At 33.8% G+C, this 144,179-nt stretch overlaps 5 protein-coding genes and 3 pseudogenes across 11 annotated transcripts; 4 read left to right on the forward strand and 4 right to left on the reverse strand.

The window, feature by feature from the left end:
• The first annotated feature begins 2,029 nt into the window (after nucleotides 1-2,029).
• On the forward strand, nucleotides 2,030-11,332 carry LOC110665116 (phototropin-1). Of its 5 annotated transcripts, none has more exons than XM_021825105.2 (23): nucleotides 2,032-2,628; nucleotides 2,801-3,612; nucleotides 4,172-4,354; nucleotides 4,760-4,851; nucleotides 5,528-5,846; nucleotides 5,921-6,149; nucleotides 6,244-6,314; nucleotides 6,645-6,751; nucleotides 6,961-7,010; nucleotides 7,127-7,231; nucleotides 7,343-7,402; nucleotides 7,479-7,568; nucleotides 7,799-7,875; nucleotides 8,108-8,192; nucleotides 8,399-8,479; nucleotides 8,654-8,757; nucleotides 9,095-9,144; nucleotides 9,368-9,474; nucleotides 9,590-9,721; nucleotides 10,149-10,200; nucleotides 10,332-10,444; nucleotides 10,636-10,776; nucleotides 10,861-11,332. In XM_021825105.2, the coding sequence occupies exons 2-23, from the start codon at nucleotides 2,885-2,887 to the stop codon at nucleotides 10,960-10,962; spliced, it is 3,078 nt and encodes a 1,025-aa protein (XP_021680797.2). In that variant the 5' UTR covers nucleotides 2,032-2,628; nucleotides 2,801-2,884; the 3' UTR covers nucleotides 10,963-11,332. The 5 variants fall into 5 exon arrangements, with proteins under 5 accessions (XP_057999203.1, XP_021680797.2, XP_057999201.1 ...); XM_058143218.1 differs by having other exon boundaries at nucleotides 5,528-5,804; XM_021825103.2 differs by having other exon boundaries at nucleotides 2,883-3,612.
• A 4,057-nt stretch (nucleotides 11,333-15,389) lies between these two features.
• Nucleotides 15,390-38,092, reverse strand: LOC110665115 (DNA-directed RNA polymerase III subunit 1). Of its 3 annotated transcripts, none has more exons than XR_002496800.2 (28): nucleotides 37,832-38,092; nucleotides 37,566-37,695; nucleotides 37,234-37,383; nucleotides 35,689-35,863; nucleotides 34,411-34,598; nucleotides 34,211-34,320; nucleotides 33,999-34,101; nucleotides 33,081-33,293; nucleotides 32,843-32,991; nucleotides 32,625-32,766; nucleotides 32,401-32,541; nucleotides 30,890-31,078; nucleotides 30,144-30,360; nucleotides 29,255-29,348; nucleotides 27,568-27,802; nucleotides 26,924-27,115; nucleotides 25,432-25,530; nucleotides 24,812-25,015; nucleotides 24,420-24,719; nucleotides 20,270-20,417; nucleotides 20,014-20,165; nucleotides 19,415-19,570; nucleotides 19,216-19,329; nucleotides 19,002-19,099; nucleotides 17,955-18,159; nucleotides 17,644-17,846; nucleotides 15,773-15,881; nucleotides 15,390-15,663 (listed from the first exon to the last, which is right to left on the reverse strand). XR_002496800.2 is itself a non-coding variant. In XM_021825101.2 (27 exons), exons 1-27 carry the CDS (start codon nucleotides 37,909-37,911, stop codon nucleotides 15,830-15,832), a joined length of 4,239 nt encoding a protein of 1,412 aa, XP_021680793.2. In that variant the 5' UTR covers nucleotides 37,912-38,092; the 3' UTR covers nucleotides 15,390-15,829. The 3 variants fall into 3 exon arrangements, 1 of the variants encoding a protein (XP_021680793.2); XR_002496799.2 differs by having other exon boundaries at nucleotides 15,741-15,881; XM_021825101.2 differs by having other exon boundaries at nucleotides 15,390-15,881.
• A 1,074-nt stretch (nucleotides 38,093-39,166) lies between these two features.
• LOC110665107 (chitinase 2-like) lies at nucleotides 39,167-40,052 on the reverse strand (annotated as a pseudogene).
• Nucleotides 40,053-41,272: 1,220 nt separating this feature from the next.
• LOC131183264 (laccase-17-like) lies at nucleotides 41,273-57,967 on the reverse strand (annotated as a pseudogene).
• A 137-nt stretch (nucleotides 57,968-58,104) lies between these two features.
• Nucleotides 58,105-76,187, forward strand: LOC131183272 (uncharacterized). Its single transcript, XM_058153866.1, has 3 exons — nucleotides 58,105-58,186; nucleotides 70,009-70,353; nucleotides 76,038-76,187. The coding sequence occupies exons 1-3, from the start codon at nucleotides 58,105-58,107 to the stop codon at nucleotides 76,082-76,084; spliced, it is 474 nt and encodes a 157-aa protein (XP_058009849.1). The 3' UTR covers nucleotides 76,085-76,187.
• Nucleotides 76,188-91,315: 15,128 nt separating this feature from the next.
• Nucleotides 91,316-102,945, forward strand: LOC110646101 (embryo-specific protein ATS3A-like; annotated as a pseudogene).
• An 8,135-nt stretch (nucleotides 102,946-111,080) lies between these two features.
• Nucleotides 111,081-111,957, forward strand: LOC110646102 (WUSCHEL-related homeobox 3-like). The gene is made up of 2 exons (XM_021799436.2): nucleotides 111,081-111,484; nucleotides 111,588-111,957. The coding sequence occupies exons 1-2, from the start codon at nucleotides 111,089-111,091 to the stop codon at nucleotides 111,783-111,785; spliced, it is 594 nt and encodes a 197-aa protein (XP_021655128.1). The 5' UTR covers nucleotides 111,081-111,088; the 3' UTR covers nucleotides 111,786-111,957.
• A 4,123-nt stretch (nucleotides 111,958-116,080) lies between these two features.
• LOC110646100 (putative respiratory burst oxidase homolog protein H) lies at nucleotides 116,081-120,346 on the reverse strand. Its single transcript, XM_021799433.2, has 14 exons — nucleotides 119,842-120,346; nucleotides 119,567-119,729; nucleotides 119,426-119,474; nucleotides 119,230-119,343; nucleotides 118,334-119,143; nucleotides 118,143-118,238; nucleotides 117,944-118,059; nucleotides 117,748-117,850; nucleotides 117,414-117,514; nucleotides 117,161-117,320; nucleotides 116,929-117,054; nucleotides 116,712-116,840; nucleotides 116,504-116,582; nucleotides 116,081-116,229 (listed from the first exon to the last, which is right to left on the reverse strand). The coding sequence occupies exons 1-14, from the start codon at nucleotides 120,344-120,346 to the stop codon at nucleotides 116,120-116,122; spliced, it is 2,661 nt and encodes an 886-aa protein (XP_021655125.2). The 3' UTR covers nucleotides 116,081-116,119.
• Nucleotides 120,347-144,179: the final 23,833 nt, after the last annotated feature.

A 144,179-nucleotide genomic window follows, 5' to 3' on the forward strand; every position in this document is an offset into this window, starting at 1 on the left:
TGATTTCTAATTTTTTTTATTTTTATGTTTTTATTATTTAGATTTAATGTTAAAAATATAAAATTTTATAAATTTCAGTTTGATCGGTTTAAAATCGAACCAAACCGATATTTATCGATTCGATTCAATTCGATTTTCTCTTATCAATCGATTCAATTCTCTTTTTAAAATTTTTAATTTTTAATTTTTGATTTTATCGGTTCGGTTCCGTTTGCACACCCCTGGTAGAAATAATGCTCAAATTGATGGTCATTGCAAGAAAAGAACAAATCAAGGATGTCAATTCTACTTGCCGCTCTAATTTTTCTATGGGCAAAAGAGTATTTTTAACCTAGTTTTCTGGTTGAAGATGATTCCCATGAGCACAGTGCAGCAAGATGTGACCTATCAGGCCAGTACAGATAAGATGATTTTCTTTGACACTATGCTTGTACAAAAAGAAAATAAGAGAAAAGAAAATTTGAGTATAAAATAATTTTTATTTTTATTATTTTATATTTTAATAAAATTTTTAAAGGGAATAAAATTTAAGGGGAAAATAAAATTTTTTATTTATTTTTATATTTTTTTAAAATAAAAAAAATAAAAAAATGTATAAAACTATAAATATATCTTTATATTATATAAATTTTTATTTTTTAACATAGAAGTAAAATTATAATTTTATTATTTATAAAATAATTTTTTCTCTTATATTTATTTTTATCAAATATGAAAGAAAAATTATATTTTTTTTTATTATTATTAATTTTTAATTTTTTTTATTATTTTCCTCTTTATAATCTGAATATATTGTAAAAAAATTTTTTCCACATCATCTACTACTGACGTCAGTCTTGGATGGTTATCTATCTATTCATTTATATTTATATTATAAAGTAAGTCAAATTTTCCCAAAAATTATTACGTGACATTTTTCAGAAAGTTTAACTTATTAATTAATATTATTATGTTAGTATTTTAACTTTTTTAATCAATTATATTAAATTTATAATTTTAAAAAATGAAATAATAAATTACATTAAATAATTATTGATCTGTAATTTATATCTATTATTTTATAAAAAGATTGATTTATAATTTATGGTTATTATTTTATAAAAGTGATAAAAATGTTTATTTTATAAAAAAAATTAAATTAGGTATATAAATATTAAAAAGAAAATATTAAATGAGAATATTACAGTTCTATATTATAAATTTTAATTATAAATTTAAAAAATTATCAAAAATAATTTTATTTAAAAATAAAACATGTTATTATATTAATTTTTTAGTTTTTTTTTTTTAAATCAATCATGTTAAATTTATACTTTAAAAAATAAAATAATAAATTATATTAAATGATTATTGATTTGTAATTTATGATTATTGTTTTATAAAAGTAATAAAAAATGCAATGTTACTACAAAAATAGATATGTTGTTTTTTAGTAAGTGAATTGGAAAATAAAGACTCAAACTTAAGTCTGTTAGGTGAATGGAATACTTTTAATCACTAAATCGAGTAAAATTTGGTGAAGAAAATACCACTTTACTCTTAAGGAAAAAAAATCATGTAAAAAGATATTTTGATTTATGTTTTGTTTGTGTTATATGGTAATAGGATTAGTAGTCAGTTAATTGAATTAAATCGAACTAAAGTTAATAAAAGATTAAATTTAATCGAAATAAAAAATATTTAATTATAATTGAAGTAATTGAAAAACATTATATATTTTATGTTATTAATTAATTATTAATAAAAATATATTTTAAATAATTTTTATTTATAAAAATAATAAATATAAATAATATATAATTAATAAAAATATAATTAATATATTAATTAATATTAATTTAATTATTTTGATTACTAAATAAAAATAATTAAATTAATAATTGAAAATATAAAAATATAAAAATTATTAACCAAAATTTAAATCATATTAAATTCACTTTTATTAAAGTAACTAAATTTTAGTAATTCAGTTCAATCACTCGATTCTATCCAAATAATGCACACCCTCTATCCCCCAAAAACTTTTGTTACAAGTAAGACAGAGAAACATAAGAGGCATTGTCTGCCAAGGGCACGGTCCGTGGAGCCTCTAACCTCCAACGTGCAAATAGGATGTATATACGCACGCACGCACACTGACACACACACTCGCTCATCACCTCTCCAATATATGCTTCTGAGAATAGCTTCTGTTTTTTTGTTGCTTTTCTTGTTGCCAACTGATTTCCAGAGCTCTGAGTTTCTTCATGGCGTAGGGATACGAAATGGTGCCATGTGAATTTTAGGTGTAGAGGCATGGAAGATGGCCCAGCTTTTTCCTTTAATGCTTTCTTGCATGGAAGATGGCCAAACTTTTTTCTTTTAATGCTATCTTCGTTTATTAGCTAGTCTTTCTTGCAATCAAAAGTTCTTTCTGCTCCATATCATCTCGTTTCTTTCTGCTCTCTCCACTCTCCACCTAGCTTCCACCGTGTGGGGCATCCACCATCTTCAAGGTATAAATATAAAGCTTTCAGGTTGATCAGTTTCGTTTCCAGAGTTTCCATAGAGGCTTCCTTTTGCATACCCAGAAGTTAATTAGCACCTCAATCAGCAGAAGACATCACCTATCTTCACCTTGTTTCACAGGTGCTTCATTTCCTTCATTTAATCATGAAGTTTCAACCTTTTGAAGTTTGATCCTAATCTACTTTAAAAAATGTGTTTCTGTATTTTTACCCTTTATTTTCTTTAATTTCCCAAATTTAAGTTTCCATGTTTTGCAGAAACTGAGACTTTTTGTTTCTGTTATGTTGTGTAGTGTTATCACTCACTCTCATCGGCAGTCAAGAGAGCTAGCTGTGTGCACAGCTGCTTATTTTTTTTTTATGTGTATTATGCAGAGATGGAACCAACTGGCAACTCATCCAACAAGCAGTCATCTTTAATGCCTCCCTTGCCTAGAGACTCTCGCGGATCACTTGAAGTATTCAATCCATCCTCCACCTATTCGACCCGACCCACAAGCCTAGCCTTCCGCTCCAACCCCACTTGGCAAACTTGGGTTGAACAACCTAATGATAACCCAAAATCCGATTCATCCAGTTTATCTTCCAAGTCGGTTCGAACCCAGGAAATCACCTCATGGATGGCTCTCAAAGACTCCACCCAACTACCATTATTGTCGTCACCAACACAATCACAATCTGATAATGACAAGAAATCAACAACTACTGAGACGACCACAAAATTATTTGGGGAAGCGGGTGTGGCAGCAAAAAGAGCGGCTGAGTGGGGCCTAGTGTTGAAAACCGACACTGAAACAGGCAAGCCGCAAGGGGTCGGGGTGAGTACTGCGGGTGGGGATGAACCGAATAACAGTAAACCGGGCACATCGATAAGAAACTCGAATAACTTGGTTGAGAGCTCCGAGGACTTACCAGAGGATGATGGAGGAAAAGAATTTAAAGGAATTCCAAGAGTATCTGAAGACATAAAAGATGCATTATCCTCCTTCCAACAAACATTTGTGGTATCAGATGCTACGAAACCTGACTACCCAATAATGTATGCAAGTGCGGGCTTCTTTAGAATGACTGGATATACCTCTAAAGAAGTCATAGGCAGGAACTGGTATTAATATTCTCTCCCACTGCGACATGCATTTTTATTTTTTTAAAAAATAATTTTGCATCCAAAACAATTATTAATATTTTATTATATTAAATAGTAGGTCTGACCACCGGTTCGGTCTGGATTGGTTCCGAGCCGGAATTGCAATTTAGAGTTTGGCCAGCAGATGAATTGGAATTGATTGATTGACCATAATTGTAGATAATTTCAATTTATAGTTGGTTTTAGTTTAGTTTCAATCCAATTCAATTTTTATTTTAATTATAATTTTTTATGATTTTAATTTCAGTTTGAAAACGGTTTGAACTATGTGTTACCTTTAAAGCCATGACCTTTTTTTCCTTAATAAAAAATTTATTTGAACTGGGATTGAAATTAGTGGTTCAAACCACCGGTTTCAGTTCAATGTTTGGGGAAAAGGGCTAAAACCAGCCCCCTGTAGTCGGTTTGACCGTTGATCTGAGCCAATTTCAAATTAATTTAACCTATTTCGATTCGATTTAGAGCTTGAACCAATAAAATTGACATAATTGTTTTTTTTCTTTTTTTTTTGGTGCAGTCGGTTTTTACAAGGTGCTGGTACGGACCCAGAAGACGTAGCTAAAATAAGAGAGGCCTTGCGGGCAGGGAATAGTTACTGTGGGAGACTGCTGAATTATAAGAAAGATGGGACACCATTTTGGAACCTTCTTACTATTGCTCCAATCAAGGATGATTCTGGGAAAGTTCTCAAATATATTGGGTTAGTTTCTTAACTTATATTCTCAAATATTATACTCTTCCACAAAATTTAATTAATTCTTTTATGATATATCAAAAAATTTTGAAAAGCAATGAAAAATAACAACATTTAGACTTAAGACACCCCACATGAAAATTAAAGCTGATCAGACCAAGAACTGCCCTATTGTCCCATATTAAGCCAAGAGTTCCAACATTTTTTTCAATTGGGTTACCCACATATCCTTGTCACTTGCTAAAAGGATTCAATGCTTGAAAATGATGGCCTGTGGACCTTCAGTCCGTAACACAACAGAAGGGGAAATTTTTGCAATGAATTATTATTTTGGAATTAGGAATGTGTCACTGTATGGAATCAATGTTTATCTTCCCTTTTTTTTTTTTTTTTTTCCTGCTGGTTTGGCAGAATGCTTGTGGAGGTTAGCAAGTATACAGAGGGGTCCAAGGATAAGACATTGCGTCCCAATGGATTGCCTGAATCTTTGATCCGATATGATGGTACTACGCATATCATGTTTATTCTTCTTGACAATTATTGAATGTGTGTTATAGTTCATTTCTGATACTCATGTGGAATTCACAGAAAACTTAGATTTATATTCTTTAAAGAAATTACATTTTCGAGTCCAGTCCAGTTTATTAGCTTAGGGAAAACACACTTGAGGAATTTTTGTTTTCAAGCTTTGCCTGGGATATAAATATATGAGTCTCACTTATTTTACATGTGGATCCCATTATACATAATGTGTTGTCTTGAGTCCATGAATTTTAAAGAATAATTTCCCTGTAACTATTATGGCACTGTTCACTGCAGGAACTTACAAAAATAAGGATTTTTGTTTTTTAAGTTTGAACATGTCTATATATCTTTAGTGCAAGTAGCCAAGAGTTTAAATAGAATTTATGCATAACAGCCCTTAGACAAGGAGAAATAACATTAATCAAGAAATGTGGCAACTATATTGACTTAAAAACTAGACTGGATTATTTGACCTAATCAAACAAACATGAGTGATACTCTCTAAGAATACTCTATTTTGGGTATCATTTTTGAAAGCAAAGAAGAAGAAAACAGTTTCAGAACATGAGGATACTGTTATAAAATTTCTTGATGTTTCTTGGTTGTTGCAAGTTGCAACTACGTGTACCACATTATCTTAATTTGCTTCTGTAGCACGTCAGAAGGAGATGGCTGCAAGTTCAGTAAATGAACTTGTTCAAGCAGTGAAGGGACCTCGTTCACTTAGTGAATCTACTAATCACCCCTTGATGAGGAAATCTGAAGGTGGTGGAGAAGAGGAAAGAAAAGGAGCTCTGGGAAAGCGAAACTCCGAGAATTTACCTTCTTCAAGTAGACGGAGTTCTCCTGGGGGCACTAAAAGCTCAATGCAGCATATAAATGAGTTGCCAGAGAAGAAACCAAGAAAATCTATCCGCCACTCTTTAATGGGGTGCAGCATCTCCTTTCTGAGTACTGCTACACCTATAAACAGGCATACATTTTTCTTTTCAATCATATTCCTTCAGATGCTTCTATTTGACATGTAATTTGTCTTTTGCTGTTTAGGTTCATGAGGAAAAGCACACAATCCAAAGCTGAGAGCTTGGATGATGAACTTGTTTTCAATGCTGATGATGAAGAAGAGGGGATGAGTGATGATGATACAAGGCTTGATAGTGTTGATGACAAAGTAAGGAAGAAGGAAATGAGAAAGGGTATCGATCTCGCTACAACACTTGAACGTATAGAGAAAAACTTTGTCATTACTGATCCAAGGCTACCAGATAATCCCATTGTAAGAACTGTAATTGGTCGTTTGTTACAAACCTATTTGCTAATTTGTAGTTAGGAGTAAGAATGTATAGCGTTTCTGATTTTTCCAATTTCAGATATTTGCCTCTGATAGCTTCTTAGAGCTGACAGAGTACAGCCGTGAAGAAATCTTGGGAAGAAATTGCAGGTAAGCAGCAGAATTCATGCAGCTATAATGGCTTTGAATTTCCTGGAATCCATTGATATTCTTAGCCTGGTTGTACACTCAAGTTTAGTTTTAATATGGTGCAATAAAAGTTAAAATTTGAAATCTTCAATAACTTAGGCTTTATTTAGGCTTCCCTGGTTGAACTCAATTTCTGTACATTTTGTGATTATCTGGCATCAATATCCCTGAATCTGTTTAAATGAGATATGAAAGAGAAAATTATTTTTTGTACTAAACTTTCTTTAAAGATCATAAAATTGTTGGGATGCAATTAATTCTTTGCAATTTTTTGATACTTGGATGTTGTAGATTTTTGCAAGGGCCTGAAACTGATCCAGCTACTGTGAGGAAAATAAGAGAGGCAATTGATAACCAGACAGATGTTACTGTTCAGCTCATTAACTATACAAAGAGTGGTATAACTACTGATTTATTCTAAATTTTGTTTGAAATTTTCGAAATGGATGTCCTGATCAAATTATAGTAGACCATTGGGTGTACTTCTCACTTGCTCATGGAATTTTGTACTTTTGTTCATTCTGAGCCTAATTCATGGGGATTATAATGGTATTTCTGAAAATTTATTGTTTTTATTCCCCTTAATTGCCTTTTTCACTTAATCCAGGCAAGAAGTTCTGGAACCTGTTCCATCTGCAACCTATGCGCGATCAAAAGGTACTGTGTCCATTCAAATCCCTCAGTTTGGTTATGTGACTTCTATCTAGGACAGATGCTCATATTTTTCATGAAAAGGAAAATTTTCTTTATAAATTTTAGATTTCTGTGAACAGGGAGAAGTACAGTATTTCATTGGAGTACAACTAGATGGCAGTGAGCACGTTGAGCCTCGCATCAACTGTATTGCAGAGGAAACTGCACAAGAGAGTGAAAAACTGGTTTAAATTCCCACATTATTTTAGCTTTATTAACTGGCTTCCCTAATTATGAGTTATGCTAATCACCCTAAGTAATCTTTCTTAATGTGTTAACTTGATGTTCACTATCAGGTGAAACAAACTGCAGAAAATGTTGATGAAGCAGTGAGAGAACTTCCAGATGCCAATTTGGTAAATGCCTGAATACCGTAAATATTTGTGAAAGTCTTTTGTGATATTTCGATGATAAAGGTACTTCTATCTGCAGAAACCAGAAGATTTGTGGGCAAATCATTCAAAAGCTGTTCTTCCAAAGCCTCATAGGAAGGATAACCCCTCTTGGAAAGCAATTCAAAAGGTATTAATCTTTCAGATATATCTAATGCTCCCGCTGGAAAGTTTCATAGGTGGTTTTATATTTGTGATCTTATTGCATCTGCATTATATGTCCTGGAAATATCTTTCTGATATTTCTGTGTAACCATAATCATTAAAAGAGTATGGTGTAGGATTTGTGCAAGCAATTTGTTCTCCGATAAACACATGTTACCTATTTCATCTCATGGGTTCATTTGCCTAACACTGCAGATCCTAGACAATGGAGAACAAATAGGACTGAAACATTTTAGTCCAGTAAAGCCATTGGGATCTGGTGATACTGGCAGGTTTGTCTTTCTTCTTTTCCTGTATCCCTTTTCAGTTTGTGTGTTTGAAACAATGTAAATCACAGACAAGGAACTTTGATTCTGTAGAACTAATTCAAATTTGCTGAAAACATATCATTGATTTAACACCAATACAATATAGAATGGTGCTGGGAATTTTTCAATAACCCTCCATTTCTTATGTTTTACTTTCCCTTTGAGATTCTATCTGATTTCTCAATTGGCTTGGCAGTGTGCATTTGGTAGAGTTGCGTGGAACTGGTCAGTTTTTTGCCATGAAAGCTATGGATAAGAATGTTATGCTCAACCGCAATAAGGTATAAGAATTGAATTATCATAACTACGTTTATATCTTTCTTCTGGTCTTGTGGACAACTTGGAACAATAAATTAGTATATGATTACAAAGTGTAAGTATTAGATAGTTTCTGAATAAGCCAAGTTTAGAATTTACATTGTTTTAGCTGCTTCTGTAGCTTCTGGAATTCTCTATTGTCGTACACGACTTCTTTTCTTCAATGCAGGTGCATAGAGCTTGTGCAGAAAGAGAAATTCTTGACAAGTTGGATCACCCTTTCCTTCCTGCATTATATGCTTCATTTCAGGTTAGAAAATGGGCATAAGCTAGGTTGATAGTAGATATTTTTAATCAAGCACCAGCAGTCTTTGCAAATTGAATGCAAGTTAGATGCTCATCTATGTGATTTTCAATTCCGAAGTTAGCTAATTGACTTGAATTATTTTCATGCTTCAAATCCTAATGTTCTCTTACTTCTCAGACGAAAACACATATTTGTCTGATAACTGATTACTGCCCTGGTGGTGAGCTCTTCATGCTTTTGGAAAGACAACCAACAAAAGCACTTAAGGAAGATGCTGTGAGGTAAAGGAAGTACAAAATGTCAAAAAGGTTCACTATGAAGTGTTGGAAATAAAAAATATAATATTAATGTTTACAATATCCACTAGTAATAAAACTTAGCACTCGCATTAATGTTTTCTTTTTCTTTCTAATTTTTTTTTTAGCTGTTCTTTACTTCAAGATTTCGGATATGCATCATTCTTTGAATTTGGTCCTACAAAAAATGCAAATTTGATCCTGTTAAAGGAAAAATCATTTTCAAAATATTGGTGGTCTCTATGTGAGGGGTCTAGTTACTTTTTTGACTCTTATGTGATAACCCTCCTACATCCCTGACATAAATGTTTGATGATCACAGATTTTATGCTGCAGAGGTAGTTGTTGCATTGGAGTACCTTCACTGTCAAGGTAGAAATTGAGTTAAAATATCTATTATATATTTTTTTAAAGAAAATGTTATTTAAGTAAATGATGATTCATTCATTTTCCTTCTCTAACGTCAACTGATGATTCAAATCCATACACTCAACAATAAGAGTCTAGTAAAGGCAATTTTTGCTATTTAATGCTTGCTAAAAGTGAATATAATGAACTGATGTGTTTAATGAGCCTTCTATTGTTTTTCTTTCAGGGATAATTTACAGGGATTTAAAGCCTGAAAATGTTTTACTCCAGAGCAATGGACATGTGTCCTTGACAGATTTTGATCTATCATGTTTGACATCATGCAAACCACAGGTATTTCATCTATCTTACCTCCATTTTTTTCTATTGGAATCTTCTTTTCCTCTAATTGGAGTTTGTGTCAAGTCAATAATGACTCAAATCCATTAAATTCGTTATTCTCTTGTAGCTTTTGATTCCAAGTATAAATGGAAAGAAAAAGAAGCACCATAAACATCAACAGCAGCAGGCTCCAGTGTTTATGGCTGAACCCATGAGAGCTTCAAATTCTTTTGTTGGCACTGAAGAGTATATAGCTCCGGTTCGTTTACTCTCAACCTGCATATTGTGTAAACAATCCTTGGTTATCCAAGTAGCAAAGTGATTCCATGTATTGCTATGTGGCAGTATATATCTAGAGGTTTACCTACTGAATAACATTCATTCATCAGTCAATATTTAAGTTAAAGAATGGAAAATCCAAGTTAAAGATTTCTGTGCTTCAATTTGATCTGCGTCATGCTGGGAGTGATACTTCTCAATCAAGTTTAAAACTAAATTCCAAACATAATTTTAGAAGGTTCAAGTTTAAAACTTTCCAGCCATCCTCTCCCTGAAAAACACATTGTTCTTTTTTCTTCTTTGGGTTAAGCTACATATAACTTCTCATGAATTTGCTTCATCAATGACATGATAGCTTTTGGTTCTGGTGAACTGTGATGCTAAATTTTCTTTCTATTCTTTTTCAGGAAATTATAACTGGGGCAGGCCATACTAGTGCAGTGGACTGGTGGGCTCTTGGTAATCTCATTTATCTTCTGTATCTTTTCTAGGATTGACTTGGCATCATTTATGCATCAATCAATTGGTGTGTGAAGTTGGCGAAATTGCCAGTACCCTTTCCACTTGACTTCATTTTCTTTTTCCTTCAGGTATCCTTCTATATGAAATGCTGTACGGACATACACCATTTAGGGGAAAGACAAGGCAAAACACATTTGCCAATATTCTTCACAAAGATCTTAAATTTCCAAGAAGTGGGCAGGTGAGATCATCTCTCACTCACTCAACATCTATTAATGAGCAATTAAACATCAATAACTACCCACGAACATTCCAGATTGCAGTCATGTCACCTCGGACTGCATTTGGAAACCTCAATATATGGTCCAGATTGCTTAACATTTCCCATACAAAGTGAATGTAAGATGTTAATGCATATAGTGACTGGTGCAGGTTAGTTTTAATGCAAAGCAGTTAATGTATCGGTTACTGCACAGAGATCCCAAGAAGAGATTAGGTTCACACGAAGGAGCAAATGAGATTAAGAGGCATCCATTCTTCAAGGGTGTTAATTGGGCATTAGTTCGCTGTCTGGTAAGAATAATTCCATTTCTGCTTCTTTCTTCTGTATTTGATTAGTTACCAACTTTTTTATTCATTTATTTATCATTGCAACAGAATCCTCCTGAGCTTGATGCTCCTCTTTTTGAGACTGAAGCTGAAAAGGAAGCTGAACTCATTGATCTTGAACTCCTGGATCTACAAACCAATGTTTTCTAAAGAGTTGACATTCTTTTCTCGAACTTTTTATGCGACAAAAATTTACTCTTTGGACAATATTCTGAACTGTAGTTTCATGTTCTCTGCAGCAGATTCTTTTTTATTTATTTTTCGTTTTTTAAGGATGTTAGATGCATTGCATTTGCGAGAAGACATTGATAGGCTCTGAGGATCATCTCATTTTTTCTCATAACTGATGATTTGATTGACTTTGCTTGTGTTTCACCATTGGAATGGAGGCAGGAAACTGAGGTTTCTAATGGTGTGCTATGTAATAATATGCTTGTTTGTTGTAATGTTCCCTAATCTGTGTCTATTAGTACTTGGAATTTTGGGTATTGAATTAATTTATTGATGATCTTTTCTCTTCTTTTTACTCTTTCATATATGTCCCTATGTAAGGGAATCCATTAGCCTTTTTCCTTTTTGGCCCAGCTGGATTTGTTGTACATAAATCTCGGTCCATCATATACCAAGAGATAAAATATATAATGAAACTCATCTATTTTACATACAAATTTTATATATTTATATTTTTGTCTATATTTATGGTACCGATTGTTGCTTCATTGAATTTGCTTCGTTACCAAGCTCACGATTCGACTTTGATTGTCATGAGCTACTGCTCCCTCTCAGTGCAATGGGATGTGTCTATTTATCTATTTCTTGACTTGAAATAGGAGTAGGTTTGGAGCTCAGTATGTCTGGAAGCACAGGAGAACATTTCTAATCTAATCATAGAGATCTAAGCTAAGTAATTCTATGATGCTCGCATGAATTCCAATCTCTTCGATTCAACTAGGATGGAATCTATTCCAAATATACATGTCATAGTTCCTTACTTTGACAAGTACAAATATCTAAATTTGACATTTTTGAAATATGGTTTCAAACTTTGGTTAGAACAGGAGAAGTATGTTATGCTAATATGCCTTGGATGATCACATCTTAGGGTTAGGAATAAATAAATATTGTTTTCAATTATCTCAACAATTATATTAAAATGATGAATCAAAATAAATTTTAAAAGAAATAAATAAAAAGAAAGGAGATTGGAGACTACTCAAAAAATAAAATGCCTAAAGGATTTCTTTTGAGTTATTTAAAAGTTACCCAACTTAAGTTAGAAGGGTATAGATGATTTTTGTGAGCAAGCTCTTGGAAAAAAATTTCATGACTTAGTCCATAAATAATGTGAAAATTAAATATATCTATGAATTTCTCACACAGGAGGCTGACTTAAGCTAGGTAATTGGATATGTTAAAGTTCTTCCTGTTGCCTTCTGCCAGTTCTGCTTAATCAATTGGTCATTAGTATCCATAGGAGTGCACACCATTCCCATCACCTTCCCAAAAGCCAATTGTTTTTTATTAAATGATTGGATTATTGGCGTAAAGTTAATTTCTAAGTAAACTTGTATCACTTCTAATTTGAGTGTGAAAATATTATATACTTAAATAAAAAAATTACAGCATTTTTTTATTAATTAAAATTTAAAATTTTATAATTTTAAAAATAATTTTATCACTTCTCATTTTCTTAAAGATAACTTTAATAATACTAATCATTAAATTTTTAAGCATTAAGGTTCTATTTTTTTTACAGAAAATAATTTTTTATAAAATATTTTCTATATTTTTAGCGTTTAAAGCATTTAAAAAATAGATTTAATGAAAAATATTTTTCTAATAAAAAAGAAAACTAAGTTATTTATAAAAAAAAAACTCTTTTCAAAAGAAAAAATCAAATTCTTTTTTTTTTTTAATTTTGATAATCTTATTAAAATATGAATATAATATAAATATATACTATTTATTTAATATTATAACTAAATAATAAAAAATATTTTCATATACAAATTATTTTCAGCATACCAAATAGAACGTAAATAGCCTAAAATTTTATGTGAAAAATTATCTATAATTTCAACTTTAACGCATGGAATATCCTCTCAAAAACATAAATTCTAATTTTTTAATAATACTTAGAAATGACACCAGAAATTAATATTTTTAATCTCTAAATCTATTTTAAACTCAATTTTTATTATTTGAATTATATATTTAAATTTGTTTAAATTTATATTTTTAATTAATAATTTATATAAAATTTTTTTTACCAATAATTAATATTTTAAAAACTTATAAATATCATTATAAAAATATTTATATTTAATTAATTATTTATATAAACTTTTTGATAATGAATATTGAAACATAAAACTCAAACTCCATCCAGTTATTATTTCTTCATTCTAAATTCACATCAAACTTATTAAAATACAATTTAATCGAATCAAATATTAAAAGTATTTAACTCATTACTACTTCTAATAATATTATAAATGTGAGGGATATTCGTTGGGAACAAAATAAACCCAATTAAGATTAATAATTTATTTTTTTTAATACAGAGATGAAAACTCAAATATTTAATTAAATGCTTGATGTGCGTTGAGACAGTAAAACAGGCTAGCCTTCTGGGTTAAGGGCCTACTGATTTTTGCATCAATATTCGGTGGCAGCGAGGCACTTTAATGTTTTCTTCAATTAAAAACCGCCTTTTAGGTTCAATAGAGAAACACCATAATTGTCATCACTTGTCAGCTTTAGTGCGAGACTGTCCAACCACGGATCCAAAGTCCCTACCTTTATGTTTTCTCTCTTGGATCCTACCTCTTTCCCTTTCCCAAAAGACTTTCCTGGAAAAACCCACTTGCTCATTTTCCTGGGAAAAGATTGTTACGTACTACAGGGTTCTTGAACTTGATACCCATTTCTTTCTTTCCGTACTCTTGAAGTCCCCTGAATTGAATTTGAAATGGCAGCATCAAGAGAAGTGTCAACGATGATCAAGCAAGGGTTTATCTCAGACCCAACACTTTCTTTTTCACCTTCATGAACTTCTTCTACTGCAACACTCCCGAAGGTTTTAAACACTCATAATCCTAAAACCCTGCTCTCTCCACACCACCTCAACCCCACTGAGTCGACTCATCCACCACCTCGACAGGGTCACCGCCCAACCCTATTTCAAATGATGTCCAAGGAGCAAGCCCTTGAACAAAACCACTAAAGATTCCAATAAAAAATATAAAGTAAAAGAAAAGATTTAATGTCGTATATTTTCTTAAAATGCTTTGGGATCTAATTAATTTTTTTAATTTTTAAAAAAATTAAATAACCCTTTTAAATTTTAAAAGTTTAAATACAATAGATTTTTAAAACAAATAAATTCTTTAACCATTAAAATTTGGTAAAATTGATTGAATTGTAATTTGTCTTTACCATGAATCCAAGTAATGCTTTATATGAAAATCTTTTAATATACGGGTTCTCGTTAGTAATATTGTGTATCTGATTTACAATAAATATTCATTGTATCGTAAAGAGTATTTATAAGTTTTTTGTAGAGTATATTGATAAGTTTTTTGTTGAATAATTAAAAAATTTCTCTATTGGTTCACATATTCCTCACAAAAAATGTTTATTGAAACATTTAGTAAAAAAAAATTTATCAATCTACTTCTGGATACCCATGATTTCTAATGAGGGTCTCATATACTAGGAAATCTTTGTTCACGACTTGAATTTATATTATGACAAATTATGATTAAGTTTTTTTTATATATTTTTAAAAGTTAATGAATTTTTCTAATAAAAAAACTTATTTAACCTTTTTAAAATTTGATTTCCCTATTTAGACTTGAAATATTTTAAAAACTTGTATGATTATTGATAATACTTTAAAAGCTAAAATAAACCTGACAATTTGAATAATTGTGGGTTGGGGTCGGGTGATGCGAGGCTTACTGTGATTGGGAGAGATGGGCGTAAAGTTTCCTTTGATGTTCATAAAAGGGTTTTGATGGAGAAGAGTGGATTCTTCAGGGAGAAATTACGAGACACAGAAAAGGGGGATTGCTCATTCAGTGGAGATAAGCGAGTATGATGATGTTGAGGCGCATCGAAAGACGCTGATTTTAATGTATTGCGATGATTTTGAAGAAGAGATTGATGGATGGGTGAGGTCTCCAAGGCCTTGGCATTGCTTACGGTATAATATATTGCCTAACATCTATGTTTTTATATGGGTACATGTGTATTTTCGGTTGCCTTGGACTTTACTTACTTTTTTATCATTTATATATGTAATTATTGATTTTTCTTCTCTTTTCCTTGCTAGTTTCTGCTGTAGTGAAGTATTCATAACATCATTGCTTGGTTGTAGGTATGTGCAGCTATCATGTTTGCTACAAATGCGGATTTTGCATGCTGTTGGGATATAGGAGGAAATAAGCTGAGCCGGATGTGACAAATGAGCTTATGGGGAGATGATATGGTGACAGTTATGCAGCTATGAGATAGTGAGCTGCTGAAGGAAGTTAGAAAGCTGTTAGGCAGTTAGGAGATTAGTTGCAACTGGATGAATGAATAAGAAATGTTATAAATAATGTAAACATGTAAAGGAACAATTATTGATAAATTAAATAATACAAAATTATAATACAGAACTCTTCCTCCCTTTCTTTTTCTTCTTCCCTGTTTTTATGCTAGGTTATGGCTCTGCCATAACACGTCCATAATTTGCTCACTGGAAGTCAACCATGTGCAACCAATATCACCATCGGTACACGGTTAACTCTGGGAGAGAAACTAGAGCTTTTCCTGGGGGGTTGGGTTGATCATTTTTCTTTCTTTCTGCAGCAAAATTATATAATTATATATATATATTAAACCATTCGATAAAATTTAGGTTTCTATGTACATATTCTAACCTTTAACAAATAGCAAACTAATGCACATGCACCATGTGTAATGCAATCATCTGTATGCATCAGTTGATGAGCTTTGGACAAACCAACTCTCAAGGGATGATTGGATCGGCTCCATAACTCAGCATTGGCAGCGGATCAACCCTGCAGGGAAAACACAATTAGCACATTAGACGTAATACTGATTTAAACTTTTGAAATTGCATATAGGTTCAAGAAAATTTTTGCATCACAAAAGCTTTTGTTGAGTTGGTGAGTGCGGCATTTCAAAGCATGCAAATCACAGTTTTCATGAACTACCTGCATATGTGAAGGTGGTTTCTTAATTCCATCTAATATTTTCTTAAAGCTGCTTCCTTCAAGTTAAAGAGACAGAAACTGTTCACAAAATAACAAGTGCTGCTCCAGCTTTTGTACTGTTAAGCGGCACATAATAAATCATTCCCAGCTCTATATGTGTTGTTGAATAATCTTATGTGGGGCCCTTGCATACAAATCCAGTATTCCGCTAACTTTATTCTATATCCAGTGGTTTGTGAGCCAAGGTAAACTCAAGTCACTAAAGGTACAAGGCAAAGGTGAGCGGTCCTACAGCCTAAGCCAAAGGCACAATCACAGGAAGCATCTTTGAGATGTGAGGTGCAAAAGAAATAAAATTAGCTGGATAACTGAAAATTAACACCATTTATGCACAAGACAACTAATTTGTAGATAATGCTCCCTTTGGACTTAATATGTATATGTTCCATTTATGATCTCCTGTGGAATGATGATTGTTAGAATACCTAAAATCCATATTACATACCATGGAAAAGATCTAAAAAAAATAGGGGAAGAAAAAAAAAAAAAGAATCCATTGTTGACCCAAAAAAAAAGTCTATGAACATCTCTTTATGAGTGGAGGACTATTTTAGGTTTCTTTGAATTCAGTTGGGAGAAAAAAAGAGAAAGGATATAGAGGACAAAAGATTAAGAGAGTAGAGGGGGATAATAAAAATTAAAGAGAGAGAAAGAGGAGAGCGGCAAGAGGGTACTGTGCAATCCTATTTGGAGGAGCATTGTTTGTTTTTTTTCCCTCCTCTTTGTTTCTTTGATGTTATTTTCAATTGAAAATGTTTATGGTCACTGCCCTTATTCTTTTTTCGTTGCTTTAAATTAAATTGGGCCAATTACAATGCAATATAAACAGATGTCCAACCTTACATCAATAATATAGATAAAATAACATTCAAATAAATATATAAAAAAATGGTGGTAGTTAAAATACAACAGCATGCCTTTGTTGCACCCTGCCCCAAGAAAAAGGTGCGTGCTCAGGCAATAAGGCACATGCCTCATTTTGGTTGGCCACCTGATCACAGGAGAGGCTCTAGACCTAGTGCCTTTTAAGCCTTGAGCCTGAAACCAACAACTAGGGTATATCATAAAACTTCAAGAAATGACTCTTTATTCTTTGCAAGACTTTAAACAAATAAAATTTTTTAAAAAATAAATAACAATAGCAGAAAAAGGAAATTAGGTGAAACTGTAGTAAGGGAACAAAGCCAAGCTGAAAATAGGTAACACATTGGTTTCTTAAATATTACTGAGGCAATATGCTCGTTGGAATTTTAGGTCCATGAGCTCACGAGTGTCAAATGCTCATATAAACTAAAATGGACTTGGTTTGCCCTTTATAAATTCCTTTTGGCCCATATCCTTGACTGATGTGGGACATTTTCCCACATTTAACATTCAGTAACACTAGACTACCAATGGTCATGATTCCAGAAATATAACGCTCATTGGTACTAATGTTGTTTCCTTAGCTAATTGATCGAAATTATTGTCCAAAGTAATCAGCACTGAAACAGCAATATATAATAATAATAATAATAATAATAATAATAATAAAATATGATCTTACCTTTGCTGTACTCTGAGTATTCCAGTGCCTAGCTGCATAGGGATGCCCATTATGATACATTCACTAACTCCTTCAATCCCGTCATCCCTACCATTTACAGCAGCATGGAAAAGGTGATCTGCTGTTTTTTCAAATGAAGCCAACATCAATACACTTTTTTCCATCTTCTGAATGCCAAATCTATTGATTCCAAGAACTTCGCCCTGTTACAATATCATTCATGTAAAATGTCCCTAATATGCATGTACAGAACGCTAATCTGTTGGTATAATTTTGGATAATATAAATTAATAATGGCCATGAAAAATCACCTTAAATGTCATTAGATCTGCTAAAAGCATCATATGGCGTATGTCAATGCTCATTCCATGACCTTCCATAACATTTTTTATCTCATCAATAATACATTTTCTTGAAGCCTCAATTCCGAGGTATTTATGAACTTCCATTACATGATTACATGTTGTTTTGCGTCCATCCACTCCTTCAGTCCCCATAACATCTTGAAGACCAGTGCTACAAAGATGTAAAAAAACATGGTAAAAGTCTGTAAAAATATTTAAGATCACATGCTAAATAATGCCAATATAGAACATCATTACAAATATTGGCAACAAGATTCAAGGGCCATATTGTGATATTGTGCAATATTGACATGCATTCCACATCACTTCCATTGTGTTTTGTTTTATTTTGTTATTCTTGTTGCCTCACATGTTAGCCCTGTTTATCTATCCTATTTTTGGTTGCCTAGTCTTGTTACATTAAGCCTGCAAGAGAGCAAGAGTGTAGAGTAATCTCATGTTTGTTCAATCTAAAATTTCGTGAGGCTAGATAAAGTATCTCAATCTCTCCAAACACCAACTTAAATTTCAGATTGCTGAATGTTATATGGTTTTACCATGTGAAGATCATCTTACCATAAAGATATGACAAGAATTAAAATAGATATAAGCAAGCATCTGTATTAGGGAGAATTGCTGCCTCTAACAGTCTGTATGGAATTTAATACGCGCATGGAAGATATATGTGTGCACAAATATGCACTTATTATTGTGGATGGGATGAAATGCTAGAAGATTAGGATTGCTTTCTACTCTAGTCTAGTTCGATTGCAAACAATTAACAAAGGAAGCTTAAAATATCCATGACTCAGGGAATAAATATAATTAACTGTGAAGGTCTTAAAGCATGTTGGAAATATATGTCCAGAAACTCAGAACAAACAGTTGCAAACCATTTAAATTGCATACAGACCAGAAACTCAAATGACAGGGAACAAGGGTTTTCTGAAACAAAAACATTAATTTCCAAACAAAATTAAACGGATGGAAAATTTCTAGTGATAAAAAACTAACCCTTCTACGAACATGTTGTATGTTGGGAGCTCTTGATCACTTCCTTTACCCTCATTTTTCTTTTGGGCAATAACAACACGGTCAACAGTTCTTATGCCCTGTTGTCCAAAGACATGGTAGTTATAAATGTACCGCCAATAATAACAATGAAGAGAGAAAATTTCAATATACTATAGTAATGTATAATACTTGCAAAAAATTCCAAAAATCTCACCTTTACTACAACTCTTGGAAGCATATTTTTAAGAGAATGGAGTTCAAAATGAACTTTCTCTCTGTCACCCAGAGGAATTACTTCCAACTTTCTAATATCCAAAACCTTGACATTCTGAATGTTAACATGACCTTGGAATGGTTAACACCCTAACTTGTCACTCTCAAAATGTTAAAAAACCATATGAGAATTTCCCTACCTGTGGCTTTAGTTTAATTCTTGGAGTTTGTAATATTGATTCCTTCACAATGTTAGCATCCAGAGATAATTGTGCCTCTTGAATTGTCTTCATGTCCAGTGAGACCACTACAGATGCTGATCTTGAAGTCATCACAATTTTGATACTCTTAGCAACCTGAAATATAACAAGGAAACTTAGAACATAAAAGCTTAATGGAGAGAAAGCAAGACAAAATTCATTTCACTACAGAGCAAATAACTGCAAGAATACAAATTTAAATGTGAAAGAATTTTAGAGCTGATTGAGGATATGGCATGGTGCAAGAAGACACAAGGGCTCACGGAAGATTCAGTAAACTAGAGTTAAGAGCAACTGTAGTAAATGAGAGAAAAAAAAAAAAAAACACAATCGCTTAAATCACCAGCAATGACCAAACCACAAGGGATTAGAGCAGAGCATTTCAAATATCTGAAACAAAGCCTAATCTGCAAGAATCAAGAACACCTTCATCCATAAGAATCAAGACTGTCTAATATTTGAAACTTCTCAGCATATGACAGAAAGAAGACTAACTGAGAAGGTAGCTATTAAATTCCACAGATGAATTGACTGCATACCTGGCCTAAAGTAGTTTTTTGGATGCGACTTTTAACAATTCGAGCAGCATTCACATTAGTATTATGCTCAAGTTCAGCAGTAATGATTGGTGTACTGATCTTTTTGGCCCCATTTATTATTTCTTTGATACGAGGAACTCCTTGTGTTATATCTAAACAGTGCTAAGGAATCAAACTGAAAACCCATTTATAGCCAAATCAAGAAACAGTCAAATAAAGGATCAATGGCCAGTCAAATTGAAGCAGTAAAGGATACTCATGCTTGCAACTCCAGCAAAGTGAAATGTCTTCAATGTCATTTGTGTTCCAGGCTCTCCTATACTTTGAGCACCAATTGCACCAATTGCAGTCCCAGGTTCCACTCTTTTCCAAAGATAACGATCTATGCAGGTTCTCAAAAAAACCTATTGTTTTGATCATAAATTACACTCTTATAGAATCAAATCACTGCAAATCATTAGAGAAGAAAAGGCAAGTTTTGAAACTTCAACTGATATACCCAGGTCCACAAAAAAAGTTGGAAAAAAAATAAATAAAAACAACTAACAATTCTAAATTCATAGTTGTAAAAAAGCAAAAGCCGCAAGGCTCTGACATAGAAGGGATGTGAGGAGCACATGTATCAAAACTTGGTATAAAACAATCAGATAATGTTGTGTGTACTAAAAATAAATCTAGGCAACCAGAAAAGCATAATAGAGTCACCGAAGATAATTACTAAGCCAAAACAGCATCCAAAAGAGAGAGGAAAAACAGCAAACATCTTTTAAGTATGGTTCAACAGTTCATGATTGCAATAATCAACTCTAAAAACCACCTCAAGCAGCATAAATCCAATAAAGAATATACCTGATTGAACTTTTCAATTTTTTTCTTTATGTTTGCATATATCAACCACTGTTGTTAGAATCTTACGATTCTTGATTTGCATTGTACGATTCTCGATTCGTATCATACGATTTAATTCCCCATCCTAGTGATTCAAATCTATGGGTGAATCACAAATGTACCAAAGTGGTGACCGAATCTTTAGAATCAATAGTGAATCAGGTGAATTGATTCTTTTTCTAGAAGGTTGTTAGACCCTATATCTTCAAAAATTTAAGATTTCACTTCATTTTTACTATGAAAAGTGCACATAAAACCTTCCCTTAGCTATTTTTCTTCCACCAATCATTCTTTTCCCTCTTTCCTGCTATCCTTTATTATTATTTCATTATTTGATGAAATTTAAATGGGAGTTTCAACATATACTCAACTCAACTCAACTAAGCCTTTATCCCAAAAATTTGGGGTCGGCTATATGGATTCGCTTTTTCCACTCTGAACGATTTTGGGTTAAATCTTCAGAAATGTGTAATGCTTCTAAGTCATGTTGTACTACTCTCCTCCAAGTCAATTTAGGTCTACCCCTTTTTTTCTTTCTATCCTCTAACCTAATGTGCTCTACTTGTCTAACTGGAGCGCCTCCGTATGTCTACGCTTCACATGACCAAACCACCTCAATCTCCCTTCTCTCAATTTATCTTTAATTGGCACCACTCCTACCTTTTCTCTAATACTCTCGTTACGAACTTTATCTAGTCTAGTATGGCCACTCATCCACCTTAACATTCTCATCTCCGCAACTCTTATCTTAGATGTATACGACTCTTTCAGTGCCCAACACTCACTACCATATAACATAGCCGGTCGTATGGCTGTACGGTAAAATTTTCCTTTTAATTTATTGGGAATCTTACGATCACATAAAACTCCCGTGGCACGTCTCCACTTCAATCATCCGGCTTTAATCCTATGACTAACATCCTCCTCACATCCCCCATCTACCTGAAGAACTGAGCCTAGATATTTAAAGTGATTACTTTGGAACAGTACCACTCCATTCAAACTAACTCCTTCCCTATCACCAATTTGGCCTTCACTGAACTTGTAATGCATGTATTCTGTCTTCGTTCTACTTAACTTAAAACCCTTTGACTCTAGAGTACTTCTCCAAAATTCTAGCTTCCTATTGACTCCTTCTCGTGTCTCATCTATCAGAACAATATCATCCGCAAACATCATGCACCAAGGAATACTCTCTTGTATATGTTTCGTCAGTTCATCTAAAACTAATGTAAAAAGGTAAGGGCTTATGACTGATCCTTGGTGTAATCCAATTGAGATTGGAAAATCTCTTGTGTCCCCTCCCACTGTGCGCACAATAGTAGTTGCTCATTCATACATATCTTTCAATACTTGTATGTACCTAATAGATATCCTCTTTTGTTCTAACACATTCCATAAGACCTCTCTTGGAACACTATCATAAGCCTTCTCCAAATCAATAAAAACCATGTGTAGATCTTTCTTCACATCTCTATATTTCTCCATCAAGCTTCTAATGAGAAAGATCGCTTCCATAGTTGAACGATCGGGCATGAAACCAAATTGATTGAGAGAGATAGAAGTATCATGACGTAGTCGATGTTCTACAACTCTCTCCCACAACTTCATAGTATGGCTCATGAGTTTAATTCCCCTATAATTTGAGCAACTCTGTATGTCTCCCTTATTTTTAAAAATAGGTACTAAAATACTAAAATACTCTTCCTCCAGTTTCAACATATGAAACAATAATAATCATTGCCTACAATTCAAGAGTTCTTAATTTATAACATAAAACTATATAACATAATAAGAACATATTGTTCTATTATAAAGCATACTTCTAATTAGCTAAATGATAATAATATATTTATCAAAATATATTATCATGATGTATTTTTTTTACTTTTTTTTTAGAACATATATCATTTTCAATTAATTTTGAGAACTTTTATCAAATCTTATGATTCGATTCTCGATTCTCAATTCAGAAAATTTAAATCTCTATTTGAAAAATATAATTTCAACTAAGAGCACCCAAAGATTGTTGTTTGAGCAAGAAGATATACAAAATTAGATTATAATCACTGCAAAGGAAACAGATAATAGAGGTAATGGTAAAGAGCTTTTGATTTTTTCTTTTTTTTTTTTTTTTTTTTTGGTTGGGGGGTGTTGTGGGGACAGGTTAGAAAACAGAAGGGACTGAAGCAGTAAAAAGTAGTAGGAGCAGGAGAAAACAGCAAAAACCAAAAAAACTGATCAAATTTGTTGCATCAGGCTGCTGGGGAAGAGAGACAGAAAATGGAAATTAGGATTCCCCTTTTAAGTTGACTTGATTCCATGTGGCTGATGTCATTTTATCAACATATCCAGTGTTCAAAATATATTTACCAAGTATTCACATGCAAGGGTCTAGTAAAGCTGACCTATAGAACGTTCCGAAGAAAATCCATCAGACCCCTAAAATAAATTGTTTGGAGCTTCACAGGCACCTCTGTGAAGTGCCTAGGAAAGCACCTGAAGGATGGTGATTCACCTCAGGTGGCCCTATGGGCAAACTGCAAACCTTAGGATCTAACTGCAACACTCAGCGTACATAAATGCATTTGACAAACATATCAAAATCAAATATGAGGGTACAAATTTCAAGGCCAATTACCTCTAGCACTACAACTATGCTGCTATTAAGTTTCCCTCTAAAGTACTGTCATATCAAATTATAGTTTTGCATGCTTTTATCGGTAGAATTCGAACCAAGATCTCCTCCTATAAACAATTGAACTGAAAAAGAAAAGCTACAAAACAAGCTTGATCTAACTGCAATATGCCAAGAATATTAAGATAAAGAAAAGAAATTGCAAGTTCTGTTCCATTGCATCCTTAATGCGTTGAAACTGCAGAACTAATTCAGTATACCATTACCATCCCTTAAGCTAGGACAATGTTCTCAAATGTTTTTATGGCATTCAATATATATATATATATATATATATATATATATATATATATTAAATACTTGAATTAGAAAACGATCAAGGATATGCATGTCTAGTTCTGCCATGATTCACACTGAACTCTAAACAACTTGAAAATCTCAACTCTCTTTTTGTTTCTGGCTCATTTCATCCACAAGGAGAAAACAGATTTTCCTGAACTGTGAGACCCATGCTACACAGTAGCTAGCAGGAAACTTCAATAAGTTCCCATTCAATACTGCCAATATAAACCCAAATTTCCAAATATGCCAAATACCTAGCATGCTATCCCTTATTCTTCTTGATCAATCTTACTGATGCACTTTTCTTTAGCTGGTGTTTTACCTCACCAACCAAAAAGGGCAGTGCATCCGCAACCGTTCTCCACATTATTTTTAGCTCTTCAGTTCAGGCAAACCTATATGGTGCTACAAAAGCATGCACTACCAGAAAGAAGGCCATAAATAAAGCACCAAGTAAGTCATCATAAAATATAAAATAATAACCAAAAAGGCTGAAGTGTCTGTAAAAAACAAATAGCATGAAATAGCAAATAATGACCTGTAGCTGTCTTTCAGTAGTACCAAATATCTTATGCGCCATTTTTTCTATATTTTCTGTATTTCCTCTTACAGCTCCAACTTCTATATTCTCAGAATTTTGCCCCTCAACACCATCAACCAGGTTCATCATGCTTTCCAATCTCTTCACATGATCTCCAAGGAAGGAACTCAGACTTTTTTTGAAGGCTTCAGAACAAATGCCACCAAGAGCCATATCATACTTTACTAGTAAATCTTCCACCATATTGGAGATTTCTGAAGGAGATACGTAGTCCTCTTCTCCAGCAGGACAGGTGGCCTACAAGTGCATGTACAATTGTCATTTTCAAATTGCAACATTTCCAATGGTTATGTAAAATTCTGGACAACATGAGAGACAAAGCTACTAACCTTTACTTTTATGAACAATCGATCAAGATTCAATGGAAATCCACCTTTTCCTTCCATTCTTGCAGGATCCAAGCCATCATCTCCATAAAGAAATTGAACTATGCATCCACTTGCATTTCGTACTGTATTATCATATTGGATAGACAAGTCCTCTAGTCCTTTGATTAGTTTACGAGACATGTACCCAGTATCGGCTGTTTTGACCTGCAGCAATTTCAGAATCTTAATATTGAGATAGCCTCATTTTCCTCTTCTCATCCACTCCCTACTATGGTGATATGACAGAAACTGCCAGGGCTCAGGATCAACAGGCTGGATATGTGTGAGAGAGAGAGAGACTTAGACTACCACATAAAAATTGCAAAGTATGTTTATTACTTAAACAAATTACTAATTTCTAAATCTATAGATTTTCCAGAAAGCATAATCAGAACTTCAAAATTGTTTCCCATTAATTAGAGCTACTTTGTAATATGTAAAAATCAAACTACAGGTTCCTCGGACTTTATCTAATTTTTTATTAAATCATCCTACATTTGTATTACACCAATAGCAGATGAACTAGTGAACATGTTCACAATCTAAATGGAAAACTAGGCAATGTAGACGGTTACACGTACCGCAGTGTCCACAAGACCTTCCCTTCCACCCATGGTATGGAAGAAAAACTCAGTTGCTGTCAAACCACTATAGAATGAATTAGCAACAAAGCCTTTAGCCTGCAAGAAAAGTAGAAAATCAAGTTCAACACTTCAAAAATTCATGATCAGCTATTTAACATGTTCTGAGTGGTAAGCAGTTTAGCCTTAGGTTAATGAACAAATCAGCAATTCTTTTTGTTGCCATGCATTCTTTCAAAGAATATCAAGTTAAACATCTAATTATTTCCACCGGCTTAAGTTGTAAGCAGATGAAGTGAAAAATTTTAGAAACGCTACCATTCTTAGCCTAAGGGATCTCAAAGACAGCAAGGCAAAGACACAATTTTAAAATTCTCTGTTCTCTCCCATTTTGAGTTTGCAGATAAACATAGATTGATGAAATACAATCAAATACATACTAACAATAATTTGTCGAGATCAACAGCACCCAAGTGATGTTCCAATCCAGCATTTTCAATCAAAATTCAAGTATGATTTTGGCCAAAGATTATCAGATCGAGATTAACACAAAGCTAGAAGGTAAACTCTTTCAAAGACTACTAAAGCATCACAAACTGTATCATCTTATTATTCCCTCAATGACTAGTCAATGACAGTCATAAAGATTATTCAGAACTCAGAAGGCTGCAATTTGGGAAAAAAATAATAATAAATACTAACTAAAATTTTTGGATGAATTAATAGTGAGTATATTACTGAATTCTAATATTTTTGTTAGACTTGGATATGGAACTTGGAGCAAGTCCCACGTAGGCTGTGCATGAAAAAAAAATGAGGGCTTTATAAAGTGAGGCAAAAACAAGCCAAAATGACCTAAATGGCTCAGGTCATTTTGGTGATGGGAAGCCAAATCCAGCCCAATTCTTGACGAAGGCTGACCTGTTTTGATGATCCACTCCCAGGCCCACGATTTCAACTTAGTATCAAAAAGGTGAGCCCAACGGACGTAGATCCGAAACCCAAAAGCATGGAGGGGCAAACATAAAGGAGCCAAACCTGTGAGCTGAGTCAAACAAGAGGATCAATCTCAGATAGGCCCTGTGCGCAGAGCCAGAAAAAATGCCAGTCTCAAGTAAATGGATCATCCCATGCGATGTCAGGTGACAACTGGGTCTATGAATATGACATCAACTCAGTTGCACTTGAGGGAGATTATTAGAATATGGAGATTAGAAGCAAGTCCCACAGGGGCTGTGCATGAAGAAAATGAGGGATTTATAAAGTGAGGCAAAACTAACCAAAATGGCTTGGGCCATTTTAGTGATGAGTAGCCCAAGTCCAAGCCCAATTCAGCATGGAGGCCAACCTGTTTGTTGATCCACACTCCTGGAACCATGATTCTCAACAGTTTGGTTGAAGGTAACACGATGCCTCCATGTGACTGAGTTTTCACACCAAAATACAAGAAAAAAAAAATGACAAGGAGCTGAAAAAATGAGAATGAACTTACTGCAGGGGTTTTGGATTTTCTAGGGAAATGAGGAAGGCTTCGGTGTATGAATCCATCTGGTGCACGACGACCTCCAACTGATTGCTGACCAACACATGCAATCATCTGGCTGATATTGATAGGGGATCCTTTCGATCCACACTGTGACATGATCAATGGACTGTTTCTCCAATGCAATTCTTTCATGCATACCTATAAGAAGAAAATGAAATTATTGCTGGGATCTGTGAAATGCCTCCACAAGCCAACAAAAAATAACTAGATGACTTGCAATAAGAAAGATATTTACTTCAAGAAAATAACAATGTAATCTTTCAGCAATGAGTTTCAAAAGCAAAAGCCAGGTTATCAATCAACCCGGATGATTAGATAAACTGAAAAATGAAAAATATTAATAGAACCAATCAGTTCAGTCTCAGTTTGCATTTTTCATATTTTTACAGTTCTGGTATGGTTTCAGTTTTCTTGTGCAAAAATATTATAAATAGATGGTTATCCCAACTATAAGCACCCCAGACTGCAATGCTAGAGAGAATGGGAGAAAAAGGCACAAGGTTAGGTAAGCAATTAACGCATCTTGACAGCGCACAGCAAGCACATTCACATAAAGATACTAAAATTTAAAAGGAAGTCAAAATCCTCACATCACCAGCTTCTTCTCGAAGCTTATTTAATTTCTCAGTAATTTCAGCTTCCAGTGTTTGAATGGCATCGCAACCAGGTTTAAGTGAAAGCTTTCCTTCATTGTATTCCTCTATTAGTTTATCACACTGTTGATAACCATTTGAAATCGTTTTCCCTTTTTCATCAATCAATTTTTTCCCTGGTTGGACATCATCAATCCCTATTGAGAAGCCATGATTTCCTATAAATCGAGCACTGCATCAAGAAACAACGAAAATGTTGTCAACCAAACAAATGTAGGAAGAAAATGATATTGATATAGGCAATTTGTGCTAGTACTACCCATTAGAAAACAATAAAAATTAAGAAACCATGAGCAAATGGAGCAGATTTTTCTTTTTATCCTTGAGAATCTTAATTTTGAAGCAACAAAACAGGCTATCATATGCACATAGATATGACAATAGCAACCAAAGCATTTGCTGAAAAGATCACTAGCATCATAATATTCAAGCTGGCCAATTTTTACAGTGTTAGCCATTTGCAACAAACAAGATGAGATAACATCCAAGTAGTGAAAGATAAGCAGTAACAAAATAGCAAAAGGAAACAATCTCATGGTACCATGTGCACATCACCATAAAAAAAATAAAAAAAATAAAAACTATAGATTGCATAGTCATCAACAAGATACTGATCAACCTCTTGTATGAACTCCAAAATAACACTGCTGAGAGAATAACAATAATTAATAATTTAGCAGGAGAGTTTCTTTTGCTTTTTTTTTTTTTAATAAGCACCATGGGTTTGTAGAGGTACCAGAGGATTATAAAATCCTAGCAAATAATTTGAGGAATGTCCTAAGATGCCAACTTTGATAAATAACAATATCCATCAGGATCCAAAGGATTTAGGATCACACTTGTATCAGGTGCGTGCACAAAGGGTCAGAAGGAATAAACACCCACATGCTGGTCACACAATCCAGAACTGGATGAAACTTTCTTCAAATGGGCTTATGAGTTCTAAAGAATTTTAGGCTTACATGCCATTTTATTACAGTCAAAATGAGAACTCCTATCCAAGAAACTTCAAGGAGTTCTAAAATCCTTTTAAGTGTGTTTTTTTGAGTTTTCTTCTGCCTTCTTTGTTTCTCAACTTTTACCACAACCATCTTTCTACCTGCAGAAATATATTACTTTCTTACTTAAACCTTCTTAATTTCTGCATTGGTATTCCCATGCCGAAAAAAATTGTCAGCAACATATTTTTTTATCAAATAGTTATATTTTTGTCACTGAACCACTATTTCCAAAAAATTCAATCCCAAACAACCAGTACTTTTTCTTTAATCCAATCCACTAAATCCTTAATTTTCAATCCTGGTTGTACGTAGATTCCTCCAAACTTTCCCAAGCCAAAAAATAGAAAATAACTTCTCTATAATACACAAAAGTTAGAACCCCCATTGGACAAGAGTTAAAAAATAAGTTGAGCCAAATTTCCATTCAGCAAATTCCAAGGTAGATCAACATGAACTTGTCTAACCCACCACATCAACCAGATAACATACAAATTCATTACAAAACAAGAAATGCAAATTCTGATATATGAACTGTAGAGAAAACCTAAAAAAATAAAAGTTGATTGCACAACAAAATAAATAGGAGCAATTTGCTGATCAGAGGACTTCCACCAGACAGTTACCTCAATTTAGCTAGCCGATTCATGCAAGTAGCAGCAGCATGTGCATTGTAGTCTCTAAGAAGAACAGAGTAAAGTCCATCCTTGTTGCCATTTCCTGGAATAGTATTACTCTTAAGAACATAAATTTCGTATGCCGAAAAAAGAAATAAAAAAAAAAAGGAACCAACCAAATTTACAAACCAACCTACACAGCTTGCCACATGCAACTCAAGTAAAATAGCTTCTCAGTTGCGTTAAGATGAAAAATGGCGGGCAAAAGTAAGTTTAAGGCTATCAAAATTATGCATCATGAAACAAGAGTAAAGGCAGGATGTAGAAATCAAAGTTCCTAAATAAATGATTACCTTAGGCCAGTGCAACTATGCTAGTTTTGCTTGATATATCCATTAACCTTAGACCGTTGTTCATAAAGAATTGAATGGATTTTTAGAAAATTAAAGTAATTTAGGGAGACGGGCAACAATGTAATTGAAAACCACAAAAAAAAAAAAAAGAGCACAGCAGCTTTCCCATTAATTTGGTGGACAACTTTGCCATTTAAAAGCAAGTTTTTAAGCAATTAAATAAAAATAGAAAGCCGCTCAATTCCAGTTGTAAGCTTTTATGCCAGTTAGACACATAAGCCCATCTAAACTATAATATAAAAAGTTTTAGAATTATATAATGCTAAAACAATAGAATAGTAAAAGGAAAGCCAACATCCGTTCAGTATCAGATTCAAGTGTAATTTTCTTTCAAAGAGTAAAGAATATTACTCTTGTTTCTTTAAAGCATACATCATTTGAAAAAGATAATTACATGTCTCAAGAAAATAAAAGAAAATCACACGGGACTATCAATTAAAAGAACATAACCCCACCAACCATTTAGAACAAACAAGATAACTCACCTAGAGTTGCCTTTCCTAGTTGTCCAGATATTAGCTCACTATTCCGGATATAAACAAAACCATCATTGGGGCACATTGTTTCTTTTTCTCTTTTATCCGCCTTTTTAGGTTTGGAGTAGATTTTCTCCTTAACAATGAGATTCAGGAAGACTCTCACATTTGCATTTGGACGAAGTAGGACGCTGAATAATTGTTTACCAGTCCAAAGCTCTATTGGCTGCAAAAAGTCAAAGATATAGGAAAAGATGACCATCAAAAACACAAAAAAGGATATCAAATCCATCTCATTCAAATACTTCTACCGAATATGATCTTCAATCCAATTTCTAAAGCATAATCAATCTGACTCACCACATATTTGTCCTGATGACAGAACTGAGAACCTCAATTGAATCTAACTCAATTTCACATGGAATGCACAACTTATAAAGTATATGTGCACGATGTGCAGGTGCCTGTTAGTAAAGTTTTCTGGTGGTAGGAGATTAATGCTCCTGATGTGATTTTGAACTAAGTTACTCAATTTAGTTGAGGCCACATGGAGCTTTTTCTAGTTCCATGCCTTAGATGTTCGAGTAGGTAAATGGCCCTTTGGACTCGATTACGACTATCGAAAATCAACAAAGAAAATTAATATCTAAAACCCAAAACAAGATGGAGATGACGAAACCTAATTTTTAGATAGGTAACTAGTAGCATTGAGTTAATATAGACAAGTAGGCAAGGTTTCATATATAGTATCTAACCTTCAGTATTGCAGGTGTTGGCAAATCAACAACATCCATGCCATCATTCATATAAGAACACAGAAGTGAGAAAGCTGCACGGTCATAAAATGTGTCCTTCCTTGTAATGAGAAAAGATGATGTTAGAAAATCTTGGGTGGAAGCAACCAAGATCTCTCCATTTTTTGGCGTGCACAAATTGTTTTGCACCTGAGGAACACACAAAATCTCATAAAATAATAACCATCATCTTATACGAAAGCAAAAATAATATATACAAGCAAAGCAGCCAGATCCAAGGATTTCTTATGAATAATAATTAGCAATGTCCATTTTATAACTTTGGCCACTGCTAAAAAAAGATGTGTATTCCCAAAAATATCCTTCAAGGTACCTGTAATGTGCATTATTAAACAACCCCTTAAATCCGGGGCATGTTTGGTAAACTATAATCAAAGTCATTATGCAACCAAGACTATACTGCATTTTGAAATTTCTATTTATGCCAGTTGGTTATGCTGTAATGGAATGAAATAGTTATGAGAATAATGCCCAGTGTGATTGCTTGGTTCGGACTATAGCATTGTGAGAAAAAAAAAAAAAAAATCTTACAACAATATCAAGATGGAAAAGAAACATAGAATCCCAATGGTGTGAACAACATTTGGCAGCAGGAATCATAGTGTTAGATGAAATGACCATTACGAAAGGCCTTGGAAGGAAAGCACCCAATATACTCGATATCAGAAGATAATTCCACTGGCATACGAAACCCAAGGAGACAAGAAATAAGCTATTCCCTAAATGACTGTCAGATTGAAAAGAAAAAACAAAAAATGACCCTGGGCAAAAAAATTGAACTCTAATCATTGCAAAAGAAGAGATGAAAAATTTTATTGAATACATTATATTTACAAACACATATACAAGCTTGGCAAGCAAACTCAATTTCCACAGAAGGTTTCACTTCACAATTATGCTAAACACTTAGCCACATTGCTGCTGCCAGTTCTCCTTGTACTAATCGGTTAGTCAGGGTGTAATTCTGTAGAAACAATTCTAAAACTTTCAACTTCACAGTTTAAATATTACAGTTTCTTTTTTTTTATTAAAAAAAAAAAAAACATAGAGCACGATGAGAACCAAGTAAACTAAAAAATGGAATGTCTAATTCATCATGCAAAGTGGAACAGTAACCCTTTACAGAAAATTATACTGTCACCCAGTTTCTTATTTTATGGGGAGCACATGCAGTTGGGAAATAAATAAATGAGGAAATGAAGGCATCACTAGGACATGTAGTTAAAGAATACATATATTTCAAAAAGTAGTTTATCTCATGCAAAGTTGCAAGTCTATGACTACCACCAAGCAGAGGCGGGATGGTTTTAAAATGATATTAACACACAAACGCAGTTTGAAAGTGAAACTTTAACAGATGCATATTAGAAGTGAAAGTTAACTTTGATACTAAAACATTATAGGTTTCCGAACATGAAAGTATAATTGACAGTGAGATCTAAAGAACTTACCCCCATCAGCATGAGAGCCTCTGTTCGAGCCTCTTCTGTTTGTGGGACATGCATATTCATCTCATCACCATCAAAATCAGCATTATATGGATTGCAAACAGATTCATTAAATCTCAATGTCCTCCAAGGCATGACTCTTGCCTGCAACAACAAAAAGAAAATTCAATTAAATAGCAGAAGAATAGCATGTGATACAATATACTTTATCTAAAATTAATAATCACCCTATGGCACATGATAGACATTCGATGCAAGCTTGGTTGTCTGTTAAAAAGAACAATATCTCCATCTTCTAAATGGCGATCGACTATACAACCAACTTTCAGTTCCTCCGCAATGCGTTTTCTGTAATTACCTGTCAACACACTGTAGCACAAAACAATGAATTCTAGATGAAAAGAAGCATTTTTGTGCATATGAAACAAATGCCAAGAGTACAAACTTTGAAGAACCATCAAGATATCTGACCATCCTTGCACCAGGGTATTTATGAGGGCCATTACTGACACACTGCCTCAACTTCTCAATATTGTGTTGGGAAACACGTTCAGGATAAGATAGAATCCGAGCCATATGGATGGGAACTGCTACCTAAAACCATAGACCATTACAGAAAAAATAAACAAAAGGCATGTATAGACAACCCCACAAGTCATTCAAGTTTCAGTACAGCACCTAACCTCAGTAATTTTCAGATTAGGGTCTGGTGATATAACAGTCCTGCCCGTGTATTCAACACGCTTCCCAGATAAATTCCCACGAAATCGTCCCTGCTTTCCTTTAAGGCGCTGAACAAAGCCACTCAGTGGCTTCCCAACTTCCACATTATTTGGAACACGAACATCACTATTTACATAGAGTGCAACTGCAGCTTGAAGACCATCCCAGGAATCCTACACCAAAATCTTCAACATGAGCACAATGCAATAATACCATGCAACCCTAAAGTTCTGGAAAAATAATACATTTGAGAATGACATATATAAAGACACTGAAGAATGAATGAAAGAAACTAAACCACTAGCCAAATGTCAACTGTCAAAAGAGTGGATGAACCATTCAACATAAAAATAGCTACAGGTCTAAGAAAATTGGAACAGAATGGTGAAATGTTTGGCAATCTAAGCCCCAGAAATGGTAATAAGAAAGTGTCCACTGTTAAATATTGTTGTGGCTATTTAGGATGAAAAATAGATATTTGAGTTTGATTGGACAATCAAAAGCAAACAAGTATGAGAAAATAGTTGCTTGGGCATCATAGTGATGGAGAACTTCGAAGTATAGAAATTAGAATACAATAAAGGCAAGGGAGGTGGAGATTAGGGACCAGAGCAAAAGGATGCAAAGCAAAGAAATAGCTCTTCTGGTTTTAATGAACTTCAAGAAGGGCAGACACACACCAAGAACATAAAAGCAAAGTGGATTGTCAATTAATGCTTTATAACAAATGTATGGAGTATGGACAGGTCAAAAAAATTAAAAGAATCAATATGATGGAAAGCACTTCTGTGACCATTGAGTTATAGTAATCTATTCTGACTTCCAATTCCAAAACTGTATAAAGAGTTTAAAAACAAGTTCAGAATCCTCTATTGTACCAGATATTTGTTCATACTCCTCCTTCCTTCTAGTAATTCCATACGAAGGCTAGCATTTGCCTGAATAATTTGTTTTAACCTCTCTGTGATGTCATTTTCATTACTGCAATAGAAAGGGAGTGTTCAAACATCAATCATCATACTACCACAAAAGCATAGCAGGTTAAATCAATTAGAGTGTATACATGTGTGTGTGTGTGTGTTAAGGAAACCTTTGAGATCCATCCATGATAACAGAAGGGCGGATTGGTATAGGTGGCACAGCAATGTTTGTTATAATGAGTTTCTCAGGTCGGTCACACAGACCAAGCACTTCACAATCCTGTATAAAACAAAATGCCATTGTGAAATTTTAAGAAACAGCATGAGTAAACACAAGATTTTATCAATTAAAATTGAAATAATAGCATACCTCCTCCGACATTCTTTCAAAAAGAGACAAAACTCTGGCAGGATTAAGAATATATGTAGCTGGACTTATTGGTGCCCTAGACTCTTTTGTGTGTGAAATTGCAGATTTACATTCATCCAAATAGCCATTAACTAATTTTCCACGATCATGAATAATGCTTAGAGCAGACCCAGCCTTCTTGACCATACCTGAAGTCACAATATCAAACTAATCATGACCACATTGCATATCATAAAAGCTGTAAAACCTTGAAAACCCATTAATTTTATGCACTTGGAAATATTTCCTGTCAAAGGTCATGAAGTATTTCTTTTCTCACTAATTGAAGTTTCCTTATGAGAGAATGAACCTAAGGTAATCCATTGCCACTTTACCACTCTGAATCTGATTTCTCTATTGAGCTTATCAAACATGTCCTAAGTCTACCCTGGCAACAATCATAAAAATAAAAAAATAAAAAACTCTTCAAGCCTATTTATTAGATAACGAGCAAACCACTTTGAGAACCTCAACAGATCCTATAGCCTAAATTCTTCAAACCTAAAAAAAATAAACTACATGTAGGCAAATTGTTTAAGCATGTTCTACAACAGCATGGGATTAATGCCATCATGCTGTTTTAATGATCCATATTAATAGTGAAAAGTATCAACAGTAAGAAACATTCAAATTTAAAATATATGTTGAAAACTTGAAATATCCCTTGATAAAAAGTAAGAAATGAATACTGATGGCGCCAAACCCTTCAAGATTATTTAACTTCTTTCTTTAGCATTTGACATGTCAAAATTAAGATCTGAAACTGAACATGAGCATTTTTAAAATTTGGTTTCCAAGCATCCAACCCTTATTACAAGTAAGCTAGCTTATTTACACACACATGTATCTCTCCGTGTCTCATGAATGTTTGCAAACCTAAGACAACTATCTGTGTATAAGAAACATGATGAGACCACCTTCACATTACATTCACTAAAATCTTTATGCTGCTGTCAGAAGTCGAGAATAAATATAATATAGATTACCAAAAAGGAAAACACTTTCTATGCAAAGAAGCATGAAAGTTTTCAATCTTGTTCTGGGTTATCCTTAAACATGACATGAATTTGGAAAGAAAATTAAAAGAACTAAGCATCATAAAGAATCTTTCAAACATGCTATAGCCTTCTTCATGCATTTATTGATGAAGCACAGCAGACAACATGCTTCCTCTATTTTAGTGATAAAAAGATATCCTTAACAAAATACAAGTAGCCATGACAAAAGCAGAAGCAATACCATTCATATCTCCACATCTCATGCACTTCACAGCTTTATTGCTCACCATGGTACTACACTTCTTTACAATCATTTTCACGTGATCACTCTTTCTCAGAGGATCTATCTTGGGATTTCTCATCTTTCTCAATTGTTCTTTATATAATTTATCTCCCATAAGTAAATGAGAGCAAGACTGCAGAGAAAATAAAAGCACTCAGAACCAATATATCAAGTATGATAAGCAATGACAAGTTGACAACTACAACTATTGGTTTGACGGTGCAATTTCTCTAGCATCAATTACCCTCATTGAAAGATTTCTAAAAAATTGTAAAGAAATTCCAGACAAAAATCTAGGAACAAAATTAGCACCCCAAAAGGTGCATAACTGGCCAGATTATTGACCACTGTTACTTGAACAGCATAATTATTAAAAATCCCAAAGGTGAGTCACTGAATATAAATTGCTTTTATTGGAAGACTTTGCAGGAAATTTTGTCGAGGAAACAATGGATGGGAAAAAGACAAAGCATAATATGGATGAAGAGACAAATTGTCTAGGTTCAAGGGGATGCAAGCATCCAATAAGATGCCAGTTGAGTACCATTTCAATTCCTTGGATATTTGGTTATCCAGAAAAAAGAAAAGGAATAGAAATGAGAAATCCAGAATAAACAGGCCTGTATTACCTGATTTACTTACACATGGGAATGCAGTATTAAAAACTGGGAACGTTATGAGCCTGTAAACAGTTCAGAGACTTTGCATTTGAGTAATCATGATACAAGGTACATTAAGGAATTATTACATTCCCATGAAGATGTGGGCAGCACCAATACAGGAGAAACAAAGAGAAGACCATCTAAAATGGCCTGGATATAAGCAACATAGACATTTATATGTGCCAAAAATGAAGAATGATTTCATTTAAATTGAACAACCACAAAAAGGTAAAAGGTAGAGAAAAAATGTTGTTTTAATAACAGTTTTTTGTCTGAGCATGAAGCATTCTAAGGATACTTCTTTGAACATGGAATAATGGGGAAAGAGAACTATTCAGCCAATCTAAACTGATCAAAATTTAATAAGTGTTAGTTTCTACATCTTCATTGGGTCGTGTGTGTGTGTGTGTGTGTTTATAGAGAGAGAGAGAGAGAGAGAGAGAGAGAGAGAGAGAGAGTGTTAGCACTTGACACCATGTTTGGAAATGAAAAATTATGGCATTAGTATTAGGAACTTGCATCATAAATTTGAGATTGTTCATGCAAAATGGAATACATAAGGAGCATATATTTTAATACAATGAGGTACTAGTACTATCAACACTACGCTTCCCTATATGCTGAGATAATCTATTGAAGCACAGATATGCTGAGCCAAATTGGTTTATTGCTTAACTCTTTTTCTATAGCTGATTAACATCCTATAGACCCACCACAAACAAACAGAATGAAAACAAAATTAAAACATGAAAACAACAGGTAAAAATAAAAATACACAAAAATCAAATGTTTCATTACCAAAATTACAGCAAATAAAATATATTTAAGCAATAACACTTACCTTACAGATGCACTTCAAAATGTCCAAAATATTGCTCATATATCCAACATTGAAAACAGGCAAGACAAGATTCAAGTATCCAAAGTGCCCAGGACACTCATGAAACCCAGCACCACAAGTTTGGCACGTACTATTTTTATTGGCAGGACCCTGAAACCCAACCACAAAAGAAGAGGAGTTTCTTAGAATCCTTTCCTCTGTTAACATAAAGCATAATGCAGTAGCTAATAAACACCAAGAAAACCAATTTCATAGAGACGCAAAAACACATGCTTAATTACATATTCACATAAACAAACGCACGCAGATAAGAGGGAAATGTAAGGGTATACCATGTGGGTATCCAATAAACCACCTTGAACAGGCTTTCTACTCGAGTCATAGTATACACCCAAATGAACTTGACACTCTGCAGCTTTTACAATCTCCGCTCCAGACATCATGCAGAATTGCATACTTTTGCTGTATACACAGAAGCGGCATCATAATCCAATCCCAATACAATACAGAAGAAGAACAACAGAAAAATAATTGAAAGACAAAGCAGGTAATAGAAATTTATGCAAGGAATCATCAGATAAAGAAAATAGACACTAACATTCTGCGTGGGCCTACATTCTCGATGTAAGGCTGCTTCGTGTAGACTATTTCTTGTGGTTTTTGTCGTGTATTATGCATCTTTGATCAACACTACTGCTGCTGCAGAGAATCACAAACAAACAAACAAAACTATTGATGGATATAGAAGAAACTAATGAGACTGCAGGTGAGAGAAGGGGTCCGAACAGAAGAAAAGGGCTTAAAGTTTTTCCTGCAAATGAAAGGGTTCTTGGGGGGGAGGGGGAGAGAAGATGATGAAAGTGACGCTAGAGTGAGTTTGCCAATTGCGAAAGAAAAAGAGAAGCCCTAGTGAAGATTCGAACCATGAACCTACAGTTAGCAAATCCAAAAGACCGCCGCCAAGGCAAGCGTTAACAATACGAAACAAGGGTAAGACTATAAAGCTTTATTTACAATTATATTATAATAAAAATTTAATTAAACAAAAAATTAAAAATTTTAGAGTTATATGAATTCTAAGACTATAAAGACAATTAAATTTTAATTCTAAAAATTTTAAATTTATATAAATTTTAAAATTAAATTACAAATTAAGAAATATAATTACAAATATTATAAATAATAAAAAAAAGGTTAAGAAACTCAATATTCTCCTTCCATACATTTATATAGAAGGTATTGATTAACAATATGGGGAAGCGGCGTCGTTTCACGGCTGACAAATTGGGCTCTGTTTTCTTTTTAGAAGGAGAGGCAGAGGTGAAAGTCTTGACCTTTTTCAATGGCAAGTTACATTGTCTTCAATTGATTTATTTTCTGTCTTGTATTTTTCTATTTTTATAAAATTAAAATTAATTAAGTATAATTTATAATTTAATTTTTAAAATATGATAAAATTTTTAGATATGTTCTATTAATAAAAAAATTCATTTTATTAACTTTCACAGATAGTAAGTTAAAAAATTAACAATTTAGTCCATTAATATTTTACTTTTTATAACAGTTTAGTTCTTATGATTTTAATACTTGTAACAATTTAATGCCATGAATTTGGATTGACTGCTTTAATTATGGTGGACTAATGACAAATTTTAACATAAGAACTATTTTATTAACAGAAACATAATTCAAGTTTAGCTTGTTTCTCATAAAAAATAAAGGGATTAAATTGTGATATTTATCATTCCTAAGGGACTAAATTGTAAAATATCAATAATTAAATATGCACATTATGGAATAACTTTGAATTTTTCTTGATTAGCTTATCTTCCAAATTTCATAAACTTTATTAATTTATAAATTTCATTGCTATTATTCAAAAATAATAAATAAATTTCATTGCTAAACAGAGTCCAACAATCGATTGGATAGATCATTTTGCGTTAGCCAAAAAGTTCGGTGACTGCTTTTCATAATGAAACCCTGACTTCTTGGAGTACTCCGCAGACCAAATAAAAAAATGCCATGAAGCTTGTTCATTCCTCTAAGACTACTACAAGCATCAAAGAATCCATTCTGAGGATAAAGACCTCCACTTTCATCTGTTCCAAAGCTCAGCAACACCGTCCCGCCTCCATAATTAGAGTTCTGAGTCTGAATGTATTTCATGAACTGGGGAACACTTGTCTCATTGGGATATGCATAAAACAGAAAGTTTACATAATCTATAACGTGTCCATATTTCTTCCACAAGGCCAAGTAATAAGGTTGCACCGAATGATCATTATATGGTGCCATTGATGCAAATGACAATATCCTTTTTTCTTCAAGGTAGAAAAGAAGCCTCCCAATGCACTCAGCAAATGTATCAGAATCTGTGCTTAAGTGTTCGTAGTCAATATCAATTCCATCTAACTTATACTTGCGTACAAACCTAAGAGTTGATCGATTTTGGATTGAAGTACACGTCTTGGCCTTTTATGGTGTCACGTCCAAGACTCATTGCCACCTTGACATTTGCATGACTAGCTTTGATTGAGGAAACAACTGAAGGGTTAAGGTTTTTTTTTTTTTATCCCAATACACACTGAAGTCTCCATTGGTTGGGAAAGGATTGGAAGATGAACTGTAGTCAATGGCAAAAGAAAGGATGAAGTGAACTTCGACATTGGGATTAGCAGGTACATATGTGAACCTGACACCCTTGCCCTCAGCTCCAATATACTCCCTGAAAAGCCTTGAATTTGTTGTGGCTGCCTGGAATGATGAAAATGTGAAAAGAGAGCTAGGAGGAGAAGGATAGGAAATATTGTAGCCATGTTTGTTAGAAATTGAGCAGAAACCACCTTTCATGGGAAAGTATTTATAGAATGGATGATAATTATATTGGTGTGCGTTGACAAAGTAGTTTCTTTTCTAGTAGGTTTCTGATTCTTGTTTTTGCAGTCCATTGCAATATCTTATGCTGAGTAGATATTCTTGTTTCTAAAGAAAAGAGACTGAATGATGCATGTGAATATTCAGTTTAATTTATGGAAACAAAAGGGTCTGTTCCCGTGCATCTTTTTGTTTAATTTTTTGGCTCATAGCAGAATCACCTTTCCTAATTTCTTATACTGATTCTTTTATTCATTTTTTGGAGTTTATGTACTGTGAGTTTGTGATTTAGTAGTCCAGAACTGTTTTTGATGGAAGGTAGTATCCAAATCAGAATGTTTTGTGTTGACCATATCAGCTATTAGATCATTAAATTCTTTATCGGATTTCATCATCTGGTACAAATGCAAAACAAAGCTGGCTTGAATGATTCATACCCATTTCAATATCTTATGCAGAGTAGATATTCTTGTTTCTAAAGAAAAGAGACTGAATGATGCATGTGAATATTCAGTTTAATTTATGGAAACAAAAGGGTCTGTTCCTGTGCATCTTTTTGTTTAATTTTTTGGCTCATAGCAGAATCACCTTTCCTAATTTCTTATACTGATTCTTTTATTCATTTTTTGGAGTTTATGCACTGTGAGTTTGTGATTTAGTAGTCCAGAACTGTTTTTGATGGAAGGTAGTATCCAAATCAGAATGTTTTGTGTTGACCATATCAGCCATTAGATCATTAAATTCTTTATTGGATTTCATCATCTGGTACAAATGCAAAACAAAGCTGGCTTGAATGATTCATACCCATTTCAATTTAACTCTTTTGCTTACAATCTATCAATAATGGCTATCAGGTAAATGTTAATTAACACTAATGATTAAATTAAATAGACCCTAATTAATTTAACTAGGAAGTTTTTGAAAAAGGGAAAAATATTAAATAAAAATCTGAATTTATTCACATTATATATAATGTTACAAAAAATTGTCCACTCCTCTTCAACTCCACATGGGTAATTAAATAGTTATTGAAAAATAATTTGCTTAATGAAAAAATAATGACGAAGGGGTAAAGAATAAGAACACATAAAACTGGGTTACTAAACCAAATGGGGAAATATCTTGAGCAGTTAGATGATAAAATTTATGGGTAGCTTAAATGTCAACACCTGGGAAGATCAACCGGTGGAGAAAGCAACTTCTGGTTGGGAAGCTTTCCATCCAAGACAACCCAAGCCATCTTCAAACCCCAGCTTGTGTGTACTTCCAAATGAAAATGCATGAACCATACCCTTGTTAATATCATAATTGAATATCATGATTAACTTGGAAGAAAAATTAATATCAGCTAACACATTCTAATTTAGTTTATTTCCCACATACCTAATGTGGGTTATCTGCTAAACTAACTTATAGTATATTTTGTTTATTTTTATATGTCCAAAATGATTGGTTATCGTCATAGGCTAGCTTGGATTGGATGTTCAAATTATCTATAATGTAGATGAGCTTCATTCATTGCTTAAAAATGAGTTGCTCATTTATACTAACCCGGGTTATCTACAAAGAACCTTATGGAAACCCACGCACTAGAGGGGACACGTACAGTGTTTCTCTCAACTGAATCAACAAGATTGAACTTTGTAGGGTCTTTATTTGGATCAAAATTCCCAAAACCTTGACCCACAACGAAGAAATTGAATCCATGCAAGTGAAGAGGGTGACTCTGAGCACCATGAATGCTAGTGTCCTGCATAATTAGCTCTACACTAGTGTTAAAAGAAAGAACTACCAGCTTGGTCCCATTACTAACCATAGTATTATTAGGTGGATTACCAGTATAGTTAAAGGGTATTATTGGACAAACTAGAAAATCAGGTGTATAAACACCCTTTGATTGACCAAAAAATTGTGATTGGAGAAGAGCTGTGGTTGGCAATGCAAAAGATACATTCTTAACTGAGGTAGCAAACATGGTTCCATTTGGTCCCTGACAGGTTTTGTGACACCTTTTACCCGTCTACAGTGTAGCCGAGCAAGATATGCCACGTAGTGTGCCGGAACACCAGATCTTAATTCATTGATATTTATTATTTCAAAACTTATTTATTTATGGGTCACTCATCGCTAGGACTACGGCTCATTTAACCTTAGTGCATTTCATTTCTAAATTTTTTTTTTAGATTTTTCTTACTATTATTTGAGTTATTTATAACTCCTCACTCTAGTCTAGATATAGTTCCAGACATTCTGGCTGTCCGGATCAACACCGGTCACCGGAACAGTAAAATGTACAAAATGGCTACAATGAGGGTGTTACAGGTTTGGTTATGTGGGCAAGGATTTGTCCCTAGGCCTATTATGAAGAAAAATTGCTTATCAACCTTTTGAGGCACATTGGCAGGGAAATCTGCACTTGCCAAGCTATGAAGTTTATTTATGAAGTTTGTGGCATAGGCAATGTCATTGAGAGGAGGCAAAGTTAGTTTAAAGGGTGGAAGGTTTTGATAGTTTGAAGAAAGAGTTGAGCAAGTCCTTTGCAATGACAGATTTGAGGACTAGTGAAGCATATTCTCGACATGAAGATCCTCTGTGATGGAAAATGAAAGAAGTTATGGCTATCTCAAGAAAAATACATTAAGAAGGTACTACAATGGTTTAATATGGCTAAAGCTAAAGCTGTAAGTACACCTCTTGTCACATCCATTAAATTGAGTGTCAAACAGTCTCCTTCTAGTGAGCAAGAGAAGGAAGACATGCAAAGAATCCCTTATGCATCTACAATAGGGAGTTTGATGTATGCTATGATTTGCAATAGGCCTGATATAGCTCATGCAGTTTGCAGAGTTAGTAGATTTCTATCTAATCTAGGAAAGGAGCACTGGAATGCAGTAAAGTGGATATTGAGGTATCTCCATGGTACTTCTAGTTTAAAACTATGTTTTGAAACTGACGAGCCTATTCTCACCGGTTATACAGATTCTGATTTGGCAGGTGATATTAATTCAAGGAAGTTTACTTTTGGGTATTTGATCAACTTTGCAGGGGGAACTGTGGCACGACAATCTAGAATGTAAAAATGTATTGCATTGTCTACTATAAAAGCTGAGTTTATTACAGCTACTGAAGCTTGCAAAGAGCTGCTTTGGATGAAAAAATTTGTGAATGAGCTTTGATTCATACAAAAGAGGTTTGGCAAATTCCTCCACATAGTCGGGAGAGGGAGAGTTGTTGGGCTTGCTCCCTCCTATGTAGAGAGCCCATTTTGTTGAAGTCCACAATTATTTTGGCCCATTAGGGCTACATATATTATTGTCTTCTGCTGCACTAATTTACAAAACCACAATTATCAAAGCTTGATTCTTTAAGTGATTGTAATCTCCCCCTCCCGACTATGTGGAGGAATTTGCCAAACCTCTTTTGTGTGAATCCAAGCTCATTCACAAATTTCTTCATCCAAAGTAGCTCTTTACAAGCTTCAGTAGTTGCAATAAACTCAGCTTTTGTAGTAGACAATGCAATACATTTTTGTAATCTGGATTGCTATGCCACAACTCCCCCTGTAAAGTTGACCAAATACCCAAAAGTAGACTTCCTCGAATTAATATCACCTGCCAAATCAAAATCTGTATAACCAATGAGAATAGGCTTGTTAGTTCCAAAACACAGTTTTAAACTAGAAGCACCATGGAAATATCTCAATACCCACTTCACTGCATTCTAGTGCTCCTTTCCTGGATTAAATAGAAATCTACTAACTGTACCAACTACATGAGATATATCAGGCCTAGTGCAAACCATAGCATACATCAAACTCCCTACTGTAGATGCATAAGGGATTCTTTGCATGTCTTCCTTCTCTTGCTCACTAGAAGGAGATTATTTGACCTCAATTTTAAGGATGTGGCAAGAGTTGTACTTATAGCTTTAGCTTTAGCCATATTGAATCCGTTGTAGTGCCTTCTGAAAGTATTTTTCTTGAGATAGCCACAACTTATTGCATTTTTTGTCACAGATGATCTTCTTGCCGAGAATATACTTCGCTGGTCCCAAATCTTTCCTTGTAAAGGACTTGCTCAACTCTTTCTTAAAACTATCAATCCTGAAAGAGTTAGGACCCATAATAAGCATGTCATCAATATACAGTAGCAAAATGACAAAGTCATTATCAAAGAATTTCTGCACAAAGACATAATGATCAGAAATAGTCTTTTTATAGCCTTGTTGAACCATAACTGACTCAAACTTCTTATACCATTGTCTGGGCGCTTGTTTTAAACCATACAAACTCTTTTTCAATTTGCAAACATAATTCTATTTTCCTTTTACGGCAAAACCTTTAGGCTATTCCATGTAAATTTCCTCCTTTAAGTCACCATGGAGAAAAGCTGTTTTCACATTCATTTGTTCAACTTCTAAGTCAAAACTTGCAGTTAAACCTAAAATAACTTGAAGTGACTATATTTTGATCACTGGTGAGAAGATCTCCTCAAAATCAATCTCCTCTTTCTGACTGAAGCCTTTGACTACCAACTTAGCTTTTGTAACACCCTCACTTTAGCTAGTCCGTGCATTCGACTGTTCCGATGACCAATGTCTGTCCGGATAGCTAGAATGTCTAGAACTATATATAAACTAGAGTGAGGAGTCATAAATAGACCAAATAATGGTAAGAAAAATTAATGAAAATTTTAAAAAAAATTTAAGAAATAAAATACAATGAAGTTAAATAAGCTGGTGCCTCGGTGATGGGTGACCCTAACGGGAAGTTACTGTCTTCATAGCTAGTAGCCCTAAACCCGAGGGAAAATCCGTGAAATAATTTTTGGGACTCTAGAGAAGTGTCATTGAGGTTTCGATGGCATTAGAATGCCACGAAAATACTTCTGGAATTTTATCAATTGGTACAAACAGTTTTGGCTCAATAAACTAAATGGAGGGCATTTTGATCATTTCGTCTTCAAAGATGATTTTTGACTAACTTATCCAATTAAGTAAATAATTATTATGACATAAAATATGAATAAATATTGCTAAAAATTAAATTGAAAATGAGTAGTGAAGAAAAGAAAAGAAAAATAAAGAAAATTAGAATTTTGACATCACATGATGTCATTTAACAAGCTCCACCCAATCACCATTTGACAAGAAAATTAAAAGGGATAAAAATGACAGAAAAATGAGATAAAAATGAAACAATTCCAACAGCCATCTCCTTCATTCAGCTGAACCAAGAGAAGAGAGAAAGAAAGAGAGAGAGAGACCTCCATTAAAGCTTTGAGTGAGCTTGATTTCCACCCACCAAACCACCTCAAAACCTTAGCTTCCCTTCACAAAAACTTCTCCTCACACCTAGAGCAAGACTTGGATAGCAAAAAGGAAGAGAAAAAGTGGAGTTTTCAAGCCTTGGGAATTGGCTAAGTCGAGGTTAGTGCTACTTCTTCCATAAATCCATGAGTTTACCTTGTGTAGATTATGAATTGAGTGTTAGTTTTAAAAGAAAGAAAACAAATTATGTAGGTATGAAAAACTCTCAATTTTGGCAGTCTAGGATACTTTAGAGTTTCAATGATTCAAGTGAATTATATTTGTGAATTGATGCAATTGAACATGAAATTGATGATTAAAACATTTGATAGCATGATGTTTGAGTAAATTAGAATTTTGGAGTTAGGGTTTAGAGCTCACTTAGGGTTTTGCTCATGTGTTAGTAAATGGAAGTCCTAATGGTCAATTAGTGACCATTTGGCTGTGTTTGATGAGGAATTGAAGTGAATTGTGGCTTTTGATTTGAGGTTGGGTATGCTGCCTCATAGGACCTACAGGGCTGGATATGAGTCTAACAAGTTTGGGCAGCTGTAACTTGAGTGTTGTAGGTTCAATTGGTGCAAGCCCAATTGGACATGAAACTTGACACATAATGGCACAATTTTGATGAAGAAACCTTGCCCAGAAAACAAACTTAGAATACCCTAAAAATTGACCAAATCCAGATAACCAATCTACTGGTCTTGGAAATTGACTAAATAAATAGTGTTTGTTCATTTGGCCATAACTCAGTGTAGAAATATCCAATTGACCTAAATTTTATATCAATATAAAGCTTAAACAATTTAGAACAACTTCCATGAAGGATAGAACTCCAAATTTTGGCCACAACTTAATGGAATTATCCACCAAAGTCAAGACATTAAATCTGGCAGAACCAAATTTGCTCAGAAAATCTAGGTAAAGACCAATCTGGCCAGTTGTGGTAAATTGACCATAACTTGAGCTACAAAACTTCAAATGGAGTGATTCAAAAAGGAAATTAAAAAAGACACATAAAGGAACAACTATGATGAAGAAAATTTTATCAAATTTCCACTGTAACAATGACTAATGGAACAGTAAACTTAAGGTATGAAATCTGAAAATTTTGAATAATATAAAATAAGCTTTGAAATGGTATTTGAAATTAATGCCAATAAAAATAAAATGTAAAATGTGGTATCTTGGTGAATTTATGCTCAACAAATTTATTATAAATCAAAAATTCAACCTTTGAATGGAAATGGTCAAATGAATAGTAACCACTAAATTATGTGAAGTAGAAAATCAAACTATAAGAACCATTGTAGTTATTAATATAGGATGTGGTAGGTAAATTGTGAATGATAAATTTGAGTGACACTAGGATTTAAGAAAAATTTAGCTAAATTTGAAATCCATTAAATATTTATGGATTACTTGAAATATGAATAATAATTCACCTAAATCATGAGGAATAGATAGTTAGGGCTTATATGCCCATTACAAATAGAATTCATGATACATTAGTAATACAATTGGAAATATGAAATTGTAATTAGCATAAGTGAATTGTCAAATGTATAAATGAGATGAAGTCAACATGAGAAATTATGTTTCATTGTAATTAGAACAATAATAATATCCTACCCAATAAGTGGTACATGAGAGAAATTAAGATGAATTATGAATACTTGTTCTCATAATGAGGAAAAAGAAAAATTAAAATTAATACATAAATAAGTTTGTATCTCAACTATATTGCCATGAAAAATTTAATTTTCAGTTCTGGACCTCATAATATATTCATAATACAACTGGGAATATAAAATGTGAATTATATATATATATATATGGATTGCTAAATGTGAAAATGAGGCAAAATTATTACTAGGACTTATGCCTCTTTTGTAACTAGAAATTAATAACTTACATAATTAATGGCATATAAGAAATAAAAAGAATGTTTTGAGTACAATGGTAAATGAGAACCATTGTTGTGAATTGTGATCAACACAAATGATATAATAAATGAATGTATGGATTATGATAAATGCATAATTTATGTAAAATTGTATTCTAAAAATTTATATTTATGTTACGAATAGAATTGAAATGTTATAAATTATAATTAGAATTTATCGTGAAATAATGAAATAATAAAATAAAACATATTAACATTTAATGGTACTATGTGCCCATGTATTGCCTAGACACGTGTGTCAGCTTGGATAGAATGGCATGCCAATAGGGTATTGTTTTAGCAGTACTGCATAAGGCTTTATGCCTGTATTCATAACTTTATGCCCGCACTTATGGTTTTATGCCCGTACTCATGACTTTTATGCCCGATTATATGTTATCATGGCTTTTTAGCCATATTGACTGCATACGTGGTTGATGTTCCGCGTTCCATAGTATGACGGCCCGAGGCACCACGGTGTCCAGTGCTAACGACCCGTTATCCAGTTTAGTCAGCTTGTCATAGGTTACCTAGGTAGTGTAAATTATTAAAATTATTTAAGAATATTAGTAATTAAAAACATTTAAAAAGTGTTAAATGAAATTAGAAAAAAGATTAGCAATAGAAACATAACTGAATCAAATAGTACAAATTAAATTTTTAGAATACTAAGAACCGAAAATACAATATTTTTAGAATTAATCTATATATATCGAATATTATTACTGTATAAACTCAGTACTTCCAAAGAGGGACAAAATAGAATATAAGGTAGTTGATATTAAAAATATCATACCAAATTTAATTGATACTCGATTATCTAAATTATACTTTAGAATTATACTTTAGTCTTTCTTTATTTGTATATATTATTTTTTTGTTATATTATTGCACCACTAAGCAGAAATGCTTAGCGCGATGGATTTGTTTCCTTCGCGCAAGTACTAAAGATAAAACCTAGTGGATATCTGACTAGGATTTTTGGAGTCCAGATCTACAGAAGTGTCTGAAGTATTCAAGGTTGTCACCTCCTCAGCAATGCATGTAGATAGGGCCCATATAGATTATATTTTGTATTTTATATAAAATGCTTATATATTGTATTGTAATGTAGATTATGAACAGGTAATTAATAGGAATGTAATGTAAATTAATAAATTAGCTTTTTATTATGTAACTAATTTATATATCATGTAAATTATGAAATTATGTAATTATTTTGTTAAGCATGTAAATTAATGAAATTTGAAAATTTTGCTTATGTAATTTGAGTGTATGAATGAGATTGTATGAGTTTGAAGACAAAATTGAAATATATGGATGATTAATGAAATATGAGATGATTATGAGAATAATTGATGAGATTTTTATTGTAAAATATTATTGAAAATTTCAAGTAGATGAATAGTAAAATACGCCAATTGGTAATAAAACAGGAGAAATTCCGCTGGTTTCTCCTTAGAAATATAATTGATATTAAAATATAACGAGAACAAATTATTAAAGGAATAAAGTAAGATAAGATAGGGTGCTTCGGCACCGAATGTAGCATGCTTTGCTTGACTACATGTAGTCGAGTGAGGGGTGTTACAGCTTTGTATCATCGAGATGAGGAATTTTCTTCATGCTTCACCCTATAGACCCATCGATTCTTCAAGGCTTTTCTGTCTTTAGGAAGCTTAACCAGTTCAAAAGCATGATTATCGAGTAAAGACTGCATTTCATCCTTCATGATTGTAACATATTCTACCTTCTGCTCATTCTCAATAGCTTCTTAGTAGCATTCAGGTTCCTCTCCATCTATAAACAGTACATACTCATTGGAAGAGTACCGAGTAGAAGCCCTGCGATCTCTGGTAGACCTCCTAAGTGGAGCTTCAAGTTGCTTACATGTGTCTGTTATTGATCATCAACTATTTCATATATAGGATAATCTACCTCATCTATAACTTTATGTTCACCCTTAGCTTCATTATTCTGAGTATCATTTTATACATCAACCTCAACTACATTAGGCATATCTATTATTGGAGTTGGATCCAAATCAATCAAACCATCAGTTTCAGACTTTGATCTGTCTGCCTTGTCAATATCTTCAATGGTCTGATCCTCTATAAAGGTCACATCACGGTTTCTAACAAGTTTCTTTTCAACTGGATCATAACACCTATAGCCAAACTCATCTTGACCATAGCCAATAAAGATACATTGCCTTATCTTAGCATTTAACTTGGATCTCTCATCTTTAGTGATATGCATAAAGCCTTTGCAGCCAAAAACATGTAATTGGTTATAGGAAACATCTTACCATACCTCACCCTATCAAGAACATCAGCCTCCGATGCAACAGTAGGAGTTAAATTGATTGCATGTGTAATAGTGTATAGTGCCTCACCAAAAAGATCTAGGCAATTTTACATCTGAAAGCAAACATCTTACTCTCTCCATTAATGTTTTGTTCATCCTTTCTGCCAAACCATTTAATTGAGGAGTCTTAGGAGATATTTTATGATGTCTGATACACTATTGTCTCTAATATACATCAAAAGGGCCACAGCATTCTCCACCATTATCAGTTCAGATACATTTTAGCTTCTTTCTTGTTTCTCTTTCAACAGAAACTTGAAATTCTTTAAATGCATCAAGGACTTGATCCTTTGACTTTAAGACACAAACCCAAAGCTTCCTTGAGTCATCAATAAAAGTCACAAAGTAAAGTACACCACTAAATGACTTTACCTTCAAAGGACCACAAACATCTAAATGTACTAGCTCTAACAAATCCTTTTTCTTGATAGGAGGATGATGTTTGAAAGAAACCCTTATTTTCTTCCTAATCAAGCAATGATCACATCTATCTATCTTTGCGCCTTTCAATCCTGAAAACATATTCTTCTTGGCTAGAAAATCAAGCCCTTTTTCACTAATGTGACTCAACCTTTTGTGCCATAATTCTGAAGAACTATCACTCTCAACTGCATTCATAAGATTGGTAGAGATTGAAGCTTGCAACCAGTATAAAGCTCGAAGACTTCCTCCCTCTAGCCACAACTAGTGAACCTTTAGTGAGTTTTAATTGCCCATCATTGAACATGCTAGAATATTCATCATCATCAAGTTTACTGGTAGAGATCAATTGCAATCAGACATCTGGTGCATGTCTGACATCCTTGAGTATTAACTTTGTTCCAATGTTGGTCTCCAAACAAACAGTTCCAGTGCCCACTACCTTTGACAGTCCATCATTACCCATCTTCAAGACCCTAAAATCACCTGGAGTATAAGATGTAAAGAATTCCTTCCTTGATGTAACATGAAAGGAAGCACCATTGTCAAATACCTAACTAATTTCATTGCTGGCAACATTAACCATGTTTTCATGATAAACAACAACCAAATCAGCTGAAGTAGTAGTGTTGACACGATCATTATTATCATTATTGCCCTTCTTTTCTTACTTGCCTTGTTAACTTTATTCTCCTTTTTCCACTTGAAACATTATTTCTTAATGTGCCCTGTTTTACCACAGTGATGACATTCAAGGTTTTTATACCTTAACTTTGATTTACTCCTGCTTCTGCCTCTGTTATTCTGATCCTGACTCTTCCTTTTACTTCTCCCCTTATCTTCAGTAATCAAAACCTCTGTATGTGATGAAGAAGCTTGAGACCTTCTTCTTATTTCTTCATTTAGAACGCCTCCCTTAGCGGCTTTGAAAGAGACAACACCATTAAGAGCTGAATTAGTAAGTGATACTCAAAAAGTCTCCTAAGAATTAGGAAGAGTATTAAGTAACCAGAGGCCAAGAATCTCATCACCAAATTTTATGCCCATACCAAACACTGATCTACAGTTCCCCTGAACTCATTCAAATGGTCAGCTATAGAACTACCTTCTCTAAATTTCAACTGCATCATTTTGTTTAGCAAAAACAATTTATTATTACCACTCTTTGAAGCATACAATAATTTAAGCTTATTCCATAAGGTTCTAGCATATTTTTCATTACAAATGTGGTTATAAACATTATCACTAATAAATTACCGAATAAACCTGCATACTTGCTCATGCTCAAAATCCCATTCTTCATCACTTTTAGAATCTGCCTTTTGACTAGCAAATACAGGCAAATATAGTGACTTCACAAATAAAAGGTCTTTCATTTTATTTTTCCACAAGTGATAGTTTGTGCCATTTAAACAAATTGTTCTACTTGTATTAACTTCCATTGTTCTACACAAAACAATCACTCAAAGAACCAAGCTCTGATACTAGTTTAATAAGAAGTAAATAGGATAACAATTTAAATCAACAAATTCTTCCTACTTGTGTGAACCTATGAAGAACAACAATTGAGTAAATATGCAGCGAATAATCACAATAATAGGCTACTCAAAAGATGCACAAATCAATCACACAAGAACAAGGTAATTTTTATGTGGAAAATTACTTTAAAGTAACGGGTAAAAACCATGGGACCTCTCTTAGTCTAATTAAAACTGCTCCACTATTACAATAAAGGTTTGCAGCAATTACAAACACCATAAACAATTCTCAATCAAAAATCTCAAGACAATTTAAATAAATTAGCAAGAGATAGCATAGTTTTGGAGAGAATTTACCGAAACACAGCTGCTATCCATCCAAATTGACCACCTTCTGGTTGTCAAAACCTGATCTCCACCATTCAAATTAAAGAACAATATGTCCTCACTGTGTCCAACAAAATTCAGCTTAATCGGACCACAAATGACATTCCAATTACTGGAAATGATGAAACTAGTATGTGTTGGAAATCAATGAAAAATAGCAGCTATTCAAGTAATCAAAAACAGTAGAAACAGAGCACTAAACAAGATTTCCACTGTTCACAATGAAAAACCAAATGTGAATATGCTGCAGACCAAATTTTAGCTTGATCCAACAGTAAACAAGGTGCCAAATCTCAAAAATGTGAACTGTCCTCCTTAAAAAAATCTGCAGAATGCTCTCTATTTTTCTCACTTCTCTTCTTTGGTTTTTAGGCAGTCAAAATGAGAATTGTGGCTGTGTAAATTAATGTAGCAAGAGACAATAATATATGTACCCTTAATGGCCCAAAATAATTATGGACTTCAACAAAATGGGCTCTCCGCGTAGGAGGGACCCAAGCCCAACAGGTTTTTAGTAGAAAGATTTGAATGGATTGTTTTTGGTGATGCTTCATATTCTAAAATGCCTACCATAGTTGAATTTTCAAAAATGCCTAGGCCAATCACATAAGGTCTAACAGTCATGAAAAATGTGGCATTAGGGAAATGGGGTTTGGTCTTAAAAAGAACATTAGCAGTTTATCCTGGTGCAATCAGCAATATCTCAATTTCAAAAGGCTTAACATAAACAACATCAACTTCAACAACTGTGAGCATGTGGTTTGCTATAATGGAGAAGAGCTCATCGTTGAGAGTCACACTAATCAGTCAAAGCATGTAAGTCTTGCCAGGCTTCATCTTCAGCTTAGATGTATCTGCAAAATTGAAGAGTTAACATATCATCCTCAGGAAAACATGTGTAGCTTCAAATACCTAAGATTATATATATGTGATATACCTTTGGCAGAGCAGTTGTATAATGGCCTTGGAAGCGCATTGATGGTGTAGGCCTCAGAGACATTTGGACCTCCACCTGTTTGTAAGGCATGTTTGATGATTGCTTCAGTATCTGTATTAAACCATTCTCCTACAAATGAAAAGCGATTATTTGCTTTATATTGGCTAACTACATTGACCACCAAAGAGACACAATGGATAAACAAATCTCAATTAACTTTGCATATTACAGTTTGATTATTACCAAAGATGATAGGCATTTCCTTGTAAGGCTTAGCAAATGGGAAAGGAACACCGAGCTTGGGGAGAATGATGATAGGACCATAGAGAGTTCATCTTAGCCAAGAAATATGGGCATGCCACCAAAGAGTGCCTCTTTGCATAATAATTGTATAGTTGTAGACATAGCTCTAGCCATTTTGAATGGGGAATTGAGTTATGTACGCTGGTCCATCAACCCTATAACGCCCCTACATGCATAGTCCTGTGTAAATCACTGTTTCGGTGACCAGTGTCGGTCCGGACAGTTAAGAGGATTAGAATCATATTTAAGTCACCTAGAAAATCCCTGAACAAAAAATTAATAGTGATTACCATAAGGGTAAATACAGATCAGAAAAATAGAACATAAAAAGTTAAATGAGCCGGGAGTCATAGTGATGGGTGACCGCACCGGAAAGTGACTGCGAGATTAGTCAAAACCCTAATTTCGTATGGGGCATTGTGACACCGCAGTCCTAGAAAAAATTGCGAAGCTAGGAGAAATATGAAAATCATAGGAAAAGGTAGAGAACCAGATCAAATAATTAGATTAGGGTTCCGAAAGAAATACAGAATTATTGGTAAACCGGATTAGTCCAGCGAGGGGCAAAGTGGTCAATTTACCCCTAGAGGTGACTCATGACCTAACTGTCCAATAAAATATGAGAAATTAAAATTGTAAAATATATAATTAAATTGAAGAAGTGAGGAAAAAAGAAAGGAAAAAGAAAAGAAAAGAAAATAAGGATTAATGACATCACTCCCATGACATCATGCATGACTATAAAAATAATTTCCATTTAATTATATTTTTGACCAAGTCAAAAATAGGATAAATACATAAAAAAAACTAATTTTGGTCTTCGTCCTCATGTGGTGCCGCCACCTTCTCTCTCCATTCTCTCTCTCATTTTTTCTTTGTCTTCCTCCATTAAAGCTCACTTTGAGCTTTTACAACCCTAAATTACCCCATAAAATTCTTACAAGACTTGTAGAAACCTTCAAATTGGACCTTAAGAAGAAGATTGAAGGAAGAAAAAGAAGAAGAAATTGAGGAATCAAGGAGTTCCAAAGAGGTTAGTTTTAGATCACTTATTTTCTCTTTAAATTCATGCTCTTACACTTGAATTAAGTTGAAATTTGATGAAAAATTGAAAGAATTATACAAGTAAAGAGACCCCATGAATTTCGGCCATGATAGGGAAAGGTATGATTTGATGGATTTTGATGAAACTAAAAGTGTTAGCAAGCTTGATGGAATGTGTAAATGAGATTTATATACTTTGATTGCATGAGATGTAACAATTAGTGAATTAGGGTTCTTGTCCCTTAGGGTTTTGGGGAAAATTTTGAGAATTTGGTAAATTAATGTACTTTAACCTAAGTGAGGTTTAAAATGGTTAATTAATGTAATTTAGAATGTGTTTGAATAGTTAAAATTGAAATGGGATTGTGAATGTGTAATGTTCAATTCTGGACAGCTTGACCCTTATCCATTCAAATAGGTATAACTGGAAATTTGGTTGCTCCAATTGGTGTGAAGCCAATTGGAGATGAAAATTAAAACATAATGTAACAATTTTGGTGAAGAAACCTTGCCCTAAAACTGAACAAAAAGTGGTAAAAAATTAGGTTAAATCCGGGTAAGGCACATTGCCACTGTACAGAAATAACCAAATGAACAGTGTTTGTTTATTTGGCCATAACATAGTCTAAACAGGTCCAAATGACCTGATTTTTTAACCATTAGAAATCTATGACATAGTACTACAACTTTTATGAAGAATACAAATCTAAATTCTGCCCATAACCAAGTCAAATTGTCAACCAAAGTTTGTTGCTCAAAACTGCCAGAACCAAATTTAGTACCTAGAATTTGGGTTTGGACCAATCCGGCCAGCCTTAGAAAAATGGCCATAACTTGAGCTAAAAAACTCCAAATGAAGTGATTCAAAAAGAGAATTAAAGAAGACACATTAAGGAACAACTTTGATGAAGGAAAGTTGGCCAAAATTCCACTGTAGACAAACCAATGGAACAATAGAACTTGTGACCAAAAACTAAATTTTTGGGATTTTATTTAGGTAGTTTGGAAATTTAGTTGGCAATCAATGTCAACAAATTTGACACCCAAAATATGGTATGTGGGTGTAATTAGAATTGATAAACCTATTTAGAAGGAAAAAGTTAACATTTTGACTTGAATAGTGCCATGAATAGTGTCACCATACACAAAAATGTAAAGAACCGTAATGAGTAGAGTAAGTCTGCAAAGAAATTATTAGAATTAATTATTAGAAATGAATTGAATGAATGCTGAAGCACTTTAAATTTATGTGTTTCAGTTGGAAAGGAATCTTCGAAGGAAAAACGAAAATTGGAATAAATTGAGTTAACAAAAGAGGTTTGTGCACAACTAGTTTTTCATTTATAATGTTTTGCATAATTCCTTTGATTAAATGAGTTTATTTTCTTTATGCATTATGTTTCTTAAGCATTGAACTTATTTCAACAATTATGAAAATGTGTTACATTATGAATGAGTTAGTTTTGGGAAATGGTTAAATTATGATTTTATTGTTATTATGGATTGAAAAGAATTTTGCTTTGGAAAATTATGATTGGAATATGGTTACATGGGAAATGGATAAAATATGTTTTGAATTGTGATGGGCATAAAAATTATTGGATATTGGAATTGACATTGAATTGAATTGTATTGTGAATTTTATGCTCACAAAAAGAATAATGAAATTTACGAGGTTATTTTATATCTCACTATAGATGTTTGACTTGGTTATTACCTGTCCCTCATTTGTTGAGTAGACACTGGAGTTAGCTTTGTTTTGATTACCATGGTACGTGCACATGCTTAGATCCTCCTTTTATCAGAGGTTAGATCTAAGTTTAACTTGGCCCTTTTTGAAAGTAATTTGTTGTGTGGATGTAATGTGCACGACTTTTCAATCTCCCCGATCATAGGGAGTGAGAATCACTTCGAAGATGGCCCTTATGGATTAGTTATGCATAGAGTTAGTAAGATTAAGAATGATTTTTGGAAAATGAGCAATGGTGATTTTTAAAATGAGAATTGTACATAATTGATTTTAGTGAAATTTTCTCTTTATTTCCATAAATTGATGAAATTATTTTAAATGTTCAGTTATGATTACTAAATTGAATTTCTTGATCAATGTCATTTGAATACTTGATTTGTATCATTGAAAATATTGATTTTGATTTGATGAATTTCAAGATGTCCAAATTCTTTGCTATAATTTTATCAATGTGTAGTGTATTATGTTTTAAATTATAGTTGTGCACCACTGAGTTCACCGCTCAGCGATAGCTTTGTATGCTATCGCAGGTGAAAGGAATATAGAGCAGCTGAGTAAGATTCCTTGAAGACACATTGGGACTAGCTCCGGGTAAATCATAAGTATACCTTTGTACATTAGATTTTGATGTATTCATGTAATAATATGTATATAAATTATTTGAGCAGTTGTACAAAAACTCTTATAAAATATTTTGGTATGTAATTAAATGCAAATTATTGTAATGTAAATTTGATATTTTTATTTACCTATATAGTTTTGTAATATTAATTTTATTATCTTAATGAATGTAATATTCAAAATTCTTTCTGAGTTGGTAATGAATGAATTGTTTCCTTTATGATGAGTTTGACTTGAAAATTGAATTGAGTTGCTTGTATTGAATTGGGAGATGAAATTGAGTTTATTGGAGTTGTGGTTGAGAAAACATATTGGAAATGTTTTTCTTTTAGGTTTTAAAGAACTTTTTTCTCAAAATACAGCCGGCACTCTGCCGAAATTTTGAAAAAAAATTCATAACACCAGATTTTAATCGAGGATTTAATCCATGACCAAAATTTCAATTAAAGGCTTTTTACTAAATATTCAATTTTCCCACCACTATAAAAATGATCGAAAATTGTTTTAAAATTCCTTGTAGTACATTTAATGGGCTACCGGTAAGCGAAGTACGGTAATTCATTAGGTGTACTACGGGACCATATTATGCCTTACGGACGGGTAAAGTGTGACAAACCCACCCACCTTGAAGCTGTTTAATTCCATGCTTGTTTCAAGCGGAACCATGATTAACTACTTGCCATTTAATTGTGCTAATGATGATAAATTGAAGCATAACTTTATAAATCTAAAGATAATTATAGGCTTACCAATAGAAGGAGATGTTGTTTGTGAACATGGTTCACAACTTTTATAAGAAGTTGGTCACCCTCCCTAGCCACAATCCGAGGTCCTAGAAACTTCCCATTTACAGTAGCCAAGCTTTGGGTGTGGCACAAGTGAGTCACATTTTTCAACTTGATCTACAAAATATATTTCAATAATGAATTGAAAATGGATATATATAAAATGAAAAACAAAGAAAATCCGATTAATATTGTAACTAGCTTAACAAATTATGTATCAGTTGCTAATGAATATTCTGACACATGCTTCAGACTTGTAGTGTCTGGTTATGAAAAGGGCAGGCTCAAGAATTTCTTGATTGTTTCAATATGCTAAGCAAAATTTGATCAATGCTATGAAAAGGAATTCTTGTTAATGCACATAAAAAGTAAGGTTTCACCCTATCTACCTGATGTACAGCATTTTTGTGTCACAAAAGAGATTTAAAAAGTGTAACCATAATAAATTGATAAAATGTGACTTGTACATTTTGGGGTTATTTTTATTGCATGTCCTTGAACTTTGCCTCGCATTTTATTTAGGTCACTTAACTTCAATTTGTCAATTTGTTACTAAAAAATTTCTAAACTTTAATTTTATTTCAAAATAATCTCTCTAACCTACAATATCATATTTTCAGATTAAAAAAATTCATCTAAGCTGCAATATAATGTTTACAAATGCAGTTTTAGCATTTTTCGGTGTGGGTAAATCCTCCTCCTTTATAGAAATAGATTATCGTGATAGTATTGGTAATTATTTGAGTATGAGAGGCAAGGGGTAAAAAGATAATTTAATTTTTTTTTAATCTGAAAATTTGTTATAGCATATTTGTAATAGGTTATAGGGATTTTTGTGAAATAAAATTAAAGTCCAATGATTTTTTAGTAACAAATTGAAGTTAAGAGAGGGAAGTTAAACACAGGATAAATATCAAAATGGGCTATAAAAATTATCATATACTTTGGATATAATTTTATGTTTGTCCAAATTATGATTTGACTTGAAAGTTTATGATGTGACTCAATTGCAAATTTGTAATGTCTATAATAATAGTGGAAGAATATGTGCTAATAGAACTAAGACCAATGCTTACCATTGACCTTATTAAGGGGTATGGAGAATCTTTTACCAATATAAATATTGTAAATTTTTGCTTTTTATGACAAATTGTAAATTTTGATATAAACTATTAAGATCAGAGTTCGGAAAGTTTAAAGAAATCATAACTTATTATTTTTATCATGGCGAAAATTTTCATTGTTCTTACCCTTAAATATAGACATCACAGTAAAATTAAATAAATTTTGTGTACTTATTTTTCTTTTTCTTTTTTTTTATGTGTTTTAAATTTATGAGTCTAGTATAACATTAATTAACCAACACATGAGAATTTGTAATAAGTATATATATATATATATATATATATATATAATGAATATGCAAAGGGTTTCTATCAAGAAGTCGTTTTATAGTTAGATATAGAAACAGGCCATGGATGAATGGTAAGGGAACCTCATTGACGCAGTTTTCTTCCAAGCAAACATATGCTATACGTAGCTTATATATATATAATGAATATGCAAAGGGTTTCTATCAAGAAGTCGTTTTATAGTTAGATATAGAAACAGGCCATGGATGAATGGTAAGGGAACCTCATTAATGCAGTTTTCTTCCAAGCAAACATATGCTATACATAGCTTTTCATAAAGGAATAATTTGTATTATGTTAGAAGTAGTTGTATTTGAAGGAACGGAAGCGTGAAAAATACAAGTTTATACCATTGAATTCAAAAATTTTCACCTAGGGTCACATGCATCATGCAAGATTTATTTTTATCTATTTAATTTCAATGATAAACAACATATTAAAACTCTTTTAATATGTTTTTGGATCTGTATTTGCCATTTAAGATTTTAAAATTAATCAGATTAATTTTAGAAACCTAGATTAAATCAAGAACGATTACACTAACCTCTTGATGCACTGTAGCGTGTCTGCGCCTTTGAGATTCGTCTTCAGGACACCAGATGTTGTCCCTCTAGCTTGTTCACACCAAGAACACCTATGACAGCCCTTGAATAGTTTCTAAAGCTTTTTCTATTAATTAGAAAATCAAGTTCTGCCTTTTAAGAGATTAAAGATGTAAACAGGACACTAGAAACAATTTCTAGTGTTCTTAATTCAAGAGATTGATGGCTAATCTCTTTGAATTGATAAGAGATGAAGAAGAAGAGATAAAAACCCTCAAAGTGGCGTGACAAAGGAGTGTGGCTGCTGGTTGCATTTTATTTTCTCATAACAACACTTAAATAGCTAGGTTAAATCATTAAACCCTTGCCACATGTCACCCTTTGATTAGCTCTAGGTTTAAGTGACCCAATCACATTGTGCCAAGTGTCAAACCTATATGTAATCTTGATTTTAATCATCTTACATGATTAAAAACATTTGGCAAGTTTATGTGTTATGCCATGTGTCACCATCTCATGGTGCCACGTGTCACACTGTAAAATGACCAAAATGCCCCTGTGTCTTAATTTTGAGTTCTCAACCCAAAATAATTATTTTTCTTCTTCTAATTAATTTATATCAAATATAAATTAATTAATTAATCTCTATTAATTAATTTTTCATTAATTAAATTCATATTTAAACACTTTAAATATAAATTTAACATATATTATACATCCAATAATCTATATTTGGTTTCAAGTCATGCTAGGGACTTTGCAAACTAATTGCAAATCAAACCTATTTAATTAATCAATTAAACTCTTTAATTAATTAATTAAATCATATTTAATTAGGTGATAACTTGTGCATGTGTGTGACTTACTAGGCTCATCACTAATTGGCAATGAGACATGATATCAACTCTTAATATCATCAGAACTCTTTCTTACCATAAATGATTTCTCTAAATCATTTTATGAACCTCATAGACCATGGTTAACACCTAGCATAGCATGCCATGGCCACCCAATTAGTAATAAGGTTTACCTTATATGAACCTATAATCATATGTTACCATGCACTAGAATCTCTTTGTTACAAAATCCCAACTCAAGCTGGAGTCATGGTTTATGTCAAACTCCATTTGCTATGAATATTATGTTCTCTTTTAATTCCAGTTCTTGATTAAAAGATTTTCTCATCGTAAACTCTTTCTGAATAAATCTATCCGTTCTGGCCAGGAACTTGAAACATCAAGAACAATTAAATGAACATAGGATTTTATCTCTATTTACTTAGAGGAACAGATTCCATCTTGATCAACACCTACCTCCATATATAACTAGTAGGAGCCAACACATGCCCATATACCCATACACAGTACAAGTATGAAAGCAATATCAAACTCAAACTACCTATATACAAGATAACTGTGCTATCTCAGGTCTAAAGATTATATGCACTGATATGATTTATGACAAAACATTGACAAGAGTAAACTCCATGTGCTTGTCATAAGTGTCACTGGTTCGGCCTACTTATCATTTATAAGTGCCTATCATGTTTGTCATATGGCATGAGACTCACCATTCCATCTTATTTATATCTCATATAAATTACTTGGTAACAAACATGAATACAATCTTTCTGGATAAGTCATATCCTTATTATGAAGTATCCTCGATTGTGAACCTATTTATGATACTTTGTGCTAGAAATATTGTCACTCATATTCTTAACAACTTAAGAATAATATTTCTAACAAAATATCAATGGACCTTTTCTATTACACATAAATATATTATGTAAACGGAAAAGTGGAAATGCCTTTTATTAATAAAAATATGTACAAGATACATACTAAATGATATGCTCTAGGGCATACTACTAACAATCTCCCACTAGCACTAGAGCCATTCATTACAATATCTTAGACCTATCTTCTCAAGATGTCGGTCTAACTGAGTCTGTGACATAGGCTTAGTGAATGGATCAGCTGGATTTTCAGCTAATGCTATTTTCTGCATGGCTAAATCGCCTTGCCCAACTATATCTCTGATAATGTGGTAGTGCCTTTCTATGTGTTTGGATTTTGGGTGAGACCTTAGTTCCTTAGCTCAGATGACTACTCCATTGTTGTCACAAAGGTAATGGAACCGCCGACTCAATGGAAGGAACTACCGTAAGTTCTCACGAACTTTTTAATCCAAATACTTCCTTTGCAAAGATCTCGATGCAAAGAATATACTCACCTCTGTAGTGGAATCTGCAATCGTGCTCGCTTGGAACTCTTCCAACTGACTGCACCTCCATTACAAATGAACACATATCCAGAGGTAGACTTTCTATCATCGATATCTGATTGGAAATCAGAATCAGTATAACCATCCAATTACAAGTCTCCACCTCCATAAATCAAGAATAAATCCTTAGTTCTTCTCAAGTGCTTAAGAATATTCTTGACAGCTATCCAGTGTTCCAAACCTGGATTGGATTGATACCTGTTAGTCAAACTAACAGCATATGCGATATCCGGCCTAGTACACAACATTACATACATTAAACTTCCAATAGCCGAAGCATATGGAATCCTGGCCATCTTATCTCTTTCTTCAGGTGTCTTTGGAGACATCTCTTTAGAAAGATGGATACCATGTCTCACTGGTAACAATCCTCTCTTGGAATCAAGCATGTTAAACCTCTTTAACACCTTTTCCAAGTATAAACTTTGGGATAAACTAATTATTCTTTTCGCTCTATCTCTATAGATGCGAATCCCAAGAATATAGGTTGCCTCCCCTAAGTCTTTCATGGAGAATGTATTTGACAACCATACCTTTATAGTCGTCAACATACCTGTGTCATTACCCATCAATAGTATGTCATCCACATATAAGAAAAGGAAAGTGATAGCACTGTCACTAACCTTCTTATATACACATGGCTCATCCTCATTTTTGATAAAACGAAAGGATTTAATGGCTTCATCAAAACGGATGTTCCAACTCCTCGAAGCTTGTTTCAATCCATAAATGGATCGCTTTAGCTTGCATGCCTTGGAACCATCTTGGGATTCAAAATCCTTAGGTTGTTCCATGAAAATGTTTCTTCAATGTATCCATTGAGAAAAGCTGTTTTGACATCCATCTGCCAAATCTCATAATCATAGTAGGCAGCTATTGCTAATAAAATCCTAATTGATTTAAGAATGGCAATAGGCAAGAAAGTCTCCTCATAGTCGATTCCTTGCCTTTGGCGAAACCCTTTCGCTACTAGCCTTGCCTTATAGGTCTCTACCTTTCCATCAGAACCAATTTTCTTCTTGAAAACCCATTTGTTCCCTATAGGTACAATACCTTCAGGTGGGTCAACAAGATCCCAAACTTGATTCTTATACATGGAATCAATCTCGGATTTCATAGCATCAATCCATTTTGAAGAGTCTATATCTGATATAGCTTCTTCATAGGTAAGTGGATCATCTCCATGATCTACTTCTTCATGAGTAGACAACTCTTATTCTTCTTCATGAAGAAAACCATATCTCACTGGTGGGTGAGATACCAGTTGTTCTACGAGGAACAAATGTAGATGTTTCATCAACGGGTATAGGTTGACTAGATGGATCTATATCCATCTGATCTGTTGGTTGGTCAGAATTCTCCAATTCTAACTCTATTTGCCTTCCTTTGCCTCCTTCTTAGACAAATTGTTGTTCAAGAAATGTGGCATCTCTACTTATCACAACTTTTGTGAAGTAGGCAAATAAAATAATATCCAAAACTATCTTTTGGATATCCAACAAATCGACCTTTTTCTGATCTGGTCTCCAATTTATCAGTGTTCAGCTTTTTGATATAAGCTGAACAACCCCAAATCTTAACATGCTTAAGACTTGGTTTTCTTCCATGCCATATCTCATAAGGTGTGGAAGAAACTGATTTTGATGGAATCCTATTCAGAATATACAAAGCTGATTCTAATGCAAATCCCCAAAAGGAGATTGGCATATCAGTATAGCTCATCATACTACGTACCATATCCAATAGGGTGCGATTTCTCCTTTCAGATACACCATTCAGCTATGGCGTTCCTGGAAGAGTCAGCTGAGAAACAATGCCATGTTCTCTCAAGTATTCATCAAATTCAGTACTCAAATATTCACCTCCATGATCTGATCGAAGAGCTTTAATATTCTTTCCTGTTTGATTTTCTACTTCAGATTTAAATTCTTTGAACTTTTCAAAAGATTCATGTTTGTATTTCATCAAATACAAATACCTAAACCTTGATTTATCATCAGTAAAGGTAATAAAATAATGAAAACCCCCTCTAGCCATTTCTTTAAATGGACCACATACATCACTATGTATTAGCTCCAAAATATTTTCAGCTCTTAGCCCTTGTCCAACAAAGGGTGATCTAGTCATTTTACCCTGAAGGCAAGATTCACAAGTTGGAGTAGGCTCAGAGCCCAATGAGGATAGAATCCCCATTTTCTCCAGTTTTGCAATCCTATCTTCTGCAATATGACATAATCTTAAGTGCCAAATATATTTTGAACTTGAGTTGGTTTTCACCATGGCATTGCATTAATTTAGATTGCTATACTTTGGGCAGTGGAAACACTTTCTTACTGGCAATGGAAACACTTTCCTTTGCCTTTGTCAGCTTTGGACTTTGTTTTCTGTTTAGCTATTTTCTTAGAAGGACCAGGAATCTGAGATTTCTTTTTCTTATTGACCTTCTTCTTGTTGGACTTTCCAGTAGAAGAAGATGCAATCAAAGCTACCTCTTTTCCTTCATTGCCTGGCATATTCTTTTGAGCAATAACCAGCATGTTGAGTAAAACCAGCTAGGTGCATTCCTGTTTAGTCATATGGAAATTTGTCACAAAATTCCCAAAAGACTCAGGAAGGGACTGAAGGATCAAATCCGTCTGTAGTTGGAAATCCATGTTGAAGTTAAGATGTTCCAACTACTCAATCAGCCGAATCATCTTGTGGACATGATCCCCAACATTCTGTCCCTCAGACATCCTCATACGGAATAGCTGTCTAGATATCTCATACCTAGCATTCCTGCTGTGCTCACCATACAACTCTTGTAGGTGAAGAAGGATCTCACTCGCACTCTGCATGTTCTCATGTTGCTTCTGTAACTCATTACTCATGGAAGCAAGCATGTAACACTTAGCTCTCATATCATGCTCCTTCCACTTGTCCAAAGTATCATGTTCCTCTTGTGTGGCCTCTGGAGGTAAGGGACCAGGAACATTTGAATCTAGAACATATCCTATATGTTCAAGGTTCAGGACAAGTTTCAAATTTCTTAGCCAATCAGACAGATTAGGTCCTGTCAACCTATTGTGATCAAGTATGCTTGCAAGGATATTAGATGGTGGTGGTTGTTTTGTGCTCATTTTTATCAGAAAATTAACTGCAGAAAATAACCAGATTAATTAGTAAATGTATCATGTAATTAACCAAAATGATTATGGTCTTTTAATCAAATTGGTCCTCCCACTAACTTAGCGAATCCTACACTTCCAAAGTAGAAAACGGAAATCCTAGTTGGATGGATTTCTAGTGGGTGATTGAATTCTTATAATTCTATTGATCATCCTCAGGTACATCCATTATTGGAATTACAATAAACTATAAGTGAGCAACTCCTTGCCCATCACATCTCACGTGAGGTTCAATCCTTTACCTAGCCCCTAATGCTCAAAATCTCAGGTACATCCATTATTGACTTATCTTGCATTAGTTAAGTTGATCCCATTGAGCCAGTAATTATGCAAATAATTTTAATGTCCTCAGGTACATCCAATATTGGCCACTAAACCATTTACATATTTACAACATCTCATGCTTAACAATTATTGTAACACCCCTATTGGTATAGCCTGGTATATTTCACTGTTCCGGTGACCGGTGTCGGTCCGGACAATTAATGGGATTAGGGCCACACTTAAGACAATTTGAGAAGCCATAAACACAAATAATTAGTAATGTTTAATTAGTTAACTATAAATAAGAAAAACATAACATAAGAGGTTAAACGAGCCGAGTCACAGCGATGAGTGACCTCCTCGGGAACGACTGCGAAGTCATTTTAAACTCAAATTTCGAACCGTAAAAAGTGACGCTGCGGTCCTTAGGACCCTTATGAACACAGTGGAAAAGAGAAAATCACGAAAAAGAACTGTTAAGTCAGTCAAATAATTAGGTCAGGGAGCCGGAAGAAATATTGGATTATTTGCAAACCGGGATGAACCGGCGAGGGGCAATTTGGTCAATTGACCCAGAGTGACTCGACATAATCACAAATAAAATCGTATAAAATAAAATTTCGGAATCGACAATAGAATTAAAGAAATAATAGAAAAATAAATACAAAAAAAAAAAGAAAAGGAAAGAAGTTAGAAAAGTCAAAGGTGATGTCATAAAAGAATTAATAAATTGAATTAATTAATTTGGATTTAAGGGTCTTCCATAAGCAAAATAGATAAAAGAAAAGAAAAAAAAATTTTTGATTACTTCATTCCCGTCACTCTTTCTCCCTCATTTCTCTCATTTCCCTTTCCACCATTAACACCCATTTCAAGCTTTCAAAAGCTTGATTTTATTTTATAAACTCCCTAACTCCTTTAAGTAAGTCTTGTTCTTGGACTTTGACAAGCATCTTGACAACAAAAGAGGAGGAAAGAAAGAAGATTTGAAAAGGGAGAAATTCAACAAAAGAGGTTAGTGGTTAGTTTTTAATATTATGTTTAAATTCATAATTAAGTAGTTGAATTACACTAGAAATTGTGGAAAAATACAATGAAATAAATTGTTGAAGGACCAAACCTAAATTTTAGTCAACTAGGGTTTGAGGATGTGTATGCATGAACTTGGTGAATTTAAAGGTGTATGTGAGCTTATTGGTGTTGAATGATTAGCATTAAAACAATTAAGTGTGATTAATTACAATAATTAGATGAATTAGGGTTTGGAGGCCTAGGGTTTGAGGCAAATTTTGGAGAAATACATAAATGGCATGTTTGACCTATTGTGAAGTGAAATAGTGGTCAATTATGACCAAATGAATTGTGTGGGAATGGTAGGAAATTAAACCAAATTCGTAGGTCAATGGTCATCTTCTTGTGGCAGCATGACCAAACCACTGAAGGACCAAAACTCAAATTTTACAAGTCCAATTGATATGCCACCAATTGGAGATGAAAATAGACATAAAAGAGAACAATTTTCATTAAGGAACCATTGCCAAAAACTGACCAAAACTTGGTGAAACAATTGACCAAAGTGAGTTGATAGCAGGCTGCCTTGCACTAAACTGACCAAATGAACAGTGTGGTCATAACTTGAGCTAGGTAGGTCAAATTGACCTGAAATTTTACCAGCAATTAGATATGATATAGACCTAAAACTTTCATGAAGAACACCAACCCAAATTATGCCATTAACTCATTCAAATCATTGAGCAAAGTTAAAATTTCTGTACTGAAATTCTGCAGATTTTTAGTTGAGCAGCAATGTTTGGATAGCTATAACTCTCTCTAGAAAACTCGGATTTAGGCGATTCTTGAACCGATGGAAACCTAAGACATAGTACAACATTTCATATGAAGAAAGTGAGACCAAATTATGAACTTAACTTGATCAAACAATTGACCAAAGTTGAACCAAAAATCCTGACACCTAAATTGCAGTATGAGCGATTGCACGTGAGCGATAAACTTATTTTGGCCATAACTTGAGCTACAAAACTCCGATTGAGGTGATCCAAAAATGAGAATACACTTAAGACAATAAGGAACATTTTCTATGAAGGAAATTTTGTCAAATTCCAACAGTAGATCAACCAATGGAATAGTGCAACTTCGGAAACCAAAATCGAAAATTGGCAATTTTGCCAAAATGACCTAAGCTTTAAACAAATGACGAAAACCAACAAGTTTGGTGACCAAAATGTGGTATGTGGGTGAAGTTGGAGTTCCCATACCTATTAAGCCTTAGAAAGTCAATAATTTGACTTGAATAGTGCAGTGAATAGTAACGAAACACAAAATTTCGAGAACGTCGAATTTAACACGTTAGAGTTAGGTAAATGTGAAGCTAAGTTTATTTTGAATTTATTTTAAGTTCTAGTACTGAAACATTGTAAAATTGTGTGTTTCAGTTGAAAAGAATATCGGAAGGAACCGAGGAACCGAGTCGAGGCTAAAGGGCGACTCGTTTGAGGTTTGTGCACAATATTACTATGCTCTAAAAAAATTCATTGATTAAATGAATGAAATATGCATTTTATTGTTGCTTTGAATTGTTGAAAGTATTGTGACCTTACTTATGATGTTTTGATTCAAATTGTGAAATTTATTGTGTATATTTGAAATGACAATGTTTAGCAAATTGTTAAGATAAGTTTTAAAACCACGAGATCATGACCATATATTTCAACACCTCACTAGCACGACTAGTGGGGGTAATTAGTTTCAATTTTGATTCCTTCTGGAGAAGTGTTGAGGTGTGCCAGTAGAAGAGGATGTGAATGGATATCCATATATTTGAGCTAGCTAGCCTTGTGACATGATTTCTCTTTAGCCTCGGCTATCGAGATTCATGTGATTTCTCTTAGCCTCTGGCTATTGAGATTCTATTTGTTTGAATTGCATGATTTAAGCGTGGGTTTTATGAAATGTGTTTTGATACTTTGAAATAAACTTGGTTTACATGTAAAATCTTACAATGCATGATTGTATTTAATTTTCATGTTTAGTCAAATTTTTGAATGAATGTGCTTTAAGTTTTGCATAAAGATTATTTTAGTATATTGTGCACCACTGAGTCTTAGTACTCGTGATAGCTTTATTCTTTCATGAGATATAGAGATTAGAGGAGCAGCGTGGTGAAATTTCTTGAGGTGTGTGAAGTCATCACTTGAAGTCTTGGATATAATTTATACCCTAATGTAAATATTTCTTTTGATGTATATATTGCACATAAATGTATGGACATGTACATGGGTCTTGAGCAATTGTACAAAGTTTGTATAAAAGTTGTAATAAATTTTAGTTTGGACTTCCTGAATGTAAATTTTAGTATGATGAATATATAAATTGTTTATCTTGAATGGAATACGAATAAATGATATTGATGGACAGTATTTTGAAGAAATTATTGAACTTGTGAATTTGAGAAATTGATTGAGATTGAGTTTGAAATTGAAGTAGTGGTTGAGAAAAACTTTTAGAAGTGCTTTTTACAGGTATTCGAAGAATGGTTTTCTCAAAATACAGAGGAAACTCTGTCAAAATTTTTATAAAATTTGCGGAAAACTAAAATGGCCAAAAATATTAATTAGTTTTAATTTCAACTAAATGTTTTAAATACTTATTTGAAATGCTCACCACTTGTCAAAGATAAGAAAATTGTTTTAAAATCCCTTGTAGGGTACTTAATGAGTTATCGGTAGGTGAAGTTCGGTAGTTCATTAGGTATTCTACGGGATCATGTTATGCCTTACAGAGGGGTAAGGTGTGACATGTTTTAGTGGTATCAGAGCAAGTTTTTGAATTATGTTTTAAATTGTGAATTTGTGTTTTTCTTTGTTAAGTACAACCGCTCAATGTCCATAATTGTTACATACAAGGCATTACATCATGAATATGACCTAACGGAGAAATCTCCTTGTGTTATTTGTTCAGAGATACCTTAACTTCAGATCAAATGGAAGAAGGGGATCGCTCGTTGAGCGATCTGTTGAAGCCGAGGCACAAGGAAGCCCAGCTTTACGAATGTCGGAGTCAAGCGGCACCCCACAAATGTCGCAAATTCTGCCGATTCGCCGCATGAGATAGCGGCAATGTTTCAACAAATGGTCAGGTATGCTGCTCAAGCTCCACCCCAACCACTGTGGCACAACCACCGCCTCGGCAGACAGTTTGATAAATTGCTAAAGTATGGGGGTGCAGAATTTAAGGGCTGATGGACCCTTTAGAGGCAGAGCAATGGCTTGAAAGAATGGACAGAGTGTTTAAGAAACTGCATCGCCAAGATGAGTGAAGTTGGAATATTCTGTCGCACCGCAAGGGGATGCGTATGATTGGTGGAAGACCATCCCCCACGCCTTTTGAACCACCGATCTTGACACAGGATGACTTCATCAGAGAGTTCGAGGCAAATACATCCCGGATGCATATGTTGATCGAAGCGCAAGAATTTTTGAGTTTGAAACAAGGGAACCGAATCAGAGCAGTATGAAAGAGATTTCTCAAGGCTAAGCCACTATCTTTGGAAGCTTAGTCTCCACCCCCAGACGATGCAAGAGGTTTGAGTCCGGCTAAGACATAGTCCGAGAATGCAAGTTGTGGGTTTCGACATCGAATTTTTTCAATTGATCTCACAAGCCTTGGAATTAGAAAGGATATAATCAGAAGGGTCAGAGAGGAAGTGTTAACAAGAGAAAAAATAAAAATAAAAGGGGGAAAAAAAAGATTAACAGAGTTATTGTGCTACCTCTGTAAATAGAAAGAAGTTAAGTTGACCCAGCAAGGGTCGGGGTGGAAGATTTAGTAGAGGCATTTTCCTGACAGAGACCCTAGGTCCGCAGATCAACAGGTTTCACGATCTGCATACTGTGAGACTTGTGGCAAGATTCATGGGGGGGAGTGTTATTGGGCCACTGGAGCCTGTTTTAACTGCGGAGGCAAGGGTCATTTAGCAAGAGACTGTACTAATGCTCCGAGATATGGTCCAGCTCCTACTACTGCCGAGGGATCTATTCAGAGTCCTGCTCCCAGAGGTTCACAGTCAGTTGGCAGAGGAAGAGGCAGAGGTAGAGGCACTGCTTCAGGCAGTCAGGGCACAATTGGTCAGTCAGGACAAGGAAGTGCTTCAACCAGAATCTACGCAATGAAACAGCGAGAAGAGGCTGAGACTTCTGATGTGGTAGCTGGTACATTCTCTATCTCTGATCAAGAAGTATTTGTATTTTTTGATCCGGGTTCAACCCATTCATATGTTAGTGCTAGCATAGTTTGTTCACTTGCTGTTCCATGTGTGCAAATGGGTTTTGAAGTGCTAGTAACTAGTCCGTTAGGACAAGAAGTCCGGGTCAACAGAATCTATAGAGACTGTCCTTTGGTGATCCAAGGACATATTTTCCTGTCAGACTTAATTGAAATGCCCTTCAGAGAGTATGATATCATCTTGGGCATGGATTGGTTAGCCAGGCATCATGCCATGATTGACTGTAGACTGAAGACAGTCACTTTTGGTCTCCCTTTGTATGGTGATGTGGTAATACACGGGGAGAGGCATTTACTGCCATCAAACATCATTTCGGCTGCACTAGCCAGAAGGATGATTAAAAAGGGGTGTGAAGCATACTTGGCACATGTGATAGACACCCAGGTGGGGAGTCCAGCACTAAGGGACATCCCTACGGTATGTGACTTTCCGGATGTATTTCCTGATGAATTGCCAGGATTACCTCCAGAAAGAGAGGTGCAGTTTGAAATTGATGTTATGCACAGTGTGGACCCAATCTCCATAACGCCATATAGAATGGCACCTGCAGCATTGAAAGAGTTGACAGTGCAGTTGCATGAGTTGCTTGACAAGGGCTTTATCCGCCCGAGTGTGTCACCTTGGGGAGCGCCAGTATTGTTTGTAAAGAAGACGGATGGCACTCTTCGGTTATTCATGGATTATCGGCAGTTGAATAAGGTGACAATAAAAATAGATATCCATTACCCGCATTGATGACTTGTTTGATCGGTTGAGGGGTGCGGTATGTTCTCAAAATTGACTGAGATCGAGTTATTATCAGCTGAAAGTACAAGAGCAAAGTATTTCTAAAACTGCCTTCAGAACCCGCTATGGCCATTATGAGTTCTTGGTCATGCCATTCGGGTTAACTAATGCTCCGGCTGCTTTTATGGATCTGATGAACACTATTTTTAGACCATACCTCGATCAGTTTGTTGTGGTATTCATAGATGATATATTGGTCTATTCGAGGAATGCAGAAGAGCATGATAGACATCTGCGGATTGTACTGCAGACTTTGAGAGAAAGCGACTATATGCCAAATTGTCGAAGTGTGAATTTTGGCTGAAAGAAATATTTTTCTTGGGGCATGTAGTATCAGAAGAGGGCATTAAGGTAGATCCAAGTAAGATTGAAGCTGTCCTTAATTGGAGGCCACCCAGAAATGTCACAGAGATTCGCAGTTTTCTGGGTTTAGCTGGATACTACCGTCGATTTGTGAAGGGATTCTCCATGTTGGCATCTCCATTGACCAAGCTACTTAGAAAAGATGTAAAATTTCAGTGGACGGATAAATGCCAGCAGAGTTTTGATGAATTGAAGAGATGTTTGACTGAAGCTCCAGTCCTAACTTTACCTACACCGGGTAAAGAATATACAGTTTACAGTGATGCTTCTCACAATGGGTTAGGTTGTGTGTTGATGCAAGATCGAAATGTCATTGCCTATGCATCACGCCAGCTGAAACCGCATGAGAGGAATTATCCAACACATGTCTTTGAGCTTGCAGCTATTGTGTTTGCTCTTAAGATCCGAGACATTATTTGTATGGGGAGAAATGTTATATCTACTCAGATCATAAGAGTTTGAAGTATTTGGGCACCCAGAAAGAGTTGAATGTGAGACAGAGGAGATGGTTAGAGTTTATATATGACTATGATTGTCTGATTGACTATCACCGAGGAAAGCTAATGTTGTGGTGGCGCCTTAAGTCGTAAGACTATGGCAAATCTACAAGTTACTCCTTTGTCTTTGGTACATGAGTTGAGATCATTACATGCGGTTTAGAGATTAATGATGATGGGCAAACAGCAATTGCATGGCATGTACAAACGGTGTTGGTTGATCAGATTAGAATGGTGCTCGTAATGATCGGAAGTATCGAAGTCGATGGAAGAAGTCCAGCAGGCAAGAAACCGTAATTCTCAATCGAGATGATGGTCTCGCTACACCGAGGCGAATGTGTGTTCCTAATGATGTTGATTTGAGGCAGATCATTTTGAAGGAAGCACATGAGTCTCCTTTTGCCATGCACCCTGGTGGCACAAAAATGTATAGGGGGCTAAAGGAGCATTACTGGTGGATGGGTATGAAGAGAGATGTGGCAGAGTTTGTGTCCAAATGCCTAACTTGTCGCCAAGTAAAGCGAGCATCAAGTACCACAGGTTGTTACATTCACTACCGATGCAGTGGAAATGGGAGAGAATAACGATGGATTTTGTGATGGGACTTCCGAGGACACAGAAGAGTCATGATGCAGTTTGGGTCATTGTTGACAGACTGACTAAATCTGCTCATTTTCTGCCAGTTCGGATGGACTACAGTTTAGAAAGATTGGCTAGGTTATACATTGATGAGATTGTGAGACTACATGGAGTGCCAGTATCCATCGTGTCAGACAGAGATCCTAGGTTCACTTCTAGATTCTGGGGTAGTCTTCAGAGAGCCCTAGGAACTAGATTGAACTTCAGTACTGCATTCCACCCACAGACAGATGGCCAGTCTGAGAGGGTAATTCAGATCTTGGAGGACATGCTACGGGTTTGTGTGATTGAGTTTGAGGGTAGTTGGGATACACACTTGCCTTTGATTGAGTTTGCTTATAACAACAGCTATCAATCAAGCATTGGGATGCCTCCATATGAAGCTTTGTATGGCAGGAAATGTAGAACCCCGTTGTGTTGGGATGATGTGGGTGAAAGAAAAATGATTGGACCCGAAATTGTTCAATAGACTGAAGAGAAAATCAGGGTGATCCGAGATCGACTTAAGACTGCATCAGACCGTCAGAAGTCCTACATTGATCTGAAAAGAAGGGATATTGAGTATGCAGTGGGTGAGAAAGTTTTCCTCAAGGTTTCTCCTTGGAAGAGAATTATGAGATTCGGTAGAAAGGGGAAACTGAGTCCTCGTTTTATCGGGCCATATGAGGTTCTGGAAAGAGTGGGTCCTTTGGCATATCGGTTGGCACTACCTCCAGAGTTGGAGAAGATACATAATGTCTTCCATGTGTCTATGTTGAGGAGGTACCGATCAGACCCATCTCATGTACTACCAGTAGAAGAAATAGAAGTAAATCCAGACCTCACATATGAAGAAGAACCCATAAAGATTCTGGCTTATGAGGTGAAGCAGCTACGGAATAAACAGATACCATTGGTAAAAGTGCTGTGGAACCATCATTCAGGCCAAGAAGCTACTTGGGAACGAGAGGAGGACATGAGGAGACAACATCCACAGCTGTTCAGAGATTGATACCAGGTAAAATTTCGAGACGAAATTTATTTAAGGGGGGGAGAATTGTAACACCCCTATTGGTATAGCTCAGTATATTTCATCGTCATTACGGTGTCAGTCGGACAATTAATGGGATTAGGGCCACACTTAAGACAATTTGAGAAGCCATAAACACAAATAATTAGTAATGTTTAATTAGTTAACTATAAATAAGAAAAACATAACATAAGAGGTTAAGCAGTAAGTCACGGCGATGAGTGACCTCCTGAACGCATCACAAGTCATTTTAAACTCAAATTTCGACCGTAAAAAGTGACGCGGTCCTTAGGACCCTTATGAACACAAGTGGAAAAGAGAAAATCACGAAAAGAAGCGTTAAGTCGGTCAAATAATTAGGTCGTGAGCCGGAAGAAATATTGGATTATTTGCAAACCGGATGAAGCAGCGAGGGCAATTTGGTCAATTGACCCCAGAGTGACTCTGACATAATCACAAATAAAATCGGAGAAAAGAAAATTTCGGAATCGACAATAGAATTAAAGAACTAATAGAAAAATAAATAGAAAAAAAAAAGAAAAGGAAAGAAGTTAGAAAAGTCAAAGGTGATGTCATAAAAGAATTAATAAATTGAATTAATTAATTTGGATTTAAGGGTCTTCCATAAGCAAAATAGATAAAAGAAAAGAAAAAAAAATTTTTGATTACTTCATTCCCGTCACTCTTTCTCCCTCATTTCTCTCATTTCCCTTTCCACCATTAACACCCATTTCAAGCTTTCAAAAGCTTGATTTTATTTTATAAACTCCCTAACTCCTTTAAGTAAGTCTTGTTCTTGGACTTTGACAAGCATCTTGACAACAAAAAGAGGAGGAAAGAAAGAAGATTTGAAAAGGGAGAAATTCAACAAAAGAGGTTAGTGGTTAGTTTTTAATATTATGTTTAAATTCATAATTAAGTAGTTGAATTACACTAGAAATTGTGGAAAAATACAATGAAATAAATTGTTGAAGGACCAAACCTAAATTTTAGTCAACTAGGGTTTGAGGATGTGTATGCATGAACTTGGTGAATTTAAAGGTGTATGTGAGCTTATTGGTGTTGAATGATTAGCATTAAAACAATTAAGTGTGATTAATTACAATAATTAGATGAATTAGGGTTTGGAGGCCTAGGGTTTGAGGCAAATTTTGGAGAAATACATAAATGGCATGTTTGACCTATTGTGAAGTGAAATAGTGGTCAATTATGACCAAATGAATTGTGTGGGAATGGTAGGAAATTAAACCAAATTCGTAGGTCAATGGTCTTGGTGCTTGCAGCATGACCAAACCCACTTTGAAGGACCAAAACTCAAATTTTACAAGTCCAATTGATATGCCACCAATTGGAGATGAAAATAAACATAAAGAGCACAATTTTCATTAAGGAACCTTTGCAAAAAACTTACCAAAACTTGGTGAAACAATTGACCAAAGTGAGTTGATAGCAGGCTGCCATCGCACTAAACTGACCAAATGAAGCAGTGTGGTCATAACTTGAGCTAGGTAGGTCAAATTGACCTGAAATTTTACCAGCAATTAGATATGATATAGACCTAAAACTTTCATGAAGAACACCAACCCAAATTATGCCATTAACTCATTCAAATCATTGAGCAAAGTTAAAATTTCTGTACTGAAATTCTGCAGATTTTTAGTTGAGCAGCAATGTTTGGATAGCTATAACTCTCTCTAGAAAACTCGGATTTAGGCGATTCTTGAACCGATGGAAACCTAAGACATAGTACAACATTTCATATGAAGAAAGTGAGACCAAATTATGAACTTAACTTGATCAAACAATTGACCAAAGTTGAACCAAAAATCGACAGCACCTAAATTGCGGTATGAGCGATTGCGTGAGCAGAAACTTATTTTGGCCATAACTTGAGCTACAAAACTCCGATTGAGGTGATCCAAAAATGAGAATACACTTAAGACAATAAGGAACATTTTCTATGAAGGAAATTTTGTCAAATTCCAACAGTAGATCAACCAATGGAATAGTGCAACTTCGGAAACCAAAATCGAAAATTGGCAATTTTGCCAAAATGACCTAAGCTTTAAACAAATGACGAAAACCAACAAGTTTGGTGACCAAAATGTGGTATGTGGGTGAAGTTGGAGTTCCCATACCTATTAAGCCTTAGAAAGTCAATAATTTGACTTGAATAGTGCAGTGAATAGTAACCGAAACACAAAATTTCGAGAACGTCGAATTTAACACGTTAGAGTTAGGTAAATGTGAAGCTAAGTTTATTTTGAATTTATTTTAAGTTCTAGTACTGAAACATTGTAAAATTGTGTGTTTCAGTTGAAAAGAATATCGGGAAGGAACCCGAGGAACCGAGTCGAGGCTAAAGGACGACTCGTTTGAGGTTTGTGCACAATATTACTATGCTTTAAAAAAAAAATTCATTGATTAAATGAATGAAATATGCATTTTATTGTTGCTTTGAATTGTTGAAAGTATTGTGACCTTACTTATGATGTTTTAATTCAAATTGTGAAAATTATTGTGTATATTTGAAATGACAATGTTTAGCAAATTGTTAAGATAAGTTTTAAAACCACAGTATCATGACCATATATTTCAACACCTCACTAGCACGACTAGTGGGGGTAATTAGTTTCGAATTTTGATTCCTTCTCTGGAGAAGTGTTGAGGTGTGCCAGTAGAAGAGGATGTGAATGGATATCCATATATTTGAGCTAGCTAGCCTTGTGACATGATTTCTCTTTAGCCTCTGGCTATCGAGATTCATGTGATTTCTCTTAGCCTCTGGCTATTGAGATTCTATTTGTTTCGAATTGCATGATTTAACTGTGGGTTTTATGAAATGTGTTTTGATACTTTGAAATAAACTTGGTTTACATGTAAAATCTTACAATGCATGATTGTATTTAATTTTCATGTTTAGTCAAATTTTTGAATGAATGTGCTTTAAGTTTTGCATAAAGATTATTTTAGTATATTGTGCACCAATGAGTCTTAGTACTCGTGATAGCTTTATTCTTTGCTGTCGCAGATATAGAGATTAGAGGAGCAGATCGAGTCACGAGGTGTGTGAAGTCATCAGCTTGAAGTCTTCGGATATAATTTATACCCTAACTGTAAATATTTCTTTTGATGTATATATTGCACATAAATGTATGGACATGTACATGGGTCTTGAGCAGCTTGTACAAAGTTTGTATAAAAGTTGTAATAAATTTTAGTTTGGACTTCCTGAATGTAAATTTTAGTATGATGAATATATAAATTGTTTATCTTGAATGGAATACGAATAAATGATATTGATGGACAGTATTTTGAAGAAATTATTGAACTTGTGAATTTGAGAAATTGATTGAGATTGAGTTTGAAATTGAAGTAGTGGTTGAGAAAAACTTTTAGAAGTGCTTTTTACAGGTATTCGAAGAACTGTTTTCTCAAAATACAGAGGAAACTCTGTCAAAATTTTTATAAAATTTGCGGAAAACTAAAATGGCCAAAAATATTAATTAGTTTTAATTTCAACTAAATGTTTTAAATACTTATTTGAAATGCTCACCACTTGTCAAAGATAAGAAAATTGTTTTAAAATCCCTTGTAGGGTACTTAATGAGTTATCGGTAGGTGAAGTTCGGTAGTTCATTAGGTATTCTACGGGATCATGTTATGCCTTACAGAGGGGTAAGGTGTGACAATTATTCTTAAGAAAATCTCTTAAATTAATTGCATCTTATGCAACTATTTAAAATTTCTTAAAATAATTGCCCCAATGGAGGGCCTATGTTATAATTACTTTAATTATAGCATTTCCAACTTAATCATTTGTTTGGAAGATTTTATGGTCATTCTAATTACTATTAAGGTATCACTTTGCACATTATCCATTTAGCATGCATATATCATATAATTGCATACATTCCCATACATCTCATGCATTCATGGATAAGCAGTAAATATGGTATGATCATGGACTTTCTAAGGGATTCAATTCTGAGCCACCAAGAATTGAATCAGGGCATTCCTAGGTGCATTTCATTCATTCATTCATTTTACAAGAGTTGCTGAAGGAGTACATAATCAATACTTGATCTTGAATTCCTCCCACTGGTCCCACCAATGCTCTTGACCTCCTTGAACTTCTTGCAATCCAATATTACATAGTAATCCTTGGCATACCAAGGCGAATTTACAAGAACTTAAATAAATGAAATTACAACCCAAAAATTATTACAAATTTAATAATACATGCCCAAAATAAATTAAAATTAATTAATTAATTTACAATCCCAAAGAAACATAAAAGAAATAAATCCAATCACATTGGTCTTTTATAGTCCATGATCATCCATCATGCATATCACTATTTAACAATTAAATAAAACATAAATACTTAAATTAAATTGAATATCTCATATTCAACTTAACAATCCAGATTTGAATATGATTCAAATAAATTTAAAAAATTTAAATTTGAATCTCATTCAAACAAATTTAAAAATTCAGATTTGAATCACATTCAAACAACTTTAAAAATTCAGATTTGAATCACATTCAAACATTTTTTAAAAAATCATATTTGAATCACATTCAAACATTTTTTAAAAAATCAGATCTGAATTTTATTCAATCAATTTTAAAAAATCAGATTTAAATATGATTCAAACAACTTTAAAAATTCAGATTTGAATCACATTCAAACAACTTTTAAAATTCAGATTTGAATCACATTCAAACAATTTTTAAAATTCTGATTTGAATCATAATTTAATTGTGTGATAAAAACTACTAATTAAACACTTTAATTAGTCAAAGAATAGGCCTTAGATCATACAACAATTGCAGAATTAAAAGCCAAACCTTAAACCACCCATGGAAGCCAAACCATGCGCACCATTGATGGTATTTTTTCAAGTATGCCGCCAACTTGCTTTGCAACCAGCAATAAACTCTTGATCTCATGATCAAACACACAATTAAATCATATAAACATCAATCTAAATGGCAAATATAGTGGCTCTGATACCAATTGAAGGAACGGAAGCGTGAAAAACACAAGTTTATACCATTGAATTAAAAAATTTTCACCTAGGGTCACATGCATCATGCAAGATTTATTTTTATCTATTTGATTTAAATGATAAACAACATATTAAAACTCTTTTAATATGTTTTTGGATCTGTATTTTCCATTTAACATTTTAAAATTAATCAGATTAATTTTAGAACCCTAGATTAAATCAAGAACGATTACACTAACCTCTTGATGCACTGCAGCGTGTCTGCGCCTTTGAGATTCGTCTTCAGGACACCAGATGTTGTTCCTCTAGCTTGTCCACACCAAGAACACCTATGGCAGCCCTTGAATAGCTTCTACAGCTTTTTCTATTAATTAGAAAATCAAGTTCTGCCTTTTAAGAGATTAAAGATGTAAACAGGACACTAGAAACAATTTCTAGTGTTCTTAATTCAAGAGATTGATGGCTAATCTCTTTGAATTGATAAGAGATGAAGAAGAAGAGATAAAAAAAACCCTCAAAGTGGCGTGACAAAGGAGTGTGGCTGCTAGTTGCATTTTATTTTCTCATAACAACACTTAAATAGCTAGGTTAACACATTAAACCCTTGCCACATGTCACCCTTTGATTAGCTCTAGGTTTAAGTGACCCAATCACATTGTGCCAAGTGTCAAACCTATATGTAATCTTGATTTTAATCATCTTACATGATTAAAAACATTTGGCAAGTTTATGTGTTATGCCATGTGTCACCATCTCATGGTGCCACGTGTCACACTGTAAAATGACCAAAATGCCCCTGTGTCTTAATTTTGAGTTCTCAACCCAAGATAATTATTTTTCTTCTTCTAATTAATTTATATCAAATATAAATTAATTAATTAATCTCTATTAATTAATTTCTCATTAATTAAATTCATATTTAAACACTTTAAATATAAATTTAACATATATTATACATCCAATAATCTATATTTGGTTTCAAGTCATGCTAGGGACTTTGCAAACTAATTGCAAATCAAACCTATTTAATTAATCAATTAAACTCTTTAATTAATTAATTAAATCATATTTAATTAGGTGATAACTTGTGTATGTGTGTGACTTACTAGGCTCATCACTAATTGGCAATGAGACATGATATCAACTCTTAATATCATCAGAACTCTTTCTTACCATAAATGATTTCTCTAAATCATTTTATGAACCTCATAGACCATGGTTAACACCTAGCATAACATGCCATGGCCACCCAATTAGTAATAAGGTTTACCTTATATGAACCTATAATCATATGTTACCATGCACTAGAATCTCTCTGTTACAAAATCCCAATTCAAGCTGGAGTCATGGTTTATGTCAAACTCCATTTGCTATGAATATTATGTTCTCTTTTAATTCCAGTTCTTGATTAAAAAGATTTTCTTATCGTAAACTCTTTTACGAATAAATCTATCTGTCTGGCAGAACTTGAAACATCAAGAACAATTAAATGAACATAGGATTTTATCTCTATTTACTTAGAGGAACAGATTCCATCTTGATCAACACCTACCTCCATATATAACTAGTAGGAGCCAACACATGCCCATATACCCATACACAGTACAAGTATGAAAGCAGTATCAAACTCAAACTACCTATATACAAGATAACTGTGCTATCTCAGGTCTAAAGATTATATGCACTGATATGATTTATGACAAAACATTGACAAGAGTAAACTCCATGTGCTTGTCATAAGTGTCACTGGTTCGGCCTACTTATCATTTATAAGTGCCTATCATGTTTGTCATATGGCATGAGACTCACCATTCCATCTTATTTATATCTCATATAAATAACTTGGGAACAAACATGAATACAATCTTTCTGGATAAGTCATGTCCTTATTATGAAGTATCCTCGATTGTGAACCTATTTATGATACTTTGTGCTAGAAATATTGTCACTCATATTCTTAACAACTTAAGAATAATATTTCTAACAAAATATCAATGGACCTTTTCTATTACACATAAATATATTATGTAAACGGAAAAGTGGAAATGCCTTTTATTAATAAAAATATGTACAAGATACATACTAAATGATATGCTCTAGGGCATACTACTAACAGTATTTATAATGTAGATATTCTGAGAATGTAGTTCCACTAACTATGCTTATCTTGCTAGCTCTCTCTTCCCATCGGTAAAAATTATGAAGTAATTATTAATTTTCATAATATGTTAATTAGAAACCTTCAATCTCCTCCCATTGTAATACCCCTATTGGTATAGCCTGGTATATTTCACTGTTCCGGTGACCAGAGTCGGTCCGCACAATTAAGGGGATTAGAACTACACTTAAGTCAATTAGAGAAGCCATAAACACAAATAATTAGTAATGTTCAATTAGTTAAGTATAAATAAGAAAAACAGAACATAAGAGGTTAAACGAGCCGAGAGTCACAACGATGGGTAACCTTCTCGGGAACGACTGCGAAGTCATTTTAAACTCAAATTTCGAACCGTAAAATGTGACGTTGCGGTCCTTAAGACCATTATAATCACAGTGGAAAAGAGAAAATCACGAAAAAGAACTGTTAAGCCAGTCAAATAATTTGGTCAGGGAGCTGGAAGAAATATTGAATTATTAGCAAACCGGGATGAACCGGCGAGGGGCAATTTGGTCAATTGACCCCGAGAGCTGACTCCTGACCTAACTGTCAAATAAAATCGGAGAAAAGAAAATTTCAGAGTCGGGAATTAAATTAAAAAACTAATAGAAAAATAAATTAAAAAAAAAAGAAAAAGAAAAAGTGTAGGGAGATGACATCATGCATGACATCATGCATGATGTCATAAAAGTAATAATTAATAAATTAAATTAAATGGAATTTTGGGGTCTTCCAGAAGACAAAATAAATAAAGAAAAAAAAAGAAAAAAAAATCATTTAGTCATCTTCCTTATCCCATTGCCGCCCCATCTCTCTCTCACCATTCCTTCATCATATTCCACCATTGTTAAGGGAAAGAAAGCTTAAATTTCCCTACTCTCTTCCATAAATTCACAAAGTCCCAACATAAAAAGTTCTCTTTACATGTTGAGGAAGCAATAGAGAGTAAAAAGAAGAAGAAAGACTTGAAAAAAGAGAAGCCTAAAAACCCTCCAAGCAAGGTTAGTAATGCAAACTTTAAATTTTTAGTTTAATTAGTGTATGTATGGCATCAAGAACTTGAAAATAAACTTAAAAAAAAAATATATGTGGGGAGGACCAAACTAAAATTTCAGCCAGCTTGAAGAGGGGATATAATTTGCATGGTTTGATGGATTTAAATGAGTTTAGAAACTTTTATGTAGTTGAATGATTAGGATTAAAGTACTAAATATGATTAAATGTATGAGGATGGTCAATTAGGGTTTTGAACATTAGGGTTTGTGAACCAAAAATGTGAGAAATGAGTAAATGATGTCTTTGACCTATTGTGAAGTGAAAAATGGTCATTTGTGACCAAATGATTTGTATTGGAATGGTTGGAATTAAAGCTAAATTTGGAGGGAGTGTGGTCATGCTGCTGGCAGCATGACCAAGTCAGCTTTGAAGGACCAAAAATAAAATTTTACAAGTCCAATTGATATGGGACCAATTGGGGATGAAAATAGACATAAAATGACACAATTTTCATTTAGGAACTATGCCCAAAAAGTGACCAAAACCTAGTGAACAAATTGACCAAAGTTGGAAAAGTGCAGGCTGCCCTGTACAAACTGACCAAATGAACAGTATTTGTTCATTTGGTCATAACTCGAACTAGGGAGGTCCAAATGACCTGAAATTTTACCAGTAGTTAGATAAGATATAGACCTAAAACTTTCATGAAAAATACAAACCCAAATTCTGCCAGCAACCAAGTCATTTGGCCACCCCAAGTTGGTGACCCAAAACTGCCAACACCAAAATTGCCTAGAAAATCTGGGTTGTGTCCAATCTGGCAGCTATGGTTCAAATGGCCATAACTTGAGCTACAAAACTCCAATTGGAGTGATTCAAAAAGGAGAATAAACTTAAGACAATAGGGAACATTTTCTATAAAGAAAGATTTGCCAAATTTTAACAGTAAAATGACCAATGGAACAGTACAATTAGGGACACAAAAACTGAAAAATTGACAATTTTGCCTAAAGGACTTAAGCTTTGAGAAAATGACCAAAACCAACAAATTTAATGACCAAAATGTGGTATGTGGGTGAAGTTGGAGTTCCCATACCTAATAAGCCTTAAAAAGTCAATAATTTGACTTGAATAGTATAGTGAATAGTAACCCGAAACATAAAAACTTCGAGAATATCAAATTTAGTACATTAAAGCTAGGTAAAAGTGAAGTTAAATTTATTTTTGGATTTATGCTAAGTTATGGTACTAAAACACTGTGAAATTGTCACACCTTACCCCTCTGTAAGGCGTAATATGATCCCGTAGAATACTTAATGAATTACCGAACTTCACCTACCGATAACTCATTAAGTACCCTACAAGGGATTTTAAAACAATTTTCTTATATTTTGGAAGTGGTGAGCATTTTGATAGGAATTAAAAACCATTTATTTAAAGTTTAAATACTAGTAAAAATTTTAGTCCATTTTAATTTTGCCTCAAATTTTATAAAAATTTTGATAGAGTTCCGTTTGTAATTGGAGAAAACAGTTCTTCAAATACCTCAGAAAAACACTTCCAAAAATTTTCACAACTCCCAACCTCCAATAAACCTCAAATCAACTCAATTCAATTCACTTCAAAATAATTCCACAATTCAATCAAAATTTATCATCACAAAATATTTAATAATTTCATTCACATGGCATAAAGTATGAAATTTCCAAGTACAAACATTAATTTACAAAAGGAAATCTAAAAATAATATTATTACAATTTATTTTACAACTGCTCAACTTTACATTGATACATACAACATTCCTATATTTACATCAAAATTAACTATAAGGGTATAAAATAATACCCGTACAAACAGACTGATGTAGTTCTCAAGTCAATAGCAGCTCACTCTGCTGCTTTCTCCTTGCTCTTATCTGCGACAGTAAAATAAGCTATCGCTGAGTATAAAAAAATACTCAGTGGTGCACAATAAAAATTTAAAATGCAATACATAAATCGTTCATTGATGAAACACAATTTGAATACTTCCCAATCACATTTCGCAAATATCAAAGCTCATAATAACACCATTTAATCAATTAATTTATTAAGCACAGTGTTGCCAAAATCATATACACTTAAGCTATGACACAAAATTTCCGATCAATGCCGTGTTGTACACCACGACAAAGCAATCTACAACCCCATTGATCGAAATCAATGAGGGAGGTGGCTAGCTAGCTAATGAGTACTCATCCAATCTCAACCTCAACTGGCCAGCCAGAGAGGGAGGAAAATAAATGATCTCAACCTCATAAATGGAGGAGGAATAATGTGATACTGTCATGCTAAGTGTGAATACAAAATCTATTCAAAACAATTTATTCAAATAATTTATTAGAAATCTAGTAAATTTTTCAAAGTCATATCCACAATCATAAATGGCAACACAATTCATATTTAACTAAAAAAAAAAAATCAAATTTTCAAGAATCATATATTTAAACAAAAATTACTGTGCACAGACCTGACGTGAGTCGCCTCTAGGCCTTGACTCAGTCTCTCAGCGCTTCCAAGTCTTGTTCAGCTGAAACACATAATTTCACAGTGTTTCAGTATCATAAATTAGCATAAATCCAAAAATAAATTTCACTTCATTTTTACCTAGCTTATATGTGCTAATTTCGACATTCTCGAAGTTTTTGTGTTTCGGGTTACTATTCACTACACTATTCAAGTCAAATTGTTGACTTTTAAGGCTTAATAGGTATGGGAACTCCAACTTCACCCACATACCACATTTTGATCATTAAATTTGTTGGTTTTGGTCATTTTCTCAAAGCTTAAGTCCTTCAAGCAAAATTGTCAAATTTTCAGTTTTAGTGCTCCTAGTTGCACTGTTCCATTGGTCAAACTACTGTTAGAATTTGGCAAACCTTCCTTCATAGAAAATGTTTCTTATTGTCTTAAGTTTATTCTCATTTTTGGATCACCCCAATTGGATTTTTGTAGCTCAAGTTATAGCCATTTGAACCAGGGCTGCCGGATTGGAAACAAACCAGATTTTCTGGGCAATTTTGGTGCTGGCAGATTTGGGTCACCAACTTGGGGTGGCCAAATGGCTTGGTTGCTGGCAGAATTTGGACTTGTGTTCTTCATGAAAGTTTTAGTTCTATATCCCATCTAACCACTGGTAAAATTTCAGGTCAATTTGACCTGCCTAGCTCGAGTTATGACTAAATGAACAAACACTGTTCATTTGGTCAGTTTGTATAGTGGCAGACTGCTCTTACTCAACTTTGGTCAATTTGTTCACTAGGTTTTGGTCACTTTTTGGGCATGATTCCTAAATGAAAATTGTGTCATTTTATGTCTATTTTCATCCCCAATTGGTGCCATATCAATTGGACTTGTAAAATTTCAGTTTTGGTCCTTCAAAGTTGACTTGGTCATGCTGCCAGCAGCATGACCATACACCCTCCGAATTTAGCTTCCATTCCAACAATTCAAACACAACTCATTTTGTCACAATTGACCATTTTTAACTTCACAATAGATCAAATACACCATTTACTCATTTCTCCAAATTTTGCCTCAAAACCCTAGGCCTCCAAACCCTAATCACACTAAATTGTTGCATTCAATCACATTTAAGAATTTCAAGCTTAACCATTCAACTAAATAAGGCTTTTAAACTCATTCAAATGCATCAAACCATACAAAATCATGCTCCCCTTCAAGCTGGCCGAAAATTCAATTTGGTCCTCCCCCCATATTTTTATTTCATTTCATTAGTTTCTAAGCTCATTTCAACAACTAATTATGCATTTAAAAAGGAAAATAACAAGTTAACATACTAACCTCTCTTAAAACTTCAATTCTCTATCTTTTGCTCTTCTTTCTTCTTGTAATCTTCTTCTTAAGTTGCAATAACAAGCTCTAGTAAGGTTTGTAGGGGAGTTATGAAGGTTGAGTGAAGGAAAATTGTCACGACCCAACCTATGGGCCGGACCGGCACTAGGACCTGGGCCAGCCTAAAGCCCCCGAGGCCCGTAGTAAGCCTAACTGTTCATTAACCCAACTCTAAGGCCCATTTGGGCCCAATATCAAGAAAACAAACGGACAGAGTCCGGCCATAAAATGGACTTTCCAACGGGGAGTTTTCGACTCACCCGACCTGTAAACATAATAAATACTCAATTGGGGAGCTCAGCTCACCCTCCACATACTCATATCCTCATAAAAATAAATGGGAGCTCAGCTCCCTCATCCAATCCATCAAACATGCATATCATTATACGTTTACAGGTCCAACATGATAATAATATTACAGACCATAATCAAATAAATACTTCTAACACATGCGGAAATTCTAGGAGTAAATAAAATTACACAAATATCGATAAACAACCTGCGAAGGAGAAAAGCAGGTTAACCAAAATAAAATCCTCCTGAAAAATATTGAACAGGAGTGAGCGTTCGACTCAGAGAGTAAAATATCAATTTTAACCATAATCTCTATAACTATCTAAAACTAATGCACCCTGTAGAGTGAAATGCAACATCAACAACATTTTCACATCATAACATCAAAAAGGTAATTTGGAGCACTCACGCACCCTGTAGCATCAATCATAACATATGGGAGCTGATCCCCTATACAGCTCTCTTAAATCCAACCTGGTGCCAGCGAAGAACTCAAGCCGGACTTTCGCTTAATAAACCAAATCGAGGGTCCCAGCGAAGAACTCAAGCCGTGACTACCCCTCGAAGGATCGGGTCCCAGCGAAGAACTCAAGCCGTGACTACCCGTCCTATCCATAGTCCACACCACATCACACGCACGCCAACGCACGCACACTGCTCCAAATTACCACAACAACATCATGGCACTTTAACAGTTATCAATGCATCATAAATCGTGCCTAGAGTTTAACTACATAAATATATGCATATAAGTGATGCATGGGCAGGCTGAACATATAATAATATCGAAATTACAATTAAAATTAATATTTTACTCACAGACTTGACGACAATCACTGTGGCGGCTGGGCGGAGGAAGAAGGCTGTCCCGGCTCACCTGACAATTTTATTACAATCATTTAATAAATTTGACTCAATACAAACAAAGAAAAAGACCAATACGTCCTAAGTCGTGCCGAAAATCCGGCAGAGTCTCCCCTATACCTAGGACCTACCCAACCTGCAAAATGGCTCAAAACACACTTCCATATTTACAATCCATATATACACAGCTCAATCATATCACACAGCCCCTCCTGGGCCCATCAAATCAATCATTCATCACAGTATGTAATATTTCAATTTAGTCTTTATAATTGACCATTTTTGCAAAAACTGCCCAAATAAGCTCTAAAAATTCTAAAACTTTGCCCTGCGGTCCTTAGCAATATTACTAAGCTATTGCAAAAAGAATCATAATTTTCTAAGCTACCACGAATATTTTATGGATTTTTAATCCTATTTAAGCACTAGAAAATTACGAAAAAGCAAGGTTCGGGTTTACCTTTGCCAATTCCGACTTCGGGAACGCGCTCGGGACGTCTGACAATGGGGGGCTAGCCAAAACCTTGGTCCAATTCGGAGACTTTTCCGGTAACGGGTCTGTCTGGCTGGAATTTCACAGACCAGGTCAACTGTCGAATTTTCGCGAATTGAGGATACCTACACGAAGCCCATAACACGGGGGTTAGTACATAAATTTTTCAGAATTTTCTAAGCTCATTAAATGCTCGGAAAAATACTGCGAAGTTCCGTGGGACCCACCGAGAAACGGTGTCGAAAAATTTTAAAATTTATGTCGCCGCGAAGCTCTCGACGAGTGGAGCGTGCTGGTACCCTCAGTTTTCTCGTGGGATTCACGGTTTTCGAGAAATCTAGCCCAAAAGTCGAAATGGGCTAAAATCTTCCCGAGCAAAAATCGGACAAACCGCTCGATGGATTTCGGCGTTCTTGGTGTCTATGGAAAGCTCTCGCCGAGTAGATGATTTTAGACACAAGACCCGGTCCAATTGGTGGCCGGATCGGCCGGATTTTGGCCGGAGAAGCCAAAACGCCGCGCGGGCGAGGGAGGGAATTCGCGCGCGGTTTTCCGGCCGTTACGGCGGCCGGTGGCTGAGAGGTGGGTGGCGGCGCCGATCGGGTGGCGAGGAGGTGGTGGCGGCGGCGGGGAGGAGAGAGAAAGAGAGAAAAGGAAGAGGAGCAGCGCGAGGAAGAAAAAAAGGGAAGGGAGCCGGTCCGATTCGACCAGTTCGATTCGAAATACAAAATTTTGAATTTTTACTCTGCCTCGGGACCGAAAACGAGGTCCAAAAATTCCGAAAAAAATTTTCAGAAAACTCAGAAAAATACGTAGACTCCAAATATATTTTTAGTTTTGCCACGTGGTCTTTAAATTAATTTTTAAAATTCATCAAAGTTTATATTTTCGAAAAATCAAACCCGATTTTTTAAAATCCGAAAAATCTCAAAAAAAATTCTTAAAATTTAAATAAAATTAAAATACCAAAAATGCTCATAAATTTAAAATTTTTGGGGTGTTACAAAAATTAAGCTTAAGTGTAAGCTTAAATGAAGAACTCTCATGGAGGAATTTGGGAAGAGTGAGGCGGCAAAGAGAGGTGGAAGATGACTAAATGTTTTTTTTTTCTTTTCTTTTCTTTTATCTAATTTTGGCTTATGGAAGACCACCAAATCTAAATTAATAAATAAATAAATTAATTTTTTATGGCATCATGCATGATGTCATCACCTTTTTACTTTTTTATTTTCTCCTTTTTTTTTTCTATTAGTTTTTTAATTTAATTCTCGATTCCGAAATTTTTTTTTCTCCGATTTTATTTGACAGTTAGGTCAGGAGTCAGCTCTCGGGGTCAATTGACTAAATTGCCCCTCGCCGATTCATCCCGGTTTGCAAATAATTCTATATTTCTTCCGGCTCCCTGACCTAATTATTTGACTGGCTTAACAGTTCTTTTTCGTGATTTTCTCTTTTCCACTGTGTTCATAAGGTCCTAAGGACCGCAGCGTCACATTTTACGGTTCAAAATTTGAGTTTAAAATGACTTCGCAGTCGTTCCCGAGGAGGTCATCCATCGCCGTGACTCTCGGCTCGTTTAACTTCTTATGTTCTGTTTTTCTTATTTATACTTAACTAATTGAACATTACTAATTATTTGTGTTTATGGCTTCTCAAGTTGTCTTTAGTATGGTTCTAATCTCCTTAATTGTCCGGACCGACATCGGTCACCGAAACAGTGAAATATACCAGGCTATACAAATAGGGGTGTTACAGAAACTGTGTGTTTCAGCTGAAAAAGGCTTGAAAGCTCTGAGAGACTAAGTCAAGGCCTAGAGGCGACTCACGTCAGGTCTATGCACAATAATTCTTGTTTAAATATTTTATTCTCAAAAATTTGAGTTCTGTGATTAATTATGTACTGTGTTGCCATTTTATAATCGCAAATATGACTTTGGAAATTGATCAGATTTCTCATAAATTATTTAAATAAATTGTTTTGCATTGATTTTGTGTTCACACTTAGCTTGACAGTATCACATTATTCCTCCTCCATTTATGGGGTTGAGATCTTTTATTTTCCTCCCTCTCTGGCTTGCCAGTTGAGGTTAAGATCGGATGAGTACTCATTAGCTAGCTAGCCACCTCCCTCATTGATTTCGATTAGTGACGTTGTAGATTGCTTTGTCGTGGTGTACAACACGGCATTGATCGAAAATTTTGTGTCATGGTTTAAGTTGTGTATGATTTTGGCAACACTGTGTTTATTAAATTATTTGACTAAATTGCATTATTCTGAGTTTTGATAATTGTGAAATATGACCGAGAAATATTTAAATTGTGTTTTGGCAATGAATGATTTATGTATTGTATTTCAAATTTTTATTGTGCACTACTGAGTATTTTTATACTCAGCGATAGCTTATTTTGCTGTCGCAGATAAGAGTAAGAAGAAAGCAGCAGAGTGAGCTGCTATTGAATTGAGGACTACACCGGTCTTTTTGTACAGGTATTATTTTATACCCTTGTAGTTAATTTTGATGTAAATATTATAACGCTTTATGTATCAATGTAAAGTTGAGCAGTTGTAAAATAAATTGTAATAATATTATTTTTGGATTTCCATCTGTAAATTAATATTTGTACTTGTGAATTTCATACTTTATGCCTTGTGAATGAAGTTAGTAAATATTTTGAGATGATAAATTTTGATTTGGATTGTGGAATTATCTTGAAGTGAATTGAATTGAATTGATTTGAGATTTATTGGAGGTTGGGAGCTGAGAAAATTATTGGAAGTATTTTTTTTTAGGCATTTGAAGAATTGTTTTCTCCAAATACAAACGGAACTCTGTCAAAATTTTTATAAAATTTGTGACAAAATTTAAAATGGACAAAAATTTTTACTAGTATTTAAACTTTGAATAAATGATTTTTAATTCCTACTAAAATGCTCACCACTTCCAAAATGTAAGAAAATTGTTTTAAAATCCCTTGTAAGGTACTTAATGAGTTATCGGTAGGTGAAGTTTGGTAGTTCATTAAGTATTCTATGGGATCATGTTATGCCTTACATAGGGGTAAGGTGTGACACCCATAATGTTTAAAAATATTTTCACAATGTATTATGTATTTTTCTTGTATTAGTATGTGTGATGCATGCAATATCTATAACTTTGCTAGTATTAACCATGGCTCAATTAGTCATTTATTTTGTATTTTGTGATCTTTTAAGCTAAACATTGGATTATAATGTTGTAATCCTAATAGTATTAGGAGTAAGTTATATTTCAATCGAGATGTATTCGATATTGAAATAAATCTATATATTCGAGTGAAATTCTTATCTAAATCTAATTTATTATGAACTTAAGATATAAATATATGAGATTTGTATATTTAAGAAGTGAGTCTTAATTTGTATATTTAAGAAGTGAGTCTTACTATATATCTTATACTTTTAATTCATGATAAACCAAGTTTGGATAAGAAAAATCATATATTTAAACGAAAGCATTGAAGAGTTGTTAGTATAAATCTGAGTCAAATTTACCATCTCTCTCAAGAACTATCACATCTCCATTACTCCGTATATAAAACACCATTCACAATTTTTATACCATAATTTTCATTTTTCATTCTAGACAAAATTAAAGAGCAAGCTATCAAAAATTGGAGGAAAAAAAAATGCTCTTAAAGATGACTCTCAAAAGAATTATTGTTTCAATTAAATTTTATGCTTCGAGGCCCCTTATATTGAACATTACCTTTTCTAAAACTAAGTTCCTAATCTCAGAGAAATTTAAAGCTGGGTCTACAGCCCAATACAAAGCCTCTAATTTGACCTTGTAATATAGTCTCAAAAAACTAATGATTCATTGGCCTAGTGGTTAATGATAATATGGTCTTAAGAGAGATCCCAGGTTTGAACCTGAGGGGTGTAAGTGTACCATTTGACCCAGGGTCTTACAGCTCGCTATTTGGCCCCCGTGGTTTCCAAGCTATTGCGGGAGTTCAGGGAGTGATTTGTTTAGTTGACTAACAGCTGGGATACACCTTTTGATGACAATAAATGAATAAATAATATATATATATATATATATATATATATATATATATATATATATATATATATATATATATATATATATATATATATATGTAGTCTCAAAAGAAGGTCTAAAGCTCAACTAAAAATCCTAGAGTAAGAGAAGCCAGCAGCTCCCTTATTAGTGTCGTTCAAGCAAAGAAAAGAAGGTCTAAAGCTCAACTAAAAATCCTAGAGTAAGAGAAGCCAGCAGCTCCCTTATTAGTGTCGTTCAAGCAAAGAAAAGAAGGTCTAAAGCTCAACTAAAAATCCTAGACTAAGAGAAGCCAGCAACTCCCTTATTAGTGCCATTCAAGCAAAGAGACGCGGCTGGCCATGCAACATAGGAAAACGCATCCTCAACCAAAGTAACCAGGGCCGTGACATGCTAGAACTACGAGTGCAAATAATAGATAAGAAAAAATTATTAGGTGCACCCGGTATACATGTATCATCTTTTATAATTATGTGGGACTCACTCTCTTTATTATAAGGAGAGCTCACTTTTTTGTGAGAGAAAGAGCACTATTTTTAAGTATTCCCGATGTATCTAATAATTAGCCATAGATAAGGTGCACGGCCATGACAACCGTAAGAACTAAAATCATGGATTCAAGGAAGAAGTAAACATATCATCAAAACATAATGAGCAATGATGACATAAATCGTTCGGCATCCCACTCACGTTTTATCCTCACACCATCGAGATTTTTGATTTCATATGACCCTAGTCAGACAATGAAACCTACAGAGAGCAACAGATCAACTCTTAAAACACCAAATATAATATTTTCCCTTGTCTTGTTTATGAACATAGACCTTACAATCAAATTACGTAAATATTGTGTTAAATTTTTTATATACTATATAATTATGCGATTGTGTATACTTTAAATTTGTATAACTGTTATAATAATTGCATTATTCATTATCCATTTATTGATTGTTTGTTTAATTATTTACTTTGCATTTGCAAATTTACTTTGGCTGCCTATTTCTTAACCAGAGAGCCTTTTTTTTTAATACACTTTAATAGGAAATTTTGATGATGTAAAGAGTTATGAGATTTGGCAAAGATGCTTTACCCTAATAATGAGAAGAGTATCCTCAATAAAGCTATGAGTATGAGTAAAAGTCAAGGAATTACTAAAATAACATTAATCAACAATTAAATACTTGAATTGAGACCAAATGTACAAATTGCATAGTTAAGAATTTAACCTTTTCATTATCGCCAAGGAAAGAATGACTTCTCACAGGCTATAAATTGCATATAAATTAAGGGACACTGACAGAGTGATAAATACTTAAGCTTGCATCTGTGTTTGACCTCAAGAGACCCATATGGAGAATAGCATGCAGAGGTTTGATCTTCACCTGTTGCTTGCTTTGCTTGCCGTACTAGCAGGAGGTGAGAGTCTGCCGCCACAGCAGAAGGTAAAATTTTTCTTTTTGAAACATTTGAGTTTTTTTTTTTAAAACCTCCTCCATCTTCTCTGCATCGAGTTGAATCATTTTGGAATATGATATGATTCGGTTTATCTATCGAGCATATAAGCATAAAGAATCTTTATTAAATTTGGATCAATTTAAGGGTAAAAATGTTATTTTTTTAAAAAGAGTTATTTTTATTTATTTAATTTTTTAGTCAAAAATTTATATTAATCAAGCCAATCTATACAGGTCATTTTTATATCGGAATCACATGAATCGTCAAAATAAACTTTAAATTTCCAAGTGATTTAAGTTCAAATTATTTTGAATTTTATGAAGATTGAAATATTACAAATTGCCGTAAAAATTTTCCACCTCAATCACTAGCATTGCAATTCATAAACCCATATTTGGAATATAGAATTTTATAAGAATTCAATTCAATTAATTTCTTTTTAGGCAATTCTTATATTTGTAATGAAAGAATTTAATTATATTTAATATTAAAGAAATCATCTTCAAAAAAATAAAAATTAATTATGATTGTATGAGAACTCATTAAATATAATAATTTGCTGTAGATATCTTGGAAGGCAAATGATAATTTTGTTTATATATAGTGTACAATGAATGCAGGTGGGAAATTGCAGCTGTACAATGAATGCAGGTGGTACAATAGAAACAACATACACAAAGGGTGCAGTAACCTCAAATCATGTTAGCCTGAGATTTGGTGACACAAAAATCTAATGACATTGTAGTGCACCACTTAAATTCCAAGCATGTAAGAAAGTTGGATCCATTGGAACTACAAGTGCTTGATGATATGCCTAGGAAACCATTCCAAGCTTGCATGGTAGACTAATTTAAAGTCACAGGGCAATGTGTAGAGTCACCAGTTTGCTACTTGTACCTGAAGTTGAGTGGAACAAATGATTGATGATGTAGCTCAACCGCAAGTGCACGGGTCGTTCAAGTAGTATAGAAAAGTTATCGTTTCCTTGAAGAGTTATGTTAATGATTAAATTTTTCATATAAAAATTGACTAATTCAAGCTAATTTTGAAACTCAAGTGATAGATTGATAGAAATGGAAGTGTGAAATCTATATATGCAAAATTAATAATCTAATTACCAATATGAAGATTCAATTAAATTTGTGATAAATTAAAATAAGTTAATTGAAATATGGAAAGAATTAAAATGACAAGCAATTAAACTCGATTAAAATTAACAATGGTAAAAGGGCGATTCTGGAGATTGGGAATTCATATTCAAGTTATTTTGGGATTTTTAAATTGGTTATCCAATCTTATAGAAATTATGGGTTTTAAGGAGATTAATTCTTAAATCATTTGAATACCCTTTCGAGTGAGACAAAGAGTGCCTTAATTAACTTAATCCTACTTTTGTGGAGTTAAAATTAATCAAGACCCATTAGGTTCCTTAATTAATCTGTAAATCCTCTTAATCCTTAGTCTATTTCTAGATCTAAGTTAATCAAGTTCAATTTCTTGATTATCTATCACAGGGTTGTCTCCTTTCGGTGCTTCAACCATGGATTAAGAACAATACTTAATGGGATCCTATACTAAGCATGTCATTAAGCACACAAGAAATGGATAAAACCTCATAAAAACCACAAAATATGGATTACCCAATCAAAAATCTATAAAATATCTCAAATATTACATCTTAACTCCAGAATCTATGAAAAACTACTCACTATCCATAATAATGACAAGAAATTCTAAGTAAATATGGAAATAAAACTTGAAACTATGCTAAGAACTAAGAAATCCAATACAAGAAAAGTAGAAAATTGAGAAGAAAAGAGGAAGAATCCAAATCTAATGCAGAAAAGGGAAGTGACGCCCCTCTTGCTCTATTTTCTGACATTTCCTCTGCCTCTCCCCTTTCTTCCTTCCTTTCTACCCCCCTTCCAAAATGAGATAAGGATACTATTTATATTCCTTTGACAAGTAGCCCTAAAATGGTGTATTTGAGGTGAGGTTCACGTGAGAGAATCTTTCTGCTAGCTCATTATGAAGAGTTGCACAAGTTGTGCAAGCTTCTTATGCAAGTTCTATGCAAAATTGGTGGTTCCAGGTGCTTCCCATGATGTTGCATAAGCTATGCAGGTTGGTTGTGTAGGTTTTTCAAGCTTTGGAGTCCTCTTTGAAACTGCATAAGTGGACTGTATAAGTTATGCAGCTAGTTATGCAAGTTTCGGCAGGTTTGGTGCTCTTTTTGTGATGTTGCATGAGCAATGAGTGAATCTACATAAGTTATGCAGTAACTTATGCAAGTTTCGGCCAAAGTAATTATCTCCTCCATGAAGCTGCAAAAGTAGGGCATGAACCTGCATAAGTCATGCAGGTAAGTCATGCAGATTTCGACAGGTTTAAGAATTTGCTTCTCCTCCCTGTGCAGAACTGCACAACTTGTGCAGCCAGTTATGCATATTTTCGGCTATTTTGCATTCTTCAACTTTCAAGCTTTGTTTTTGACATCTTTGGCTATAGGAATCACTCCTCACTAGCATAATTTCTTTTTAGTCCCTCAAAAATGCCATTTTACCTATAAAATAAAGCAAAAATTATAATTTAACAAAAGAATTGATAATTATGAAAAACTATCTAAATAACTAATAAAATTAGCTAAAAGTGACTAACAAATAAATAAAATGGCCATGAAATTAAACCTAAATGACTATATAAAATGCATGTATCAAATACCCAAAACTCAAATCTTTGCTTGTCCTCAAGCAAACTTTAAAATATAATGCAATTTTAGGGGTGTCTTATCCAAAGAGCTATGAAAGTCTCCTATTAAAGCAACTTAACATACCTTTAGCCATACCAACAATCCATATACCCATCCTTCAAAATGCAAAGAATCTAATGCTTATCCAAGCTTTCACCGCTTAGCCATCAAGTCAATTATCATCCAAAATTCCCAAACCAACCAATCATATGGGAAAGTCATACTCAAAAAGAACTCTAGGACAATCATTGGCCAAAGTGTCTTTATATAGAATGATGGAATTTAATGAATGAATGAATAAATTTCCAATCTCATAGGCAAACTCCCTACTCTTATCTCCACTAATGTAGTAAGTACTATCAAGAGATCAAAGGTCTTTTTAATGATATAATGGGGCTATGGGGTTCAAAATGAGGTTAAAAAGGAAAATGGTAAAAGGGATTCAAAGCATGAGAATATTTTCAATATTGAAAACATAAGGTACACTTTTTTTAATTTTTTAATTTTTTTTCTTTTCTTTTATCTATATATATAAAGAGGAAAGAAATACACAAAAAAAATTTTAAGTGCTAGCATATTTTACAAAATACATAAAATGGGGGGACACTTTGATACTTTAAACTTGTCTATTGTATCTTCTCTTAATGATTGTCCCTAAAAATGCCACCTCCAAACTCATTTCCTTTAATTAGCTTGGGTGAATTTCTTTCAATTTGAATGACAATAGTGAAAATCACATATACTAGCACTTTTACAAGATGACAAGCATTTCTTCTCCCTTTTATTATTATTTTTTTTCTCTCCTTTTTTTTTTTGTGCACCAATTGCTGTGAAGGATTGTTCTCATGAAAGGGCAGGCAGTGTTTAGTCTATTGGCTAGGTAGAAATAAGGGTTTCAAGAAAAATTAGGAATATAAGGGCTCAAAGGGGTTTACAATAGTTAATTTTAATTGGGGAAAAGGTTAAAGGTTTAAAATGAGAAGGTTTAAATCAAAGAATGCCTAATCATCTCTCTTGCAAGTGCAAGCTAGTATTTCGCCTCAAAAGGTTTAGAAAATTTATTCTAGGATTGGTGAGACATCACTTGACTACCTTTTATCCCATAGCTCCCTCTAAGCACTTCTATCTCTAAATGACTAGTTGGGTGGCTTTTTGGCTAAGAAGATATAGGGAAAGGATAAAAACTTCAAAACTGTGCACCTCTTAGGAAACTCGCAATCCACAAACCCAACCAAAGGTAAGCTAGTTCACTCTACTAAGTAGCTCTCATAACTCAAGGGACTTGGTAAAAACTTTATTTCATGAATTCATGGTTCCTAAAAATGAAAAATGCATTAACTAAATATAATAAATTTATATGCAAATTTTCTATATGGCTCTTATATGAAGTATGGTGTGTATGTATGTGTGTATAAAATATTTACAATATGAATGTATGATGTATGTATTGTATGAATGAAATGCACTTAGACTAAAATGCTAAAACAAAAAATTAAGCAAAAATAAGTAAAAATCTTATATACACCCAAGCTCAAAATGGACATTGTCCTCAATGTCAAAATAAATGCAAAGATGGGATAGGATGCAAAAAGTTAGCGCATAAAAGTGCAACAAATTAATAAATCACAAGTAAGGGCTAAAATAAGCAAGTGCATAAAATAGATATGAAATATCTCACTGTGTTAAAATAAAAATAAAGCTTACTTGTCATAGCAATGATGTATATCATGTTGCAAAAAGTGAGAAGAATTTACCTTGAATGAAGAATTGGCAATTGGAAACAATTAAGGTTGAAAAGTTCCTCAACAATGCTATTAAAGTGAATAGATTTCTTAGAAATGAGTTGTTGAATAAGTTAGTGCATGGGCTGTGCAAAAACTATCACAAATAGTAAATTCTGCAGAAATTCTGTAGAAATGTGCATTGTGAACAGTATTTTCTGCACAATTGGTAAGTAGCGGTAAAACTATATAAGCTGTGCACCAAACTGTGCAGTTTTCAGCAGAGTGAATAAAAGAGTATGAACAGTGTTGCAACTTAAAAATGCATTCCAAAAATAGTTGTTGGTGTCTAAAACTTAATTGAAATGAAAAATATCAACTGTATAAACTTCATTAACACCAAAATTAAGACCAAACATGAACAAATACACTATTTTTGCAAAATGAAAGCACCAAATTCTGCTGTAAATAGTAATTTCTGCACAAATATGCATATGAACAATAGCAAATACTGCAGAATTGCTCTTTGAACTGTGTTTTCTGCAGAATTTACCTTATGAACAGTAAATTCTACAGAAATCTCAATTTCTACACTTAATAGGTAATATTAAAATACTAAAAACTATACCAACTCATTCTCATTCAAAGAATACACATTTTAAAGCTCAAAATTTAACCAAATTGGTATTTGCAACATAAAATATTCATCTCAAACATCTAGATTCAAACTCAACACATTAAATCAAAATATACACACCATCTCAATTCTCAATTTCACAAATAAATGAATCATTCAACTCTTCAATCCAAACACACCCTCTCACATCAAACATCAATATCAAAAAAATAAATTGGTTACAGCACCTCAACTACTTATCAAAATGAAAAGCAAGAGATGAACTCCTTTAAATGATGCCTTTTGCACAATTCAAGCTTTTGACAATAACTCTCATTCTTGCTAATTTGAAAAAATATGCTGCATAATAAGCACAAATCAAATTTAAAGCCAAATCAATTATGCAACGTAATAAACACATATTAAAAGAATAGAAAACTCCCTCAATCTGCATTTTCTCATCTTCCATCTAGCAAGCATCTATATAAAAGCAAAATTGGACAATTGTCAAAAATTAAATCTAAAGGTGATTGAAAACTAAGAAAAATAAAACAAATAAAATTAACCAAAACAAAATAAAAAAAAAGAACTTGGGGTGCCTCCCAAGAGCGCTAAGTTATGTTATTAGCTTGACCCTTGTCATGTATGTTAATCAAAAAGTGGTTTCCTTCCATAATAATTGTCATATAACATGACATATGGATCTTGATATAAAGTGCCCTCAAAGATTGGCAAAATTTGAAGCAAATTTGCATGTAGCACGAACAACACTTGGAGTGGAATCACATACTTGGGTTGAATTTCTTTAGCTCATGGAGGATATAAAATGGTGAAGGAGGTATCTGTAACGATCGTGCTCCAACCACTTAGGCAAATTCCATATCGGTAAAGCACAGAGATAGTCTTGGGTTCAAAAAGTAAAAATATATAAAATGGAGGAACTAATCACTAGAGGCACCTTTTGGTGGAATGGCCTGGAGAGTTGGAAGAACTCCAGGGTTAAGCGTGCTCGCTTGAGAGAAATCCTAGGATGAGTGACCTCCTAGGAAGTTTTCCATTCCACCTATGGGACAAAACCGTGAAGCTTATGGCCAAAGTGGACAATTCCTCTAGTGGTTAGAGCCCGATCGTTACAATTTTATTGGATGTCCCCAAAAAGGTCCCTTAGGCAAATCCCACACCGGCAAAGTACGGAGATGGTTTTGGATTCAAAAAGTAATGATATATAAAATGGGGGAACTAATCATTAGAGGCGCCTTTTGGTGGAATGGCCTAGAGAGTTGGAAGAACTCCTGGGTTAAGCGTGCTCGCTTGAGAGAAATCCTAGGATGGGTGACCTTCTGGGAAGTTCTCAATTCCACCTATGGGACAAAACCGTGAGGCTTATGGCCAAAGTGGACAATTCCTTTAGTGGTTGGAGCCCAATCGTTAAAATTGGTATCAGAGCCGCTCGCGTGTCCTCTTGGGCGATGGTGGGGCAAATCTCAGTGAGAATGCTGAGTCCTGAAAGGGGGGGAGAAAGGTCCCTTAGGCAAATTCCACATCGGCAAAGCAAGGAGATGGTCTTGGATTCAAAAAGTAGTGATATATAAAATGGGGAAACTAATCATTAGAGACGCCTTTTGGTGAAATGGCCTGGAAAGTTGGAAAAACTTCAGGATTAAGCGTGCTCGCTTGAGATAAATCCTAGGATGGGTGACCTCCTGGGAAGTTCTCCATTCAACCTATGGGACAAAACCGTGAGGCTTATAGCCAAAGCGGACAATTCCTCTAGTGGTTGGAGCCCGATCATTACAGTATCCATAGGAGAAAAGGGTCTTCCAATGGTGTATGTGTAAGCACCATCATTGAGCTCAAGTTGATGGTTTTATCAATTTCCTCAACTACCAACTTCATTTCTGACTCATTTACATATAAGCCCTCTTCCAATGACCCTCCAAGGATAAAAGAGTTATTTTCTTCAACTTTAAATTTCATTTCTTCTTCAAGTAACTTCTTTTCTTGTGGGAACTATATTGACAACTCATATTCAAGGGATTTTTCTTTTTCTGATTGAGGTTCTGCATCTTCTGCAGATTCAAATTCCCATGAAGCTTTGTCATAGCTAAACTCATTGTCCTCATATTGATTTTTTTGTTCCTCCTCATAACGTCCATTCATCATCTTGATTGATAGCTCATTTTTCTTCATTGATGTTTCAAGATCATCCAATTCAACTACCATTTCTTTAAGTTTCATTCGCTGATCTTCTTGAATCTTCAATAATTGGTTAAAGAAACTTTCAAATTTATCTTTTTCCTCTTCAAGTCCCACTCCTTTCTCTTCTTCAAACTCAAATGGTTGGTGTGAAATATTAGATTGGTAATGGTATGGAGGATATTGGTGACTCTAACCTTGCAATGAAGGGTCCCAATGCCAATGGTATTCAAAATCCGCCATGTCATTCAATAAGTGAATGACATCCTCATGACCTCTTTGAAGAACATGATCACCAGTTGCCCAAGCTCCACAATCTACCCAATTTCTTGTTGCTTCATCCAAACCATTGTAGAAACAAAGAATTAGAGACTGATTTGAAAGGTTATGATTGGAAAATCTCTCTACCATATCATTGAATCTTCCCCAAGTGGCATAGAAGGGCTCCAAGTGTAGTTGAGCAAAACTTGTGAAGACTTATACATGAAAATTAACCTCACAAGATAAGCAAATGAAGACAAAATTAGAAATATAAAAGAAAAATTCAAAAAGAAAGACACAAAGTAAAGTAATAATAAAGAAAATTAGAAAGAAAATGTTCAAATTAACTAAACAATCAAATCATCTAATATCAAACAACAAAATGAAAACAACTAAAAACACAAAGTGAAAAAGATAATAAATAAAAATAACAAACCCAAACAATAGTGCCAAAAACTTGATGTAGCCCAACCGCAAGTGCACGGGTCGTTCAAGTAGTATAGAAAAGTTATCGTTCCCTCAAAGAGTTGTGTTAATGATTGAATTTTTGATATAAAAATTGACTAATTCAAGCTAATTTTGAAATTTAAGTGATAGATTAATAGAAATTGAGATGTGAAATCTATATATGCAAAACTAATAATCTAATTACCAATATGAAGGTTTAACTAAATTTGCAGTAAATTGAAATGAGCTAATTGAAATATGGAAAGAATTAAAATAACAAGCAATTAAACTCGATTAAAATTAACAATGGCAAAAGGGTGATTCTGGAGTTTGTGAATTCATATTCAAACTATTTTGGGATTTTTAAATTGGTTATCCAATCTTATGGAAATTATGGGTTTTAAGGAGATTAATTTTTAAATCCTTTGAATACCCTTTCGAGTGAGACAAAGAGTGCCTTAATTAATTTAATCCTACTTTCATAGAGTTAAAATTAATCAAGACCCATTAAGTTCCTTAATTAATTTGTAAATCCTCTTAATCCTTAGTCTATTTCTAGATCTAAGTTTGTCAAGTCCAATTTCTTGATTATCCATCACAGGATTTTCTCCTTTCGGTGCTTCAATCATGGATTAAGAACAATACTTAGTGAGATCCTACACTAAGCATGTCATTAAGCACATAAGAAATGGAACCTCATAAAAATCACAAAATATGGATTACCCAATCAAAAATTCACAAAATATCTCAAATATTACATCTAAACTCCAGAATCTATGAAAAACTACTCACTATCCATAATAATGACAAGAAATTCTGAGTAAATATAGAAATAAAACTTGAAACTATGCTAAGAACTAAGAAACCCAATATAAGAAATGTAGAAAATAGAGAAGAAAAAAGGAAGAATCCAAATCTAATGCAGAAAAGGGAAGTGACGCCCATGTTACTCTATTTTTTAACGTTTCCTCTGCCTCTCCCCTTTCTTCTTTCCTTTCTACCCCCTTTCCAAAATGAGATAAGGACACTATTTATATTCCTCTGAAAAGTAGCCCTAAAATGGTGTGTTTAAGGTGAGGTTCACATGAGAGAATCTTTATGCCAGCTCATTATAAAGAGTTGCATAAGTTGTGCAAGCTTCTTATGCAACTTATGCAGGTTCCATGCAAAATTGGTGGTTCCAGGTGCTTCCTGTGATGTTGCATAAGCTATGCAGGTTGGTTGTGTAGGTTTTTCAAGCTTTGGAGTCCTCTATGAAACTATATAAGTGGACTGCATAAGTGGACTGCATAAGTTATGTAGCTGGTTATGCAAGTTTCGGCAGGTTTGGTGCTCTTTCTGTGATGTTGCATAAGCAAAGAGTGAATCTGCATAAGTCATGCAATAACTTATGCAAGTTTCGGCTAAAGTAATTGTCTCCTCTGTGAAGTTGCATAAGCAGGGTGTGAACCTGCATAAGTCATGCAAGTAAGTCATACAGATTTCAGCAGGTTTAAGAATTTGCTTATTCTCCCTGTGCAGAACTGCATAACTTGTGCAGCAAGTTATGCATATTTCGGCCATTTTGCATTCTTTAACTTTCAAACTTTGTTTTTGACATCTTTGACTATAGGAATCACTACTCATTGGCATAATTTCTTTTTAATCCCTCAAAAACACCATTTTATCTACAAAATAAAGCAAAAATTACAATTTAACTAAAAAATTGATAATTATGAAAAACTATCTAAATAACTAATAAAATCAACTAAAAGTGACTAACAAATAAATAAAATGGCCATGAAATTAAATCTAAATGACTATGCAAAATGCATGTATCAATTGGCGACCTGGTTTTGCTCAAGTTAGGGTTTCAAAGGAGTCTCATCTTAGCTCAAATTATTTTTATTTTCATAGATACCTTCCTAGGCATGTGTGGCATGGATATGATGTGTGTCACAAGTAGGTCACTCCTTTGGGATCAAACATGTAAGGAAGATCTTTGTAGAGAAGCCAAATAAATAAATAAATAAGAAATGATTAAAAAAATCTCAAACTTAACTGTTTTTATAATTATACTTTAATTTTTTTTTTTTAACAATTGCGTTGTAAACAATCAAAATTGTATTCTACCATTAATCACACTGATAGAAATTAATAGAAATGTCATCTCAACTATATTAATTATTCTAAATTAGCATAATTAATTGGTGTTAATAGCTGAAGTGATAATTTTATTAATTTCTAACAGTATAGTTAATAATAAGATATAATTTTATTGTTATCGATAATTCAAGATGCAATTGTTAGAAAAAAAATCACAAAAACTATTAAAATTTAGAGATTTTTTTTGGTCATTAGCCCCTTAAATAAATGGTTCCATAACTTTAAGGATTATTAGTCTAAATAATAACTAATTAAGTTTGCTTCTTAATTTATTATTGGATTTGATTTTCGTAGGCAACACACTTATTATGTAAATATATAGTAATGTTTGCTTGTGCATTAATCAAATCAAGCATTCACTATTTTTTTTTTCTTAGAATATCATAGGCATTGATATGATCTCAATTGTAACATTAATAAATATAAATTAATTATCATAATCAGAAGGCCAAATAAATATTGACTTACTTCCTTCGTTTCATTATAATAGTTTTTTAAGGTTTTTTACAAAATTTAAAAAATATTAGATAATCTTAATTTTATAAAAAAAATAATAATAGACTAAAATACCTTTTAATATCATTAATCCTTTCTTGAAAAGAGATTAGATAATCTTAATTTTCTAAAAATAGTAAATAAAGTGGGATAATTTTTTGTTTCTAAAATAGCTATTACAATAAAATAGAGCGAGTATATAGTTTATTCTCATAATAATGCACAAAAATTTTGAAAACACAAAAATTTTGAAAATAACTATAAAAATGACCAACTATTGGATTTTATTGGTAATTTATTGATGTTTTACGGACGAAAAAAAGTATTGTCCCAAAATAGTCCAAGAGGGGGTGAATTGGATTTAAACAAATTTTCTGCCATTGCTTGTAGCCTAATGAAAAATTATGGTTTTGTTCAACCAGGTGCTCATTTATATATAGTGAAAGTGATATGTGTTTCAATAATGTGTCCCTAAATTACAATTCAAACTTCAATCAATATTTATAGCAATTTTTGACATAACATGCATCATAAAATATTCAACTAATTTCTCAACCTACTCAATATATCTTCAAGTATATCAACTCAATCTATTCAATCAGCATTCAATATTATGCTTAGAAATTAAATTTCATAAAAGTAAAGAGATTAAGGTTAGATAAATCAAACACAATGATTTTTATAGTGGTACGGTTTAACTAGCCTACATTCACTCTCTCAAAGAATCCTATTTGAGTCTTCTCTCCACTATTTGCTCTTTTAAAGGTAAGAGACCAAAAGCCCTTTACAACTTTTTCAACACCAAGCTTTTACCAAGGTGGCTTGAACCCTTGACAAGTGCTATCTCAAACACTCACACTCTCAAGCTTCAATAGGTGCTTGTTCAACCTCTCTTAAATGCAATTTAATGTTTTAACACTCACTCTCACTCAATACAAATCAAACTATAAAGAAGAGATGAGTTTTTTTGTCAATGGTAGCTCAAACACTTTAAAGCTCTTGAATGAAAGCAATAAATGAAAAATCAAGATTGGAGTGCAATTGTAAGCTTTCATTAAGTGTAAAATGAAGTAAAGAATGTGTATTTATAGTCTCAAATAATTTTAAACTGTTTGAAACCTTTTTGGAATGTTATACACTCTATTCTAGGCAAAATAACCATTATTTTGTCCTTTTGTGCGAAGTTGAGCAACTCTGATCATTTAGCAAACTAATGAAATTTTTTGCAACAGTAGTAAACTAGTTAGCAAACTAATGTTTTAGCAAACACATTAGCAAACTAACATTTTAGCAAATAAGTTAGCAAACTAATTTACCAGATGTCTGTTTCAAATTGTAATCTTTAAAAATCTAATTTAGATCTTAAAAAATATATTCCAATAGCAATATCCAAGGTAATGATGAGAGAAAATTTTATAAAATAATTGAAAGAAAAATTTAATATTTGACCTCTATTTGACTAAAACTTTTATCTATTCTTTTTACACAAGTCCTAAGACTCAATTCCTAACTCTATAACTTTCATACCTTTACTTTGAGTCTTAGCTTTCATAATCTTGTTCTTTTTCAACTTGGATTCATCTTGAGATGCCTTTGAGTGTTCTTCCTCCTTAGATGCAACTTCAAAGATTCTTCATGAATAAGAGAAAGGATCTACACATCACTTAAAATTAAGTTAGATAGATTCTATTTGAGTTTTGTTATCATAAAAATCAATGCTCATTTTGAGCTATACGCAGTCAACAAAAAGAAATAAAATTTAAACATATTTGTACCGATAAAATTACTAACGAATAATTTACCGCTGATGCAATTTTATACGTAAAAGTAGCGCCTAACATTAGTAGTAAAATTAGCTACCAAATAAAAAAAATACCGATGAAAAGATTCGTTGGTAATTATTGACTAATTCGTATTTGATCGATAATATTAAAAAGAAAATTTTAAAAAAATTAAAAACTTGAAACATTTTAACAACGAAATTTTTTCGTTCATAATTATTAACGAACTCGTTTTTGATAGGTAATATTAAGAAGAAAATAAAAAATAAAATTTTCAAATAAATTACCTACAAAAATTTTTCGTCGGTAATTACCAACAAATTGTATTTAGTCCGTAATTAAGAAAAAATTTAAAAAATTTAAAAATTTTTACCTATGAAAATTTTTTACCGGTAATTATTAACGAACTGTATTTAGTCAATAATATTTAAAAGAAAATAGAAAAAAATTAAAATAAATTACCTACGAAAATCTTTTATTTGTAATTATCAACAAACTTATTTTTTTAGGTAATATTAAAAAGAAAATAAAAAATAAAATTTTCAAATAAATTACCTACAAAAAATTTTCATTAGAAATTACTAATGAACCGTATTTAATTAATAATATTAAGAAAAAAATAGAAAAAAAATTTACAAAAGCTTAAAAACTTTTACCTACGAAAATTTTTCATCAATAATTACCAACGAACCATATTAGTTGATAATATTACAAAATAAAAAAATTAAAATAAATTATCTGCAAAAAAATTTTTATCGTTAATTATTGACAAACTTGTTTTTGGTTAGTAATATTAAAAAGAAAATAAAAAATAAAAATTTTAAAATAAATTATCTACGAAAATTTTTCATCATTAATTATCAACGAACCATATTTAGTTAGTAATACTAAAAAGAAAAAAAACATTACAAAGCTTAAAAAATTTTGCATACGATAATATTTCGTTAGTAATTATCAACAAATATCAATTTTATTGGTAATTCGTCGATAAATCACAAAAAATGTAAAATTTTCACATCATTTATGAATAGATAAGAAGAGAGTTAGTTTCTCTATAAAATAAAGCCACTTCTCAACATATGGAAATTGTGGCATAAGACCTATTTTGGGCCCATTAGTTATTTTTTTAAAAGTCATTTAAATCTTAAAAAATTAAAAAATAATTTTACATTTAAATTAAAATAATTAATATTTAATTTGAAAAATAATAAAAATTTTAAAAATAAAAATAAATTAAAAATAAAATAAAATGAAAAATTTAAATTACATTAAATTTAAAAGTTAAATTAAATTAAAAATAAAATAAAATAAAATAAAAATAAAAAAAACTAAATTTAAAATATAGAATAAAAATTAGCTATGAAAAGTTATCGTTGATAATTATTTATGAGTCAGTTTGTTAGTAAATAATTGGTAATTTATCAGCGTACGATCCCTAACAAAATTACTTAAAAAAATCTTAATTTATCTACAAAATAACAAAATAGTTCATCAGTAAATTTAACGATAATATTTTTTTATTGATAAAAACTACTTGCGCTAGAATTTATGAATGATAAAATTTTGTCAATAATCCTAATTATCAATGAAATATATACATATCTGATCAATAATTTTCGTAGTTATTTTTTATTTTTTTTGTAGTGATGGTTAAAACTGTAATTAATGAAAGAAATTATTGAAATATGAAACATGTTAGTTTTACATTCTTAATGAGTATAAAGAAATAAATAATAAACCAAACCCAATTTTGTATAATATTAGAAATTAGTATTCTCTCTTCATTATAATTAATTAATTAATTAATATTTTTTTGCTTTATGCATGCATTAATGTTGTGTTGCTTAATAAATGGACATTTGATAATTTAGAGAAATATTATTAATTTGTCAAAAATGTAGAATTTATAGAATTGTATTTTAAAATTTCGGAGAGAGAATTGTATCAGATTAATTATTGAAAAATTTTACAAAAATCGATTCATTATTAGTTCAAAATAAAATGTATATGAAGTTTACATGTAAAATGTAAATAAATGAAATTTATATATTTATATCTCAAATTTATAATAGACTAAATTAACAAATAATCTGTCTCGTAAAAAAATAGTATATCTATAAAAAAAATTTTTTTGAGAGAAATTTTTTTTTTGTTTTAATACGGAAAAATAAGGGTTTTTTTTTTTTTTTTTTAATTGTGATTATGGCCACGCTTATAACCAAATTCAGGAGATTATGACTTATACTTTGTCAGGATAATTAGTTTTTTTTTTTTTGTAAGTTCAATTCTTTGGCAATAAGAATCTGTATTCTATTCCCTGTTTTCTTCAGATAGTTATCATTCTATCAGGTAAACATACTGAAGGTGATTCTATCTGTGGAGTAGTATTTTATTTCAAATGGTGGTGCTGGGCTGCTGGCTAATTTCTTTTTTTTTGGAATTATGTTCTTTCACTAGACTGGTTGCTTATGTTTATTAAGTGGCACATGGTGCTGGAGTTATTTCTCATTTGGATTTTACTGATAATATATTTTCTCAAAGTTAATTTGCTTGGTTTATTTTATTTTTTAGTTGCTTTTGGATTGACTTCAATATTCCATGTTCTTGCAGGGTATTGCAAGAAAACTTCTCAAAGCTGCACTTCGAGAAGCGGCAAAGAAAAGAGAAATGAGATATGCAAACCTGAAAAAGATTGACCGTGGTGTGAGGAGACATTTTCATGATTATATCACTGTTATAGTTTGATTCAAATCTGATCAGTCGCATCTCCGGCCGGTGGGCTGCTGCTTTCGATCAGAGGAGGTGGTGGGATCCCTGGACATTTCAATACATAGGTCAAGAGTTTATAAATGCTTGATGCTTAATTCTCATTTCTCCATTTGTAAGAGGAAAAATTTTTAATGCTGACATGAAGCGTTGCACGAGTCTAAGCTCCATTTGTTTTGTAAAAGATATTTTCTTGAAAAATATTTCTTAATTAAAAAGAATTAAATTCTTTTTTAAAGAAAATAACTTTTTTTTAAATTATGTTTTAAACTTTTATAACTTTATTAAAATTGTGAAAATGCATATACATATATGTTATAAACACTTATCATTAATTAAATAATAAAAAATATTTTCTTAAAAAATAATTTTTAAGAAAAACATTCTTTATATGCAAGTTATTTTTTACGAAATAATAAAAAAAAAATTTAAAACGATACATTAATATAACCCTCCACAAATCATCAAGCAAGTTCATCATGAAAACAAAAACATGACAAATGGAGCAAATAATATAACCAAGGACTATGAGAAATAGTTTATACGTTTTCCCAATCAATTTCTTGCTTGACTAAGTTATTAAAGGCAGAGCAAAATCATTATATACATTGATATATTTGAAAATATATATATATATATATATATATATATATATATATATATATATATATTACCTGAGTTGTTTTCAAGATTAAAGATTATGGAGATGTTAAGTTTCAATTGCAACCTTACATAATTGCGAACAAAAAATAAAATAAATTATGCAACCTAATAAGTATAAATATGTATTAAAATGTAATATACATAATTTTACTTAAAAATAATTAACAAAAAGACAAAATACTATATATATGAATAAGTTTAATAAAATTAATACTATTGAAAAATTTTAAACTCTGGTTTTGTAATTAAGGACTAAAGAGGAGTATGATAACAAACTTAAATCTATGTTTCTTTTAAATGGTAAATGATTTGGTTGTCATACTTATACTGCTTCGTTTAGTGTTTGATTTGCAGTGCAAGTGGTGGTGTAATTTTCTTTAAAAATGTTATATATATATAATGTCTTCTGTACTTTGATTTTGCAACAGTGTGACGGTACTGAAACGTGAATAGACACAAGACAGTTATAATTTAAGTTAGAGAGCATGCGCAGGTTTGTGGTCCTTGAGGAATTAATCAATCCTGTATAAATAATGGTGACGAAAGATATACACTAAAGTGTATAGCACTATAGATAGTGAATAGTGATGATCTCTCTATATATCTGTATGCAGTTTTCATCTTTATTTCTCTGTACATATATCGAGATTTACCACGCAACCAATGGCCCAACCAATCTAAAGCATCCATTATTCTCCCTGTTAAGACCCTCTTATGTATAGATATATTTGGATTCATTTAACTACGAAATTCAGTAACACTTAATTAAAGTTTAACTAATGATGAGTTAAGTCACTTGGAATAAAGGAATCATTCGAGGGTTGAGGTAGGGCAAATTATAGAATATACTTCAGATTATGTAGTGTAAGATCTATTTATGTTAATGCAAAAAGTATTAAAATTTAGTACTTCAAGTGTACCTAATAAATTTCGACGCGGCGTGGGATTAAATATTTAGTAATAACGGTTGAGATTGAAGGGGAAGTGAAGGGGGAATTTTGACAGGAGAAGCTTGCTAAGAAGACAAGGCAATCCACTCCATGGATTTATGGTGTCTGTTGTATGCAAATGCAGGTCTTTTTTGTACAAAGCCTTCGATACGTACGTTTCCACAGCAAGTTAAATATTGGTGAAATTCTTAGAGATAGAGAGAGAGAGAGAGAGAGAGAGAGAGAGAGAGAGAGAGAGAGTCACCTACATGGATTGTCAAAACCTAGCTAACTCTACATGCACCATTATCAATGGCGAAAGATAAAACAGTTCTATTCGGTGTACACTAAAACTGATCGTGCAATTGTTAAGATATGCCGCACAGTTTTGGAAGCCGTAAATGAGAACAGGAGACAAGATCACAGATTCTTTTTTTTTTTTTTTTTTAACTTTCTTGGTGTATAGTAGCGTATGATCCCAAGAAGATTGTTAACTTTATGATAAAAGTTTGCAATTAATGATTGGAGAACATCAAATATATGTCCAATAATTGAGGGAACTAATTGTCATTTGTTAGGTTCCTCATATATCCAAGGTGGAGCTACACTTGGAATAAGGGGGCACTAGACCCTGTCAATTTTCAAAATTTTTTAAGGATATAATAATAATTTTTTAAAATATTAATATTTTTTTTAATTAGTACTGTATAAATTTTATGAGGTGATCGACCTCATAAAATTTTAATAAGTATTTTAAAATTTTTTAAAGTATAATATAATAGTAGTTTCAAATTAATTATTGTCTCAATATTTTTAAAATTTTTAAAAGTATTACTAATTTTATAAAAAATAAAATTTTAAATTTTAACTTAATGATATTAATAGTGAAATATAAATGTTTTTGTAAAAAAATTTAAGATATCATTATTTCTTGACTTATTTTTTATTATCAATTTTATTTTATCGAAATTTTAGTGTCTTTCTTCTCATAATAATTTTATTGCAAATTTCTCCCTTCATATATTTTCTCAGATTCACCTCATTCACTAGCCTTTCAATCTATAGCGATTCTGTGCATGGATTGAAACCTACACTTGAATGCCTCTCTCAGGGAAACATCAGCTTGACAACCCATGCAATTGCACTTTTTCCTTGCTGATCGTAATTAATTTTGATCTGTCTTTTCTCTTTCTTTTCCTCTCTATCTCTATCTCTATCTCTGTCCCTTTTGTCCCTCATTCTCATCTCTCACAATATCTCTCTTAAATTTTCACTGTATCTTTCTGCCTGCTCGGCCCTCTATTTATACCTCTTTTTGAACTCTTAATCCTTCCAACTAGGTACCATAACCAAGAGAGTCTGTGTGTTATGTCCCCTGCTACTTCCTCTAGGTGGTGTCCAACACCAGAGCAGCTCATGATCTTGGAAGAGTTATATAGAAGAGGGATTAAAACTCCTAATGCTTCTCAAATTCAAAGAATCACCGCCCACCTCTCTTTATATGGCAATATTGAAGGCAAGAATGTGTTCTACTGGTTTCAAAACCACAAGGCAAGAGATAGACAGAAGCTTAAAAGAAATCTCATTAAGCAGCAGCAGCTACAGTACCAGCTTTATCATCCTGATCTTCATTACCTACAACAGAATCAATCAAACCACCACTATCCCATTCTTAACTATTTTGATCCTCCTCCTCCTCCTCCACATACTTCATCACCTTTATATTCGCTTTCCTATCACAAATCCCCTGCCTTTCCTCCTCAGGTGAGGTTATTCATTACTTGCATTCGGAGGCTTAGTTTGATGGTAGAAATTTCTTTTTCTAATTATGTAATGATTATTAACTAATTGTATGTTATTGAAGCAGGAAGGACTTGAAGGTGCACCAGCACAAATGATGATGAATCACCCGTGGAAGGTGGATATCCCATTTATCAGCAGCATAAGACCGCTTGAAACACTTGAACTCTTCCCAATCACAGCAACAAATTTCAAGGAAGAGTGCAAGGATAACAACAAAATCTCTCCCAAACTAATATCAACCGATCACTTCCTCTCTCTCTAGCTAGAGCTAGGTTGCTATATATAGGTACATTTATCAAGTTCCGAATGCATGTTTCTTGTTCAATAGACTTGTCATCTGTCCTTGGTTCTGCTATATATTAATTCATAAGTCTACCAAGGAACTAGAGGGCAAAAGACCTCAATTGTCTTGTGCGTAATGTTAATGCTCCTCCTCCTCCTCCTCCTCCTCTTTCTCTCCAACTAGCAATACTGCTGCTGCTGCTGCCGCCTTATTTATTTTGTACTGTTTATTTTTCCATATTAGAATCTGCATTGAGCTTCAAAAGAAAGTGTTGTTTTATATTGCTTTTCCACTTGTCTTAATGTAACGTAAAGCTGCCTATAGTGGGACACTAGCTGGTACTTTGAACTATCAGCTTTTCTTTTGGTTTGGGACGTTTCAGACAAGTCACTGCAATACTTTTTTTTTTCGAAAGATAATCTTTATTCAATAAAAGCCTGTTACAAAGTCCATGGTTTACAACAATAATCTACCTAACAAAGCCCCTAAATACAAGTACATAGAAAAAAAGTCAAAGCCCATGCGGAAAATCAAGCTACACGGGTTTAGAAATTGACCCGACAAAAGAACAAGCCAAGAACCACTGCGCTGTCGATATAGAGCTTCCCAAACTAAGCCAAGAAACTCCAACTCAGAGAACACCCAGAGAACTTTCAAAGTAAGGTCAGTTAAAATCATGCAGATCTAAGACCATGGAAGGCGAGAGGTGTTGCAAGATAGATTAACAACTCGCAGAGAGTGGTGAGGCAGAGCTCAGACAGCATGTGAAGCCAAGGGTCGGCCATTGATGGCATAAGCCGGTGAGACCCCCTCGAGGTACCGCATCCCACAAAACAAACTCTTCTAGAGCTAGAGATGTATGATGCATGACGCAGATGAATAAATAGATCCAACAAGCAACCATCTAGGCTAGAAAAAAACACCTACAATATGGTAGATTTAGAGACAAACTCACCATCGGCACCAAATCAACCACAAATAGGAAAATAAACCCAGCACATGGAAGATTAAATAAAAAGGTCTCTCTTTGAAGCCCAAACTACCAAAGAAATCCAAAATTAAATATGTACAACCACCCGAAATGGGGAGAGCCGACTCATAGCTAGGAGGGGAGAGGAGCTCCCCCTGCATAGTGTCACGGGTGCCTCACGTGGCTAGATATTGTCCGCTTTGGGCCTCAGCCCTCACGGTTTTGTTCCTGGGCCGAGCCTCTGCCCAACCCAAAACGCGTCTATAGGGGTGGTGGGCCCACTATCGATATTGTCCCCTCTGGCCTCTGCCTCAGGGTTTTGTTCCTGTACCAAGGCTCAGGCCCAAGCCCTCTGGCCACTCCTGCTGACACTTGGTTAGAACGCGTCTAACCAAGCAAGGCCACCCCCTTCATATAAGTCCAAGAACTCCCCCATACTTGGCCGATGTGGGATTGAGTCACCTCTGTGACACATAGTAGGGTAGGGGAAGCCGGCAAAAGAGACGCAGAAAAAGGAGAAAAATTGAGAGTTTTCTCCTTTTAAAATCTAGAGAGTAATTTTATTTTAACTCAATGCAATATTAGACATAGATTTGCGTACACGAATAACGTACGGTGAAATCAATATTAAATATATAAATCTTATATATTTATATTTTTATTTATAATCACTAATAATAGATAAGAATAATTTATTTTTAAATTAGTTTTGATTTACATTGAATTTAAAATATAAGTTATGTATTGAATTTTATATATTAAATATATAAATTTTACATATTTATATTTTAAATTATAATGAATTAGATATAAGTAAGAATTTCACTTTACACATACAATACTTATTATAATTTTAATTAAAATAATAATCAATGATCGACGAGATGTATCCATATTATAAGAAATATTAGATTCAACTGTATAAAATTTTACTTTCACAAGTATAAAATTTATTATTATAAATTTATGGTAACAATATATGAATTGTTATATATTATTTTTATAAAATTATGACAGTAAATATTTTACAATAAAATTATGATTATTGTAAAAGAAATTATTATTAGAAGCAATAAATATTATTGTAAAATAATAGTAAAAATAATTATTATCATATTTTTTTATGTACTATTAGTAATAATTATTTATATTATAACCATATATTATTTTTATAGCTAACAAAATTAATATTACTATAAAATTATTTTATTGTTAATTTTAATATTTATTGTAGCCACACTGAATATAAATAAGAATTACTCAATAATATTCTTAATTGTAAATAATAAAAATTCTTTATACCGTCTTTCATATATAATTATAGAAATTAAACAAATTAAATGTAGAAAAATCAATAAAATTATAATAATTTGTTGTGATATTATTTATTAAAGTAAAATTATGGTAAGTTCCTATATCTTGAATGTATATATTTTTTCAAACTAAAGACAGCCCATGATGAAATTTTGTTCAAACATTAATCGGTTTGATATGAAAGGCATCTTTTCTTGAGAAAAAAAAAAAAAAAAAGCATAATAGGCAATGGTCTAGGCTACAATAAAGCCTGCACTGTAGTTTGGTGCCACGTAAAAACATGCAGATCAAATTTACTAGAATATTCCAATCTAACGGTTAAACTTTAAGATGATAAAATAGAAGAGATAATGTTCAATTTTACCCTTTATTTATTTGGGATTGTTAAATTTAATTTTTTTTTACATTTTATTTAAATTAATTTAAAAATTTTAATTTAAATTCAATTTATATTAAAAATTAAAATTTTTAAATTAATTTTCTTAATTTAGATATAAAAAATAATTTTTTAATTTTTAGGCTTAATTTTTTTATTTAGCTTAAAAATCAAGAAGCCAAATTTTTTTTATTTCTTTATTGAGTTTAAATTTAAAATTTTGAATTAATTTAAATGAAAAAAAATTAAAAAAGTAATAAATTCAACATATACAAAAGTAAAATTAAGCATTAATCCAAAAACAAAATGTGAACGAAAATAGGTGGAAAAAATATAATAAATAATTAGACACAAAATTTAATATCTTAAAAATTATAAAAAATTATATTATTATTATTATCATTAATTAATTAATTAATGCTACCAAAATATGTATTTCTATATAAGTAATTTAAAATCATTTATCAATTTAGTACACTAATTAATTTAATCAATAGCCACAAAATTAACATTCCATAGCTAATTTGATCTGACAGTAGAGATAAAATGAACCTCAACAAAGCCACATGCACCAATATTATCACACTCAGGGGAGAAATTAGAAATTTAATTTTAAAAATTAAAAATAAAATAATATTTTAATAAAAATACAGAAATTAAAATAAAAATATAAATATTAAAATACTAAAATTAAATAATATAAAATACTGGTAGGACTGAATTTATAGTACTATTAGTAAATAATGGTTGACTCGGAATATTTTTAGTGGTAAATGCAAAAAAATTAATTGATTTTCGTATTTTTGGGTTACTTTATTCAAATTATATTCATAAATTTTTCCTAATTATTTTATGGATTATTAAAATATTATTGCCTTTTCGCCAACTAGAGTGGGGTAACTGGTCTACAAGTGCCATGCAACATCCCAAGTCCTACATCAGTAGGATAGAAAGAATTAGAAAGGCTTATATATTGAACACCATTTCATGACCTCTCTTATATGTATCAATACGCCATTTTCATCATACATTGCCTTATGTGATGATGTTGGCCTTGTGCTAATCCTATTTTGTGTTATCGGAGGTTCAGAGGGGTTGAGGAAAAACTCGTTCTGGTGAGGGAATATTATTTTGGGTACGTGAGAAGAAGTGATGGTAGAACTGTTGATCTATTGCAGAATGACAATAACTAATTCCATGAAATATGTACTTTATTGTTTCTCATGTTGCTTTCATGGGCTTTATAAAATACTAAGAATCAATTACTAAAATAATTTGGGTTAATCATTTTGAATCAATGGACCTGTGACCTTTACTCTTACTAAGCCAAACCTTGTATGTAATCATTTATATTTTGAGATTGAAAAATAGCTCACCGTGTGGGTTTATAGCCCATATTAGTGTTAATGTTGTTCAACGCCCAGGGAAAATTAACTTTTATCAGCAATTTAACATTCTAAATCATATGAAATTCCAAGGAAAAGTCAGTATAGCAAAGTTTATATACACAGTTTTTGCAAATTTCTGCAACTTTAGGGAAATGTTTCTATCAAAGAGATCTCTTATTGAATCCAAATATCTTTTTTCTTTATCCATCCAATCAATTGCATGAATTTTCTTTAAAAAAAAAATACACCATGGAACTGACATTTTTCAGAAATTTTCCTTGTGAAATTCGAAGCGAGTTGTTGAATCGAAATTGAATTCTTGGCAAAGCTTCTTCAGTGGTTTGGCAAGAGTTTCACTTCCACAGTAGAAGACACCTAAAAAACATTAAGAAATAACAATTACAAACATCATAAACATAAGCAACCTGAAAGTTTGTTATTGCTTTCAATTCAATTTATTGTTGGCAATTACAACAGGTAAATTTTTGCCTAGGCTCTATTCATCATGGGTTTAAGACGCAGTATACATCGTGGGTCCATATATAAAACAGAAATCCTCATATATATTTCCTGGGTCTATAATGAATGAGGTTTAGGCAAGTTTTTCCGATTACGACAAATAAAATTGCTCAAAGTTAATTAAGCTCACCTATCCGTGAAGATGGATGCGTGCTTGCCAGCTGAGATAACACCTTTCTCCAGTTGGGTCTAGCGAAATGCGTTTTTATCTGTCATTACATTGCATGTTAAGGAGCTATATATACAACGTAGATATGCCAACTCCAGGTTACTGTAAGGACATAGCTTTAATGATTAGATATATATGTACATAAATGGCTAGTTCAACTAGTTCATACCCGACTTTGAGAGACGATATCCATTCCATTCTTTGCATGTTGCAATTGCTGGACCATGCCAATAAGAGCAGACCTTGCATCTCCTTGTTCATATACACTTGTCAAATAATTGTGCATTTCTATCACATTCTGTAAAAGAGTCGATAAAATTTTTAGTTAGTTTGATCTAGGAAGGAACAAGTTAGATGGGATTTCATAGATAAGTTCCAAAACCCACATTCTGGTCATAGTCTGCAATATCATCCATCACACCTTTAAACCATTCAAAGGAGGCTTGTTCCCTGGTTACCCAATAAAAGTAGGCTCTTTCAGGACACTTTCTAGCAGATTCCAGTGGTTTACCCTGTAGAACGCGATCATAGTTTTAGCCAAATTACTTTTCACCATTGCTGAAGCTAATCAATCTCATTGGAATTCATTTTTACCATTGTTTAGTCCTCTCTACTTACCAGCTGGGGGACGTTTTGCTTCATGTTATGAAGGAGATCCTTTGCAATGCTGATAAATGGAGTTGCTCCAATTCCTAGACCTATAAGCAAGAGGATGTCATACTTCCCGTAGTCTTGAGCTGGGGCTCCAAATGGTCCCTTTATGAGGATCTGTGGAAATCTGCCACAAGAAATTAAAAGTAGCTAGCTATTAGATTTGATCTTTTTCAAGCCAAAAAGCACATGTTTACTACTAAGAGACCATTTAACTCACGTTTGTTGTATCTCATCATAGTTTGAGGTTGATAATGCTCTAGTTTCAATTCTCATTAGGTTTCCTCTTTTTGGCTGTTTATTAGATGGGGGCTCACAGACCTGCAGAAAAACATAATATTTTGCAGCAAATTAGATGACTCTTTTCAAAGTTTGTGGGATGGTTACTTGATTGCTCACTAGTTTATGAAATGGAAACAGCCTCTTTATGTCGAAGTGGTGATGGGATTCAGATTTCATAATGCAGAAATCTCATGCACTGTAATATGATTTTATTTATAAATTTCTTATTATCATGACTGAAACACCAATTACAGAAAATAGTTTGGGGTTACCTTTTCAAATGTATTTTTAAGCGCTGTAGTCCAATCTCCCAATGTCCTAATATGAACACTCAAGTAATCATCTCCTGGAGCAGAAGTGATGGAGAAGGGATGCCTGCAGTAATAGATGAGAATATAATACATATATTGGCACAACACAAATAATTATCAACTGACTCTATAAAGCAGCGGGAATTGATTATATTACCATTCGAATTTGGATATATCTGGACACTTGATAAATAGGTACATTCCACTTCTATACCTAAATCCTAGAGGCTTGGTGATATAGAGTGCCAGAACATTTCCAGAATATATCACGGCCTGCAAATTAAAAATTGAATCTCTATTATATATGGAGAAATTAAGAGGCCAGGAAAGATTAATCATAGATCACTAATGCAAACCTTTAAGACATTCACTTGATGATTATGTTCTTGATATTGCGAAAATACTCTTTCACCGGCATACAACACTAATGGAAAAACAATATACATCCACGTCTGCAACAAGAATATATAAGAATTTATAACTTCTTGAAGATTATGCATATATGAGTATGTTGTACGTGTGTGTGATGGATTAAGATTGTACGCACCGTCTTCTGATACCAGGGCTTTGGAAAAATTAGGTAGTAGCCGTGGAGAAAGAGGAGGATATATGCCATAATAAGCAAATGATGAGCATACCAGAAGGAATTGAACCCTGCCAAACGGTGAAATGCCCCCGGCAACTTGACAATATTTCTTCTGAAATAGGGTGTGGCCAGTGTAAATGAGATCCCCATTATAAGTGTTAGCCAAATCCCAGTAATGCTTACTGTAGTGTGTAGCAAGGATCCATAAGTTGGCTGTTGGAAGTTTAACAAGGGTCCAATATAGATCAAGAATTTTAGTTTAGGACATGAACTCAACAGTGGGAAATTACAAGCCAGATGTGCAACGACATGAACAGCAGTCCCAATTGTGATAGCAACAGCAATTATCTGGTGGAAGCTTATATTGTCATCGAAAGGGATTATCTTACTGAGACATGTTGATCTCAGCTTAGTTAGTGTTCTTCTACAAACAGGAAGAAGAATAAGAGCCATATTGAACTTGAGAGTCTCCCCAGAAGCCTTGGCTATACAGACACAATAACCAGTGATTTGGAACATGGGTGAATGCATGTACTCGTCAAACTTCCACAGCACGAGTAGGAAGTTCACGAATAACCATACATTGATTGCCCAGATTTTCATCCAATTCTCATTTATAAATTCTATGGCTAAAGAAAAGAATTTGCTGACAGGAGTTCTATATCTTCTCGGGATCATTGCTCTTGTGAGCGTCTTTGCTTTCGTATCCAACTTTTTCACGCTATCATCATTGTTCACCAATCCTCTTAGTAGAGTTTCTAGCTGCCAAATCTGTTTCAACACACAAATGTTAAATATTACTTACAGCTACTACATATTCTCCAAATTCTAGAATTGAATGAACCTATATTAATAACCTCTATGTATCCAAGATGATCCGGGTCGAGCTCTTCCATGATTAAAGCTGCATATGATGCTGCTGCTTGTTTAAGATTCGTGAGCTTATTCGCCGATGCACTCAACAGTATAACCTTTTTACAAGAAACAAAAACTTACATACTGTTGGAAGATGGGAAAAAAATGCATGTACATGTAAAGGGTATATCTCCTCACCTGCTTCACTTCGTCCTCTGATAGCTTTCCATCCCCATTCTTGTCACACCTGCAGGAAGATCATATATTACTTTTTAATACATTGTTATGCCATCTTTTTAACATGTTAGAGCTCAAGAACAAGAGCTAAGAGTTTTTTACATGTCAAAGAAGATTTGCAGTCTAGCATCAAGATCTTGTCTAGTCATGTCTTCCCAAAACAACTTCAATTCATCCTTTGTTATTCCAGTGCTGGTGCATATATTCTTGCGCCTTGCAATGGCGTAAAAAATTTCCTCTGCAAATTCCTTTGAATCTCCCAACCCTATAGATACAAGAATTTTTGAAGTTTCAATGTTAATCAAAAGATATATAGGACAAAAAACTTATACCAATAACGGCAAAAAAGATTTTGATAAATAATTAAGAATATTAACCAATGCAGATTCCAAATTTTTCCTTGGGGAGCCTGCCATCAACTGCAAATTGATTGAAACGATTTTCAATGGGCCTCCATGCATCCATTTCCTTCCCTGTCATTGTTCTGTCAAGAAACCTGAGGCTCTTAAGCCCTCTTGCGGCAGATGAAGCCGTCCTTTCCACTTTTCGCGGACGACGAGGTTGAGCAGGAGCTTTAATTCCAGTTATCTTCAAAGCATTGCTCGTAGTTTTCCAGATAGCTCCACCAAAATTACTTGTAGTCCTCCTGAGGGATGCTCCAATATTACCAGAATGCTTACTTGAATGAATTCCAAGGTTACCAGAATGCTTCCCAAGATTACCCGAAGGCCTAACATTACTGGATGATGAAACATTAACATTATGACTTCTGGGTGGTAAGGTGCTTTTGTGTTCTTGATCATTGATAGGAATATCTGTCATTCTATCGATTTCAACACTATCAAGTATCCACCTTGTTGTTTGATCTCCTTGCCTACTCATAGCCAAGAATTAAAAATTATCTCTTCACTTTCTCAAGAAAATTAGAGGACCTTGGTGAAGAGATAATTAGAGGAGAAAAAAGGAGAGGTAGAGATGATGCTGGTAATTGGTGGAGCTAGCCTAAGAGAAGCAAGTTTAAATATGGAATGGCAATTAAATTGGTGTACAAGGAGGGAACAATGTGTGAATGCAACAGCTAATTTAGTTAGTTGTCTAAAAATAAGAAACAAATTAAATAAGGTTACCTCAAGGATCCAACCTATAAGGATTGCACCAAGCACCAAAGGCAAGTTGCAATGTGCACTAACATCATCATCATTTCATTAGGGTAAAAAAAAAAAAGAAAGAAATTTTCTTTGGTTATTAATCTGTTTATTCTCCATCAATTGTGGTTGGTCCAGTGCAGAGAATTGATATTTTTGCTAACAACTTTGGTGATTTTTTTTTTCATTGCTTCAAAATTCTAGCTATCCTCATATGATTCTATAAATAACATATATATAATTAGATTAATATTATAAGTGCTAATCAACTGTTGAGACCTAATTTTATCTTGGTTATATCTAACATACTTTGGGACATGTATATGTATAAACAAAACTAAATGTGAGTAAATAAAAAAAAAAACAATTGATTAAAAAAAAAATTAAACCTTCACATTGTTCAATTTATCCGAACCTATCTTTTAATTTTAGATAAATAAATCAAATATTTTAAAATTAAAGAAATTTTATTTAATATATAAATTTTATCTTCAAATTTTAATAAACAAATTATAATTTTGTTCCTAAGGTTTGAACATAACTATATAAATGTGAGTAAATAAAAAAAAAACAATTGATTGAAAAAAAAAATTAAACCTTCACGTTGTTCAATTTATCCAAACCTATCTTTTAATTATAGACAAATAAATCAAATATTTTAAAATTAAAGAAATTTTATTTAATATCTAAATTTTATCTTCAAATTTTAATAAACAAATTATAATTTTGTTCCTAAGGTTTAACAAAGTTACAACTTAGTTTATATATTTTAAAAATCAAATAATTTAGTCTCTATAGATTTAGCAGAATCTATAACTTAATTTTTTCATCTAATTAACCATTAATTATAGTAAAAATGATTAAAATATTTTAACTCTATACATTTTCTAAGAGAAAGAAATGAAAAGCCACAAGTTTCTTGCCTCGATCTAATTATTGCAAATTATAATCCAATCAAGACCTGCCTTCCTTTATTAGCTCGTCCCCAAATGAACTATAGTTGCTAGAAATGTGAAGATCAGAACTCCAGAGAGAGATCTCTGGAGGTCAGGCTTCTTCTTCTTCTTCTTCTTCTTCTTCTTCTTCTTCTTTTTTTTTTTTTTTTTTTAACCATTCCCATTTCTGTAATATATAAGAAAAATAAAAAGTTTGGAAACCTATAACTTAATTATTTTTTTCTTAACATATAAGAAGAAGTGAATAAAATATAAGCTCATTGGCTTTTCGAAAAAAAAAAAGAAGTAAATAAAATATATGCTTATTGGCTTATTGAAAAAAAAAAGTATGGAAACACCAATAAAATAATTTAAACAAGCATTTAATTTGGTTATAATTATGAGTTGTAAAACAAAATATAAAAGCAAATTAAATATATTTATAAGGATGTTTTAGGATCCAATAATTCATATCCCCTAATGATTCTTAAAAAATTTGCTTTGATTTTTGAAATAACTTGCAAATAATTAGATCAAAATTCAAGTATAATTGCATAGAACTCAAATTTTTATACTTATTAGAAATGTAATACAACTTAATAAAAAATGAGAAATCAAATTAAATAGGTAGAGAGATATTAAAGAAGGAACTGTAGAAAAAAAAATTGAAGACATACTCTTTGAAGAATCCAGCTGAGTTTGAAATTTATCCCTATGATCTTTGAACAGTGCATGAAACTCTTTGATGTCTAAGATTGTGTTTATTTCGTGAAAAATAAACAATATTTTTCATAAAAAATGTTTTTTAAAAGAATATTTTTTATTATTTAATTATAAAATTAAATTAATGATATATATTTATATCATTTATGTTTAAATATTTTCATATTTCAATAAGATTATCAAAATTTTAAAAATATAAAATGACATGCTCTTTAGAAAAGAGAGTAATTTTTTTTAAAAATAATTTAATTTTCTCTTTAATTAGAAAAATATTTTTCATTAATTCATTTTCTTGAATAGCCTAAATACTAAAAAAATATAAAATTATATTTTTCTAAAAGACATTTTTTTATGAAACAAACAAGGCTAAATGCATTTCATTAGATTTACTTTTTTTCATAATTTTATCTTTTTCCTCCCTCATTCCTGATTAATCCTTAAAAACCCTAAAACGTTTTTAGGGTAATTAAAATGGGAAACTATAAGATCAAATCAATTTAATTATAATTATAAAAGGTAATTAATCATATCTCTTAGATCTATTATAACATTGAGCCTCATTTTAATTAATAATTACAATATTTCTTTCTTTCTTTTCGTTAAACTGGGCATTAAATATTATATTTTATCATGTTTTACTTTTGAAGTCAAGAAAAAATATTTTTATGTATGAGAAAATTATTTAAAAATTATTTTTATTTTTTTATAATATAAATTTTTTATTTTTCCGACGTCAAATTTTTTATTTAATGTAGGAATAATTTGAACATAAAAAATAATTGCATGGAGAAGGCACAGACTGTTTGCCACTGGCAAACATGGGTTGAAAAACCATGAATCTTCACCCTGATTTTCAAAAATTTCTTTCTAATCCACTGGTTTGAAAAAAAAAAAAAAAAAAATCTTCCACATGAATATCAAAATTTTGGTAGCCAGGACTGGAAGCATCCACCTTCCAAGCTCGACAATCCAAAACTATCCTTGAACTAATAGCCATGGCCGGCACACCGAAGAAAATTGATCACCATTAGACTTGCTTGATTACCAAGTAAGCCAGACCAACCATCTGCAGCATCTGGTTTCATTTCCCCTTGCAACTCGAGCCATTCTTCACCTCCCCAGAAGCTCCATGCATTGACGAAAGCTAAACCCCAAAAACCCAAGAATCGAATAGGAGAGAAAAGTTGCAATAGCTCTCCAAAGCCAACGATTTCCGGCGAGAGTTACCACCCCTTCCCAGCGATTTTCTGATTATAGCAGCTAAACTCCTTTGTGGCTTCGATTTTACCACTAATTGTAGTCCTTTTCAACCAAAAAGCAAGTTCAAAATGAGAAGGGGATGAACTACCATTGTCCCTCGCCACTCATGGGGTTGTTGATGCCAGCAGTGCCTCGTTGCTTCTCCCTTGCTTCCTTCAGCTACCATTAAACCTCCCTTAGCTTTCATCAAGCTGGAAATTGATCGAAGGAGAGAAATCCACCGTTGCTTCCCTCTTAAGGATGTTGTTGCAACCACCCAGCAGCTTCCTCGCCTCCTTTACAATAGAAATTCTCCCTTAGGAGTTGATTAAACATGTATAACTTCAAATAAATTAAACAAAATAATAATAATTTTAAATATAGTAAATAAAAACAATAATATTATTAATTAAAATAAAAATTTTAAAATAGTATGCCATAGATTGATCTAGATACATAATTAAAATTTTGGCTGTCCTTTGAGAAAATTAACTTACTCTATACAAAGGTTTTGTCGCTGTATTAAAAATAGAATTCGTCTTAAACACGATTAAAATTTATTCTTAAATATTCGAATACGTCTAAAGCTCTATTCAAAAAATATTTAAATTTATTTAATTTTATATATTTTAATTAATAATTTATATAAAAATTATTTTTATTAAAATTTATATTTAAAAAATATAATAATTTCATAAAATATTTAAATTTTATTTTATAAAAAATAAAATATATATAAAAATTTACAAATATTATCATAAAAAATATATATTTTATATTTAATTAATTATTTATATAAACAAGTTTGGGTAACAGATACCCAATATGAAAAACTCGACTCCTATTTTTAAAACTCAAATCCATCAAAAATCTGATTATATACTATTAAAACCCGTCCTATTAAGATTCGATCATATTGGATTCTCACAAAAACTCGACCCGTTGCCATCCCTAAGAGAGAAGATTTGGGGGAAGAAGAAGAAGAAGGGAGGGGGGCTTTTCATAATTTTGCTAATTACATTAAAATACATTTTGTATACTGCATACAAAACTTTTATTCAATGAGGTCCAAAAGCTTTTCAACTAGGTGCTTGAACTAATTTTCTCTTTTAATTTCATCCAACTTTTTTTTCTTTCTCTCTCGGAGAGGATTTAAATAAGCATAAAAATATTTTATTTAGCTCACTCTAATTTTTAAAATAATTTAAAAATAAAAAATTACTAAATGAATTTTAAATGAAAATAAAAATAATTAAATCTATAAAATATGAACATAAAAATTTTAAATTCATAATAATTAAATTTAAATTTTCCCACATTTAAAACAAAATAAGTTATGAAAATTGGGAATGTTATATATCATCATTAAATTTTATTTTGACTTCAATTTAATTTTAATATTTTTCATATAATTTTAATTTAGAGAAAATTCTATTGGAAAATTAACATGAAATAATTACCTTTTCTGAATATCTATATCTATATATATATATATATATATATATATATATATATATATATTCTTTAAAATTTATCATGTTATAAGTATCAATAAAAAATTAGGTATTTATTTATAAAATTTTATTTTGGAGGAGTATTTATTTAGAAGTTGAATAATAAAAGCAGGCTGGTGATAATTAGTATGAAGGGTTTTTTTTTTTTTTTTTTTTTTACCTGACATGGAAGAACTATAATGTTAGGAATCTACATAAATGATCAAGAAGACTCTTAATATATAATAAAAAAAAAAAGGAAAGCATACGTCTATTATGATAAAATAAAATTAATATTATAAATTAAATTAATGAAATTAAAAATATATAATCTAAATAAGAAATTAATTTCTATATTTCAGAATATATTAAATATTAAACTTTTAAGATAAATTATATAAACGGTATCTCAATATAAGGTCAATATAAGGGTATGTAATAGTACAGTACCTAAATTTTAATTTATAACGAAAATTTATAATTTCTAATTTAAATAATATAAAACCTTATTTGAACTTTACCGGTGATGTTATCAAAATTAAAAAATAATATTTATAATGAATAAGTAGTTTCATGTAAATAATTTTAAATTATTGAAATGTTAATCAATGCAATTGGAGTAGTTAAGATTATGGAGAGATAGAAAATGTAGTTAATTTTTTTTTGATAAATATTAAATTAATAGATAAAAAGTATAATTTTTAATTACATAAGTGCCACATATATTACTTAAATTAAAAATTAAGAAATTTTATATTATACATTAAAGTTTAAGTATTTTATTTTTATATATCACTGAAATGAGGTACCATGCATGTAATTTACACTTTATAGGGTTAGTTAATTGGCCAAATTAAAAGAAGAAATAACTTAATTAAATCCAAAAAAAAGTATAAAATGAGTAATTAATAAAGGAAAACGACGCTGTATGCAAATTAGGGAGAGTGAAGAGAGAATCAATGAATCCAACGGCCGGAAAATTATCAAAAAAATTGCAGGAGAAAGAATGAGTCACAATGGTCAGTCGTTGTGGAGACTCAATGAGTTACTGAGTCATCTCGTCTCTCTCTCAACAAGCCCTTTTCCACTCTCTCCCTCTCTTTTCTCTTACCTCTGCACTGCGCAATCTCAAATCTCTCTTTTTCTCTTTCTTCCCTTTCTCTTTCACTTGAGCCCTTTTTCGTCTTTTCAATGTCCTCTTCTTCTCCAAATCAGACGGCCCACACTCCTCCACGTCATCATCGTCTTCTTCACCACCCCTCCTGTCATCTTCCTTCTCTTTCTCTCTATCCTTTTTTTTCTTTCTTTTTATACGCAATAAACCGCCTCTGCGTACCCTAAGGTTTCCTAAACACAATCACCTCTCTGTCTCTCTCTAATGCATCGGATTTCCTCGCTTTCGAAACTCTGCGTCGAAGTTCCTTCGCGAGGGTGGTAATCGGTTTAATTACAATACAATTTGTATATATATTTTTGGATTTGTAAATTTGGACTTTGTTTTTTTTTTTTTTTTGTTCGTCTCATTTCTTGTGATTTCTGGCTCTGGTAATAGCAAATTTTAAAGCTTTTTAGTCTAGGTTCATTTTCTTTTAGGGTTTTGATTTTGCTCCCATTCAAAAATATTTGAGATTTTGGTGATTAATTGAAGTGGGCACAAAGTGGTGATTGGTTTCTGGTTGTTGGGAAGGACTGTTTGATATTGCTTGGTTATGTGTGATGGCGATTGAGAAGAACAGCTTCAAGGGGTCTAGGTTCGATCCAGAGATTTCTCCCACAAGTAGGGAGACCATGTCCAGTGATGAGGAAGAGGTTCAGCATTGAGTCTCTACTGCTGAATTTGATGACGAAAATGATGAATTTGATGATGTGGATTCTGGGGCGGGATCTGATGACTTTGACTTGTTAAAATTAAGGGAAACTGGGGCTGAGTTCTGTCAAATTGGGAATGTAACTTGTAGTGTTCCTTTTGAATTGTATGATCTTTCGGGTTTGGAGGACATATTGTCTGTTGACGTGTGGAATGAAGTTTTAACTGAGGAGGAGAGATTTAGCCTCACTAAATATCTGCCTGATTTGGATCAGGGCACTTTCATGCGAACCCTCAAAGAGCTTTTTGAGGGTCAGAATTTCCATTTCGGCAGCCCTATAAAGAAGCTATTTGAGCTCTTAAAAGGAGGGTTGTGTGAGCCAAGGTTTGCTCTTTATAGGGAGGGTTTGGGTTTCTTTCAGAAGCGGCAGCATTACCATCTTTTGAGGAAGCATCATAATAATATGATTGTAGACACCATATTTTCGCCGACCTTCGAAAGCAAAGATATTTTAAAATCGAAATTTTATTATCCGTTCTCTTCCGATGTCCCGATTAAAATCGAAACTTTATTATCCGTTCTCTTCCGATGTCCTGATCACGAAGTAGCTTTTCCTAATTTACCTATCACTCATCTCAGGAACAAATCGATCTCATGCTCAAGTTAATTGTTTTTCGATCTCTTATCAAATGGGTTCGAATCAATATTGGATCTCCGGACCATTCAATCTTGCCTACTGATGTTCTCTGATCTCTCTATACAAATATTGCAGAACTTTATTTGACTAATATTGTAATCGGGCTTCTCACTTGAATGCCCCAGATATTCCCCCAAAATGAAGTTAAGGTTTCAATCCGGTCTAATAAGGGTTCCGATATTAAAAGTTTAAGTCAATGTCAAATCTCTGCAATTTTAAGGTTTCACCCGGTGTTTGATCATAACTTAGTCCAATCTCATGTTCGCGTGTAATGTTCTTTCGATCTCTTATATTTTGATTAATGGTTGCTTTCAAGTTTAATGTTCAATTATGTTCAATCCATTAAGTACTCAGACAATTTGGACGCTTTCCGATCTCATCAAACAAATGGAACAAAAAAGAGGATTTCAATTCATTTCAAGATAAAATGTATACAAGTCATTCAGCAGGTGGATCTCCCCCAGCCTGCTCCCCAGGTACATTATCAGCCCTCTAATCCCCTCCCCCTCTTTCAGGCTCCTCGTAGCTCTCCTCTTCAGCCTCTGGAATGAGCTGATTCATCCAGAAGAAGTCTTCCTAAGGATACCACTTCCTCAGCTCGGCCAGAAGGTCATTATGGGCGTTCACATATGCCCCAGCTTCTTTTGTTGTGCTTTCCTCTTCCTTGGCTTGGAGCTCCTCATCCTTGGCTCGGAGCTCCTCCTCCTTTGCTCGAAGTTCCTCATCGAAACGAGCGAGATTAGCAGATCGACCAGCTTGGGTGACTTCAAGTTCCTGCTCCACTTCGGTTATTTTCTCTTCGCAACGCTTCATCTGATCTTCCAATCTGGCGATGTAGTCATTGACAGAGGAGAGTTGAGCCTGTGCAGCTGAGGCATCCTGAACCGCCTTAAGAATCTCCCTCCTTAAGGCGTGGGCATTCTCTCTAATTACATGTTGATTTGCGATGGCCTTCAAGTCCAAACTCATTGTTTGAGTTAAAATATCGTCGATGTTCTCCTCTGCTAACCTATTCCGATCTTCTTGGAAGCAGATGGAGGCGCCCATAACCTTGGCTAGGCTAGGATTCCCTCAGGCAGAGTGGTTCTTTTCTAGCGATTGGATCAGGAGTTGAACGCCCCAGGAAAGCGTCCTAACCATAGGACCAGAGGACTCCCCTTCCACATTGGGAGAAATCAGAGGAGGCGGGGGAGGTGGAAGTTCGATCTGCTGAGGAGAAGGAATGGTGACCTCTACTTCAGGACCTGGCTGCTCTTGAGGTCAGGGAGGGGAGCTCAGTACCTCTACCAATTCTCGCTGAGGAGTCTGAGCATCAGTAATAGTGGCCTCCTTCATCACCCGCACCTTTCGAGAGACCTCCCTTTTTCGTTTGCGACTCTCCTTAGAAGTGTCGCCACCCGCCATACCTATACAGAGAAGAAGTCAGTGAGTTCGCTAAGATTGAGAGACCAGAGATCAGGAATATACCAGGACCGAGGTTAGAGAGCTGAAACTTGTAGTCTTCATCGGTGACCAGCCGCATCATCCACCACTTCAGTTCGGCCATAACTGCATCTAAACACGAGAATTTGTGGGTAGATGTCTGAGTCTTTAATTCTTTCACCATGGTGTCTTCATCTTTATTTAAAGTGATCTTCTTTGGAATCGAAGCGAATAAGTATTGCTAACTCCGAGGGAAACCTTCAAAGCCGTTCGGAATCTTGCTCCTCAATATAAAAAATTGGTCCTTCTAATTCTTCAAAGAAGAAGGGAGATCAATAAAGAGTGAGCAGTTTGGTTTAGGCTGAAAAAACCAGAACTCTTCATCCTTCCTTCGGGCAAGCCTATGCAGCTTGGCAAAGACTTTAGTAGTGGGTTCCAGTCTCTTAGCTCGGCAGAGCCCCCAGAAGGCTACTAAAGTCCGTCAGGAATTTGAATGCACTTGGGCTACCGAGACATGGTGGAGCTTTAGGACGGCCTTGTAAAACTCGTCCAAAGGAAAATAGAGTCCCGCCTTCAGCTATTCTTCGTATACTATGAGGAGATCACCTTCATCAAAGAAGTGATCGGCTTGAAGGTCGCCATGGCATTTGATTAGCTCAAAAGAGTCGATCCGCAGATTGTACTTCTGGCTTATAGATTAGAGATCGGTTTCTCTCAAGACTGAAGGCAACTCATTGACTGGCAGGTTCTCTCTTCTGGAAGACGCTCCTCGCCTCGGTCTAGCAGCCGGACCAGTAATCGGAACGATGGCTGTACTAGGACGTCTGTTTGGCCAAGTCACATCGCCTTCTTCCGAGGTCCACGAAATATGGACAGAAGGCGGGCTTGCAGCTCTCTGACCCTCAGCACTGCTCATTTTCAGGAAAACAAAAAGAAATTAACCAAAAAAAAAGAATCAAAACCCTTATCGGAATGTAATCGGTGCCTGAAAAACTTGAGAAAACGAGGGAAGACGTTGAGATTGCTAGAGAAGTTTTGAAAAAGACATAAGGAAATGACTGACTTACCTTTTTCCTATTTATACCTGTCTGCGCATTACATGCTCGCAAAGTCCCAAGCGACGCATCAGTTAGCGGAACCGACGCTCCTCCTTGACACGTCTCAAGAAGGTTCTAGAAACCTAATAAATATCAAATAAATGAGATTGGTTAGCCGAGGTCATTGGATTGAACAAACTTTTGATCGGTTAATGGTAATTCGTTTTGGATCAGATCGGATACACATATAAGAGATCGAAAAATAACTAATGCAATAATGAAATAAAAACATTTAAATAAAATTTCATTTCCAAAAGATCGGATTACATCATTTGGGTGATCTTTAAAGATCATCACTACATTCTACCTAGTTTAGGACTTCTCTGGATGCTGGCCTATGTCAAAGTCTAGTTTTGTGACTGAATCAAAATATGTATTTGATCAGAAAGCTAGCCACAAGTATTGGATAGATGTGCAGCTCAAATAGGGTGACTATGACTCTCATGATATTGAGCGGAGTCATCACCGATGTCATCGACCAGAATCGAGCTGCAGTCGGAATGCCCGATGTGGATGGGAGCCAAATGAACTTCAAAAGGTGGTCACTGACATTAAGATTGAAATTAGCAGTCATCCTGCCCATGATTAGTCCACCGATTATACCGGTAGATTGATTCGAGATTGGCACGATCGTCACTTTCGATCTTGATAGGTAAATTAGTCCGGTTCCCTCACTGTCATTAGATGACGTTCTCATGGTTCTCCGATCACCGGGGTCATAAATCTTCAGGTGAAGGGCAAAGAAAATAGTTGGAAAAAGATAAAAAAAAATGGCCACCATAATTAGAATTATCACTGGAGGAGCTAGAATTGGAGAAATGGAGCATTTATGTCACACCCTACCCCTCTGTAAGGCATAACATGATCCCGTAGTATACCTAATGAATTACCAACTCCGTCTACTGATAATCCATTAAATACACTACAAGGGATTTTAAAATCTTTTCTTACTTTTTTTTACAGTGGTGAGCACTATTTACAGGTGTTAAAAACCTTTTTGAACTGAAGTGATAGAACTAACACATTTGAATTATTTGGAGTTTATGTAAAAATTTTGGCAGAGTGCCATCTGTATTTTGGATAAAACAGTTCTTTAGAAAACCTGTAAAAAGCACTTCAATAGATTTCCAAATCTCAACTCCAACATATTTCTCAACACAACCCATTTCTCAATTCAAATCCACAGTAATTTTTCAAAGACTGAGGTAAAAGAAATATAATACAATTTTTACAAGCCAAAATAACTCATAATTATTTTGCAACTTCAATGTACAATTTTTATTTACAACTGCTCAAAACCAACAACAATATGTACATACAGTGAACATACATTACATTACAAAATATAAAATATTAGTATACTCATTATACCCGGTAGTCTCTCGCTGGAGGTACTAACAGCCTAGTCTGCTGTACTGTCTGTCTGTCTACCTGCGACAGTAATAAAAAGCTATCGCTGAGACAATGTCTCAGTGGTGCACAACATTAACTAAATACAAATTTAAATCACAATTCATAATTCAAATAAATAGTGGATATTTAAAAACCATAGTTAAATTCAAGACAATACTGTCATAAGGAATTTAACACAATATCACAATAAATCTCAGTAATCAAAACGTAGTTAAATTCAAAAGACAGTGAATGTCAATAAGAATTTAAACTCAATTTCACAAATTATCACATCGGATAATAACACAATTTAGTCGAATAATTTAAGAATACAGTGTTGCCAATTCATTCACAACTTAAGCCATGACACAAAATTTCCAATCAATGCCGCGTTGTACACCACGACAAAGCAATCACAACCCCACTAATTGAAATCAATGAGGAAGGGAGCTAGCTATATAATGAGTACTCATCCGATCACCTCAACTGGTAAATCAGAGAGGGAGAAAAATAAATGATCACGACTCCATAAATGGAGAAGGAAAATAAACAATCACAACCCCATAAATGGAGAAGGAATGATATCATACTGTCATGCTAAGTGTGAACACAAAATCAATTCCAAACATTTTATTCAAATGATTCGTGAGAATCCAATAAATTTCCAAAGTTATAATTTCATTCACAAAATGGCAACACAATTCATAATTATCTTTAATTTCCACAAAAACCATTTACAGTGCTTTTCAATCAATAGTATCCATCAAATCATTTACAATGCTTTTCAAGCAATAAATATCCATTCAAACACATTTTCATAATTTGAAACAATAATGTACAAATAGTCATAATTCATTTCAATTGAAAAATTCAAAAGAAATACTGTTGTGCACAAACACAATTTAAATCAATAACATACAATTAATCATATGAAATCTTATTCAGAGTGAAATCAGTTGAAAACTAGTTGTGCACAAACCTCTGATAATTGTCTCCTGGTCTGAACTCAGTGTTTCCTTCCCTTTTCCTGAGTCTTTGGTAACTGAGAAACACAATTTGAAGTGTTTCAGTACTAAATTAAATTGTCTCTAACGATAATGTTCGATAAGTAATTCACTGAAGGCTATTATTTGCTTAATCACCTAATATACCGACCTTCGATGCGTTTTAGGTAAATTAGGTTTTTGTGTCATTAATATGTCACATTCGATAGGGTTTTAGGGTTGGTACATTTTACCAAACTCATTTCCTTGTTTAGTGCATTTTAATGCAACTTATTGGATTCCGGGATACTAGTTTGACCTAGCCGGACGACCTAGTTCCCTCGGTTTTCGGGTTTCGGTCAAAACTACAAACTTGTAGATCTATGTCTTATTGCACGCAGGGCAAAATTTCAGGTCATTCCGAGTTATGTAGACCAAGTTATGGTCATTATACTATTGCTGGTCAAATGGCATCAAATTAGGTCAATTTGGTCAAATTTGGTTCGGTCAGTTTTTGGACCCGAACTTGTGCAAGCTGTTTGACTTACTTATGGTCATTTCTGGGCTTTGGTGTCTTCATAAGACTTGTAGGTATGGGTCTTAACTATTCATGGTTAAAATTTCAGGTCAATTGGACCGATTTTGAGTGAGTTATGGCCTAAACACTAACTGCTGCCCAATTGGTCAGTTTTTAGGTTTCAATTGCACTTAATCCGAATTGGTCATTTTTCATGCCACCTTGCAAGCCGAATTTTGGTATGCTTTCTGAATGAAAGTTGGCACATTTTGTGCCTAGTTTCACCTCCAATTAGTCTCATACCAATTGAGGTTACACATTTAAAGTTATAGGCTAAAATGCATACTGCCTTAATCACATTGCTTAAACATACATCAATGACACATTTACCTTACTATATGTTCACTTCCCTTACCAATTCTGTTTTGGTACATTACCAAAACCATATACCACTTCACTTTACAGTCACTTTGGGCAGATTACACACATCCTCAATACACCAAATAAACTCAAATTTACAAAGTCTAAGTACAATCACATATACACCTAAACATTACTCATTCTTACATACACTTTACACAATCAATCTATATACATATCCATCAATCCTTAATGTCAATATTCTGCCAATACCTTCATGAACTCATACATTTATCAAAGTGTCCCAAGGCTGCCGCAAAGCTTCACCATGCCAAAGTGTCCTACAATTCATCAATTTCCATTCCAAGTGCAAAATCACCATATACATGTAGAATAATTTACTAGGATATTAAATCATCCTAATCAACATCATTTCTCATCAAATATATGTGTAAATATTTCCTTAAATATATAACTCCATGGCTGTCCCAAAATGAACATATCAATAACTTCTCAAACTTGAAAATTTTCTTCACAAATCCAACACCCATAACATGTACACAAAGTTTAACAAAGCAATATTCAAAAATGTAAACTTATCTATGGTTCGAGCTTGCTAAACCTTGATTAAACTTCTTGATTTTGGTATCAAGCTATTCCTTATGATGTGTAGACAATCTTTAATGAAGAATTGTAAGTGATTGGAGGTGAAATGGAGAGGTTAGGTGAAGCTTAAAGAAAACGGCAATGGAGGTTTATCCTTCTCTTCAATTCGGCATGGATGAGGAACCTTGAAGAAATGAGTTTGCAGATTGTATATTAGGTATACACCTGCCCCATTATGTTTTTATTTTATTCCTTTAGTGGCCCACTCACTCAATTAATCATATAATATGTTAAAGGTGTTATTTACACCATTTTCACTCCACTTTTGGCTATCTACTTTAGGTACCACCAAATTAATTTTTTATTTTATTTTCTAAGTGTAATATTATTTATTTTTAATGGACATTTAGGTCAAAAGACAATTCGAGATGTCAAATGACCATAATGCCTGTTCGTTGCATTCAGATTTTTCTAATAACACCGGGTTTTGTCTGTTTTTCGATTTCTCACTTTTTCTTGTACTAATAATTTAATTTTTCTTTGATATTTATAATGATATTCCTACTTCAATTGATGTCTCTTTAAGTCCTAAAAATATTTTCCGTGGTTCCATGATCCGAGGCTAGTCAACGGTCCACGCCAGTGACTTCCTGATCCCCCATCGCTAGGGTTCTCGCCGCTTAACTTGGTTACATTTCTTTGCTATTATTTTTCCTTTGTTTTTCTTGTATTTTCTTTTCTTGTATTTCACTATTTTATGTCTCCTCACTCATAACGAAGTGTAGTTCTAGGCATCCTAGCTGTCCGGACAACACTGGTCACCAGAACAGTAGAACGCACTACCGAACTTAGGGGTGTTACAATTGAAAACAAACTGGAGGAGGAAAAGTGAAGTGTGAAGGGGATTTCCCATTGGTGCATATATATATATTGGGCCTGGACATTTATTGCATACAGAAATCGAAGCGGATGCATTGGTAACTGAAGAATTAATTGCGTTGACCAATACAAGTTAGATAAAAAGGAGAAATCTAGAATGGGAGAGATCGGGAAATGGGAAGGGACCCGATACGAGAGAGAGATCGGAAAAGGAGAGGGTCATAATAGGGGGATCGGAAGAAAGTAGAGATCGAAAAGTACGGATAGATTAAAATCGACTCCCCTCATCTTCAGATCCGAGTTAGTCAAAGCATTGCAGGTATGATCAAATCCTCACCACACGCCTCATCTGCAGAAATGCCTGTCTAGTCGCCAGACGTCAAAACAGTTGAGGCAGTCCAGTACATCTCGATCTCCACCATTGATCTTAATTATAACGATGGATTCGGAGCCCTCGAATAAAAAGCAGACGACAGGTTCGGCGCTTTTCATTCCTAGCCTTTGGATCCATCTTGTAAGGCAAGACCTTGAGCCGTTGGATTAAGAGAAGAAAGGACGGATATTCTGAACGGAATCTCGACCCTCCATTTTGATTCTCTTTAATTCTCAGATATCAGATTATGTCCTTTTAAATCTAAACCCTCCATCTCCCCTGGTGAGATCCTGACCCTTCATTATGGGCACCTGTTCCCTATAAATACCTACATGCAATACTGTAGAAGGGATGGAAAAAGAAGGTGGTGGTGATTATAGTGGAAAAACTTTGAAATTTGATTCAGTTTTGCTACTTGCCATTCTGAGCTTTCATAGCGTCGAGAACTTTAAAAACCAGTTTTCTTAAGTATCTTCATTAAAGGAGCTCTGAACCTTGAGATTTTCGTTTTCATTGCCTGTTCATTATTCTGTAAAACCATTCTCATCCAGTTTCATCCTCACCGCCCTAATACCAGTACACTACTCTCTAAGCTCAACCTCATTCCGACCTAGTCCTATTACGTCGGGTAAGTTCGAGTCTTTCTGCCGTCAACTTTCATCTCTGCATGACTTGTGGATATCGGAGTTAACTCATTCGTTTCCTCAACTTCCTACAAGTAAGCGTCTAAATCATTATTTTTGTCGAATATCCTCGTTTTGTTTTCTCTAGCTTTCTTTTAAAATTTCTTTTATATCCAGTCGCACTACATCTCAAGATAGATTACCTAGGCCAATAGTTATTTCCGATGTCTTATTTTATTTCATTCGTATATTCCATTTATCGTCATTTAGTTTTCATTCCCGTCAAGAGTAGATGTTCGAGTCCTCAGTGGCTCATAAATACTCTAAAGAGAATAGGTAAGAATATCTTAACAAGAGTTTTTGGGACTAAAAAAAATGATAAAGGAAAATAGGTATAGCAAAAGGGTTGAATAGGATAGGGAACAGAATTATGTTAAACAAATAAGTCATGAGGTCAGGCCGCGGAATGAGCCAAGGCGATGATATAATAGATCGAGAATCAAAATAAGCTCGGATCCCGAGCGAGCAACTAAAAGAGACTGGACCAAAGAGTTTGGATAAAGCGGTCATGCAGAAGATCGGTAAGAAGTTTGGTCTTTCATCCTCCTCCTAGTTATAAGGTCCCGTAGGCTAGGAAAAGCTTTACACGGGTTTCCTATGCATTCGGTACTCCATTCCCAAAAGAGGGATCAAGAGAGAACTTTTAACTGAATCCTTAGTTTCAAAGTCCCTACAAATGCCATTCTAATAAACATCTTAAGAGTTCGGGGAGAGTTCTTATCCGAACTCAGTCCAACTCTTAAAATGCAACACACTAAGAGTTCGGGGGAGAGTCCTTACCTGAACTCAATCTAATTTTTAATGTAACATATTAGGAGTTTAGGGAAGAGTCCTTACCCAAGCTCAGCCTAATTTTTAAACATAATATATTAAGAGATCGGGAGAGAGTTCTTACCCGAGTTCAGTTTAACACAAGAGACCGGGGGAGAGTTCTTACCTAAGTTCTCAATTAAGATTCTCAACACTAAGAGATCGGGAGAAAATTCTTACCCGAATTCTCAGCCAAAATTTTAATGAAATATGTGGAGATCAGAATAGAGTTCTTATCCGAAATCTCCCGTTTAACTTCTAAACTGAATATACTAAGAGGTCGGGGGAAAGTTCTTACCCGAATTCTCAACCAAAATCTTAATAAAGTATGTGGAAATCGAAGAAGAGTTCTTATCCAAAACCTCCCGTTTAAATTTTAAACAGAAAACACTAAGGGATCGGGGGAGAGTTCTTACCCGAGCTCAGCTTAATTCTTAAAATGCAACATATTAAAGAGATCGGAGGAGAGTTCTTATCCATATTCTCGATCAAAATCTTGATAAAATATGTGGAGATCGGAGGAGAGTTCTTATCCAAAACCTCCCGTTTAAATTTTAAACAGAATACACTACGAAATCGGGGGAGAGGTCTTACCCGAATTCTCGGCTAAAATCTTAACAAAATGCACAGAGATCGGAGGAGAGTTCTTATCCAACATCTCCCGCTTAAATTAATACATTGAGAGATCGGGAGAAAGTTCTTACTCGACTTCTCTTAGCATTAATCCAAACTAAAAAAAAAATTATAACCTCAATATTCGAACTAACCCCAATAAAGACCCATTACACAACACCTATTCACTGAAGGGCCATCTCATGAACTCGTGTTCTTGGGTAACCCAAAATAAGTGAAATATCAAATATTCCTTTTATCCGTACAAAGGATCAACATGATTATTCCAACCCCCTAATTACTAGTTTTAATTTATAGGGAACACAATGTTAAATCTGTTTACCCTCGTTGAGGGACGAGGTGGGGTGCTTAACACCTTCCCCACCCGTATACGGACCTCGAATCTAGAATCTCTGTTTTCGAAGTGGTTTCTTTTTAATTTACCTTTACAAATGGTTTTCTTTAATTTCTCTCAAAATTAAAGTGGTGACTCATCACTTTTTTCCACTTCAGTGAGAATTCGTCCAGGCGATCGTAAAAACCTTTGCGACAGCTTGGCGAATCCACTGGAGAATTTTCATACCCTGGTTTAGAGGTCCAAAAACATATTTAATTTTATGCTCATATAAATTAAAACCGTAAGTTAGGGGATTTAACTTACAAAATTCGAAAATCTTGATATCTTGATTGTTATTATTCTTTCTAAACGTTTTTGCTTATTTTGATTGTCTTATTTGTTACAGCAACTTTCATCTTAAAAACACCCCCTCCCCCATAAAGGGAAGAGGTAAATATGTCCCTTCACACACTGATTACTTACACAATGTCTTCACACACTTCAGCCCTATACCCGAGCTTTCTTACTCTTTTAGGAAATAGGAGGGAGTCATGTAGCGGTATCTGTGGGTTTTACCCCGTTAGTATACGTGAAGGCTTTTGCTCAGATTGGAACTTGTTCCATCTACTATGATACTCGTGGAATTTTCCTGTTAGTATCATGGTGGTGAATGGGGCTCTAATGTTTACAGTAGGGACAATTTGGGAACCTATGGCTTTTAGAAAATTAGACCTTGAGCTAAACTATCAGAGTAGCTAAAAACCATAGCAAACTACCTTGTAAGATAGAACTATCCAATTAGATAGTACTTACCCAATACTAGGACTTTCCTTATCTTAGGACAAAAGGGGCATACTTGCTTTTACCTTACTCTGTTTGTATTTTAAAATTTTATGAGGGTAATTTTGAATCATACTATTAAGATGATCTAGACACTTTCCTACTTTGATAAGCGTATAAATATTGCCATGCCAACAGTATAATTCAAGATTACCTGAATTTATTCTGCTAACGTATTCCCTCCGTAGGAATTATAAATTGGAGTCTGTAGAGGATAAACGGGAACTTTAATATGGCATCCTTAAGTCAGTCAACTCTGAGAGTTCCAAGGCAAGAACAGAATGCTAGACAATGGTCCAAACCATTTCATAGTTCAGAGTCCCCATAGAGTGATGGCATAGGGGCAGACATTAGTTTATTACCTCCATTAGACCCAAGCAAGGTTGAGGTTAGAATGGCCAGTCTTGAGGATCTATCCAGTAGTTGGAAATCACTTTCCGATCATGTCAAGGCAAAGTTTGAGAAAAAGTATGGAAGGATCGCAACCTTGATACGGGTCAGAGTACAAGTTCCGGCGTTAAAGGCCATGCTATTAACTTGGAATCCCAAGTATGGGGTGTTCTCTTTCAACAATGTTGATACAACTCCCACTATGGAAGAATATCAGGCGCTGCTAGAGATCCCTTATGTGGCGCAGAATTGGATTTACCTATCTAGAAACGGTTCGCGCATATGCTTAGAATCTCTACAGAGGAAGCAAAGGCAAAGGAAATTACCAAAGGAAGTACACATGGGTGGTATTGGACTTACATCAAGAAGCATTTGGATCTGCACATTCAAAACAAGCAATGGGAACAGGCTTCATTGACACTAGCTTTGGGGATCTATGGCCTAATCTTGTTTCCCAGGCCTTTGGGTGTCATAACTCACAGTGTCACGGAGATGTTTTGGGTAGTTAAGAAGCAAAATGTCAACCCAATACCCGCAATTCTGGCAGAGACCCTCTTAACTCTAACCTATTACCGACGACAGGGTAAGGGAACCATCAAGCGTTGTTCCCAATTGCTACATCTTTGGATCCTCAGCCACATCTGCCCTTTGGAAACTAAGGGATTAACCTGGTATCCCGACTAACCTCTCATTGAAAAAATGGTTAGATTGGTAATAAGTCCAAAGATTGAACTACAATGGTAAGAGCAGATCCTAAGCTTCAATAGTCACAACTACTGCTGGAGGAAGTTATGGACTTTGGGTCAGCCTATTTTGTTCAGTACAAGGAATAATCATTCGGTGCCTTTGATCGGAGTGACTAGATACACAAGTTACATCCCATCTTTGGTAATGAGGCAATTCGGTTTAACCCAATTCACGCCCAATGTTGAAGAACTTCGTCAAGCTTGTTTCTACCATGAACTTGGCAGAGAGGAAGAACTTAAAGTATTTCGCAAATCCTGGGAAAAGGTCACCATGATTGAACGGTCACCTAAAGGGTCAAGCGCCACAGAAGATTATCTCAGATGGAGAACAAACAGAGATCAGGGATGTCCAGTTTCCAAACCAGTAGAACCTAAGGGGAGCACGCCTGATCAGAAAGTTCTTTCAGAAAAAGCTAATGCCAAGTTGGTCAGCTCTCTACAGAGTTCGAACGCCGAGAACCAGCAACTACAAGAACGGATAAGGCAGTTAGAAGACTAACAACAAATCCTGAAAAAGGAGATAAAAAGGCTCAGGGAAGAAGCGATGACAGAAAAGGTGGAATTTGAGGAATAAGAAACACGGTGGGAGAAAGAAAAGACCTTCCTTCAAGGTGCAATAAGAGAGGCGGGAGTTCGGAATGGCAAATTGCAAGAGAAAATGGAATACCAGAAGATACTCATGGAAGAGTATAAACAAGAGAGCAAAAAGAAGAAACTCGAATTGAAGGAATAAGCACAGCTTATCAATGACATTATAAAAGAATGTGCTAAAGAAAGGAAAGAGAAAGAAAGGCAAGCAATCCTTCATCAAGAGCTGAGAAAAAATGTTGACCTGCTAGAAAGAATGATAGCACAAGGGAAACAAGAACTCCTACCGGAATCTGAGTATGCTTTGAAGACATTCAACCCCGCTAGACAAGAAGAGAGACTCTATAAGTACCTTAAAAGATGTCATTGTATTTTAAAGAGTCTCCCTGAGCCTAGGCAATTGTGAAGGATGCTATGTATAAACACATTGATTAATGAATTGTTTTGAACCATTGTTTTGCTAAGTATGAATGAATAGTATAACTCCCGTAGGAACTATCATCGCTAGGGTTGTACGAGAAGATGAATGCGCCATATGGACAAGTATCATAGACATGCATTCAATCCTGTCATTCACCATTGGATTATCGAGCGAGGCCATGATAAAGTTGACACAATTATCCTTTTGTAGACTCCATTTTTGGCAGTTATCTACCACCGTATCCTTGGTCTGATTAGGATCTTTAACTCTAATAGAATTTCAAACTGATTTAACAACTTCCTACAGGAAATCAACATTGCTCCAAGCAAAGCAAGCCCAACTGAGCAAGCAGTTCAACCAAGACAAGTGTACTTAATAAGGTTTCGAGCAAAGAAGATAATGGAAGACCAGGAATAAGTCCAGAACCTATAGGGACAAGTTTCAGAATTAAGAGATCAAGTCTCAGAGCTGATGAAACTGATTAAGGAGATATCCCAAAATAGACCTACATCAGAACCAAATTTGCCACTACCTCCCCCACTTCCTACAACTATTGATTCTCATCAAGCTTCAACCTCTTTCACTTTTCAACCCCTTATCCCTAATCCTACGATCACTGTTAACCCATCTTTCCCAAATAATGATTTACCCATTTCCCATTACCTGGTTGTCCCAAACGCCGAGTTGCACCCTTCCATACCAATCCCTCCAGTTCACCCTACAACTTATTTCCCAACTGGGGGAATAGCTCATGCAGTAGGAGAAAGTAGAGTAAGAAAAAATGAGAAGTTATCTGCTCTAGAAGAAAGATTAAGAGCAATAGAAGGTCTGAATATGTACGGTTTAGTAGATGTGTCATCATTAAGATTGGTACCAGATGTGGTGGTACCACCCAAATTCAAAGTTTTGGACTTTAACAAATATACCGAAAATTCAGACCCCCGCATCCACCTAGCCACTTACATCTCCAAGATTTTTGCCCTTACAGAAGATGACAGACTTTTGGTCCACTTCTTCCATGAAAGCCTCTCTGGGGCAGCCTTTAGGAGGTGCATACAACTAGATAGGAGCAAATTATGCTCCCGGAAAGATTTGGCCGATACTTTCCTGAAATAATACAAGTTCAACTGTGATGTTGCCCCCACAAGGAGAGACCTCTAAAATCTGGTGCAGAGAGAGGGAAAGCTTTAAGGAGTATGCCTAGAGATAGAGAAAGAAAGCAGCAAAAGTTTATTCACCAGTGATCGACAATGAACTCTGCTCCCTATTCATTGAGACATTAAAGGCTCCATACTTCAATCTGATGATCGAAAACACTTCCAATAGCTTTTCAGACATCATTCAAGCTGGCGAAAGAATTGAAGCTAACCTTAGGTTAGGGAGACTGTAGGAGTTGACTGAGAACTCTGCAAAGAAGACCGCCAGTTTTGAAAAGAAGAAAGAAGGTGATGTACATTTTGTCAGCCGACAATCATCATTCCCTCAAAATAACTTTCGGCCATACCCTCCTACTCAAGGTCCGACAATAGCAAACATTCCATCCCCTTTTCCAAATTATCCACACCCTCGCCCATAATACTCGCAGCAACCTGCTTACCACCCCAGACTGCCTACTCAACTTGTTCAATCAAGACCACTTCCTCCCCAAACCAACTCGAGACCACAAAGGAACCCTGATCCACCTCTCCCCCTTCCACTCAGCGAAATATACCAATACCTCCTCGTTCTAAATCAGATAGTACCTATCCCCCTTGACCCGATTCAGCCACCATATCCTAGGTGGTATGATGCTAGTGCTCGATGTGAATATCATGGCGGGGCACTGGGGCACTCAACTGACAACTGTGGGGCTCTCAGGGGAAGAGTATAGGCCCTCATCAGAAATGGATGGCTAAAGATTGAAGGAAATGACTCTCTTCCCAACGTCACTTCAAACCCATTGCCCAATCATGGTATGGGCAATGGTGTGAATATGATAGAGTCTTTGGACGAAAGGTCGATTATGGAGGTGGATCAGCTAATTCCTCATTTCGAGGAAATTTTTGCTATGGCAGTAAGAGAGGGATATCTATGCCCTCAGAAATCTGGGTCTAGAAGTAATCAGCACAGTTCAAGATGCCCCTACCACGGAGGAGCGATTGACCATGAGCTGCAAAACTGTGATAAATTTCGGCAGGAAGTCCGGAGAATACTGTCACTCAAAACTTTGAGATGCCAGCGGAGGCCAAGAATGGAGGGCGAAGTAAATACAGCCAGGTTCGGCCGAGATGTCTCTACCCCCAACCCGAGATTAGTCTTTTCTGTTCCTAAAACACCAACACCACTAGTACCACCAACAACGGTCATCTGAACCCCGCCTCAACTCCCAATCATAAACACTCATGCAGTGCCCTGGAACTACAATCTCTAAGTCTTTACTCAGGAGGCATCTAGCAGCACTTCGACTCCTACCCTCAACCATACCCACACTCAACCCATCACCCCTCCTAAGCCCTGCTTTACTCTACACGAGCACTTTAAAATGACCTATATCGGACCTTCCAACAATGCTACTCCCCAACCAAACCCAAAACCTATCACGACCAGTAACTCCCTCCCGTAAGATTAGGAAGTAAAATTTATAACCCGGAGTGGGAGATGTTATAGAAATGATAAGAGGGAAAAGAAGAAGGGGAAAGTAAAAATGAGAGAGCCACAAGAAAGTATGGAGGAGAAGGCAGTGAGGGTTGAGAAAGAGGAACCTGCTGAACCGAAGGAAGAGGAAGAACTATTGCTACAAATAATGAAACAGAGCGAATATGATGTCATCGAGCAACTGAGAAAAACTCCGGCTCGGATTTCCCTACTGTCGCTAATCTTAAACACGGAGGTGCATTGCCAAGCCTTGCAAAAAGTTCTGGACCAGGCCTTTGTGAACCCCGATATCACACCAGGGCAATTTGAGAAAATAGTTGAGCAAATTCAGGCGTCCAGTTCTGTCACTTTCTCTAAAGATGAGATAGACCCGACTGGCTTGAAGCATACCAAAGCTTTGCATGTGACAGTCAAGTGTAAGGGGTGCAAAGTTGCTAAAGTCCTGATTGACAATGGATCCGCTCTCAATGTCTTGCCTAATACCACCTTGGCAAGACTACCTATTGACCCGTCAGCCATACGCCAAGGTACCATGGTGGTAAGAGCCTTTGACAGCACAAGGAGGGAGGTACTTGGAGACATCAATTTGCCGCTTCAAATTGGGGCATGCGCTTTCAACGTCACATTCCAAGTAATGGATATTGAGCCTGCATACAACATGCTATTGGGGAGACCCTGGATCCATTTGGTAAACTCCATACCTTTGACTCTGCACCAGAGAATCAAGTACATCATGGGCGGTAAAATCATCACAGTGAAGGGGGAGGAAGCCATGCTAGTCACCAAGCCCCAATCTGAAGGAGCGGAAGCATGAAAAATACAACTTTATACTATTGAATTCAAAAATTTTCACCTAGGGTCACATGCATCATGCAAGATTTATTTTTATCTATTTGATTTCAATGATAAATAATATATTAAAACTCTTTTAATATGTTTTTGGATCTGTATTTGTCATTTAAGATTTTAAAATTAATCAGATTAA

Source organism: Hevea brasiliensis, chromosome 1 (assembly GCF_030052815.1).
Source record: "Hevea brasiliensis isolate MT/VB/25A 57/8 chromosome 1, ASM3005281v1, whole genome shotgun sequence".
NCBI classification, from domain to species: domain Eukaryota; kingdom Viridiplantae; phylum Streptophyta; class Magnoliopsida; order Malpighiales; family Euphorbiaceae; genus Hevea; species Hevea brasiliensis.

What these genes read in the sequence shown, in the direction of transcription:
- LOC110665115 (XM_021825101.2), bottom strand. Translation starts at nt 37,911, where the DNA reads ATGCATAATACACGACAAAAACCACAAGAAATAGTCTACACGAAGCAG. An exon ending in GTTTATTGGATACCCACATG is followed by an intron (nt 37,384 to 37,565) that starts GTATACCCTTAC and finishes GTTGGGTTTCAG; the next exon opens with GGTCCTGCCAATAAAAATAG. An exon ending in TTGAAAGAATGTCGGAGGAG is followed by an intron (nt 34,321 to 34,410) that starts GTATGCTATTAT and finishes TGTTTTATACAG; the next exon opens with GATTGTGAAGTGCTTGGTCT.
- LOC110646102 (XM_021799436.2), top strand. Translation starts at nt 111,089, where the DNA reads ATGTCCCCTGCTACTTCCTCTAGGTGGTGTCCAACACCAGAGCAGCTC. An exon ending in CCCCTGCCTTTCCTCCTCAG is followed by an intron (nt 111,485 to 111,587) that starts GTGAGGTTATTC and finishes TTATTGAAGCAG; the next exon opens with GAAGGACTTGAAGGTGCACC.
- LOC131183272 (XM_058153866.1), top strand. Translation starts at nt 58,105, where the DNA reads ATGTTTACAAATGCAGTTTTAGCATTTTTCGGTGTGGGTAAATCCTCC. An exon ending in AGATTATCGTGATAGTATTG is followed by an intron (nt 58,187 to 70,008) that starts GTAATTATTTGA and finishes CTAGGTCCGCAG; the next exon opens with ATCAACAGGTTTCACGATCT. An exon ending in GACTTCTGATGTGGTAGCTG is followed by an intron (nt 70,354 to 76,037) that starts GTACATTCTCTA and finishes TGTGTGTTTCAG; the next exon opens with TTGAAAAGAATATCGGGAAG.
- LOC110646100 (XM_021799433.2), bottom strand. Translation starts at nt 120,346, where the DNA reads ATGAGTAGGCAAGGAGATCAAACAACAAGGTGGATACTTGATAGTGTT. An exon ending in AAAATTTGGAATCTGCATTG is followed by an intron (nt 119,730 to 119,841) that starts GTTAATATTCTT and finishes TTGTATCTATAG; the next exon opens with GGTTGGGAGATTCAAAGGAA. An exon ending in GCATCCATCTTCACGGATAG is followed by an intron (nt 116,230 to 116,503) that starts GTGAGCTTAATT and finishes AATGTTTTTTAG; the next exon opens with GTGTCTTCTACTGTGGAAGT.
- LOC110665116 (XM_021825105.2), top strand. Translation starts at nt 2,885, where the DNA reads ATGGAACCAACTGGCAACTCATCCAACAAGCAGTCATCTTTAATGCCT. An exon ending in AACTTCCAGATGCCAATTTG is followed by an intron (nt 7,403 to 7,478) that starts GTAAATGCCTGA and finishes TTCTATCTGCAG; the next exon opens with AAACCAGAAGATTTGTGGGC. An exon ending in TGACATCATGCAAACCACAG is followed by an intron (nt 9,475 to 9,589) that starts GTATTTCATCTA and finishes ATTCTCTTGTAG; the next exon opens with CTTTTGATTCCAAGTATAAA.